This window comes from Acartia tonsa, chromosome 12, assembly GCF_053477335.1.
Source record: "Acartia tonsa isolate MP-2025a chromosome 12, ASM5347733v1, whole genome shotgun sequence".
NCBI classification, from domain to species: Eukaryota; Metazoa; Arthropoda; class Copepoda; order Calanoida; family Acartiidae; genus Acartia; species Acartia tonsa.
In genome coordinates this window covers 40,396,680-40,519,812 of record NC_137271.1, presented here as the reverse complement: position 1 = coordinate 40,519,812, position 123,133 = coordinate 40,396,680, and the positions used below count along the sequence as shown (strand labels likewise).

The following is a 123,133-nucleotide window of genomic DNA, read 5'->3' as shown; positions in this document are numbered from 1 at the left end:
TCTTCATTTAGAGATAGCTTTCCCTCTCCTAATATAGCTCCCCAAAGATTAAAGGAAACGTTTTCAAATATTGAAGAAAGTACATGGGGCAATAAATGTTTAACCACTTTTTCTTGTGTTTTATATATTGAGTAAAACTTGCACTGGAAAAGAGTTATGTGAGTGCGAATGGGGCGTTTGTCCAAATTTAGGTATGGAGACCGCTCTTCTATGAGTACTACTAAAAACCTACTTTATCTGCAATACACATAGACATTCTCATCGTCGGTTCGTTTATTTAGAATGCTTAACCCATTAGTGCCGAGCGCCACTTTTATGGACCGATCGAGCTGAAAATCTCAGGGAAGCTTTATAATGGTAAAAACGGAATTCCAATTTTTTTGTTTTGCTCTAGTGGCGTGCACAGGAAAGTTGCAATAAAACCCGGTTCGGCGCGAGTAAAAAAACCTTTCGGCATTAATAACCGTTTTTGGCGTTTTTTGGTGCTTTCCCCCGGCATTAAAGCCCGTTTGCGACCTAAATACCCGGTTTTTTGGCCCAAAAAGTTAAAAATGTAATTTTTGAACGCCTAAAGTGAGATGAACACTTTTTAGAACTTTGATACGATCCGTAATTGAAAACTACATAACCTCATGTAATTGATAGAGCTACAACTAACATACAAAACAATTTATATCACATTTAAGATTTTGGCTATAGGTGCCGCCGTTTTCGGTTAAAAAAGCCCATTTCGAGGAAGTTTTAAAACTTTTGCTAATATTTGTATTGATAATAATGGGAGGGATATTGATAATGTAATTTTTGAACGTCCAAAGTGAATTATAGAGTAGCAACTATTCTAGTAGTATCAGTAATTGACAAATATATAAAAAAATATAATTTTTATTGATAAAGGAAAGACTAGAAAAGACTTATTACATATCTTTGGCCTAAAGTATTTAAAAAATATCACAAACAAAAGAATAGAATAATACAGTAATATCAAGATAACAAAAATGGCCTAAAACCATCAAATTTGCATAGAATACTGGTTAGTTACGCCCCCATCCTGTGGGGAAATGTCAAGATAAGCAAAATGGCCTGAAACCATCAAATTTACATAGAATACTGGTTAGTTACGCCCCCATCCTGAAGGCGATGACAAGATAATGAAAATGGCCTAAAACCATCATATTTACAAGTAATAATAATTGAATTTTCGTGTGTTATGCCCTCATCCTGTAGGGCTATGACAAGATAATCAAAATTTAAAATAGTATTGTTTTTTTTTGAGAGAAAAAAACATACCCCCCCCCCCCACCCCTTAAAAATATTTATGTAATAAAGTCTAAACCAAGATATATCTATCTATCTGTCCATCCATCCTTTTATTTATCTATCTAACAATTGTTGATTATCATTGGGAATCTACATAAATTTATCGGCCATTGTCTTATCCCTATATATCAGTCTATCTATCTATCCATCCATCCTTTTATTTATCTATCTAACAATTGTTGATTATCATTGGGAATCTACATAAATTTATCGGCCATTGTCTTATCCCTATATATCAGTCTATCTATCTATCTATCTATTGATCCTTTTATTTATCTATCTATCAATTATATTTATCATTGGGAAATAAAGAAATTTTTACATTTGAAGAGAATAATAAATGATAAAAAATATCTAATATATCTAATGGTTAAAAAGTTAAAACCGGGTATTTTTACTCACGCCGAGCCGGGCAATAAAACTTTCGGGTATTTTTACTCACGCCGAACCGGAGTTATATAGAACATAATTAAACGATAAAAAAATCATATAAAAAATAATAATTTGAATAAAACGATTTCACAAATGAATGTAGTTGCCAATAAACTTTAAATTTCACGAAAAAAATCACTAACTTTACTTCATAAACAAAAAAGTTAGAAGGGGTATTTTAAATCACCTTGTTTTTTTTGGTTCACCCATTTTCGATGAAAGATTGTGGCCGACCTAATAGATAGAAACGCTTCTCTCTGGGGGGAATTGAAAAACAGCGCAGTAAAGGGTAGGCTCATGCGAGCATGATTCAATCCTGAAACTGAAAACCAGTTTTTTTTGGCATTTTCTGGAACCGGGCGTTAAAAGCCGGTTCGTCACTAATGGGTTAACCCTCTATTCCCACAAGTATAATACGAATTTGGTTGAGCTGGTGGAAGCTCAACAAAAGACCCACGCGAAGTATTATATTGCTTTAACCTAAGAATAAATGGTTGGTTTTGATATTCGATCGGAATTATATAAGTATATTAAGTATTAAGGAAGGAAAATGTTTTTATAAAGTGTATTTATATTACAAGTGAATAAGTTAAGTATGAAAATATTTACAGGATAAGTGTTAAAATCATAAGTAGTGTAGGACAGAAAAGTGCCCTAAGTCCCAAGCAGTGAATTGTGCTAAGTGTTAGAATTCTAACATAAGGCCTAAGCTCAATTCATGCTAAGTACTAAGGGTCCTAAATTTAAACTACAATGCATGCCAAACAACTAAGTCATTACCTTTTAAAGCCAGAAGAGAAGTTGATGGTAGGAGAGTCAATGAATAACTAACTTATTTTAAGAGGTACATGCTATAACATCAGTTTAGAACCAGGATCTTAGTGTTTGTCTGTGCAATAAAGTGTCTGTATGTTAATTTGTGACGTAAATCAGACATGGTTGTAGGCATACATATTTGTACTGATCGGTTACATGGTTACTTTAACAATAAACATAATGTCTTTAATAAACATATAATATTAACAAATCACATACAAATTACCATGAATAGGCTAGCGTTACCCATATATGGTGTTATATAGGTAGAGGTAGGCCTATGAATGCATAAAAGGATACAAATAATGCCTTGGGCCTAGCGCTAAAGTAATTGTGTCTTGTGCCTGAATGCTACTTGATAATTGCAGGGGCACATCAATCAAATATTTAGATTCTACTCCATATAGTGTTAACTTTATATCAAGCATAGATAGATAGTTTGGATGCGAAGCATTTCTGTAAAAGTCTTATATGTACGTTCAAAGAATTTGAAAATTGAGGATCGCATCTCCAGTTAGAAATTGAGAGAAAGTGAAGTTTTTACAAAAACACTTAAATCTTGAATCTAAAAAAAATGCAAATTAACCTGAGGTGAATTTTAAAAAAAAACTTTTGCCCCACTAAAATCAGTAAGCCCCACTACAGAGAAAAACCTACTGATATACATTGTGAGTAGGGGACGTACGAAGATACAGTCGAAAGAATGTGAGGCCAAAAACTAATTATAAAGTAGCAGCAATTTCCTTAAAGTATAAAATGTAAATTTGCTTTACATCGACTTGTTTTTTTTTTGTCCTGAGTTGGATCTTTAAATCACCGATCTGTCCGATCCGAGCCACAAGCGAACCGATTTTGAAAGTGGCTCACCTCATATCAATCTTTAAATCAAAATGACATTGGTGATCCGGCTCACCGGCAACACTCGTATTGTAATGCCACTGAGCCGGGAAGTGATAAGTATTTAATATTTTTAAAAATAATTTTAATATTTTATCGCAAAACTATCGTGAAAATACTTTTATAATTATTAATTAAGTAAATCAAATATTGTTATGCATTAAATACCGCACCGACATAACCAAAGTTATAAAATTGTACCGTCACATATTTAATATTTTTTTAGTGCCGCTAGCGATCTTGCCACACTGCGCCGCAAATCTTTTAAAGATCAATGTTTTTTTAGCAGTAGCTCTGGCTCACCTCTGGCTCACCTCGAGGCAGATCTGGCTAGGCTCACCACTAAATGATTTAAAGATCCATCACTTTAATCGCCTTTAATTTTGTTAAGTTCCGCCCACAGACCTAGCTTTTATATGATTTTTTTGTCTAATTTCATGGTGTAAAATTACCACATCCCTTAACCCATGCTCCTCTGTGAAGAGCATAATTCATATATTGCCTTAATCTGGGACACCTGCCATACTTAAATCGGCTAGGGTACGGTAAACGAAAGGAGCTCTCATGATATTCGTAATATACTTCTTGAGCTGGCCAAAAACGCCATACATAAATTTCTTTACTACAGCAGCGGTCGTAGGTCTAAACTGTCAGAAACCTTAGCTAATCAAACAAAGAAGAAACCTGAATGTTTGAACACCAGATAAAGTAAGTGTGTGAGATTGAGAGAAAGAAAGAAGAAGAGAAGTGAGAAAAATTGCTATCAAAGGTTTTACCATCGGTTTTTAGAAATTACAGCGGAAAATCAGGAAATAGCAAAGTTATTCCTCATTTAAACAAAAATCAAATAGTTTCTTTACTTTTGGGTGCACTTTGTAACATTTCATAAATGAGTAATTTCTTCACAGCTTTAGGCTTTGTTTAGAAACAATTTTTTTTGTCGTTTTTTGGGGGGGAGGGGGGGGGGTTAGGGGAGGATTATTTACCATGGAAGGGTTTTACTCCCCATGAAAAAATAGCCAAAAACTAACTATGCAACTTTTGTGAAAATTACATACCTATATTTCTAGATGTTTTGGAGAACTATGAAACACATAGGCAAACTTCCATTAATTTTAGCATATAAAATTTTAAAAACTTTTAAAATTTTAAAATTCTAAAGTTTACATTATCGAACACAAATAAACTCTATCTTTAATCAATTTATAAAAAAAATACTTCTTATAAATGTGAAAACTAATATTTTTCTAGAAATTTTTGCAAGAAAGTTGAAACACTTTTACCATCGGTTGGGTTGGGTAGTATTAGAACTGAAGTACATATTATCTACGTAGAACAACAAAATGTGCCAAAAGGAATTGAAGTGTTAGTGTACTTTATTTCTAATTATACAACTGCTTTACTCTTAACATTAGTCGAACATGGGTAATCATTTAGCGCCCATTCCCCCTATTCTGCTTTTTTTCTTTCTCATTTTCTTTGTGAAATTAAAAACTGAAATTTTTTTGAATATCACCATTCTTGCGGGTATAAATACTGAGGCCTTTTTTATATCAAAAAAGCATTTAAAATGGTCAAAGACTTGAAATATCCTATTCTTGTACAAAATAATATCAAATATGAGTATTCCAGGTTCCAGGTATGATCCTGCAAGTTTCCAGCAAATTTGGAATGGATCCTGAAACCGTAAGCAAAAAAGGGCTCAAAAGAGGGTAAGAAAGTAAATGTTTTGGGCTCCTATATAGTTATTTTGATAATGGAAATACGTAGAAACAGAAATCATATTGCAGGGTTTTCCTGACTCTAATTATTGTTCTCTGTAGCTGTAAGTATGGAATCCCACTAATAAAACAAATATTTGATCTGCAAGATAAAGCCCACAATATAGGTAGAAAAGTGACCATAAAAAACAGTCAAACTTTTTCTGAAAACAGCTAAATTTGTTTTTATCAAAAGTGTAGAATAGCCTCGATACTTTATGACAATAGTTAGTTGGTAAGTATGCCAGTCTGTCCAAAATTTATTAGCTTAAAATGTCATTATCAGTGATTTATTCACACTAACTAACATATTAGGGAAACCATTTGCTCGATAGTTTCCCCACTAGGGAAAATCGTTTCTTTTTGTACAGGTTAGGTTGAGTAAGGGTTAGACGAGTTCAACAGGGTTAGCTGTATGGATACGGTTGCGGAGGATAAATAATTTACTGCAACAATGGCTAAGAAAATGTTAAAATCTAAAATTGGAAAACAGTAAAAGTGTCGAACTATGACGTCAGAAAAAAATTACAATTAACCAATGAGAGGCCGCTATATATTTTACCACAGTAAATACTGGCTTCTTATTGGTTAATTGTTAATTTTTTCTGACGTCATAGTTTGACACTTTTACTGTTTTCTAAAGTTGAAACAAGCAACTGTGCATGAATACCTTCAAAGGCAGGTTTACATGCAGGAAAAATAAGTTTTTTTTGCTATCTTTTATTATTATCACTTAGAGCAAAGGAGGCAGATGAAAAAAACTTGGATATCAAGAAATAAGAAAAATATTAACTTGCTATTTTCTATTTAAACAAACACAAAAAGCACAAAATAATCCTGTTTTTGCTTTTTGTTCTTGTTACATCGACATAAACATAAATGTTTTATTATTAAGTAGCAGTGAATGAATCTATACTAAAACTTTAGTATAGATACCTGCGATTATAAGGTATACTAATTGCAGCAAAGAGGTTTAATAGCTATTATCAGAAGTTCATTAACTCTCTTTTGACATTGAGTTTGATATGATAAAATCGTTCTATTGATTTGATGTATACAAAGGTGATTTCCACGACGATGTTGATTTTTGATCAAATATTCATTTGTTTAATAGAAGGAAACTTTCTAGAAACAAATCAGCCTTTTGTATTAAAAAGCAATTAGTAAATATTTTTACAGTATACAAATTTGCATATAATGGATTGGATTACAGTTTACAAATGTATTTAACATTTTTTTGTTACAAAAATGTACATTATAAAGTGATTTTTGAAACCAATATTAGTTCAACTTTTATAAGCAAAATTTTTATGTTTTTAGTCTTTGTACTCTTTAAACTTGCGTACATTCTCTGACTGCATGTTATATGTCACCCGTAGTATTTATTTATTATCGTAGATACTATAAAAAGGGTAAGTATGTTTATCTGTCATTCCATGAATAACACATGCCTAAATCGCATGTATTTACAGTACCTACCTAATTATTCAATCTTATCATATTATCATGAAATAATGAAAATTAACTAAATTTTTAAAAAAGCGTTTAAAATTTATTTAAACTTTAATGAAGGACTTCTAAATTATGAGACAAATTATTGTTGCAAATGTTTTTTTATAGCATTACTGTAGAACAGGTTAATGTTCTATTCTTTATCAAAGACTTGTTTAAAAAGATATTATGTTATATTAGTCTACCTATGAAGGTAAAATTTTGTTTATATGCATCCTTTTTGATACCCATTTTAATTTACTTGTAATGTTGTACCATAAACTGGTGAAGAAACAAAGAAGGTGGTGGGGGCAGCTTCTCATATATTACATTAAAATGGGGCGGGCTAAAGGTATTAGTTAAGAGGTCATTTCGAAAGATATTCCACTTTTAAAATTATTGCAAAATTACAGTTCTTGGATCATTGTTTCTTAACTGTAAAGCTGTTATAAAATTAACTTTAGGAACATGTTGGCAAGAAGATAAGAATCCTAAGACGGGTGGTTAGAGAGGTGTAACTAACCCCACCCTAACCTCACATCCCTTCCCTTTATCAATTCTAAATTCACAATTTTCTCAACCCCCTCCTGCCATACCATGTAAATCTTATACAATTTACCTAACCCTCGCCCTGTTTTGTGGGCACTACCAAGGGACCCATACCCCGTAGGGTCATAACTCCCCCCCCTCTCCCCCGATTCCCTATCATCTTAATGTATATACATGAATTCTCTCTGTTTCTAAATCTGCCATAAAGGAGCGAGTATATCTATCTATCTATCTATCTATCCATCTGTCTATCTATTGTATATGTATATTTCATATATATGTAAAGGAACAAACCACATTGGGCCATTTTAAACTACAATAAGTCACTTAAGTGGCTGATTTAAAAACATTTTAAAGCGATGCTTTTCTACTTTTAGGGGTTGGTCGTTCGTATGTAAGTAACTCCGGACGAATGTCTTTTAAGCCGAATAAATAAATATGATCATTATTAAAGGAATTTTAAAATAGTCTTATTTATTTCAAACCACCAATGGAAATTTCTGTTATATTTCTTTGTAATAAAAAAAATGAAAAATGTAAAAAATATATATCATTCTGGCTTTTAAGCGTTTGATTCGGCTCAAAATACTTATGGTACATTGTGTTTCTCTCCTCCTTACCCTTAATCATCTAAGCCCATTCTCTATTTTCTTTCTTCTCTCTCTCTCTCTCTCTCTCTCTCTCTCTCTCTCTCTTTCTTTCTTTCTCTCTCTCACTCTCTATCTTCTTTATCCTTTAGACTTATCTTCATGGAAGGGTTGTCGGTTTGAATTTTCCGTCAATTTATTTTCTATATATCTTTTTACTGATTATTTTTTGGGCTTATCACCTTATGTAAAATTAAAATTGTTAAAACGTAAATTATAGAATATTGTCTAGAGTATTATAATCTTATCAAAATTTTATTTATGGAGTTTTTTTTAATAATTCACTTACTTAATTATCCACCAATTGTCATTGATAATAGATGAAGTCCTAAAACACTTTTTTACTGTTTAGAAAACAAAGTTAAAACAAAATTATCAAATGCTAGTTTTAAGTCTAACTTACAATAATACCTAGTATAAATTGAATTGATAATAAATTGTAATTGTAAACAGACCAATTGACTCAAAATATATCATACTCTAATTAACCCATTAATGACAATAGGGTCTTAAACGACGCACAAATTCAAACCTATACTATCACTCTATTTTTTTATGCTGTCCTTTTTAAATGTTTGTAAATAACTGAATAGAGCTTCAAGTTTTGTCCTCTACATTGCTTGGCCTCTCACTTCATTCGATGACCAGATGAAATCATATTTTCATGGCAGAAGTGGAAAAAATAGGAAAAAATTTCCACACCAGGCCTAACTTTTTTCTTTTAAAGAATTAAAACATACTTATTCATAATTAATTATAGCATTTGTTATATATTTTTAGTTTCTGCTAAGTTTTCTTTGATTTTAGTTAGTTTACATACTTTTTTTGGATAAATTGTTGTGCGTCGTATTTGACGCATTCGGACTAATCATTTTAGCCATTGCGTCCTTTTTGACCTTATAGGACTAATCATTTTAGGATTTTACTGTATAATCTCCTATAATCTACTAGTTGCTACGCCCCTAACCTCTAGGACGTCTGGGGGATGTCAGGAAAATAGCTTAAAACCATCCCAAGGTATTTATAAAGCTTCTCTGATAAGTAAAACCAATTCAGACCTTCAATATCTGTAATCTTTGGCTTGAGCCAAAAAACCTTACTACTTTATAGTATGGAATACAATACAAGCAGCGGCTACGCCCCTAGAGGCATCTAGGGCCCCTTAGATTGCAGGGGGGAGTCAAATCCCCTCTTTCAATTACAATTTTTTAAAGAAAAAGTTTTTTTTTAATTTTTATTTTTTTTTATTTTCTAGGGATGATTTCTCTTAAGGGATGGTGGTGGTACCCTCCTTCAAAATATTTATAAACCTTACCAGGACCTAGTAGAAGCTACCATGTAACGGAGCACCATATAGGTTCAGTGGTTAGCAAGGTCCTTTGGTACACACACAAAGACATACAATAACATGTTACTTTATTTTAATGATATTAAAGTAGTAGCGCAGATAATCTACAACTAGGGTCTGTCTGTACGTCCACCGGTCTGTATTTCCATAATTGCATCCAAATAAATAATAGCTACCTTACAACTAGGGAATGTATGTATGTCTGTCTATATATCCAAAATTACAGCCAATTAAAGACTGTAAATATGTTTATACTTCCGTAATTTTTATTGCAGCCTAGCTGTTAATATATTCATAAAAATAGCGCAAATACTCTACAATTATGGTCTGTCTGTACATCCGTCCGTCTGTATATATATAATTGCATCCAAATAATTAACAACTACGCTACAACTAAGAAATGTATTGGTTAGGGATCTAAAATAGTAAGTCAATGGCCGATAAATTGATGTACTTACTCAGGGATATTATACCATAAAATCTTTCTGTAGATTACATTTAGTGGTTGAAACATTTGGACACTTAATAAACCAACCAATCAAAATACAAATACAATTCCCCACAGTTGGTAAGACAACAAATAAGAAAAAGTTATTATAAAACTTAAAGGATTAACAGGGGCTGGGGGGGGGGGGGTTGAGGGGTTGTCATGTATTGGGTTGTTCAATATAATTGTCGACAAAATCATATTTTTTTGCTAAACATTGTAATAAAGTGAAAGGGTATCTATCTGTGTATCTGCTTAACTGATATGCTTTTTTTTACTTTGTAGCTTCTCATAGGTCCTAGGAAGGTTTACAACTATTTTTGGGGAGGTTACCTCCACCCTCAAAAGAGAAATCGCTCCTTGAAAAAGACCCCCCAACACAAGAAAAAATAGAATTAACTTAATGAAATTAATTCTTTTTAAATAAAAAATATTGTTGTTGAATTCAATGACCTCTCCCCATCTCAAGTGCTACTAAAGGCCTCTAGGGGCGTAGCCACTAGTAATAAATAATTATATTCTGAATTGTTTCATACAGACGAATGGACGTACAGACCGACACTGATTGTAGAGTATCTGTGTTATGTATCCTTTTAATAAAGTAAAAGGATATACTTTCTACATGTGTCTGTGTGTTGTGTACCAAGGGATCTCACTAACCACTGAACCGATATGGTTCTCTTCTAATAGAACCTGGTAAGGTTTATAAATATTTTGGGGGAGAGTACCACCAGCCTCAAAAGAGAAATCGCCATTAAAAAAAAAACCCAACACAAGAAAAAATTGAATGAACTTAATGAAATTAATTCTTTTTAAATCTAAAATAAAAAATATTGTTGTAGAATTCAATGACCTCTTCCAATCCCAAGTGCCCCTAAAGGCCTCTAGGGGCGTAGCCACTAGTACCAAATAATTATATTCTGAATTGTTTTATACAGACGAATGGACGTACAGACAGACACTGATTGTAGAGTATCTGTGTTATGTATCCTTTTAATAAAGTAACAGGATCTAAATACATTCTATATACATGTGTCTGTGTGTACTAAGGGATCTCACTAACCACTGAACCGATATGGTTCTCCTTTACATTTTAGCTTCTCATAGGACCTGGTAAGGTTTATAACTATTTTGGGGGAGAGTACCACAACCGCTCTAGGAGAAATCACCCCTAGAAAATAATAAACCCCTCTTATTATTTTTTAAAAATTTTTCTTTAAAAACTGTAATTAAAAGAGGGGGTTTGACTCCCCCCAAACCCAAGGGTCCCTGGATGCCTCTAGGGGCGAAGCCGCTGCTAGTATAGTGTTCCATACTATAAAGTAGTAAGGTTTTTGTCTGAAGCTAAAGATTATAGAAATTTCGGGTCTGAATTGGTTTTACTTATCAGGAAAGCTTTATAAATATCTTGGGATGGTTTTATGCTATTTTTCTGACATTCCCCACCCACCCTAGAGGTTAGGGGCGAAGCAACTAATAGATTATACAGTAAAAGCGTAAGATGATTAGTCCGATATGGTACATAATAGACGCATGGGAAAAATGATTAGTCCGAATGCGTCGGAAACGACGCAAAAAAAAAACTTCTTTGGTATGCCACAAATCAAAAAATCTAAAAATACAAATGTCTTACAATCCCTTAAGGAAGCTGTGTTTAAAATTTCAAGTGATTCTGACGACAGGGGGGAAGTTCGGCACTAATGGGTTAATTGCTTATAGTTGCTTATACATATTAGGGGGAAGATTTGTATGTTCATTAATATCGTGCTGTTTTCTTTCACTCTTTGCTTTATACTTAACTAGCGGCTACTCGCCTAGAGGCCTCTAGTTCAAAAAAAATTTCTGTTGTATAATTTTTTTCTAAGGGCAATTTCTTTTGGAAGGATGGTGGTACCCTCCCCCAAGTAGGTATGAAACCTCTTAGGACCTATGAAAAGCTACCCTGTAAAGGAGAACCATATCGGTTTAGTGGTTAGCAAGATCCTTCGGTACACACACATATCCTGTTACTTTTTTTATGGATTAAAATATAATCAAAGTCAAAGAAAACCTTATAAATTACCAATGCCTTTGAAACTTTTTGACCAAAAAACTTTTTATATCAAATTCCATTGAAAAGACAAACTTGCATTGACTTGATATCAAACAATAAAAAAAATTCTGAACGTACCATCCTTATACCCCTATAATATACCCATGCGGCATGCCTTAGAAACTTCATAATTTTGGTCCACAAAACGAAAACCATGAAATTAATGCTTTTTTAAAAACTTATGATTATATACAAAATGATAACTAACTACCCTTTTACCTCTATAAAATACCCATGCCTTTGAAACCCCCTAAATTTATATCCAAAAACAGAATTTTTTATATCAAAATCCATTGAAAAGTAAAACTTGCATTAACTTAGTATCATACAATAAAATAATTTCTGACCGTACTATCCTTTTACCCCTATAAAATGCCCATGCCTTAGAGACCTCCTTAATTTTGGCCAAAAACAGAAGAAAATCTACCACAATACCCCTTCCCCCCCCCCCCATTTTAATCCACCCTTTCTCTTTGCCAGTTTGTATTCATATTTAGTATCTACACCCCTTGCAGTAACTCAATTCTAATAATCCTTTCCCATTCTCTTTCTCACACTTATCTTTCTTTCTCTTTCCTTTTCATAATATTTCTTTCTTTCTCACTATCTCTCTCACTCTCTCTCTCTCTGTATTGGCTGGCCTCCGCATAGCCTCGAAATTGTTGTGTGCGTGTGTGTGTGTGTGTGTCTGTGTATGTTTAGATATATGTATACATACAGTTGAGTAGTGTGAGACTTGCCTCTGTAGTAAGAGGATGTGCGTGCGCTGCTATGCGGATAAACCCGTAGATAACACAGTGAGACCCAAGGGGGCCGGGCGTACCCCCTGCCCAAGTTGAGGGGCGGTCGTCTGCCCCCCTGTAGTAAAAGTGCATGTTACACCACCCCCACCAAACGGCTACGGCGGGACAAACCAACAAGTACATCATACAAATAATAAAACATATAAAAAGGATATAAATACAAAATAATAAAAAAAAGAATTTTGATGATAAGAAAATAATATTAGTGCAGATACATAATGTAGATAATATATATGTGTATATATATATTTCCACATAAAAATATATAAAACAAAATTGCTAATTCATTCAGTTACTCAATATGAAGAATATAGACTCTGTAATAATTCTGCTCATAGTTTTTATGGAGAGGTAAGGAGACTTATTTTAAAGTAGCGCAGCTACTCTATTTTTAATATATATATGTCCGTCAAACTGTCCTCATGTATCATAATTGTCCTAATTTCATTCTTTAATGATAAAATTTATAGTGCAAAATAAAATACTTATAGATTTATTTCTCCCTTCGAATAAAGCATCCATAAAGTTTAAAGACGAAGCCAACACTGTTAGGTATATAAATATTTTCATCAAACTATCTATTTTGAAAACTTTCTTTCCAGTATAAAAGAACTTTTTTATTTGTCCTTTTATATGTTTAAACATTTCATTTATTTATTGTATTTTTGGAAAAATCATCCCAAGACTCTCATATAGAAATCAAAAAGATTAAAACCATCCCGGGTCCTATTCAAACTTTCCTGTAATAGAGAACCCAATCGACATAGTCCATAACGAATTCTTAACGGGCAAACAAAAATTTTTCTACGTTATTGAAAGGGATGTTTGGGTATCCAGTATTAAAATTATAAAAAATCTATAAGGTAATTACAGAAATACTGGACATAATGTCAAAGTAAATATCAGTAATATAAGCTCGTTCAACATAAAATCGATCATAAAATCGATGATCAGTCAGTTATGATCATCCTATGACTTGCAGTGTCAACACTTGTCATCCAGATTAACAGGGAAACTATGAATTTTCTTGGGTATTATGTAAAATTGAAAGCAATGTATAATGTATATTCATATTGTATAATGTGCGTGTGTGTGTGTGTGTGTTTTCTAGGTCCATCTATGCAAATTTAAATATCTTAACAAAAGAGCTAAACATATTTCAACTAGGATTAAACTGTCCATAAGTAGCGCAGCAAAAACGAGAAAAAAAACACAACAATGCAATAAAGTTATATTACAGCTTGAAGGCTCACATTGTAAATTTTATAGAGAGAGAGGGAGAGAGAATGGGCTGCTTAAAACACTAGTCCCCAAAGTTTTATAAAAACGTTTTCTTCTTCGTAGGCATATAAACATTTAGACATTAGTAAATTTTGATTGGTTGGTTATTTAAGTAGAAAAAACGCTGCTCCCCACCTTTACAGGCGAAGCCCCAAGAGGAGGCTGGGGCCGGGGGTTTCCCCCCATACATTGATTTATTTGAAACTAAAGGTTTTTTTAGTGATGAGTGGGGAGGGTATTTTGACGGTTAGGTGTCGCAATCCCCGTCAAATACTAGACATCGCTATGATTTTTTTAAAATTGTGCTAGCGGCTAGCCGTTCAAGAGATCTTACGGGGCATATATACATATTATTTCTTCTGCAATATATGAATATCAGCATATTTAAAATGAATATTTAATAAGTAATTAAAGTTAAAAAATTAGAACAAATTACTATTTATAAATCATAATTAAATTCGCAGGAAATACAATGCTTCAACTTATGAAAGACTGTAACAATTAGTTAGTTAGTTAGTTAATTAGTTAGTGACATTCTAACGTTGTGCCCAAATTAAGCTAAAAGTATCAGGTTAATAATAGAATCAGATATCAAACCAGATCTTGCTTTTAATAACCTAACCTGAAATTAAGTAAGGCAGTCGTCTTATTTTGATTAACCTTACTCTAATAAATAGACATTAAAAATTCTAACAAATCAAGAATTAATATCAATATCCAAAATTTATATTTAACCAATGATTATAAATCTTTAGATATTGGTTTAATTTACAGTCCATTTTCCCCTCCATCCCTTGAATTTTTCAAAGATTCGAAAGAGCGTTTTAACCACTCACCCTCTGAATTCACAAGAACCAAGGAAATGCCTTGGCTCATAAACAGAGAATCCTCAACAGGATTATGTTCTTGTTTAATAGTTGGTTGTCTTTAAGCTGTGGAGTATATCTATTAAAGAATATTTTTCTCGTATTCATTCGAATCCGGTGGATAGGAACCGGTTCTCATCCATACGAAAAAACTATGTCTAGCATCGTATTATATCCAGCTTTCTACAAATATAAAAAAGTACAATCATAAGATTAAAACCAGTTTTTTTAGCCGGTGCCTTCGGCACCTCGGGGCTAAAAAAACTAGTTTTAATCTCATAATTGTACATTCTATATCCGCGGAAAGCCGTTTATAATACGATGCGAGAAATAACTATTCTCGTATTCATTCGAATCCGGTGGATAGGAACCGGTTCTCATCCATACGAAAAAACTATGTCTAGCATCGTATTATATCCAGCTTTCTACGAATATAAAAGTGTACAATCATAATTGTACATTCTATATCCGCAGAAAGCCGTTTATAATACGATGCGAGAAATAACTATTCTGATTTTCCTGCTGGAAGAAACTAAAAAAATGAATGTGAGAACTGTAGGTTTGGTTATTGGTGTTCCTTTAAATCCACGTACATTTTACATTAGCTAAATCACAATTGCTCAAATAGAAAGTTGGGTATAGTCCCTCTCGTGGCAACGCCCCTCAAGGCGCGATTTGTCGCATTTTAAAAATAGCTTTTGATAGGTTATTTTAGGTTAGGTTATATTGGGTTAGGTAATTGCCCCGCAGGGTTAGGTAATTGGCCTCGCAGGGTTAGACCCCCTGCAGGGGTTTGAAATAGAAGAAAAGCTATTGTGAAAATTTAAAGAAACGCCCCTTAAGGGGCGTTGCCACGAAAGGGACTATACTCAGAAAGTTTTATAATTATTTTTTATGAAACTATAACTATGAAAAATAATATGTAGTAGCTAACTGATACAATTTTTATGAATTATTTAGCATGGTTCAAATAAGAAAAGTTAGCTTTAAAAAGTATATGGAGATGCTTCATGCACTTTATATGATACTAGCGGCTACGCCCCTAGAGGCCTCTAGTGGAACTTTAAATGTTTTTTTTATATTAAAATATAGCTATTTTGCGTTTGACGTTTATTTTTCGTTGAACTCTCTTTCTAAAATCGAGAAATTTAAAAAAAATTATTTCTCTAGGGAGGGTGGTGGTACCCTTCCCCAAAATAGTTATAAACCTTCCCGGGACATATGAGAATCTACCCTGTTAAGGAGAACCCGATCGGTTCAGCAGTTAGCGAGATCCTTCGGTACAAACATACAAACACACAGACAAACACACAAACATCCTGTTACTTTATTATAAGGATTATGATATATGATAAAACAATTTATTTTTAAAATACGCCAAGAAACATAGTTTGATATAAACTGGTTTGTAAGAAAGTCACATTTTATAGTAGTTAGTTACGCTACTACTAACACAATTGTGACAGGTACTTAACCCGAGAATGAACGCAAGTTCAAAAAGTACAAATGACCATTAAAACACTGGTAATTTAAGTTAAGTTTTGTTTGGTTTTAAAAATATCTTTGTTTTGTACATTTTAGTAAGTAAACCTTATTAATAGTCGACAAAGTTTGATAGAAATTGAAATAAATAGTGATGCCCGAACCCTGCAGGGCTACCCAGTACAAAATATAACCTAACCTAACTTCACCTGAAGTAATAAGACGAAAATTTCCCTCCTAATCAATATTTTCGATTCATTTTTAAGTAGTCGGAAGGGGGTATTAGTACTTATTTGAAAGTTATGTCCTAAAGCTTTTAATAATTCAACCTATTTCTATATAACTTGTGATTTGATAATTTAAGAAACAGATTTTTTCAGCTATTATGAGGAAATACTTTGGTTCAGCAAGTAATATGTACAAATATTTTATCTCAGAACAGGGTACCTCAAAAAAACAAAACAAAAAACAGATTTTAAACAACAACAATCTAAATAATGAGTAAAAATAAAAATCAATAAAAAAAGAGTGGGACAAAAATCAGCCATGTGACGTCATAAAAATGAGAGAGATGAGAGGAGAAGTGGGAAAGAAAACCCCTAAAAAAGAGATGGAAAACCCCTCATTTTTATGACGTCACATGGCTGATTTTTGAGACACTTTGTCCCCCCTCCAATAAAAAAATCGTTTAAACTTATGAGAGAGAAATTTAAAAAAAAACAACAAATAAATTTGAAAAAATTTTGGGTAAATATATTAAAAAATTTAAATGGTGTTGTTGGTAAAACATTCTGCTGTAATTATATTAACACGGCAATAGTGTTATTTAGTTTATACATTGATTGAAATTGGTCTTAAAACGTATATGACAGGAAAATATATAATTATCTAATTTTAGACATTTTCACAATGAATATATAATTGTGTGCCAACTTAAATATTTAAGGTTTAATAGAGGATTCCAATTGACCTGATCCTTGGCCAATGGCGATACAAATTTTAGAAAAGGCTGTTTTTGTGGACACCCTGTATGAAAATGTGTGTATATTGAACATGCAGCGAATTAGCATTTCTTTTATATTCTCATATCATTATATCTTCTAATATTACATACTTTGCTTATACACACACACACACACACACACACACACACACCAGCACACGCACTCATAACAAGGATGACAATATCTATAAAAGGGAAGCTCTATAATCGGACGGTAGGACAAACAAGCATTAGCACTTGTACAGTATCAGAACAAATAACGCAGAATTTAAATTTAAAAGTCTAAACAAAGTTCTATGTAAATTTATTGTAAAATTGCTAAAAAGGATAATGTATAAGTACATACTTTCTTTCTAGAACTTAATTGTATAGATGCTTCGCTCATAAAACTGTACTATTGTACTCAATGTCCTAAAAATCGTTATTCAAAAAAAGCAGATGAAAAGGATAATTATTCCAAATAAAAAATTTTGTCAAAAAGTTTTGAAAATTAATTCGATTTAAATGGACCTACAATATTCTGGTACGATTATAGAATTGCGACGCAATCATCCACCCATATAAAGATAAGAAATATTTTGAAAATGGAAATTATGAATATTTAAAGTTATATAATAAAACAATATCCCTCCCGTCAAAGTTGAAAATACAATTACTTGGTTGAACGCTTCTTAACAAGGGACAAATTAAAAACTTTTACTTTTTCCTTTCTATCACAGACCAATTAAGAATTCAAGTAAGTTTATTTTTATTTACCATGCCTCTGAAAAAAAAGCATACAGCATTTACCATTTCGAACAATTATTTTTATTTCGATACATGATTATTCATCATTTGTATGATCTTAGTGACCTCTAAAATAATGGACTCCTAAAACATTTTAAAATTAGGCATATCTTTACCAATTTTCATTTTTTTTAGCTAGAAGCAATAGAGAAAATCTAGTTGTTTGATGCAGTTAATGGATTTTTAGAGTTACTTCGAAATAATAATTTTATTTTTACATTATGAAAAAAGCATTTGAAAATTTTGAAATTTAAAAAAGTCTAATTTTGGCAAACGGATAAAAATCTGTTGAAATCAGTGGCGTGCACAGTGATTCACTAGGGTGGTGTGAAACCATCAGGGACTTAAAATTTTCAATTTTAGGGGTTGTTGTTGACATCCCTCTTCACCTCCCTACCACACGCCACTGCTAAAAATGTATATAAAATCTGGTTAAACTTACTGAAGCTTTTATGATAGATCATTTTTTGTACAGAGTTTCATAGTTACATTCATACATACAGGGTTAGTTAATCAAAGTTTCAGTGTCATATCAAAATATATCTCGTGAAATGTATCAATGTATGATTAAACAAAATAAAGTTTCTGTAATAGAGTGAAAGAGAGAGAGAGAGTGATAGTATGTATAGTTTCATGGTTTCAGACAATTAGTGTGATTACAATAACATCAAATAATTGAAGCAAACTATATATTTTTTAGCTAATTTTACTTTTAAAATTAGCCATTTTAGTGAAAATCGGACTCAGACCATTTTGCTTAAGCCAGAGGCTACCTATTTTGAAGTCTATAATATGATGAGAGACTGAAATATGGACATACGGACAAGGTAATTTACAGTTACCATTAAACCTTAACTTTAAATTAGTAAGGAAAATTTGCCATATTGTTTGGACACTAAGGAAGTTCTGTTAAAGTTTGTAAAAGTTTTGTTGAGTCTATTCAATTACAATCACAATATCCACAGTAAATATCATATAGTTAGATACATGAATAGATTTTTATATATTTAGTTGAGTCTATTCAATTACAATCACAATATCCATAGTAAATATCATATAGTTAGATACTTAAATAGATTATCATATATTAAGTAAAAAATTGCCAATCAAATTGTATTAAACGTTACGCTAATGTCAAAGTGCTTAATATAGATGTTTGATAACAATTTATTAATCAAGCTGTTTTCAAGATCTCATATGGACACAAAAGCAACTTCTATTAGTAAAAAAAGATGTTGTACTCAAATACTTTACGCCATAATTTTATTGGCTATTTCATTATTACTATATTACTACATTATCAAATCTATATGAACACTTATTAAGTTGATACATTGACTGAAAAGTTTTTGATATTCTCTTGATAAGAACTTGACTGTACAAACTAAGAGATCTAATACAAGTCAAATATATATTGAAAACAATTGTAATAACCCACGTAACTGAATTATAGATGGGTGTAGGATAGTGTGAACTTTAAGGAGGTGTAATAAAAATATCAAGTGTTGTGTTATATTAAAGCCGTTGTATGGTTAGCCTTAGAGTGGAAAACAGATCTATAGTATATGTATAAACAGACAACTACCTCTCTTCATTTTTCAAAGACCTCTTTTGTCTGCTTATAAATTATTTTCTGCTACTTGGCTGTGTTAATATAAGCGCCACCCTTGTTTGATTTTCAAAGACCCAATAGGAAGGTTGCACAAGACGCTTGCGATGGGAGATACAGTTACTTAACCCTTTCTTCCTCTAGTTTTTTACTCTAATGAGTGGAATACAGAATATCAGTAGATATGTAAAACAGAATGTTAATGATTTTTGAGGGGGGAACTAGTTATTGTTTCGCTTCCATCACCCTTTTATTTAACAACCTTTGTTTTTAGGTCTTTTTTTACTTAAAAATTTCAAACGGCTGTAATTTTCTTATTTTTGAAGCTAGAAGAAAATTTTTTTTCCAGAAAATGTTTATCTTTATGTAAATTTTACATTATAAATATCAAAATATAAATTTCAGCGGCCGCAGCTGTACTTGGCAGCTGCCAGCCGCCGCAGTCGGCGGTCGGCGGGAAAACGGCAGCGGATCTTCAAGAAATTTTAATACGTTATGTAGACATGTAAGGCAAGTTTAAGTTTCAAATTTGAAGTCTCTAAGTCAAAAATTGCGGCCACAGGTGCCTTTTAAAGATTTCTGGAGACCTGGAGGATCAGGACCTGCAGGATCATACCTTAATCCTGAAAGTGACTTGAACACCTGTATTTCATATAAGGATGTACTACTAGAGGATTTTTTTGTATTTTGCTATGATAAAATGCTTTGTTTTAGTCAAAACAATATTTTATCTCCTTACCTGGATGACCCTGCCAGGTTTGCTGCCATCCTGTGCCCGCCAGGATGGAGATATTCAAAAAATTCCAACTCTCAGTTATGTGTCATACCCATACTTAAAAAGTCAAGCAGTTTGGGCTCTTTATCTTTCACACACAGAAAATGAGATAGAAAAAAACGGATGTGGGGGGGCGGCCAACGCCCCACCCTCCCCCCGACCGTTAAGGGTTAAGCGGGTTGTAGGATGGTATATCTAACCCCCCTTTATTTTGTGAGGGGGGTTAGATAAACCTCCCATTCAGAACTGTATAAAGTTCCTTGATTTCGTTACATTTTCTATAAATTTGGCATAAAAATTCAACTGAATTTAGATTTAAAATGCAAATTTTTACATTATTTCTGATTTTTATATAATTATTTTTGCAGTTTAGTACTGTATTGTCTTAAAGTACAAAAGCCGAACAAAAAATATTCATCTTACTTCTGGGGGGAAGGGATGTTGGACAGTAAATATTACTGGTACCTAAAGTTTAAGAAACAAATTTTTTATTTCTTTATTAGGGTACCAGAAATTTCAAACTTTTAATCTACAGAAAGGAAATTTTTGAAGTACATAAATTTATATACCTAGCTTCTAAATATGATGCTCTATATAACATCAACATTGGTTAAGTTATCTTAAAAACTAGCTATTTTGATTTAGTAAATTTGATAAAAGTAGATGTAAAAACGACAAACATATACTTAAATTAAAGCAAATGCACTGTTTAAAAAATTAAAAAAACAACGACAAAAACAAAAACAAAAGTTAAATATTATTATAAGCTAATATAATAAAGTTTGAGTTGAAAGTGATAATTTAGCTGTTGGTATCCTGTTAGCCCTAGCAGATTTGTTTTTACATACATTCATTTATGTCGACAATATCAGGGTTCTTAAGGGAGTAGACACTGGACGATTAATTGGTACACATCCAAAATGATGAAAAACAATAATATTACTTCTAAAGATTAAAACTATTGAATGTAAAGTTTGAAACTAACCAATCAAAATTCAATTAAAGTTCCCAAAGTTTTTAAGCCAACGAATATGTTAACGTGGTCAAAAAACTTTGGGTACCATCTCAATGCTGCATCAATTGATAATTTGACTAATACTATCGTTGACAATATGTCCAATTGGTACCAACCTATAATAATACTTTTATAGTTAATTATTCCTCATTTTGATATAATACCAACACCAAAGTTTAACAAGGATAAATATTGCATAGAAGCACACATTAAGACCCAAATTTAATTACTGTAATGGTTGCAGAGCTAAAACCTTTTATAATGGGAACTTTGATACACACATTATACACTTTATAACTGATTTTATGTCATTTATTTCAAGCCAAACTACTCTAGAGGCTTGGTATTCGAAAAGATAGGGAGGGAAAGAAAAACAGCTTAAAACCACCCCAAGACTTATGTTTAAAAATGTAAAAGCCTAATCATTAGGATCCCATTTGAAGCTTCCCTAAACTGGAAAAATTCATCGGCCCGGAGATTAGCGAGATTCATAACCTTATTCTAATAATGACATTATGATAAATTTAGATAATTTATTAAAATAAAAATAACCCAAAAGCTCAAATTCACAGACATTTATACTTTTAGTTTGAAATGTAAATATTATAGAAGCGCTACTCTAAACAAAACATACCTCATTGTCTAAGGAATAAAGTATAGAATTAATCCCAATGAATTATAAAATATCTGCGCTGCTAAAAAATGAGAGAAATGCAGTTTTTTCACCGAGAGAGAATCTGATGTATTTCATATGAAAGTTAAGTTTTCCTCAAAAATTTTTAATTTCCCAGAAAATGAAAAAGTTTTTTTTTCTGCCAACAGAAAAGGTATTTCTAAAATTTGTTGGAAAAAAAGATAAATTTGTTTCTATGGGAATAGGCTTCTATCTATATATGTAATGAAAGGCTGCGCCTTTAGCATGTAGGGAAACAATATTTAAAAGTGGGTAAACATTTTACATTTTTGTTGGAGAGGGGGGAGGGGTTAGATAATTTCCTTTTAGGGGACATTGTAGCGGTTAGAAATATTTAAAGCGACAAATGGACAGATGGACAGACAGACAATTTTACTTAGTATTATAAATATAAAAGTACATCAAATACGAAAAGAATACAAATAATGTCATAGTATAAAATAATCTTGTTTTTCAATGTTTACCCCAAATTTTGCTTCAAAGATATTATTTTATTTGACATTCTTACTGTCTCTCCTCTATAAGAGATAAATTATATGTGTTTGTGTGCTTTTAGAGTTGCTCTATGACTTAATTTTAATTAATAGTATACATAATAAATATACACCTCATAATGCATTATTTTATTAGGTAAGTTACTTGTGGATAATCTCTTTCTTGTTGGTAATACGTCTACTCTATTACTAAGGTTTTGTTTGTCCATACTTCCGTGAGGATGTCAGGAAAGTTGTAAAATAACCGTAGCTTCCTTGTTCTTTTCGATGGATTTTTAAAAAATCACAAAAAAATAGATTAAATGAAATAAAGAAAACCTTTTTCATTAAATTGTTGTTAGCTCCTTATGCATGGCTATGATTGGGCCTTGTTTAAGCTGAAAGTAATATCTTCAAAGGACTCCCATCATATTTTCTTACAATATATCATCCACAACATAGTTTATAAGTGTAGAACAGCCTGGACCAATATTTCAAAAAAAAGATATGTTCAAAATCTCCAATGAAAGAAAAAATGTTTCCCTCTAGGGGCTTCACTAAGTGATATTCTTAATATCAAACGTAAACTATTTTGCTTCAAGCTTTTCTGCCAACTGAAAAAAATATTAGTTATAAAAATGCATTATTTTTTTTCTAAACAGTTCAAAATTTTGAGCCATGCTAATGTAGATGTGGGAAAAACAAAGAAACTGCACCAAAACTATCAAAACATTTTTTTTCTTTTTTTCTCATCATTTACCTACTTATAAAATTTTTTTGGTTGGACAGTATAAAAAGTTAGTTTAAGTTTTACTTAAATGATATTAATTAAGCAACTATTTATCACTTTGATTAGATTACAGCAACTTTTGATGAAATGATCATCATTAAAACAAAAAACCACCATCCCGATTTAAAATAAATTGAAAATAAGAAGGGATGTTTTTTTGCATACAAAACCCTGCGGTGGCCCTGAGGAGCTATCCTGTACCCAACATAACCTAACATAGGCAAAACACTAACAAAAGAAACAATAACTTCTTCTTATTTTCAAAATAGGAGGGGGATTGGAGGAGGTATCTTGACCAGGACCTATACATGAGGGCTAACTCCAAAAATCTTTAAATTAATTCCAAGAAAAACAACCATGTTTAAATGTAACATTAGACATCTTAAAAGAAGTAGCCAACTTCCTTATTTTTCTTAATGGACAAACTTTTGATGAAACCTATAACAGATAACATTTAATGAAGTTGGTGGGTACTGGATGTTGATAAAACAAGGATGAAAACATTCTTGAAAGCGAAGCAATCGTATGACCCAAATCATGGCTTATCACTCTAGGAATTATCATTTCTTAATCAAATAAGCAGTATATTATAACAGGATAATAACAATGCACAATGACAAAAATTATGTATTTAAAAGAGACTTTAAAATAGTATTTATAAAGTTGCTAAGCTTTCAAAATATTCCTTGTTGTGACATACATCTCCAATATTTACAAAATTTTAGATATGCAGTCTTTATAACAAGCTTTACTTAGAAAAGGTAAAGGTAACAAAACTAAGGAAGAGAGAGGCCAATATAATGTAAACTAGAGTTGGCTCAATATAACTATATCGCTATTGGCTAGTTTTCTTAAGTAATCTATTTATCTATTTCTCAATAAATCAATTTTCCTCCCCCGCCATTACTATCTAAAAGAAAGAAGTAAATATTTATTAATTTAAATGATTTAAAAAATATTTTTTCAATTATATTTTTTTCACATTACCATCACCAAAGGGTTAATATGATAAAAATTTTAGTTTTAATATTTTAACACAAAGGAAGTGTCGCCACAATCGAATTCTTTTAAAATACAGTTTTCTTAGATTTACTCTATTATGAACGTATATTTTTTATTTGTGAAAAAAGGATTAAATACTTCAATGTAATTCAAATATCTACATGAAGTGAAAAACTGAATTCATTCCATAAACAAATAAAATAAAGGTCTTATCGCTTTGGTCAATGAGAGTTTAATGAGGATTATTGGAGCACTATGAGTTTTAAACACTTTACCATTGGAAGACTCGAGCTCATTTATAGACGTTTTTTTCCTATATAGATCTGTCATAGATCTTGATGCAATAAAGCAGGCTGTTTTGTAAATGTTAAAAATTGGAAGAATCTATTAAATAAAAGTAATCGCAAATATACTTAGTAAATAACCCTGGTAACCAAAGTTTTAAAACCACGATTTCTTATTCATTAGCTCCAAAACATTGGGTACTTTTATTGAATTGTGGTTGGTTGGTTTAAACTACAGAAGAGGTTATTTTGATATCATTGGGGATGTAAATCAATTTATCGTCCATAGTCTTATCCATTAAGATATCTGGTACCAATAGTCTATAAATAAATTTTCCACTGTCCTTTTTGTAAAATTCTATCTTTGGAAGTTCATAATTATAGGGATTTGAAGGGGTGTAGTTTAACGTTAGTTCCAATGTCCTCTCCCTCCCGAGTGTCCATTCATATTTAAATGTATCAATTAATCCTTGAATAGTCTCACACCTGTTTTATACTAAATTCTATAATGTTCATCATTTATTTTCTAAACAAGAGTATCTTTTTCTTCTATTCTAGGCTTAGCTTTGTTTAGTGAATTAAGATTTTAAAGTTACAAGTATAATTTATATTTAATATATGATATCACAAACTGCTATTTGTTAGAATTTATATGAATAGCTACTATCAATTATTTTCAAGAGAAATGGTCCCTAGAAAAAATATCCACTTCCAACTTAAAACTAGGTTTAAAAGTAAGTGGGGGGGGGGGGGGGGTCGAAATCTCAAAGTCTCCACATCAAGTAAGCCTGGAGGTAATAAAAAGTAGTAAGGTTTTAAACCTAAACCTAAAGGTGTCAAAAATTGATGGTCCGAATTAGTTATACTTTTTAGGGAATTTTTGTAAATATCTTGGGGTGTTTTTAAACTAGTATCTTGCACCCTTTGCTTTCCCCAATAGAGGCTAGGGTCAAAGCAACTATTAATTATTACGTAACAGTTCTTCAAAACTTTTTTCAATAATTTTTCTTTTAAACTTTTTCCTATTATTTGTAGCAAATTATTAATTTATTTGTTTACATTTATAATAAAGGGGAATGAAATTATTGTAGCTAAAATAATATTTTATGAGTTTGTTTGCATTTTTGTGAGCAGTAAAAAATACCTCAGTCTGTTCATTGTAGAAGGAGAAAGAAAGTAAGAGTTTCCCTCAAATTGTCGAGCAGAGTAACCTCCCCTCTTACTTCTAAATAAATTGAAAATTATAGGGAGGAGAGTAGTTTATCGAGGTTTTATTTTTAACTTTATTTTCAACTTATTTCTAAAATTAAGGGGGGAAGGGGAGGGGTTATTGCACGAACAGCAATTTGCAGGAAAGCTTGGAGTAAAAGAAAATATTACAAATCAAATTTATGCTGACAGTTAGGTGTTTGGTAGTCTGATGTACTGATATGTACTACAGGGTCATGGAACATGTAGTGAAAACAGGGGCATTTAAATAAGACATGGATGGCAACATCCAAAAAACGAAGCTCTGAAACGGTAAGATAAACTAACATTAACACTTGTTTAGTGTCAGAACTAAATAAGCTCACTTACATTTTTAAGACTTGATTATAGAGATACTTCGCTTATAACATTGTATATTGTTGTAATAGGAATCAGCATTAAAAAAATCATCCTACATTTATACAAAAATTGGTTGTCAAAAAAGTTAAAAATCAGCATGTTTTAAATGAACGTACGGACTTTCTGATAATGCTTATAGAGTTGTTACGATTCATAAATCGCACCTAATTGCTATCATCATGCAAAGTTTGAAATAGATAGGACAATTCTAACATGTTTAAACATTCCAGACGTAGGGACATAGGGACGGATGGACAAGCCCGAATTATTAAAAAGCATCATTTTAAAAATGTCAAAAGATATTGAAACACCATGTAATTTGTTTTTCTCCATTGTTTTAAATTTAAACTTTTTCCACAATTTTAACCTTCATCTCTTTCCTTTCTAAAAATTTTTAAAGTGAAGCTTCTCTATAATTCCTTATTTTGATAAATAACACATGATCAAGTGTAAAATTTATTGTTTTAAATAGCCAAATAAAGAAATTGTTTTTGGAAAGAGCTATTAATTTTTGCTCCTTTTTGTATAGAAAAATTAACAGCTGCTATTTTTGTGGATTTTTGTACTTGTTGTTTTTAAAATAAATTTAGTAGAACCAGACAGAAATTGTTTGTACCATAAAATCAATGATATCATTTTTTGATAAAAACTTGGGACAAAGATACAAAAAATAATGAAAGCAAAGCATTTTTGATTAAACTCGATGTACAATATCAAGATACTGTTTTTACTCTTAAACTCTTATGAATTAGATTCTAGTAATTTTAAAAGCTAAGAAAACGGACGATAAAATAAAGTACATCCCCAATGATAAATCAAATTACCCTTTATGTATTGGTTGAAAAGTTGGTACACTACTAGTTTCAATAAAGATATTCAAAGTTTTTGAGTCAACTTGGGGTATCAGTGTGACTTACAGTTTAAAGTCCCCTCCTTCCTAATACATCCAAGTAATTGTCAAAGAAAATCATATTTATTAATGTATTTATAAAACGCCTACAAAAGATAAAAAATTTCAATTAAAATAATATCTATTTTTTTATTGTTGTTCTACTTATGGATACAATTGTCTTTGTTTTTCCACAGAACTGTCTCAGACCCTGGTTCGATCTATTTTACCTTGTGTAATCCTTCAACTTGGAGTGCTGTCACATTTACGACTGGCAAAAATATAACCACTGTGTTTTTGACAAAAAGGTGGGTGTGTTTTTGTCAATTTCATTATTTGATGTAATTTTGGCAATATTTTTTATCAATTGTCAAAATTACACCTTATAAAGTTATAATAACCATAAAATTTCAATTTAACAAGATTTTAAAACTATGTCAATATGCAAGAAAGATACAGACATTTTAAAAGTACTCTGTTTGATAGACAGATAAAGGGTGTGCAAAAAAATGCCTTCAAACTTGAATTGCGAGTAAATTATCAAATATTGAAGTAAAAAAAAGATTGAATAAAAAAATAGCAAAACGAGTTTATTTTTATTTTTAAACAATAAATTCAAGAAAAATTATGAAATTAACTAAATTATTAACAAACTAACAATAAACAAAGAAGTAATGAATAACTAATAATCATTTTTAAAGATTTGATCTCCATTTTTCTGTATTATGGCCTTTGCTCTTGCTAGCATAGAATGAATAAGCTTCTTGCACAAATCTTTGTCAGCATCAATTTCTTTCCAGGCGGAAATTATTTCTTTTCTCAGATCCTTAACCCTTACAGATCGGGCCCCAATTCCCACCTTAATAGATCGGGGGGAGGGGGGGGGGTAGGGGCTCCTGGTACAGATAAAGACGTAAAATTTTTTTCTGGTGGTTCATGTGTATTTTTAGAGAAAATTACTTTTACTAGTCATAGCAGTCAGACCGCTCCTTAGCTGCTTTTTAGCGGCCAGCCGCTAAATTTTAAAACAGCTGTAGAGCGGCCAATTTTGTAGCTAGGATGACCAAATTTTAGGACGAACTTTTATTTTTCATAACAAAAAATTACTTTTTCTGATCATCGCCGAAAAACGGCAAATAACGGAAACCGCCATTTTCGGCGGTTACGGCGGTAAAACGGCGATTGGCGGCGCAAATTAATATTCTTATCTGTTTATTATTGCTTAAGGATTTACCAAAAAAAATTATAGGTCTCTAGCTGTAATAGAAGCCACGATATTCATGATATATGTCTGTAGTAAAAGCCGGACAAAAATCGGTCATAAAGTCGGTCAGGGAGCGGTCAAACGGTAATAACACCACTTTTCTCAGATGGTCATTGATATCTAAGTATTCACCAAAAAAAATTTAGGTTTCTACCTTATACACAAAAGTCATAATGTAGAAATTAAGATTTATTTAGAATTTTTTCTAATTTTTTTTGCTACCCAACCGACTTTGACCGGACACCACGACCGACACAGACCAGATATCCTAATAAAATCAACTCTTGCCAATGTATAATTACTAAACTTAAAAAGTCATGAAGTTACAGCTCTCCATCTTACCCACAAAAAAAATGAGACTGAAAAAACTAGGGGGGGGGTTCTTTGAGCCCCCCCCCCCCCCCCCCCGATCTGTAAGGGTTAAGTGTATTTGTTTTTTTAGATGCTATCTTAGCTTTAATCATGGCCCATACATTTTCTATAGGCCAAAAATCTGCCATCTTTGGAGCTTTGATATCAGGATTGATTCTGTTTTTGAAGCTACTCTTCATAGCATCCAAGGCAACTTGTCCTCGATGTATTGTAGCGCCTCGTCTTGCCATCTCCATCTGGATAAAGTTTAAAAACGGTAGGTTTGGCCTTCTTTTTTACCAAGTCTGCGTAATAAATAAATACAAATAATTAAAAAGCTTTAAGAATAGGTTTATTTTTTTTCAATATTTTTTTTTAATTTTTCTGGTTTACTCGCAATTCAAGTTTTAAGGCAATAGGGACATTTCACCACGTAGCTCCTAAACTATACGTAGCACAGAATCCGTTCTTATATTTTAAAAAACTAGAGTTCATACCGGTTCTAACGATATGCATAACATATTTCTACTATTAACACAAGCCGCACAATTTCAATTTTAAAAAAGTCCGCATTTTTTTGCACACCCTTTATATTACAACAAACTATAAAACAAATATGCTTGAATTTATTAATCAAAAAATTTAAGTATATATCACACAATTAAAATGAGAGGCAGAAAATTATGGGAGGGGGTTAGAGCTTATTACCCTCGCCCCAATGGATTGGTCTTATTGCTTTGGAGAGTTGTCGGTTTCCAGTCTATACTTAATGGCATCATACTAGAGAATAATTGTAACTACTGCTGATATGCTTGGCCTGTCATACTTATAGGGAGCTTGGACAAACTAGCCTCGGACAAAATAGTCTAACTTAAAAATTGTGAAACTCTACCAACCACTTTTTGTAAAATCCACGAAATTCTAAACCACCTTGGTATTAACAGTTGAGGCTAGTAAATGGAACCTCGTAAAAGTGTCGAACTATGACGTCAGAAAAAATTAAGAATTAACCAATGAGAGACCGCTATATATTTTACCATTGGTCAATTACAGTGAATCCTGGCTTCTAATTGGTTAATTGTTAATTTTTTCTGACGTCATAGTTAGACACTTTTACGAGGCTCTAGTAAATGTCCTATTTTGTCCTAGAGGCTATTTTGGGGCTATTTTGTCCGAGGCTATTATGTCCGAGGTATTTTGCCGAGGCTATTTTGTCCAAGAGCCACTAATAGTAATAGCATGAGTAATACAATGGCCCATAAACAGGCGCAACTCCTTACAATGCACAGTTAGTATATCCAGACTAAGGACATGCAGTCAGATAAAAATGCTCTAAAATTGTACAATTGTTTTTTATAATGCACACTATTTATTTTATTTGTATTGAAGTTTTAAGGAATATGATTAAAGTCTCTTAACAGATTATGACGTCATGTGATAGAATAGTCAATGAGATGCCAGAATACACTGTAATTGACCAAAGGTAAAATTTATGCTGGCCTCTCATTGGTTATTTCATCGTATGACGTCATAATCTGTTGAGGGACTTTAATCATCTTCAGTTTAAAGTTTTAATTGATTCGATTGAAAATAATTTTAATTTAATGATTATGTGGTATTCGGCAACCGTGAGCCATGCCTATGGCACCCCTGACCGGGGTTCGGTGGAGGGTCAATGGCCCTCCCCCGAGTCCTGGGGAAGGGGTCTGACGACCCCCTCCCTATGCTTAAAATTAATGATTGAATCTGCCAAGTTTATTATGGTTAACTGTATTGTTAATTCCCCCCCACCCTTTCCAGGGATGGGGGATCATTATTGCCCAAACTGACTATTGTGTATGTATTATAATGCTTTTATGTTATGATTATTTACGGCGAACCACAAGTGTAGAGCAGACGCGCAGCTGAGGCTAAGGTACTCCCAGCAGTGAAACTGGCAAAACTGACACAAGCAACCTGAATTACCCACCCTGGACAGCAAGGTCTAACTCTGCATCCGGCAGTTGTGGAAGTGACACAGCGAAACTTGACGAAGAACCGCGAGAAGCGCCGACATCTAACGGAGAATTGAGCGCTCAAAAGGCTGAAACAGGCCTGCGGACCGGCTGAAACAAGCCAAATAAGTGTAAACGGCTGAAAATAGGCCAATTTTACTGCAAGAGATAGCAGGATCCGAACCAGTGGCGCTAGCAGGACGGGACATTCCCTGCCGCCATCAGCCGGATTTGGATCAGCGGCGCTAGCAGGACGGGACATTCCCTGCTGCCGATAGGCTGAAACACGCCAAATAGCTGCGAGCTGCGAGCCAACATACGAGTGTAGTGCACCAAAACAGAGAAAACTACGTCAACTCCAAGTATCCTGAGAGGCTACAACGCAGCCACCCATCTAGAAAAACAGATATTATATCACATTGCAGGGATTACCACCCTGGTGTGATGGCTAAACAATAGATTTATGAGCAAAGATTGGCAAACAATTTGTTGTGTTGTGATAAAACTAAAAATAGAACAGGCTTGGATTTATCGTGTATTGTGATAACAACTAAAAATAGAACAGGGTTGGTAAACAAATCTGTTATGTAATTGTGATAAGGACAAAAATAGAAGCTAGATGTAATATATCAAGGACCCTGATACACAATCTAATCCCCTCAAGCCTACAGCACAACAACAATACACCCCTTATTCCAGAGGAAAGGGAGGAGCCCACTCTCCACTGAAGGAAATACAATCAAGGTGATATAATAGATAAGCCTAGGATTAAGTAGAAAAGGCATCATTACCTCATCACACAGTTACCTCAAACCCACAGCACTCCCCCCCCCTTCCTCACAGGGGGAACGGACGGATTTACCCCCGTCCCCTCACGCGCTTCTCCCCTCCTACCCACACCAGACTAAGTCCGTCCACGGTGTGGAGCTAGTGACCGGGAACACAGAGCGCCATTCACGGGTAACGCAACGGAGTGCGGAAATATCATAAAATTCAACGGACAAAGCGGACCAATGAAAGAGCGAGTTGAGGGATAAGTGCGCGTTTTACCTGTGTGCGCGGATTTGACGGTGCGTAAGCGCGTTGCAAGGGCAGGAGATTTCACGCACACACACACACACCGGAGCGGAGCTACTCCATAGCATCTAACAGAGGTATTTTTAGAAGATAAGGAATTACAAGCTCCCTCCTCCTATCTATAGTGTGATAAAGGAAAACCAAATCAGTTCCTGACAGCAGTTCAGACCCTCAACATCTATCTACCCCTACCAGCCTACTCTACAACCACAGAATCCAACTAGTGATAAGCACAGCTAAGTTATATCTTTGTAACTAAACTACCAACCTAGTGATAAAAACAGTGTTGGCTGTTAGGCTAGAAAGCCTCAAGTGACAAACCATTTATTCTATTATTTTATAACTTTGCGTCCCGCCGTTGAACCGTTGACCCGATGGACCAGCCGCAAGCGCCAGGAGGCGACCAAGCCCCAGGATGGCTCCAGGATGACCCTCAGCCGGCTCCAGCCGAGTACCGCAAGCTGATGCTGAGTAACCTGCCGGAGTTTAGAGGACCGCCCAAGCAATCCTGGAGTGCACATATCCGCAGACTCGAGATGTCATGGGCGGCTTACCGCGTGCCACCCCATGACTCCCTCAACCGCCGCAATGCCCTTTTACTGTCACTGGTAGGGCAAGCGGCGGAAATGGCGTCCCATCTGTTTGGCGAGGCAGGCCAAGCCTTGACCTATGAACAGGTCAAGGCCGAGTGTGAAATGCTATTTCGTCCTGCTTTTGAATCCCAAACGCTTAAACAAGCGTTTAGGGATTACAAGCAACACTCGACAGAACCTATACAAGCATACATATCAACTAAGTGTGCCTTGTATAGGGACGCCTACAGCCATGAGGATCTCGAGTTGTTGGTGGACGAATTAAATCGTGGCATTCGTAACGCTAATGTGAAACGCGTCATGATGGGACATGAGATCACGAGTGTACCTGAGTACACTCGTAGAGCCATGTTCACCGTCACCATGATTACCAAGCAGCTGAAGGAGGGTGTGTGCCTAGTGGACTCTACCGACGGGCTGACTGGATCTGCCTGCATCCAGTTGCCCCAATATGATGAGTCGGAGCCTATGGAGATTGGCTCCTTGGCTCCGGGTCTCCACCAGATGGGGAGGGTCGCTCCAGATGACAAGGTTCCAGGTCGCTGCTTCCGCTGCCAGGGGAGAGGCCACCGAGCTCGAGACTGTCCGACGCCTATGGAAGTTAGCCTAGAGGAGAGGCGCACCCAGCCACGCCGTGACCGTTCTGCCAAGTGCGAGCGTTGCCACTACGACGGTCACACGGCGGCCGATTGCAGAGCTGACTGGGCCCAGGTAGCCAGCCGCAGGCGCACCGCCGATAAGGGTGCCCCTCCCGGGAAGCCCAGCAGAGTAGCCCACATGGAAGGGAGCGCGCCCCCAGCACCACCGCAGCAAGCAGCCGCCCCCAAAGCCGCGGACCGAGCCGACGGGATGCCGCAGTTTGGGACCGTTCCAGCTAGGATCAACGTACTGGGCGGCGCGGCTGAACCCAACCGGGTTGGCCTGGGCTTCAGTCTCAACCACCTGGGGCCGGAGTTGGTGCAACCCTACAACATCACCGAGCCAGAAGTCCTGAGGCCCCAGCCTTTTAGCCTCAACATGATGGAGCCTGCTCGGCCGAGCCTACCCAGCAAGAGTGAAGGGGCGCTACCCAGCGTCACTGAGACGATGTACGGGGAGGCCCTGGCGGCCGCTGAACGAGAGAGGCAGGAGGCGCTAGCCAGCGCATCAACATCGATGTATGGGGCGCCACCCGGCGCCGCCACCTGTGATGACTGGGGGGTGCTAACCAGCGCCTCCCACCTGGTGCCTGGGGCGACAACCGTCGCCGCCACCGAGATACCTGGATCCTGGAACGAGCCAGCCTCCAACCTGGTGCCTGGGGCGACAACCATCGCCGCCACCGAGAGACCTGGATCCTGGAACGAGCCAGCAGTCCCAGAGGAAGGGGTGACACCCGTCACCCCCAGCCAGCCAGCGCCACCAGCCTGCAGGGAGAGCCCAACTACATGCCAGCCAGAGCCCCCTGCCAGCTGAAGGAACCCAGCTGCCCAGCAACCCCAGTCGAGCCAGGATAAGTTAAATTTGATAAATGTGTTGTATCCAAGCCATTGTAAAACCCCAGCCTTGCCTGTGCCCCCTGCACCAGAGGCTGGGGAGATTGAAATTTGGGAAAATAAGGACTTGCCTGTGCCACATGCACCTGAGTTCCTAGGGCAGGGGAGGGACGTGAGTAAGGGCGAGCCTGTGCCACACGCACTTCAGCCCCATGCCACTGGGCATGCCTTGGACAAGGGAAGGGACCACTTGGGGCTAGGGGAGCCGACACCCAGGCAAGTGCCAGTCGCTTGCCAGTCTGTCATTGGGGAGGGTATCGGGGTGCCCCGGCCACACAAAGATAACGCTCAATGGAAACTTGTATCTAGCCAGGAGCAGCCCAGCCGTGTCCAGCCCCAAGAAGCAGCCGTGGTCCGAGCCGAAGATCCCCAGCCGCGTGTGCGAGGTAGATGGCTGCCTGGAAGCTTCTCTCACTGGTGGATGGTCCTGTGGGGCCTCCTGCTGGCAGCCGTGTGGCCTACAACCAGCTACGTCCTGGTGGGATGGGACTGCGCCAACCCCACCCACGTCACAGCCTACAATAAAGAAAAGATGTGCAACACGGAACCCCTACACCAGGAGGTGCCCCTGGGCCATGAAGTACACGTCCTGCAGCAAGTCAAGGTGAGGGAAACAACAGGATACAGTTGCCAGCTCACTGTGTCCCAGTGGACATTCAGGTGTGGGGTATGGGGTCACCTCAAGGTGACCTCGGTCCCCACCCTCATGAGGACAACCAAGATAGATCCAGAAACGTGCCGAGACCTGGCCAGGAACCGAGTCTACACGCTGCCAGGCAAGACCCAGCCACTGACGTTCCAGCTGAACCATCCCCTGTTCTTCACCCTCGACATGGTGGGCGCCCTCGTCAACAGCCCCGAGGGGGTGGGTTGTGAAGGGGAGGACGTCCACTTCGAGGGCCAGCTGTACCGCAATGAATTAGTGCTCCAGGAGCGACGGCTGCTGGTTAAGGAAGAGACCTACGTAGTAGAGGATGGACGGGTGGAGTCCCAATCTGACCACCTGACCTTGGAGTGTCCCCATTCAGAGCTGTCTTGCATCACTGGGGAAGCAACCTACGTGTGGGATCACCTGGGGAGAGATTGCCCCTTGAGGCTGATCCGCAGCCTCCAGCCCAGCCTAGTGATGGATGCGTTCCTGGTTGACCATCAGGCCCAGTTTTTCATCAACATGACCAACCCCACCTCAATAGTGAACTGCGACTTTGAGGCCCATGCCACCAACCACCCAGCATTGTTCGTGGCAGCTGACCCAGCCGCGGCAGCGCTACCCAGAGTATCGGCCAGGGATGTTGATGTCCCCCTGCAGGCCCAGATACATGCAGGTTATATTGGATTTACTCTGGAGACCCGCATGAAAAGCACAGCAGCAGAAGAAGTAGCGGCCAACTGCTGGAAGCTCCAGCAACTAGACCCGGCCCACCCGGTGCGTGTCCAGGGGAGCACGTTCTCGGTGCTGAGGGGAGATGTCCTGCTCCAGCTTACCTGCCAACGCAACAAATATGTTGTCCGTGAACACAAGGAGTGTTGGGACAAAGTGCCAGTAGAGCCCACAGGGTTTGTAGACGCCGTGACACGAGTGTATAGCGGCCACGCCACCAAGATTCCCTGCTCATCCACATACCCCCTGACTGTGCACGCGGAGGAAGGCTGGATAGAGTTAACCCCCGCTCCTAAGAAGAGGCCACCCCCGCTGGATACGCCTAAGCAGCTGTTGACAGAACCCCTGGATGACTTCAGTTCAGGGGGCTTGTATTCGCAGGCTGAGTTGAATGACTGGCAGCAACTGCTGGCGTTCTTAAAAGCGCCATGCTGACCGGCCTGTCCTATGGTTCATGCGTTCAGCAAGGCAGCTGTTCGGCCACAGGTGACCATGGGATAGTGTCCTACAACATCGACCGACTGGCGGAGGAAGGAGAGGCCGCCCTGGATGTCTGGGCTGGGTTCAGACAAGCTATTCACGAGTGGGGAGATGGCGCAGCCATACTGTGTCTGCTGTTGTTAATCCTCAAACTGTTGGGGGATCTGACCATCATTTCTCTGGCAGCAGCACAAGGAGGTGTCCGGGCAGCCCTGAATGCGATGTCACAATTGTTCCTGTACCATCCAACTTTGTACAGGAAAGCCTTGGCCAGAGCCCGGCTCACCCATGCCAAGTCCCAGGACTTTTCAGTAGACTGGGATGCCATTCCCATCGGCCGGGAAGCAGCCGAGGAAATGGTGTCCATGCAATCAGCCGATAGCGGGCATGACCGCCCAGGCAGGCCAGGACCGCCCTCTGGAAGACCCCGCGGCCCCTCGGGTGGTCAGGCTGCCGCCCAGACGGTCAACTTGGCAGCCAGTGCCCCAGCCGCTGCCAACAACAACCAGCATGCCCCACTGCTGACTGTCCCAGCAACAACTGTGCCACCCGCCAACCTGACACCTGCCGGCGCTGAACAACGTGTCCAACCAAAGCCAGCCTCTGCCTTCTATCCCACGTTGGGAGCCCATCAACCCTGAGAAACACTCACCACTAGGATTCCATTGAATCATTATCGTTTGTATATATCTTAGCCCTAAGGAGCGGACCGAAGGCCTCAACCACTGTCGGAAGTCTGGTAGGGAAACCCTCTCCCAGCCTTCCGAGGGGAGAGTTGTGGTATTCAGCAACCGTGAGCCATGCCTATGGCACCCCTGACCGGGGTTCGGTGGAGGGTCAATGGCCCTCCCCCGAGTCCTGGGGAAGGGGTCTGACGACCCCCTCCCTATGCTTAAAATTAATGATTGAATCTGCCAAGTTTATTATGGTTAACTGTATTGTTAATTCCCCCCACCCTTTCCAGGGATGGGGGATCATTATTGCCCAAACTGACTATTGTGTATGTATTATAATGCTTTTATGTTATGATTATTTATTCCTATTTGTGTAGTTATTGTTTGTTGTATATAGCTTTAGTACCCTTTAGACCTGCAATAAAGTGACAACTGAAATAGATGTTGATTATTATTTGGTGAATGCTAGAGAAGCGTAGCTTCTCTATAGTCAGGTGTCCACGTCTGTCACACTGCCGTAATCTAATTGAACTCCGGTGTCTGCCCTTTATCCTCGGCGGATACCACAATTACATAAAGTGTCTACCAACCGATGATTTCAAAATTTTAAAGTTCTTAATGACCTTGTTCATTGAATTGGAGCATAGCAATTCTTTAAATTTCTATTTAAATCTTTTTAGTTTATAAAGCCCTCTTTATGTAAGCACTAGTTGCTACAATTCAAGCTTCTAGGGTACAGAAGTATAAAACAAACCAAAGAAATTTTAAACCTTTCATGAAAAATAACCCAAATTCGGATAAAAATTTCCTAGATCTTTACTTTCAGATTGAAAACCTTCTACTTTATATCATAGGATTTCAATTTAACTTTTTGGTGCTTTTAACCTTTTAGGGCTACCTACTAACCTTTTTAACCTGTCTTAATCTGTCTTATAGTAATAAAACTAAAAACTACTACACCCCTACCTCACTATTTACAATTTATTTCAAAAGAAGGGAGGAGGGTAAAGGTATTTCTCGTATTCATTTGAATCCGGTGGATAGGAACCGGTTCTCATGAATACGAAAAAACTATGTCTAGCATCGTATTATATCCAGTTTTCTACGAATATAGAAATGTACCTTCGGCACCACGGGGCTAAAAAACTAGTTTTAATCTTATAATTGTACATTCTATATCCGCGGAAAGCCGTTTATAATACGATACGAGAAATAACTATTATCAGTGCTCCCCAGGGTACTTTTTTGTGAAAGCGCTATTTATTCTTTTATGCGGACATTCTACTGTACTTTCTAAACCTTTTAAGCTATACAAATACATTACCTAACAATCATTATAAATATTCTCATTCATTTGAAAGCACTTTTGATTTTTGATCAAACTTTGTTAGACATACAGACATAAGTACTTCAGTTTTCGATTGTCATGGTTTAATTATCTCTCCTATTGATATGTGTTTTTATTAATTTTGGTCTTTGTTTATCTTATTGTCGAATCTATGTCAGGAAACCGTACATATCTTGGCTGCTATTACAGATATAGGTAGATTTTAATTAAAGTCTTTAAAAGATTTAAAAGCATAGAAGAATTTCATGACACTTATAATGTTTAATAATTTACCAAAGTCCTTGAATACAAAGTTGTAAAACTGTTCATATGTATCATATCCCTCTATCCCTTGGTATAACCCTGAGAATTTAATATATTTATGTCTAGAAATATTATTATCTTGATGTATCATATCCATTTATCCCTGGGTATAATCCTGAGAATTTAACATATTTATATCTAGAAATATTATTATCTTGATGTATCATATCCCTCTATCCCTGGGTATAACCCTGAGAATTTAACATATTTATGTCTAGAAATATTATTATCTTGATGTATCATATCCCTCTATCCCTGGGTATAACCCTGAGAATTTAACATATTTATGTCTAGAAAATATTATTTTCTATTGTATTGTGTATTGGAAACTTGGAAAATATCTCTCTAGAAAATCCGCAAAATTTTTACTAATAAAATAGCCATTAAAAAAATTTTAAGATACCAAAAATCATTTGTTTTTATATATTTACAATTATTTATTAGTTTTTAAAATGCCAGCCACATGTTTAATGAATAGAAATATCCCTAAATTATTGAAATCCATGTATTTAAAAAATGCTATAGTTTGGAATTTTTGATAATTTTTGTTGGTTTGATTGTTGAAACACTATATCAGAGAGACTGCATTTTGAGTAAGCAGAACAAAAGATGAACAATTCAGAGCACTAATGTTATCAACTATGAATTTCATGGTTATAATTTATATAAATCATATTATTTATTCTTTCATCTCAAGGTGAAAAAGGATTTACTCAGCTAATATAAGAGATAAACCTCTAAAATGTTATGTAAAATTTCACTGACTAAAAAAAATTCAACCTAAAGATCACTTTCTCTGTCAGTATGTTTAATAAGGAAAGTATGATTAAGGAAGAATTAAGAAAGAAATAATATGATAATTGGTTTTTAAAATTTTCTTCTAAATAATTTTTTATATTTTTAAGGTATAGTAATAGTTTTTGTGATTCTTTTTTCAAGCTGATAAATGAAATATTTGTGAATAAATGTATAAAAACTAAAGTTGTGCGAATTGGTCATCTAAGAAAAGGATTACCATAAATATTATCCAATTTTTGATTATCTCGTTGTGTGCAGTTCAGTATCATAAACAGCCACATACACACACACACACATAAATTCACACACACAAGAAAAAATGGTGGCAAAAAACAGCTGATTTCATAACAATGCATTAAAAGGCTTGCATTGATTTATTGGTGGTTTCCCTTAAAGTTTCTTATCGAGTACAGAATCCCCCTTCCCCTTATTTTGAAGAAAAAATAAATTAAGGAAAGAAGGTTTTTATTCTGTTGTTAAATGTTACCTTACGTTAGATGAGGTTGGCTATGGAACAGATCTATAGTATATGTAGATGTATATACAGACAAATACCTCCTTTCCTTTTTGAACGACCTTATTCGTCTGCTTCTGAATTGTTTTCTGCTACTTGGCTGTGTTGATATAAACCACACCATTGGTTGATTTTCAATGATTCAATAAAAAGGTTGCGCAAGGTGGTTGCGATGGGAAGATACATTTATTTATTTCTCCCTCTAGTATTTTACTTTAATGCTAGGGAACCTCAGGTTTCTATTCTCGCTTGACAATTTTGGGGAAAGCACAAACTTATCAATTTGCTCTTCTAACTTTTCATATTTTTAGATAGATAATTCTAAAAAAAAACTTGAAAAAAGGAGATAGATAGAAAGATAGCAAGCCATATATTTCTATATTGTATGTATAGGAGGAGAAAATAAATGCATTTATGCTATCTGATGGCAAGTAATTTATAGAATACCATGCACCATGCGAGTAGCTCTATACTCACACATTAGATATTATAATAAAGGATACATCCATATTACATTTAATTTATAGAAAACCATGCACCATGCTTCCTCATGCTCAACATATGCGAGAATCAATAGGCTTATACATTAGATATAATAATAAGGAATACATTGTTGTACAGTGTTCCTAAAAATTCAATTATATACACCCATATTACATTAATTTATAGAATTCCATGCTCCATGCTTACACAAGCTCATATCATGCAAGTAGCTCTATGCTCATACATTAGATAGAATAAAAAGGGATACATTGTTGTTCAATGTTCCTAAAATTTGATTATATACACCCATATTACATGTAATTTATAGAATACCATGCACCATGCTTACACAAGCTCATACCATGCAAGTAGCTCTATGCTCATACATCAGATAGAATAATAAGGGATATATTGTTGTTCAATGTTCCTAAAATTTGATTATATACATCCATATTACAGGCGTTGCTACAAAAGACCAACTCTACAAAAGACCAACGCCTACAAAAGACCAACACATATATATTGTTATATAAATATTAAATTTATTAATAATTACATAATCAATACATGGCCGCAGCGCTCGGCCCCCTGGCCTGCCTAGCCGCGGGCGCTCGGCCCCCTTGCCTATAACCTAACCTAACCTTACCTAAATCAGGGGCGTCCAAGCTTTTTTTTTTGGGGGGGGTAAAAAATTTTAGGGGGGGGGGTAATTCGTGTTTGGGGGGGGTAAAATGGCGCGCGAAGCGCGCCGAAATTTTTTTTTACCCCCCCCAAAATTTTTACCCCGGGGGTAAAATTTGATTGGGGGGGGGTAAATACCCCCCCTAAAGTCTGTTGGGGGGGGGGTAAATACTCCCCCCAAATCTGTTGGGGGGGGTAATTACCCCCCCCAAACTAATTTACCCCGGGGGTAAAATTTTTTGGGGGGGTAATTTAATTATGTAAAAAAGCACCTACCTAATCTATTAAGTTAATAAGTACTATCCTATAACATAAAGTAGTAAGTAAGGTTTATTTGACTATAGCTTCAGATTTCATTACTTTTAATACTGAGTTCTCCTTTTTAGGAAAGCTTCACATAGATCCCATGATGGTTCCACACTATTATAGGTCAATCCTTTGAGTGGTTTTAGGCTATTTTTCTCCTCTCTTTTTACCCTTTAGAAAACACGAGTTCTTAGATGCTAAGGGCGCCACTACTATTCAAATATATAGTAGTATCTCATTCTTTAGAACATAAAAATACAATAATTAACTCACTAACCAATGAACCAATATGATTATACTTTAAAGTGAAGCGTCTTATAGGTCCTGGTAAGTTTTATAACTAGTTTTGAGACACCCTGACATCCTCCCAAAAGAAATCGCCTATAGAAATTCTTTTTCATTATTTAATGAAATATTTAATTTAGTTAGGTATCTATTTTATGGAATCTTAAGTGCTTTACAATTACATCATAGATCCCTGGGATGGTTTTAGCCCTTATAAAGGCCCAAGCAAATAAAACATGACTTTTTTTAGGGGGGGGGGGGATTACTCCCTCCCCCCCCAAAAAAAAAATTTCAGTAAAATTTTTTTTTAAGAACATTCAATTTGGGGGGGTAAATACCCCCCCCAAAAAAAATTTTTTAAAGAACATTTATTTTGGGGGGGGTAATTACCCCCCCCCAAAATCGTTTGGGGGGGGTAAATACCCCCCCCAAAATCGTTGGGGGTGCCTACGGCACCCCCAAGGTAGGGGTAATTTTTTTTGGGGGGGGGTATTGTTCACAAAATTTTGGGGGTGCCGTACGGCACCCCCAAAATCGTTTGGGGGTGCCAAATGGCCCATTACCCCCCCCCCTTGGACGCCTATGACCTAAATATTATAAAATAAAATTAAAAATATGAAAAAAATCTACCGACCACTTTTTGTAAAATCCACGATATTCTAAACTATAAATAAATTAATGTACATTAAACATTCATACATATAGGTTAGGTTAGGTTAGGTTATAGGCAAGGGGGCCGAGCGCCCGCGGCTAGGCAGGCTAGGGGGCAGAGCTCTGCGGCTATGAACTTGTAGCATTACGATTTTTTGAATGTTGGTCTTTTGTAGGCGTTGGTCTTTTGTAGAGTTGGTCTTTTGTAGGCGTTGGTCTTTTGTAGAGTTGGTCTTTTGTAGCAACGCCATATTACATGTAATTTATAGAATTCCATGCAAGTAGCTATATTATTAGATACAAGGAAAAAAACATGGGTGTTCATTTTCCTGAAATATTCAAGTATAAACAACTAAACAGGGTGCCTCAGTAAATATGTTGGTTTAAACGCTTATATCAAGTCTAGTAGAATTCTAAAATATTCTAAATATAATTGTTTAAAAAATAATTATCAAAACAACTATTTCTTTTCATAATACCTAGCAATGGACACCATGGAAACTGTCCCAATTTTGTATAACTTTTGCGGAACATGTTCCAGTTACGTCATATACGTTTCGGGAAAGAGAAAGGGAAGGGGGAAAGAAAAAAAAGGGAAGGGGGGAAGAAAAAAGAGATGGGAGAAAAGGGGGTTTTCCCCATCTCTTTTGAAGAGATTTTCTTCCCCCCTTCCCTTTATCTTTCCCGAAACGTATATGACGTAACTGGAACATGTTCCGCAAAAGTTATACAAAATTGGGACAGTTTCCATGATGTCCTAGCAATGATGATTGTTTGAAGCTTTTTAATAAGAATAACTCAGATATCATCATATTTAAAAATATATTGAATGGACACCTTGTATAAAACTTGGGATGCAACACCCATAAAGAACCATAAAGGTCAAGGCTGTAAAATACAAACATTCACACACACACACACACACACATATTATATGGTCCAGTACACCTTAATAACTACATAATTGAGAGCGGTGAAAATTGACCAAGAATAAGTTCTTTAAAAAAAGTAAATGCTTCTTTTTGATGTATTGGATATTTACCTAGGAAGAGGCATTCTCTCCCTAAATAATAGCTGCGAGATGGAGTGAGATGACAATTTGAAACTCATTATTCAAAAGATGTTTTATAAATTAAAAGGAAAAGTTTGAAGGTTCTTTATTAACAAAATTTATAATAAACTTCGAATTGATCATGCCTTTCCCCAATATACTACATACTACATCATCCTATCATATAAAGTAGTAAGCTTTTTTGTCTGTAGCGAAGGATCTTGCTAACCGCTGGACCTATATATTTATTCTTTACAATGAAGCTTCGTATGTCCTGAGATGGTTTGGGCTATTTTTTAATCTAGAGCCTCTGGATGCTAGGGGCGCAGCCGCTAGTACGCTATAATGATTAACAATTTCGCTATGTTTAATTGTTACTTTACGAATATATATATGCCCTGTCTTCAAAATCACAAAAATAATTTTCTTCAAAAATCCAAAAAAATTTTTACATGTCCCCTAGCTGTTTTTTTGCTACTGTTATATATATCCCTAAAGAGAAAGAGCTAAAGCAGAGTTATAATTGTAATCCCTTTATCCAGGACTTTGATTTCACTGCTGGTCCAGCAGCACACACGCACAGGGAATAGGGAAAGGTTACTAAAATCTAGCAAATAAATCTACAAATGTTAAAATTGAATATAATGGTGCTTTCCCTCAAGGTACAGAGCGAGCACAGAATTATTTTTCTTCTAAAACTGACACTGAAAATATTCTTTATGTCTATTTTCTCCGTTGCCTTTATTCCTGCGAGGCTAACAGTCCCTGTACTAAAAAATACCGCATATAATCTATCCTAAAGTTTAAACTTAACAGCTTACCCCTTAATTTTTAATTTATTTCAAACGTAAGAGAGTGCGGTTGTTCTGTACTAGAATAAGCCTAAATTTATCCTAAGTACCTTATAAACTGACCATATACTTTTTTTTCCAATTTAATAATTTAATTAATACAATTTTTATATAAAATGTATATAGGTTCCCCACGTGTTAAACATTGAAGCTTGATTGAATACTTATCCCTTTGCCTGGGTTAATAGCTTTATGAATGCACTTTTCAAATCCTACTCACTAAAGAGATAGATGCAGGAGTAAAGGAAAAGAGCTGTTCTAATAATGATATATTTACAAAAGTTTATATGATTTAACAAAAGAAATTTGAATACATTTGCTGTCTTAATTTCATAATATCATTATGAGAATAGCATACACGACATACATTAATTAAAGTCGAAAAACTATGAGAAATACTATCAGACTAACAGGTGCCTAAAACAGTTTATGTAATTTTTAAAAGCGAAGCTTTTCTACAATTAGGATAGGTCTGTACGTACGAGACGGATAGCTTTTTCGTTAATTTAGGCATGTTAGAATTTTCCTATTGATTTCAAACTTTGCATACTTTTTTAATAACAAACTTTTATGTGATCTAATTATCCGATTGATCTGATTTTTGGAATATTGGTTCTTAGAACAACAAAGTATAATATTATAAGCGAAGCAACTCTATAATCAAGTCCTAAAAAATGTAAGTATGTCCATAAACATTATCCTGTATCAAGCAGTTTTTTAACCATTTTTTTGCTTCGACTCTTATACATTTATATACAAGTGTTAATGTCCGTTTGTCCTACCGTTTCAGTGCTTCGCTTTTATGGATGTTGTCATCCTTGTTTCTTATAAATTCACCAAACACTCAGTTTTTTAGGTTATATTTTATTCCTTGATTCTGGAAAGCAGTTTTACATGGTGCAATTGTTCAGTGAGAGTTATAAATTACAAACAATAATCTATGGTTCAATTCTTTTAATACTAAAAGCATTAAAAACAAAATTTACTACATGTAAAAAAATAATAAAAATATGAAAAAATATGGATTCAGAAAATGAACTTCAGAGACCTTAGCAACCACATATACTTCAAAAATAAATAACTGTGGCGTTGTTTGTGGTTAAAACAACACCCCGGGAAATTCAAATAACGCTAAAAGATGGCATCTTAAGAAAAACTATTTTGCCTCACACGACACTTACAACACATTTTGTTTGTTAAAGAAAATTTTTATTTGTAAAAAAAATTAGTTATATGTTTCCTGATTCGTCTGTCTAATTGACAGAAAACTAATAAATAGTTATTTGTCAAATCATATTATAAACAGCCTTCCGCGGATATGAAAATGTACAATTATAAGATTAAATCCAGTTGCCGAAGCCACGGACGTACAAAACTGGTTTTAAAGTTTTTGATTGTAAATTTTTATATTCGTAAAAAACTGAATATAATACGATACGATACATGGTTTTTTTATCCGCCGGATATTACTCGGTTTCGAAGCCACACTGAAAATGAATTACAAAATTACAGTCTTTTTTTACAGGTGAAAATGTTGAATTTTATGTTCTTTTAAAAAACTTAAGTACTTTTTCGTTCAGAATAAAACATACATTGTACAAAAATGCAGCAATTGTAGAAAATAATTCATGTTTTTTTCATCACCTCTCTCTACATCCATTTATTTAATTATATCAAATGTATATTAGAAGGTTTGCAAATAGAGAACTTTTTTGAAATACAGAAAATTTAGTTGGTCGCTCTTTCTACAAATATAATGTCGTAACCCTTGTGTTTGTAAATTAGGATCTCGCTAACCTCTGGACAGATATGGAAAACTTCTTTTTTTCATTACAGGCGTCTAGGGGCTTAGCCGCTAGTAATTTATAAATCAAATTTTAGTTTGTTGGATCAAAAATAATTTATGTAGTTATAATTCTAACTGTAATTTGAAGTAAAATGTTTTGATGTTTAATTATTCTTTTTAGGTAAGTTTTATTATTAAGTTAATAAAATGAGATAAGGGACATAATACGGTTAAGCCAAAGCCGCGAAAATCCCCATTTTAAAATTGTTTTGGAACTCTCTAAATCATATATGTGTGTTGTATAGTCTTACTCGGGGAGGGATGAGACATTGGACTGTAAATTAAGATGGTATCAAAAGTTTTATTATCAAGTTTTTTTTCGTTAAGTCAAAAACTTTTGGTACTTTATTGAATTTTGATTGAAAGGATCTGATAAAGAAGTGTCTAAACTTTCCACCAATAATTTTAATTTATCGAGGGGGTAATTCTATTCATAAGCATTGGGAATGTATATTAATTTATCACCCATTGTCTTATCCCTTAAGATCCCTGAGTCTTACTGCAGTATATTGCCCAGGAATATTTTCCACCAATATTTCCTTCCAACCTGAATTACATTTGTGTGTCTATGCTAAAATTTCTACTTTTTCACTTTTTCCCTTAAGGATCTGAACATGATTTATATCCGCTGGATTAAAACCGGTATTGAGCCATACTGAAATATCACACAGACAAGAAAAAAAGTTAAACTGAACGGATTAATCCCTGTTTTGTAGCCCTGGGCCATTGGCCCCTAAGAGGCAACAAAACAATCTTATACTTTTAAACTTTACTAACTGCGGAAAATTTTCCGAGTCGATTAAATAACTATAATTTTTTTATTATACTAGTGACTTTGCCAATACCCTGAAAGACTGTTTACTATGATTTTAGAACAGTTTGCTTCTGCTTGTTACTGCTTCAATGCTTAAATGAATAAGAAGAAAAATATTGATGGCTCCTTTAAATTTTTAATTCCAACTTGCAAAGTATTCAAACTATAATCTTAATGCACACAAAAGTGTATAAAGTGCATTATAAACTAAAAACGATAAAAAATGAATAAAAATATGATTTAGAATTATTTATGAGCTAATTAGCACTATGTTCAGAGTCGACATGATACTGATAATCATTTCAATTTGGATTACAAGTGGACAAAAATAAATTAATTTAACAATAAAACGGTTAAATGAATTGAAAATTATTGTAATTGCTTTTTCCAGTATTGCTTCAAAACCGATTAATATCCGGTGGATTAGAACCTGTTCTGAAAAATTATGTATAACTTCATATCATATTTAGTTTTCTACGAATACAAAAAAAAAGAATAATAAGATTAAAACAGTTTTTAAATATGCGCAAAGCTTTTAATAATACGATGCGATAAATCAAAAATATTTTTTGAAGAGCAATTGATGGGGAAGAAAAGGATAAATAAAGGACTGGGAAGGGAAGGGGCATGGGAAAATGTGGGAAGGAATGGAGCATGGGAATAGAGGGGAAGGGAGAGGTATTTGTGTAAGGGATGGGGGCTGTGACGGGGAAGCAAGAAAATTTAATACTCAGCCTACATTAGCATTACAGACAGACGGACAGACACAAACACATAAAGAGTAGCTTCGCTCAAAAAAAAATATGCTGATACATCAAATTAGCATTTACACTAATTAATCAAGTTATAGAATTTTAATTATAATCCATGAATAATTTACCAAAATAAAAAAAAAACAAATAGTTGTCAAAAAACTTGGATGTATTTATTACAAAATGTTTTATGTGAGGCCAATTATTTTGTCAATTTAATCATATAAATATGTGGTGAATACAACTTTACTTACAATATTATATTTATGTTTGTTTTTATAAATACTGTAATTACCAATTATCACTAGGCTGCCCTTTCAACAAATATTTATGTACACAGACTTAAAAACAAGGAGAATCAAAACCATCGCTATCTATTTTTAGAATTTCAAATTAATATTATTCAGTAAATTTTAAGTTTTTATATCAAGTAGAAAGCAGCCTAATAAAAATGACGTCATACAGTACAATTGACCAATGGTAAAATGTATACTGGCCTATCATTGGTCATTTGTATCTATGACGTCATTTTTTATTAGGCACTATAAGCTGCTCTGAGAAATCAAAACTAAATTATAGTAAAGAACTACAGACAGACATTTAATATTAACACAAAAGATTTGTTCTCAAATTAGTAAAAAAATTCAATTTTGCACCTTAGAAAGTTTTAAACATTTTTTAAATTAACCTTATTTCTTTTTTCTTTTAGAAATACAAATTTTCCTTTTTTGTTTATTTCTTGACTTGACAGCAAAGTGTGTCAAAATGTAAAATAGCAAGAACAATAATATCCATAGACAGCACATAAAAGTAAAAGTATAGGGTGGGCACAAGCAATATGTAACTCTATCCACGGAGTTGGGACCATTTTGTGCCAACTTTCTATTTGGTCTTTGACTATCAGCCAATAGCGTCAGAAATATTAACATAACCAAGTCAATATGAAAGAGCAGTAAGCAATTTTACCATACCAAAAAGGTTCCCACCACTTGGGCCAGTTATTTGTCTGAGTTACACTTATACTTATGCATTTATTAATAGCACAGAAGTAACAATATACTTGCTTATTAGTGAATCTTGATATCGCTTTTAGTTTCTGAGCTAGCAAGAAGGATAGGATTTAAAAGTTTCCTCCTCTAAAATAAATCTTTAGAAACCCTCCCAGGGAATAGAGTTAAAGCAAGTAAGAAAAAATTTTTGGACTTATGTTAATAACTAAATGAAATTAAAGAAAATGTACGTTTTAAGTATGAAACCTCATACTTACATACATATCCTAGTTCTAGAATAGTAGTGGTACTAAAATGAATAATCTATGTTCATACATACATAGTAAACGTTTCCCCCTGTTACATAAAACGCTCACACTTACTTTCTGGGTTATTTACAGCGAAGCTCTTCTTTAATTCACTATGCTTTACAAAAAAAGGAAGCATTTTGCAAAAACACAGGAGACTAACCTTTTAGCAAACAAAGTATATGTTGTAGGCAAAAATTGAAAAAAAGGCGCTAAAATTTTTCTCAAAGTGCCAGGTTAAGCAGAGAACCTCACCCCCCTTATTTTGAATTAAATTGAAATTAAGAGAAAGGTAGGTTTTAGATTTTTTTTACTTTAGGTCAGATTAAGTTAGGTAATATAAATTACTGGGCAGGGGTTAGACTTAAGAAAAAAATATTTCTAATCTATTCCAAATAAATGATTTATTTCATGTCTACAATATTTTTTGGTTGCTCTGCTATAAGGGAGTAATTTTCTCCTTGTTTTGAGTTATATCCATCAATCAATAATGTGTTGTAGCGAGAAATTTCTTTTTTTCCCTCTCAAATATTGACTAATGAAGTTCTAACAAATTGACGGACAAATTGACGTCGCAAAAATGTTACAAAAAGTGGCGAAATAAAGCAGCAAAATCTTTTCATCTTTTAACTTTTCATTTTGAGGTTTTTTTAATAATTTTTTAGTTACAATGAAATTAAACAATATTTAGGAAGGATACAAAATATTTACCAGAAATTAGTAAAATAAGAAATAATTTATAAACATTGAGTAAAAAATTAATGACACTTTGCATATTTCTGTAATATTTCGTTTTCAACAAAGTAAATATTGTTTCAAATGACAGAAAAGTTTAAGACGAAATAAGAAATCCAGTGAATCTTCTTATGGGTCCCGGAATAACTATAGCTAATTCGATGGGAGGTTAACTTAACCCTGAAAAATAAAGAAAACGCCACTCCCCATCCATTTCTCTACTTCTTAACTTGCATCTGGAAATTAGATAAATTTGAGATCGTGAAAACACTAGGTTAGAAAATAGAAATGAAGTTTTGTAAAATAAAAGAACTTAAAAGGACGGCATAGCTATTTTGTATTAGAAAGAGATATGAGACAATTTGCCCTAGTTGTTAAAAACTTAAATGAATATTTTAAAGCAAAAATAAACTGGCTTCAACGGCTTTTAGCCAGATTTAAAAGTACACATATTATAGATTTTCGTTTAAACATTGGTTTCTGATGCTCTTTATTGGGCCCATAAAAAAGGGATAAATATAGTAAACTTTTGGACGAAGTATCCCAAAACGTATCCTGACGCCATATTAGAATAATCAATTACTCTAATATGACGTCATTCGGCTTAGTTAAGCGAAAAGTTTATATATTCGTCTTCTTTTTTCATAAGTAATATAAAGAATTTCATTGGTTTTTTTTCTTCTTATGGCATTTAATGTAGGTTTGACTTTAGAAAAACATTTGATTTAATAAATAAATGTTACAATCATAACAAAAGTCAGCCATGTGACGTCACAAAAAGGTGGCATTATCCATCTCTTTTTTAGGGGTTTTCTTTCCCACGTCTCATCTCATCTTCCTCATTTTTATGACGTCAGGTGGCTGATTTTTGAGACACTTTGTCCAGATAAGCAGCTGTATAATACATCCAATTGACTGTTCAGTGTTCTAAATTAAGAACAATGTTATTATACGAAAAATATGTCTTCAAAGTTTTCTTTACTTATTATTAGCTAAAAAATTGCAGATTTAGGTTATTATTTATTTTATTTCTATATTACATTTTGATATCATTTCTATCTGAAGTTTTACAAAACAAGGACAAGACATTCATTAAATCAAATACAAATTAAACTTTAAAATCAGTATTTTGATTGTTTTTCCCTTTTTCTTTACTTAACTTTCGTACATTCTTGGTCTACTGGTGTCAGTCGTCCACTAAATTCACTCACAAACACACACACACACACAAACAAACATACACACACACACACTTAAATAGTAAATAGATAAAATTACTTTTGGTCCATTGACAGGAGAGAAAAGAATATGTCACACACTCTGATTGATGCTGAGATTACTAGTTTAATGGATGTACAATGGACGTGGATATTATGACAGGAGAAAATTTGTCGATAATTTAGGTTGCAATATTCCCTCGCATTTATTGGTCTTGTTGTTTATCCAATAGGAGGTGAGAGGATGGAGTAAAGGAGGAGGATGAGGGAGATCGTTATTTTAGCCCGCTATAGAGTTTACTTTATTAGAGAACATGAAAATCTGGTGTAAGATCCAAGTAAATAAATCCATTACTAGTTTCTACGCGGTGCAACATCACCTCCGCATTATACTTCAAACTGACGTGGTTGCGCTCCATGACACTCTAACATCAGGTCCAACAACCTAAGGATAACAAAGTGGAGCCAAATTTCTCCTTTTCTGTCTAAACACCCGGGGTATTAGGTTAAGTAACATCCAGCAGGCAATCAACACTTTAATTTTACGTCCTTTGTCTGGATAGTAATGAATTGGGTTTGGGCCAAAGCGTTCCGATTACTATAACTATAAATATAACGCATCTGACATAAATGCAGTAGGAACCATTCTTAACGTCTTTAATCATGATGCAATGTTATCACATCTTCATGGTGATTCATGGTGGCAGAAAGCCAGAATAGCCAGCGTTAAATAAATATGCCAATGAGATTAGAATTTTGTTTGTAAAGTTTAAATACTACTAGTTTAAACCAACCAACCAAGAATTAACAATATAACAAACGTTTTTAAGCCAACAAATAGTATGAAGTGATTATAAAACATTGGGTACCAGTATAATCAGTTACTGTCTATTATCCCCTCCCTCCCGTTTTTAACGGTGGACCTCCACTGACGAATATTGACCGCCAATTGATTCATATTCGCTTAATGCTAGAACAACTAGTAACAAACCTACAATTTTAATACAATTTCTTATCCTTAAACATAAAAGTTGTATCTTTGGTGAATGAATGATTATTACCGCAATTCTTTGATTGCAAAAAAGAATAAGTAATAATAGATTCAATGATATAGATCGCTGGAAATAAAAATGTATAATTGATAAGCCTACCAATGAAGTTTTATAAGGGACAAATCATTATAATAGTTTGACTTATTAAAAGAAAACTATTTTTTCTTCAATATCATATGCCACATTATCATATTCGTTAGCTCAAAAAATAGGTTACTCTTTATAAAATTTTGATTTATTAGTTTAAAACTATTAGTACACGAACTTTTCAACAAATTAGTTTAATCTACAAAAGGGGTAATTTTGTTTTTAATAAATTTATTCCATATGTCAACACAATGTATATTTCTAGAGTGTTTTTTTAAGATTTTTTTTGGGGGGGGGGAGGGAGGTTTTTAAGGCCCTCTAAGAATTTCTATTATTGCATGGTTTGCTTAAAAAGACAATGACTTGCGTGCTATACTTTGCAAAAAAAATCTGCATTTTTCCACAAAAAAAATGTTTCATATTGAACGTGCTAAAATAGATCAAATAATTTTATGCTTACAGTGAATACTATCAAAAATTATACTTTTTAAACTTTTTTTTTATTGTAGAGACTTGAATTTTAAATATTTTGTTATTATTTGAATTAAAGGCGAAATCTACTCCCAACAAATACACTCCCACAATTTTTTTATTATAAATAGTTTACATTTTTTTTCCTTTTTTCCAAAGTTAATTTGTCAGCTTAGGATTGATTTAACTAATCCTCACAGAATAGCTTTAAACCTGCTTTAAATAGTATTAATATAAATCTTATCTGAAAATCACTGTAGATCATATCTGAAACACAAAAAAAGATCCAACTACTTTCAAAGAAAAATCATAAAAAGTATAATATTTGAATTCATTTGAATAAGTAAAAAACATTAGTTAAGAGAAAGAAAACTGTAAAAACTGGTAAAGTTAAAATTTGTTTACTGATGGTTGACGGTTGAACATAACAAACTTATAAAGTGTAGTTGCACTACTTAAATATAATTTTATTTTAACCTATTGTTATTATATTTTGTTATTATCAGGAAAACATAAAATAAAATAGTTATTAGCACAACCTGGTTAAAAAGATTCCATCAATAAAATGCACCTAAACGGACAGGGAATTAAATTAAGGAAGAAACTATTCCACAAACCAGATATTTCAATTGTTGGCTATGTAGCATTTGCACAATAATTCTTAATTATATTCTGTAAAAGGTGCTTGCGGCTACATCATGAACAATATTTTACATTAAAACTCAAATTCATACTTAAATTTTGAACAAAAAATGGCCACAAACCTACCTGGTTACAGATTCCCTAATATACAGAAGCCAATTTTTGCGAGATCTTAACGGACCAACTAAAAAAACCGTATTACACTATTACTTTATGTAATAGAATATAATATTATGTTAATAAATATAACAGGATCAGTACCATTCATCTATCTTTAAAAAATAGTTTAGGCTGATCTTGGGAACTATGACGAAGAAAATATCATTTATATCATCACATCAGTCTGTTTATAGGTCAGGCACAGACATAAACTTATTTTTAACAGTACAAGTTGACAACAAGAATTATTCAGTTAAATTTGTCTGTGTCTAAGAGTGCATCAAAAATGAACAACACTTCCTTTCTTTTTAAAATTATTGCACTTGATGTTGGGGATTTAGTAAAAGGACAATGGATGATATGGTGTAGTGCAATTTTTAATGTTAATATATTTGAAATATTATATGATTATAACATTAGAGTATAACACTAGAGGGAGAAAGGGTTAAATAACTGTATCTCCCCATCGCAACTGCCTTATGCAACCTTTCTATTGGGTCATTGAAAATTAACCAATGGTGTCGCTTATATTAACACAGCCAAGTAGCAGAAAATAATTTAGAAGCAGACCATAGAGTTCTTTGAAAAATGAAGGGAGGTAGTTGTCTGTATACTCATCTATACTATAGATCTGTTAGTATGACCACTTATGTTTTTTATATCATATATTTGGCATGAAAGTTCTATACCATTATGCCTCAAATATATCCCATGCAACTTTTATTCTTTAAAATAATGCATTTTAATTGATGGGATGAAAATTATTAAATTTGCCATTGTCCTATCCCTGTATTCAAGACTCGTTGGTTTGGTTAGTTTTAACAAATTTTGAGCAATATTTTCTCGTTTGAATAAATCTTCTTGCCTCCTAAAATTGTTTTGGGTTAGTAATAAAATTCTTATTGGTGTATCTTTTTAGTTAGATATAGCATACATGTTAAATTTTTCTTGCCTAGGTGCTTCATGTTTATCAATTTGTCGATTATGTGTCAAGCTAACTATTTTTTTACCTTTTCAACCCTCACAAATTAATAATAATTTTATTTAGTCGACATAAACATTTAGACATTTCATATATTTTTGCTAATGTATTTATAATTAAATTGAAGCTGGTTAAAAAACATTGATTTTTTATCATTGCATCATTTCATTTCTCAAAATTAATTTGTGGAATTATTGTTTTTATTTGTACAGAAACGTTTTGCTTATAATTTTAAGGTAAAATAATGGATGTAGTATATGTGGATATAATGAGAGGGAAAATTTTGTCGTCAATTTAGGTTACTATTGTATTGCTCATTTATTGGTCAGCATGTTCTTCAAGAAAGTGGGGAGGGGATGGGGTAAAGGGCATGGGTGGTGGGTATCGTTGTATTCGCCAGCTGTAAGGAACATTTATCAGAGAAGGCGAAAATCTATCCACGTATTCTATATCCATGTTTATAATAAACCAGTAATTATTATTGAAATTTTCATTCTACATTCATGCGACTGCTAAGAAGACAAAATATTGGTTTAATATCATTCCATGATTAAAGAAAATATAAAACATCTTTTAATAGAATATACAATTTTTAACAATCCAAAAGGTTGCTTGTTTGACAAGTTTTTTTTTATCCAGACTAAATTTCGTCGCTGGCAGGTAAATAATACAAAATCGACATAAATTTTATCTGAATGTAATATAATATCAGTAATAAAACTCTTTTAAACTCTAGAAGGTTAAATTTACTTCCTTTTTCTTAATTGTTAATAATAAAAAATACTGTTCGGCTATAATTCAGCTTACACCAACAACGAAATTAATTCGAAAAATAATCTCAAAACCTATATGTGGTTTTGAGCTGTCGTTGGGGGGCAACACATAGTAGAGTTGATGATTTTTTTATCTGCTCCAAAATATTATTTCAGATTTATTTCGCTTGTTGGCTGTACCTTATTCCTGGCTTTACTAAATATCATTATAAATTGCTAATATTTGGCAGGTATCCTACTTTAAAAATCCACAAAAAAACAAGTTAAGAAATGTGTTTATAAAAGTAAGTGTACTTTACCTATAACATTTACAGATGTTGTTAAACATGAAATATTTTTTCTTCAGAATGTACACTCACAATTAAACACACATACACACCCATACCCACACACACACCCACCCACACACACACACACCCACTCACACACAAACACACACATACTCAAATAAACGTTTGCAGAAATTATAAAGAAATGTGAAAACAACTAACATAACGTTCAAAATGATTGTAAAAAAACAAGGATGAGGGCATTCATAATCTTTTAGATAATAAGTTAAAACAATAATACTACTAAATAAAATTTCAATGATCATTTTGCGTGACATATTCTTTTGAAAAGTAAGACAGATAATAAGTGTATCATAAGAACTTGTATCTGTCTACAACCGAAAGATCTCGTCAATAGATGTTATTCTTTTCAGTGAAGATTCATATAGTTTTGGAAAGATTTTAAATAATTGGGGGAGGGTTTCTCTATTTTTAAAATCGCCCCAAGAACAAATCTCGTCTTATCTTATAATTTAGAAAACTAAAAAAAAGGAGATTGGTCGACTCCCTTCCTCTGATGCTGCTTCGAGTGTCCCTAGAGGCCCCAAGAAGTGCAGCCTTTAGTAGCATATAGAGTAGCAGCACTGCAAAAAGACAACAACAAAAATGTGCTTTAACGTGAAGTAAACAAAAAAATTGCAAGGGAAATGGGGCTGCAAAAACCCTCCATTTTAGGAGAACAGGGGAAATATTTAAGGAAAAAGGAATGAAAAATTGTGGGGGAGGGGGGGGGGGATATGCATTCATTTAGCATTAACTATTTACTGTCAAAAATTTTAGGGAAAAAATGGAATATAGAAATCTAAGCCTTCACAAAGAAAGTAGCAGAACTGTCTGTTTAACCAAAAAAGTTTTTGCTGTACCCCAATTATTATTAAAGTTTAGAACAGATTCAGAGCTAGGTTAAGGATACTTTAAAGGCGAGTTATTCATCCCCAACATGATGTATGGCCCGTAGAAAAATGAGCTCTAAAAATTTTCTTTTATGAACAAAAAATGTCAAAATCTAGTACTAAAAATCAAATTGTTTATGAATAATATTTTCTGTAAAGTTTTTTAAGAGTTAACATACACATAATTTCTACTAATATTCTAGAGAAAAAATAAAATGCTGTTTTTGTGTTAACTCGAGCAAAAGAAAGAGAAGCTATTAAATGACTTGGCACCGAGTTTTACATCCTCAACTTGAACTAAAATTTTGTAATGCACAATTTAGCAATTATACCTCAAACTTTTCATTTTTCAAGGGCAAATTAATATTACTATTTCAAAGAAACATGGATGACAGCAATAAGAAAAAAAAGAAAAGCGTAAATAAATGTATTTCACATAAAAAATAAAACCTTTTAATGAACTAGATCCTACTCCTTTGATGAGAATTACAGATACCAACTAATTTTCTTCTTTATGCTCATAACAATTTGGTATTCAATAGCTAAAAAAGACATTAAACTACAAAATTGTACGTGAAAAATATTCTCAAAAGTGAAATAAAAAACATGTTTGTCACCCAGCACATTTCTTAAAAAATTCAAGAAGTGAATAATAATTCACATAAATCTTAGATGTATAATTTAATAGTATAATGCACATAGAGATAGATAGACAACTTTTTATTTCATAGGCTTTGACTTTTCAGCTAAAACCAAATTTCCCATTTTATTTAATAAGGGTTAAAGTACAGAATCAAAGGTATTCGTCAAATCTAAAAATTTAAAATGTTTTCTCCTTTTCCTATATGCGTTGTATATGGCACAATTTTTATATACTTACAAATATTTACATTAATTAAATTTGAAATAACGGACAAGTAAGTTTTATAATAACTTCATTAATCAAAACAATTATTGTGATTAAAGATCTTTCTAGGAAAATAAAATAGTAGATTTTCTATTTTTAAAAGCTTTTCTATAATTAGGGTCGGTCCGTACGTCCGTCCGAGATAGATAGCTTTTATTCGTTAATTTAGGCATGTTAGAATTGTTTTATCGATTTCAAACTTTGCATGATGATTCCTGTAGTAGTTAGGTACGATTTAGAAAGCGTAGCAACTCTATAATCATTACCAGAATTTACGTATGTCCATTTCAAACATGTTGATTTTTCTACTTTTTTAACAACAAATTTTTATGTGATCTAATTATCCGTTTGATCAAATTTTTGGTATATTGATTCCTGGGACAACAAAGAAAAATAGTGTAAGCAAAGCAACTCTATAATCAAGTCCTAAAATGTAAGTATGTCCAAAACATTATCCTGTATCAAGCAGTTTTTCAACAAATTTACTTACAATTTTGATTCGACTTTTTCGATACTTTTATATTCTGATTATTCAGTTCAGACACTAGACAAGTGTTAATGTCCGTTTTTCCTACCGTTTCAGTGCTTCGCTTTTATGTATGTTGTCATCCTTGTTTTACACTGTCTTATTTTTACAAGGGATAATAACACTTAAATGTATCTTCACCTCTTTCTATTTACCTCTTTTATATCAACAGATGAAATTTAATAATAGTCATTTTCGCATCGTATTATAAACAGCTTTCCGCGGATATAATATGCCGAAAACACGGGCTAAAAAAAAGGTTTTAATGTTATGATTGTACATTTTCATACTCATATAAAACTGGATATCTTGATCTGGATATATATAATTTTTCAGTATGGCTGAGAACCGGCTCTAATCCGCCGGATATTGATCAGTTGCGAAGCAATACGGGAATAGTTATTTCTTGCATCGTATCGTAAACGGCTTTCCGCGGATATAGAATGTACAATTATAAGATTAAAACCTTTTTTTTAGCCCCGAGGTGACCGGCTAAAAAAAATGGTTTTAATCTTATGATTGTACATTTTTATGTTTGTAGAAAGCTGGATATAATACGATGCTAGACATAGTTTTTTCGTATGGATGGGAACCGGTTCCTATCCACCGGATTCGAATGAATACGAGAAAAGAAAGATTTATTATTTAACCATTGTCCAATCCCTGTATTCTTGGTGGTTGTGCAATGAAGCGGTGCAATCAGAATATATTGATCCCCCACACCCGGCTAGATAGTATGCCCCTCCCATACAAAGAAACACAGATTCATGAAAAACCAAAGATATTAAAATTATAAGATCCTTGAAAATTGATGTAAAACTTTTTTCTAAAATTTTGATTATTTTTTTGGAAGCTCTTTATAATGCCTTAAGACACTTATGCCCGAAGTATCCCGAATGACCTCATATCAAATAATGGACTATTATAGGGATTCTTTGCCAAGAGTTTTTAAATTTATCCACTTTTTAATAGGCATCATAAAGAGATTCCATTTTTTGCTGTATATAGATCAACATAAGACTGCAAACTATGTTATGTTGGATATTTGAAAAACTATAGAATTATCCTTTATTACAATTTTACTGTAATTTTTTGTCAATCAAAAAATCTAATATACTTTGACAAAGTTTTTTTTGTCATAATAGAAGATGTTTAATGAATATGTCCTAATGGATGCATTTTTACGTTTATGTCCGGATTTTATCGGCATGATAAACCAATTGCTAAATGGTAGGTGCTGGGAATCTTTTCTTGCAATATCCCTACAAGAATTCGGAGGACCACCCAACAAACCTTCCCCAAAGTTTAAACTGTTGTCGAAGTTGTAGTTGTTTCGATTTGGCTACGGGGTTCATTTCAATTTCTTTCTCACCGGCTCAATAGAATTTTTTTAGTAATTTCTGTTAATTTAATTTTATCAGGTTCCTTTGGCACTTTAAGAATAGAAAATAGGATAAGCCATACAGAAGAAAATTAAAAAAGGGAGGGCTGATGTATAAAATGGTCTATTTTAAATGACCTGGAATGTTGTAAAGATGTTTTCTTTACAAATGAGAATGCAATATTTTATTGCGCTGTTGGAACATAAAGAACAAATCATTTTCACCAGCGCAGCTACTTTAAAATATGGCAAGTCAATTGCAGTCTGCCTATCAAAGACTGTATCATTGTTCTAATTTGGCGGATTTTTCAATAAAATCATAAATTGACTAAACGTAACACTGAAAGATTTCTTTCGACACTGTAAATTTCAGTGGCTTTTCAAACTTGCTGACGTAGCTGCGCCGCTTCTTATGGACAATATAATCCTTTTTTTTTGCTGATGGGGAAATAACATTAAATCAATTAATTTCTTATGACAGGGCAGTTCTAGTTTAATTTATTTTGTAGTATTTCATAATAAGACTTTTCCATTTTGAAATGCTTAGATCTTTTGATTCCCACTTTTTAATCTGAAAGTATTAAAAAAACAATTTTTGTAATAGTTTATGTCAATATTGCGATTCTTAATAATAGTTTTAGGAAGATTCTTTTACATGCTTCTTAAAATATTGCTGAATACTACGTCGACATTGGGACTATTCTAGATATACTAAATAGTAACTTTTAATAATATGTTAAAAAATCTCCTAAATCTAAAAAAATCATCTAGGTAATTACGTTTTAATTCTTTCTGAAGATTTCGAAATCATGAAACTTTAAGTTAAAGATAAATAAAATTGTATTAAAAAAACATATATTTCGTCGATGTTTTAAAGCTAACTTTTTTTTGATAAATGTAATTGTTATGTTACAATCTACAAAATAATTATATTCATTACTGTGTATAATTATTATACGTATTTTTCGAAATATAGAATTATAGGAAAATCTGCAAAATAAGTATAAATAAAACCTATAAAAAAGTATATATGGTTGTATACAGGGTGACCAAAAAAATCGATTTAATGTTTGCTAATTACTCTGTGCAAGGTTAGGTTAGGGCATAATGGTTACTGGGTAGCCCCGCAGGGTTAGGGTACCCCAATCGTAGGAGTTATGTAAAGAAATAAAACTGCTCCCCCTTATTTTAAATTAATTTTAAAAATAAGGGGGGTGGGGTATGTGAGGTTGGTTGAATGAGGTTTTTAATTAGATGTGTGTTTTTAAATTAGAGGACTTTTCAAGTATGAGTACAATTTTTTAAAAGAAAATTAAAACAGAAATCTACATCTTATTTTGGTTACCCTGTATAAAGGTAGATTATATTGATAATAATATTATTATTGGATTAATAATATCTTTATTTATTAAGTTATATTATGTAATATGAAAAGGACAATATAATTTACTATGAAATAAAAAACCTGGTGTATTTTATAGGAAAAGACAATAAAAAACCTATATAGACAACCAAATAAATTGTAGAGAAACTTCGTTGAAAAAAGATACTATTCACAAGAAAATTATCTTATTATTATTTTGCTTTGTTTGCTGTTTTTTAGTAGTATAAAGAGCATCTTTTTATATAATTTATTTGTCAAGTAGACAGATCAAAAAAAATATTAAAGTGTATTTGTGGATCATTTCAATTTTAACATTTTAAGTATGTTGCAAAAAAATGTCAATATCTCATCTCATCAGGGTTAAAATCAATTCAAATAATTAAATATTTTTGAGTATTAGCAGAGCTAGTCTTTAAATCATGCATTTCCGTTTTATGATTGTTGTTATATTTTTTTCTCAAAAGTTGACCTTTAAAGTTCTTTTCGATCACTTTTTGTTGGTTATTTTATATTATACTAAGATATTGTTAGCTTGTTAATGTCCTTGTTTTTTAATATCTAATATATTCTTTTTTATTTCAGCAATATCTACAGTGAGGGCTTAGCTCCTAGAAATCCAATGTTTCCATCTGCTGGCTCATTAGGTAAGGTTCATTTTATTTACAAACCTTTGTCTGTACGATTCATTTTTTGAGCATACTCCATAATGTCATTAGTCTGATAATCTGTTAGTTTTTACCTCTTATACTTTAAGAATTAGAGTAAAACAATTTGGTAACAGACGAAAAGGGTCATTTGAAAAGGAGGGAGGTAGTTATCTTTATATACATCTATACGAGAGATATGTTCTTCAAGAGGTAGTTTTACAGATCTTATTTTGCAAGAAAAGAGATAGAGGACACCTAAAAACAGATTATGATGATTTTATATTTCTCATTTAGTCAATTCTAATGTTGACAAAAAGTAATTGTAGTTTGTAATGATCCTTATCGGGTGAAAAACCCCTTCCCAAAAATTATTTAGAAATAAACTGGAAATAAGAGGTTGGTGGTTTTCGTGGTGTATTTGTTTTTTTTTTACTTTAGGCCAGGTTAGGTTTAGTTAAATTGGGTTCAAAGAAGCCGCTTAGGGATAGGGTCCCCTTCATGATAGACATAAGAAGTAACGTAAAGACATTAGTTAAACAATAACTACGCTATTATTGATTAAAACTTTTAATACAATGGAACACCAAGAGAAGTATAAATAACGATGATCGCATATCAGAATAAAAGCAAGAAGTTGAATTTACTAAAAAAACTGAAATTACAAAAATATAATTTTAATGTTTTGACCATGCTATGGAGGGAAACCAATTTGGTCTGTCTGGAACGTAGCAACTTTCAGTGAAAGGGAAATGGAACTTACAAATTTAATCAAATATAAAAAACTAGCGGCTTCGCCCCTAGCCTCTAGGGGCTTTGCCCCAAGAGGTGATAAAAAAAATTAAGGTGAAATTCCTAAAAGGACCAAGGAAATCTCATGCAAAAAAAAAAAAAAGGACCAAGGAAATCTCCTGCAAAAAAAGGACCAAGGAAATCTTCTGCAATACCAAAAAATGTTTTTGGAGAGGTTGGGGGTGTCCCACCCCCCAAGAAAATAGCCTAAAACCACCACAGGACCAGTAGGTATATACCCTGAAGAGTAGAATCAAATCGGTTCAGTGGTTACCGAGATAATAAGCTTCAGACGGACGGACGGACGGACAGACATCATTCTACTTTGTATTATAGATAAGAAATAGAGAGTGTAATATTTTTCTTTAAAGGTCTATTATGCCAATAAGTAGCTCGGCCTTAAAGGATTAATTTTAGACTGCACTGTGAGCGATGCTTTTTCTAATATATCAACTATCAGAAAAGTTTGTATCAGATGATTTATATCTGTCTTTGGTGACTTCTACTTTTAACCAAACTAAATAAAGAATTTCACAATGAAAATTTTGTCATGATAATTTTTTATGCAATTGTTTTGAAAATATCAAATTAAACAAAGATAATGTTTAAATTACAACTTAGATAACTAACGGCTTCGCTCCTAGAGGCCTTTAAAAGCACTTGAGGAAAAAGGGTTTAACCTTTCCAGGACCTATGAAAAGCTACCTTGTAAAGATGAACCTTATCGGTTCATCGGTTAGAGAGATACTTTGGTACAAACAGACAGAAATCCTGAGCTGGATCTTTAAATCGCTTAGTGGTGCGCTAAATCGGGGCAATCCAGTTCAATCCGGTTCGCCCATTCCATTTTGATTTAAAAATTGAAATCTAATAATATCTAGTTGCGCCGAACTGGACCGCCCCGATTAAGCGCACCACTAAACGATTTAAAGATCCAGCTCTGTGTTTTTATAAGGATAAAAAAATCTGTCAATTTTATTTTTAAATCCACAAAAAAAATTGTCACGAATTTTCAAAGATAGTCTTGAATCAAACACTACACTAATGTCAAAGTACATGAAATACAAATTAATTTTAGTATGAACAAAGAGTGATCTTTATTTTTAATTGAATGAGAAAAGATTATATAAGTATGATACATGATCCACTGAAATGAATGAGTATAGTGCATCATATTAATTTTTTTTAACAAGAACAAGTTTGTTTGTAAGTAGCGCATCAATAACACAATAACCAAATAATGAGTAAATGGACTTTTATTACCGTAATCAAACATGATATTTTTGCTGTATACATTAATGTTGGTATTGTTTTTTAACAGAAAATTAACCAAGATCTTATAAAGTAGTGAGGGTTTTTTTGCTAAAGCTAAAGATTTCAACAATCACCGAACCGAATAAGTTCAATATTTTGGGTAGCTTCACCTAGGTCCCGAGATGGTTATATCATATTTTATATTTAGATTTAAGAGTTGGGAAAGTTTTAGGCTATTTTACTTTTAGATTTAAGACTCGGGTTGGTTTTATGTTATTTTATCTTTAGATTTAAGACTTGGATAGCTAAAGATCAATTTTCAATCCTCAAATACAGATCCTCTAGACGCCAAGGGCGCAGTCACTAATATGAATATATGATAGTAATATTAATGTGTGAATCTTAAAGACGGACGGACGAAGTACTATGTAGATTAGCTTCACTCCTGAAATAATGTCATTATTTTTAGATAATGTAACGAAAACAATTGGTCGACTCCTGGACGGTTATGACATCAGATTGAGGCCAAATTTTGGAGGTAATTTGTCTTCTTTTTTGTTTAGTACACAGCTACTTTATAATCAATTGTGTCTGTCTGCAATTGAATTTAAAGTTTTGGTTACTTCAAATTTGTCTTACTGAAGACTAAAGTTATTGGTTAAAAAGTTTAAACACTATTAATATTATCGAAATGAAATTATTCTTGATATATGCTTTTTTTATAAAATGTTTGAATACATTGACTTTGTCATACTTGTATGTAAGGATCATTCTTATTATGTAATCATAATCAAGTTAAGAAAAATACTTGTGAATAGTAATATTCATTCTTCAAGTGAATACTGCTACTATGTCAGATGAGGGATATCAACTAAATGAACACGTTAAATGACTCAACCATTTAAAAGGCACAACAAATTACTATGAACAGTTAAGCCAACATACAAACGTGATGTCCATGTTAGCAACCTAAATTAAAGACACTTTTCTTCTGTCCTAATATCCACGTATATTCTATATCCATTACATTGTCCTATAAATTCACTTTCCTATTTCCTGTTTTAGTTGTATTTACACCAATTAAATTGATATACATCCCCAATGATGATAAATGAAATCAAAGCTTAAAGATTGTTGGTTGAAAAGTTTGGACACTTCTAGTTTGCAACCAACCAATGAAAATTAAAGAAAAGTAACCATGGCTTTAAAGCTAACGAATAAAATGTATGGTTAGGTTCTAAACCTTTGTAATTTTCAGTCTAATGTTCCCTCCCTCTCTGTATTCACGCACATTTCTTAAAGTTTTGTGAAATTGATAACAACTTTCACAAAAGTTTGGCGAGATTTTGTTTTATAAATACCTTGAATTTAAGTATAGAACAAGGACAATTATATTTTCGTTATTAGAGCAGTAATGACAGATTAAAACTAATAAAAATATTAAAAATATTGAAACTTAGAGGGGATACACAACTCAATGAACCAACCAATATGAATTCATATGAAGTCTCCAAAGTTGTTAAGCCAGCGAATAAGAAAATGTTATTTTAAAACTTTAGGGACTAGTGTAATAAACAATTTAATGTCCCCTCCCTCCCTGGAAGTTACATAGTACAAAAGAATGGATGTACTGACATATTCTTAAATCATAGAGTAGATTTGCTATGGATATGTACGCTATGTAGGTTGATAACTTTTGAGTATTCTTTCAAGTCGGGATTGTTTAGGATTTGATTTGTAGAGAACTTAGAATAAAAAGTAGTTGCTCATTTGACAGAGAATTATATAAATGTTAATCATCTATCTCTGATTGGTTGATTTAAGGGATTTAATGAACTTTGGTTTGTTGGTTCATTAAGTTTATTGTTCAAACTGTTCAACCACTAATTGTAATCTACTTAAGGGATAATTTAGTGTATTATCATTGGGGATATACATCAGTTCATTGCGGATTGTCTTATCCGTTAAGATCCCATGACAAAATTACCTAAAGACTACCAGGTTTTATCTTATCTTATATGCATTACAGTTTCATTTATATTTCAATATTAATGTGTCTTTTCCTATATGTATCAGCATTGTCCAATTTTACCCGCATTTTTTGTAAACAGGAAACTAAAGTTTAAATATCATATTGATATTCCGCTTACATAACTTTTAGATAACAAAATTGTTTTAAAAGACATTTTATTAGCGCAGCTATTCTTTGGATAGATATTTTCTTCTTTCTGGTTGACGTTTAATCTACTTGTTAAGAGTAGAGCATTATGCTTTTTCCCAGGGATCTCAAGGGATAAGACAATGGCCGATAAATTGATGTACAGCCTTAATGATGTTACACAAAATTTTTCTTTTTGTAGATTACATTTAGTGTTTGAAACATTAGTACACTCAACTAAATGAACCAAACTATAAAAATCCATAAGAAGTCCCCAAAGTTGTTTAGCCAACGAATAAGAAAACTTAAACAGCAGAGATAACCTACACAATGTGTTTTTTGCATTTTGGAGAGCCTTTTTATTGGGCGTTTTAATATCAAATTTACTTAGGTCAATATATTATCTATTTTATTACTTTACATCAATGTCCTTTGACTTTGTTTACTTTAAATTACAAAACGTTTTGTTATATACTAATTTTACATTTGAAAATGCACCTATACCTATCAACAGAGGAAATACTTTCATTGTAATCAAATATGATCACTGTTATTAATTTGTTCTGCATTCTAATGTACAATAATAATCTATTTTATATTTTAGGAGATCCTTTGTATGTTGGGTTTGATCTAACAATTGCTAGTTTCGACTCAATATCAGAAGTTAGCATGGTAAGTCAATTCTTTTTAAAAGCTAAGCTTTTCTATAATTAGGGTCGGTCCGTCCTTACGTATAGCTTTTTTCGTAAATTTAGGCATGTTAGAATTGTCCTATTGATTTCAAACTTTGCATGATGATTCCTGTAGTAGTCAGGTCCGATTTTGAAAGAGTAGCAACTCTATAATCGTTACCAGAATATCCGTACGTCCATTTTAAACAAGTTAATTTTTAACTTTTTAACAACAATTTTTATGTGATAAAATCATCCGGTTTATCCAATTGGAGTACTGATTCGTTTGTCCTACCGTTTCAGTGCTTCGCTTTTATGGATGTTGTTTATATGTCATGGAGCTAGGGATAAGACAATAGGCATATATTTTAGACTCAAAAAAGATGTTAGCATTGTTATTCTTTTAAATATATTAAATGGAAGGGAGGTTACAATGAGACTTAAATTATGTTTTCAAAATTTGAAATTTAGCTTTTTATTTTGGTATTAAATTGATTTAATTCCCATTTATGTATCCCTGTAACAAGGTATAAACCTAGACTGAGGGTTTATCAAGGTTTTTAGATATGTGTAAAGTAGTCAAATTAGGTTTATAGATACAGGATACTTCTTGTGCCATACTTCCTATCAAAGGCATTGTAAAGGTCAAAATTCTGAATTACAAGTCTTCATAAGTTGGTTTATACTAAAAATTACTAGAGTAAGACAACAGATTTAAATATCTTTTCAACACTCCTAAGACATGAAACTGGAACTTGAACAGCACCGGTGTCAAAAAAATAAATATTTTAAACATATTTTTTACGTTTCTACCCTATCTATGTAGCCTTGATTCGACTTGAAACAATTTATGCGAAGATTTAAAAGAAATTCAATTTCCCTCGACATATGAATAAGTGGAAAAATGGAATATGTGTGTGTGAGCGTGGATGTGTGTATTTGAAATACAGGGTGTCCTATACACAATTTTAATTATAAAAGCTGCCTGAAGATTAATTCGAAAACAAATTCGAAACAAAATAATACAGGAATCAAGATGTACAGCTGTACAGCTAGCTAGATATGTAATTCTTATGATAGAGTTAAGGATATCTATGTGTCTGTCTGTCTTTTTGGATTTCACTAACTACTGAAACCACATGGTTTTCCTTTACAATGTAGCTTCTCGTATGTTCTTAGAAGGTTTATAATTATTTTGGGGAGGGTTCCAGCATCCTTAGAAGAGAAATCGCCCCTAGAAAAAAGGTTACCCACTTATTTTTTTTATACTTTTCTTTTTAAAACTAAAATTGAAAAAAAGGCCTTTAATCGCCTTATTTAAAAAAATACTTGTAAAAATGATATTAAATTGTCCACTCTGTATGTGTGTGTGTATATGTGTGGTGTTGGAGATAGAAAAAATGAAAGTAAAAGTAAACCTAGGATGGAAAAAGGCATTGTATTGTGTATTATCTGTTTCTTAAAATAAGTGGTTGAAAAGTGTTGACATTGTAACTTTGTTCAACCCAACCAATCTGCAACATTAATTACAAGAGTTTGTAGGCTAACTAATTACAGAACGTGTTTACAAACCTAGGGGGACAGTATGATTGATAGTTTATAGTTGGTAAAGGGTGTGCAAAAAAAAATGCGGACCTTTTTAAAATTTAGATTGCGCGGCTTGTGTTAATAGTAGAAAAACGTTATGCTTACCATTAGAACCGCTATGAAGTCTATTTTTTGGAAATATAAAAACGATTCCTGTGCTACGTATAGTTTAGGAGCGATGTGGTAAAATGTCCCAACTACCTTAAAACTTGACTTGCAAGTAAATCATTAAAGATTAAAGTATATAAAAAAACATGTACTTTTTTAAAATTCAAATTGCGCGACTTGTGTTAATAGTAGAACAGCGTTATGCATACCATTAGAACCGCTATGAAGTCTTTTTTGTGGAAATATAAAAACCATTACTGTGCAACTTATAGTTTAGGAGCTACGTAGAAGAATGTCCCAACTGACTTAAAACTTGACTTGAGAGTAAATCAGATAAAAAAAGTGTGTGCAAAAATGCGGACATTTTTAAAATTCAAACTGCTCGGCTTGTGTGAAAAGTAGAAAAATGCTATGTATATCGTTAGAACCGTCATAAGCTCTATTTTCTGGAAATATAAGTACGATTTTTGTGCTATTTTTATTTTAGGAGCTGTATTGATAAATGTGAGAGAAGTGGAAAAATTTAATCTTTAATGATTTACTCGCAAGTCAAGTTTTAATTCAGTTGGGACATTCTACCACTTAGCTCATAAATTATACGTAGCATAGGAATTGTTTTTATATTTCCAAAAATAGACTTCATAGCGGTTCTAATGGTATGCATAACGTTTTTCTACTATTAACACAAGCCGCGCAATTAGAATTTTAAAAATGTACGTATTTTTATTTGCATACCCTTTTATTTAATCTTCAATGATTTACTCGCAATTCAAGTTTTAAGCCAGTTGGGACATTTTACCACATAGCTCCTAAACTATACGTAGCATATGAATCGTTTTTATATTTCCAAAAAATAGACTTCATAACGGTTCTAATGGTATGCATAACGTTTTTTTACTATTAACACAAGCCGCGCAATCTAAATTTTAAAAAGGTCCGCATTTTTGTTTGCACACCCTTTAGATAAATCAAACCACCATTGTCTTTTTCCTCCCAGGAAACTGGAATCAAAAAGAAATTTAGTAGAGTTGCTTCGCACCACCGAAATCTGGATTGAGCAAAAAAGTAAAATGAAAATTTTAAATAAAGCTTTAAAATTATTGTCTTCTACTAAAGTATTAAAATAAATAGTATGATAATGTCTACTGAAATCTAATATGTTTTTATTAGATTTTAGATTATGTCAATTTTAATTTAAGAATTTATATATGTATATAAGCATTTAGAAGAAATTAATTTTCAAAATTTGTATATTTATCCTATTATATAAAGTAGTAAACTTTTTTAATCTTTAACAAAGGATCTCGCTAACTGCTAAACCTTTATAGTTCTACTTTACATCAAAGCTTCTTATAGGTCTAATGAATGTTTATAACTGTTTTTTTTGGGAGGGGGAGAGAATCTCCAACCTTCCAAGTGAATTAGTTAATTAACCCCTAGAAAAAAATGACTCCCAACAAAAAAAATCTTTTACATTTTCTTTTAAAATTTTTAGTTGAAATTGGGGGAGTAACTTAACCACCCCCCCCCCCCTCCCATCTACAGTACCCCTAGATGCTTCTATGGGCGTAGCCGATAGCTACCTACACGTGAAACGTGAAAGAGGAAAGATCATATGATTTGCAATGAAAGATAATCATTAATGAAAATTTTTCAATATTTGTACAGCTAATATAAATACATGTAATAGTACAAATTACAATTGTTTGTTTATTTTCCAGACTGAAGTTATTTTTAGGCCAAAGTTATGGCAAATGTTTTAGTTTTTCAGTGCCTATGTATGGACATATTGTGCACATATACTGTAAGTTAACATAGACAACCAAAGGAAAATATTTCTAAGATTTTTTGTATTAGTTGGAAAGTTCACCTTTATATTGAATACATATTCTTTAAGTGAACATTGGCGACCTAGTAGAACGCCTGTAAGATTTATTTACAGTATATGGAAAGAATCCATTAGTATTAATACTCATCAATATAAACAGTTACCATACAAAAATATTCCAAATAACATTTTAGCAACCAAAAGTTCTTTAAAAGCTATGAACTTTAAGACATATTGCTAGATTTCGAACCTGAAACGTATATGTACAAATATATTTTGTATTTAAGTCTTTAGTAAAGACTTTCTAGTCTACAATCTAAAATAAAATCTCTAATGTTTGGCTGAATTTTCTTATAGCTGTTTTGATTGGTAATATGAATAAATGTTGTAGGACTACTCAATCATAAATAGTCTAGTGTAGATACACGCACACACACCCTAATAATTAGACAATTAATATACAATCTATATATATAATATATATATAGAAAAATGTAAGATTATAGGATTTTAGTAGCGAAGCTACTTAAGAAGTAAATACTTTTGTCTCTGTAACGACCTCTCTCCTTTATCTATCTTCTCTCCTAATTTCTTTTTCTTCTCTCTCTCTCTCTCTTGGTTTCTCTTTCTTTCTTAATGTATACATACTGTCTAGCATATCATATTAAACAGCTTTGCTACTATTGGACTTTTCTTGTTTTCTTTTTGATGATAAAGACAAATGATTTGAAATTGTTAATATACATAGGCTCCAAGATTGTATTCTAGAGTTTTTTTTAAAGGCACTTGAGGGGGCAGTTTTAATTCTAGTTTAAAACAGAAAAAGTATTTAAGGTGCCCTCCCCCAAAAGTTAAGCTAATAGCGAGATATTTTGCAATAGAAGGGCAGTTATTCAGAGAGACAACCTGTTACTTTTTATTTATGATTAAACATTGCTATAATGTTAATATAACAACAACCATACAGTTTAACTTGGTAATAATGGATGGTATAAATATAAAATATGCTTCTGAAAGAATTTAAAACCCATCTAGAGAATCGTGGAGAAATTTACAGTCAGATTCGTGAATAGATTACAGTTCATTGGTAGTGCTAATTTTGGATGATTTTATGTAGAGATACCTTGATGAGCAATTACTTTACCCTGCCAGTGAACAACAAATCAGACATTTAAATTTAAAGTTACACTCTCTTTTTCTTATACAATAATGTATAATTTTTCTTTTTGTCATTTTAAGAAAAATCAAGAAAAATTTATTTTATGAGGAGCTACATTGTAAAGTACCATATTAGTTCAACAAGATTCTTCGGTACATGCATACAGACTCATAGACATCCTGTTACTTCTATAAAAGGACATTAGCTCTCCAATTCCCAAAATACTGTAATCTATTCGAGTATCTATCTGATTCACATTCTGAATTCAAATATCTTATTGTCTATGATTTATTGAATTCTGAAATACCATTAAAAAAATGGTCTCCTTTTTTCTCTTTTTAGGGCAAACTTATAAATTCATTCATTCCTAGATTTTATTTGGAATAATGTACAAAAACTACAACGACCTACAACCAAAACTTGAGGAAATGCCAGTTATGCCAGACAGAATGTGTTTCCATTGCCCATGCCTCAAAATTATGCACAACACCACTTAAAAATGAAATTTGTTATATTCTTATTATTTTTCATAATTTCAATATCTGCTGTACTTTTTCGCCATGTGAATTTTTTTATATTTTAGGATTACACGATCACAATGTATTTGAATCAGTATTGGAAGGATGAAAGGCTGGCTTTCTCGTCCGCAGAAAATAAGGTGAGCAATTGTCATGATATTGAAGCTTTCAAAGTTGTCCTAAAACATGAGCCGTGTGACGTCAACAGATCCATCTCTTTGTAAGGGGTTTCCTTACCCACTTTTCCTCTCTTTCTTCATTTTTATTACGTCACACGGCATATATTTTAGGACACTTTGTAAAGCTCTCATGATATTTCGTGTCTGAACAATAAGGTCTCAAAACTGAAAAAAACTGCTAATGGGTCTATTTGGGTTTGCAATTAGCATATTTTTTTGACATTGTGGACTTTTGTTTTAGAATAACATGATTTTTAAAAATGTCAAAACGATTTTTTCATCTTATTTTTTTCTTGAATCTAAAAAGTTTTTCCACACTTTTCTGTTTCCTAATTTCTGATGAGTTATATAATATTTCTATTTAAGATTGGTATCAGAAGATTATCAAAATACAGTTTCATAACAATCTTATATTATGTAGCAGCAAAAAATGTTCTAGTTTAATTTCCTTTTTATATTCTAATATAAAAGTAATAGGATGTGAGTCCATCTGTAGATTAATATCTCTTTAACCGATGAACTGATATGATCCTCCCTCAAAGTGAAGCTTCTTAAAGGTCCAGGAAAGATTTATAGAGCTGAAAAGAAATCTCTCTTGAAAAAATTCTCCCCTCCAATTGTCTTACTATTTTTTTATTTAAAAAAAATAAGATCAAAATTGAATGGTCGACTTATCGAAAATATTCTATTGTGTAGACACACTACCTGCAAATTAAATTTTTTATAATTTTCCAATTTATATCTTTTTATATTATCTTAAAAATTGTATGAAATAATCTGTTTGAATGGATATATTATAACTTAGATCTTGCACCAAATTACCATGAACTCTAATAAAGTAAACCTTGTAGTAGGCAAAACGAACGATATCCCCCACACAATCCGATACCCTATCCCTTTCCCTACGGATAAACTAACTGACCAATAAATAACCGGAGAAATCGCAAGCTATATTGAAGACACTTTTTCTCCTGTCATAATATCCACATATATTCTCGATAAATGTAGAAGTATAGATATAAAATCCAGATAACTACCCGGATCCAGTGTTGGAGACCTTTATAGTCTGCTAGAGAATTGCTTTCTGCACTTTTGTAGCGACTTGGCTGTTATTTACGACGCTATTGGCTGATATTCAAAGACCCAATTTAAAGTCGACACAGGGTCCACGGGGTGGGGACAGTTCTTTAACCCATTCCCCAATATTGTTTTTCTTTAATTATTTTATATGAATTTTTGTTAGTTATTGAATAAATTAAATTTCAGGTGTTGACTCTATCTGGTGATTTTGCTGAAAAAATTTGGGTGCCTGACACGTTCTTTGCCAACGATAAGAAAAGGTGACAATATTATTCATTTTTCTACAATATAAAAATGGCTTCAAACCTGCTTGATTGGTTTTTGAAGCATTCCTAAAAATTGTAACAAATTAGAAAAATTGATTTCTTCCAAAATTTTTACTCCCGTGAGTAAAATTAACTTGGGGTGGGGTTGGATGATTATCCCCCACCACCCCCCCTTAAAAAAAAAGACGAGTAATTTTTCGTTTGTTTCTTTATTTCTTTAGGTAAGGTTAGGTTAAATTAGGTAATGGCTTTCCCCTCAAATCTAAGTTTTGAAGAGTTATTAATGGGGGGGGGGGGGGGGGAGGATCAGTAATTTAGAGGTACTTTGTGGGAAAGCTTAAAAATGCTTTTCTGACTTGACCTGTATGTCCTATTCTTAGATTTTATTGACCATACTAAAATATCAAATTCACACCTACCAAAATTTTCATTCATAATTCTAATTTTTGAATTATAAAGGGACACTCATCTTTTCATTTTGGTTGTGAAGCTGTTTTTTTCTTTTCTTTTGTCCATACCTGTATCTTTCAAATGTTACAGTATCTTTGCAGTTTTTCTATTTACTCTGTGTCTCCCAATCTGGCTTAGTAAATCAACAAATCTATAAAACTCAAAAATAAGCACATAAACGTATATTTTCTATATTAGTACAAAAACAGTAGTAGAACCTTGAACAATTTAAAGTGGCATAAAATTCTCTGCCAGCCAAACATCGTAGTACAGACAGACAAACACCCTGCTGCTTTCTTAATAAAGTGAACTATGGAAGTGACCTATTGAAAATAATTCCTTGATATTATGGAACTGCATCTCCGTCGCTAAATTTTGTGTTTGTGCAAAATATCTAATATCAAATTTGCAACTTTATAATCTAGAAGCAGTAAGTTTATGGGTGGGAGGAAAGGTAAATGGTAAAAAATGTTTATTATTTGGACTATCAAGGTGGACCAGCATAGCTTACTTTTTACATTTCTTCATTAACATTTTAGATATTTTTTTATTATTTGTAACGTTCCAAGGACCTCCAAAACAATAATCTCCTTTCTAGTATGGCTTTAAAATAGATTGATATCCACAGGCTTAGATCCAGTTTTTAGACATACTGAAAAATCATGTATAGTATCGCATTACAGAAATTTTCGACCAATAATGAAATAAAAATCTTAACATTATTTCCAGATTTTTTTAGCACGGTTTTAATCTTAACATTTATAATTTTAATATCTTCGGAATGCTGCCTATAATACGATGCATTAAATAACCAGTAAAATTTAGCATATTTTAGCAAAATAACGTGGATTTTTTATTTCGCTAAAAGTATCTAGAGCCATTCTTGGCCATTCTATGCAGTAATATGATGTCTAAGTAGTTGGATGTGTGTGCGTCTGTTCATGAAATCTTGCAGATCTTGTCCATTTTTTGTCATAATCTGACTTTATTTTACCCTACATTTATATGCTTTTTTTTTCCTGAGTTAAAAGTTCGAAGAAAAATTTTCTCTCTATTGTATCTGTTCACATTATCCCCAAGATGCATATGGAGGTAAAACATCATTGCCACGCAAAATATCATTTTTTTTCAGATTGTCAAAAGCCATTGGTCTAACAAACTGTAGTTCAATACCATCGTATTTTCTTTTTAGTAGCAAATCTATTCTATACGTGAATATATCTATCCGTGCGTCCGTCAGTCAGACAGGAATTCCATAACGCAATGGGGGAAAATATAATTTTCTCACAGGCTATTTAAGATATACAGTTGAAATTTTCATTGAAGATTCCTATGAACTGTGCCCATCTCGTCTCTCCATTGATTTTTTCTGTCTGCCTGTCGTTCATGCTTCAAAGACAGTCACAAAAAAAACTTATTTTTAAAGGTTTCGTGATTTTCTTTAGATTTTGTTTTGCAAGTACAACGTCTGCTTTCAACTCACTCACTTTATCCGTTTGTGCGTGTTTACTTATGGATATTGTCATCCTTGTTAATACCATTTAAAAGTTCCTTAATTTTATGCCTTTTGAATACATTAAAAAAAACTTATGTCATGACTCTTGGAGGAGGTTATAGCACAACACATATTTAATATTTAACAAATCTCTTATATAATGCAACATAATACATCCCAATATTTTAGATAATATCTTACAAAAGAAATAGAAAAAGTAAATGATAATGTTCATAAGTAACACATCAATAAAATTGTAAAAACATAATCAAAAGTCTAATTTCATTAAATCGATAGATTTAATAGTTTTGAGAATTTACTTTTCATAGTTATAACAATTTAGCTATAGATTGGATGTTTCTATAGATAAACAAACAAAACTTGTACTTTGGCTTTAATTCCTTTTTTTGGAATATAATATAAAAAGGTATTTAATATTTATCTGTCTGTTTGTCTGTAAGGCATATTGTTTCTGTCTTATATTAAATCCTGATCAATCAGTTTGTCTATATATCTGTCTGCTTGTCTGTATATCTGTCATTATGTTTGTTAGTTTGTCAGTTTGTATAATTATATTTGATTGACTGTTTGTCTGATTTTAACTTTGTCTGTATGTCTCTATGTATGCCTGATTGACAGTATATATGTTTGCCTTACGGTATGTTTGTCTGTATAACGGATTGTTTGTCAGTCAATCTAGCTGAGTGTGTGTATGTACTATTTATATTATTCAATAATGTACTTCTGATCTGCATATTATTGTTTAATTGAATATTGGATTATTCTATTTCTACTTTTTTATTCTTTCCTTTTGATTTATATACTTTTTTTATAAGAGTGCAAGGAAATTAGTTGTACCTGTTCATGGACTAAGGCTTCTCCCCTTGGCCAACAATGTTAAAATTGTTTTTTTAGTATTAGTTGGGAAATGAGAAAAGATTCTATTTAAAGATACATATTACCTTTCCCTTTTAAAGATAATATACTGTAGGATTATATTATGTGTAAAAAAAATAAAGAAAAAGAAGAAAAATTTGCAAGTTTTATATTCTAGAGGTTTGTCTTTGTTTCATAATTTAATCAAACTTATCCTTCTTTATGAACAAAGAAGGATAGTATACATAAATTATACAGGGATATAGCGATGTGTAAATGAATCTTAAATTCACTCTTTTATTTGTCTTGGAATTTGGGTTCCAGAACTAATTCAACTTTGCTTATTTAGGCTAATCTTAAAACTTTGGGTACTAGAGTTAAATGCCACTAAATTTATTATGCTCCTAGCAGACTATTCTCTATTCTCTGTATTCCTGACATAAAGTAGATACCGAGGGGTGGCAAGGTATATTAAAGTATGTGTTTGTGTGTGTGTGTTTGTGCGCTTGCATATGATGGATGGAATTCTACAGGATGGAATATTAAATTTACTCTACTAAACTTGAATTTACTAAAAAAACTCAAAAATAACTTATTTGACCCAAAAGCCTGTAAGTTCCGAAACTCATATACTTTTTTTTATATCCGAATCATAGTGTCACTTTTTATGTATTAGTAAGAGTAAAAGTTCTAATATATCTTTATATCCAAAATCATAGTATCACCATGTATGTATGGGTAAAAGTAGAAGTTCTAATATCTCTTTATATCCAAAATCATGGTATCACCCTGTATGTATGAGTAAGAGTAGAAGTTCTAATACCCCTTTATATCCAAAATCATGGTATCACCCTGTATGTATGAGTAATAATAGAAGTTCTAATACCTCTTTATATCCAAAATCATAGTATCACCCTGTATGTATGAGTAAGAGTAGAAGTTCTAATATATCTTTATATCCAAAATCATGGTATCACCCTGTATGTATGGGTAAAAGTAGAAGTTATATTATCTTTTTATATCCAAAATCATGGTATCACCCTGTATGTATGAGTAAGAGTAGAAGTTCTAATACCCCTTTATATCCAAAATCATGGTATCACCCTGTATGTATGAGTAATAGTATAAGTTCTAATACCTCTTTACATCCAAAATCATAGTATCACCCTGTATGTATGAGTAAGAGTAGAAGTTCTAATACCTCTTTATATCCAAAATCATGGTATCACCCTGTATGTATGATTAAGGGTAGAAGTTTTAATATCTCTTTATATCCAAAATCATGGAGACACCCTGTATGTATGTGTAAGAGTAAAAGTTCTAATATCTCTTTTTATCCAAAACCATGGTACCATCCTGTATGTATGAGTAAGAGTAGAAGTTCTAATATCTCTTTATATCCAAAATCATGGTGACACCCTGTATGTATGTGTAAGAGTAGAAGTTCTAATATCTCTTTTTATCCAAAACCATGGTATCACCCTGTATGTATGAGTAAAAGTAGAAGTTCTAATACCCCTTTATATCCAAAATCAAACACAAAAAGAGGGCATCTTATTATATGGTTGTATAGAGATGTGTAAATTGTCTGAAAAAAAATGTCTTTCATAAATTCATATTCAATGCTTTTCTTTATAAATTTCGTCTCTGTATTTTTTATGAAAATAAGACAATCATTATATCATTATTAGAAAAGTATTTCCTATTCAATATTAACATATTAATGTTATGTCAAAAAAAACAAATTTTATGTTGACATATTGCTTTCATTTTTTTTCGTGAGATTGAAGGGAGGGGGGTGGAAATATTTTTCCTTCTTTCCTAGAGTATCAACATTATGAATGGTTGAATATTTGTTTTAACATTTCCGGTGTCTAGCAGCTCATACAAACATTCTTGTAAAATATTTTCTTTTTGCATATATGTTAATGTTCTTTAGACGCATTGCTTTTTTAGATTTGCACACTAAGTTCATATATGTATTACCTGTTTTTTTGGTATCCCCTAATAGACAGACATCCTGTTACTTTTATTTAAGGATGATTATAATATCGTTTGTACTAGGTTTCTTATTTTATGTATGGAGACAAGCCATATTAAAATGAAAATAGGGAATATGTTTTGAAATCAACAGAGCTCGATCTTTAAATGCATAGCCGTTGTCGTAGTCGTGGCCAGAGTTACAGCCAACAACCTAATAGCGATCTTTAAATCATTTAACCACGCGTTGCCGTTGTCACAAAAAAACAATGCGATCTTTAAATCATATTGGCAATGCGTAGTCGTAGACGTAGCGTGGTTGGCCACGCTAAAAGTGACCACAGTCCGTTAGTGTGGCTAAAGCGTTGCTAAAGCCACAAATAATTTGATAATTTTAACGTAAAACCATTGAAAGTGATGTTTATATGAATTATAATTACATGAATGTATAAATAATTGTACAGGCGCAGACGGGATGAAGAAAAATAATGACCAACCCCACCATTCATGTTGCCTGTCTAACCTTTTAAGGGACAACTTAAAATAAATAAATACTACACTTAAAATACACTTTTTTTTTGATTTATTACTACAATATTATTGATAGGAAAGAAAATTATTTCTTTTTAAAAAATATTAGTAAACAATTTTATTCCTACCAGCGGATGCAACAAAAACTTAAATAATATGATAATTAATAATGAAATGTTTGGTAACACTTATTTTCAAATTAGCGGGGAAATACAAATTCATTACAAATACTACATTACGTATACTTGTTTACAAACATAAATAGAAATAGAAGAGTAGAAGAATATTCTGAACCCTTTTTTCGTCAAATCTAAGAGAGAACATTCCTAGCAGACAAAAGTATTGTTTACTTTCGACTCAAGCTGATGTGGATTCTTAAAAAATGATAGACTCGCTATTCGATAGTGAGGCAAAATTATTTTTGTGAAAAATCATCCAAAAGCACATTAAAAATCTACAAAAATTAAACAAAATCATATGTTAATAACCCTCTTAAGATTTTATTTCATTTTTGTAAATTTTTTTATTCGATTTTGGAGGATTTTTCACAAAAATAATTTTGCCTCACCAGCGAGTTGCCAGCCTAACTTTTTTTTTAAGAATCCAACTTTGTCTCAAGCTTTCAAATTGAAAACGAAATTTTTGGGCAATTAATTCTGATTCCGCAAAGCTTTCTACTAAGAAAATATACTGTTAACAGCTGACTTTTATGTATGTATGAAATGAAAAAAAACATGCCTTCGTAGGAAAATGTGTACATAATTTCAACCAATGAGATCCAATGTAAATTCCGATGCGATTCTCCTATTGGCTCAATCAGACATTCCCTCTCTTTCTTAGTACCTTTATTCAAACATACTAACACTTACAATGCCTTTTGCTGACAATCTTATTAATTTGACTGTTTGGAGACTGTGGAAGTTAGAGGGCTAAATTAATGAAATTATTGTTATACACTGTTTACTACCTTCATACAACCACTTTTTGAATTTTTCTGTAAAAATGATAGTAATAATACCTAAAAACCTCAAAACATTTAAAGTTTATTATTAAAATAGTAATTTTGTATAAAAAACTTCAAAAATTAGACGTTATAATTTCATTTCTTTGATGAAAATAATTTATTTTTAGGTGGGCCATAAAAGATTTTAGATATCCATAATTCTAGGATAGCCGGCATTGCATTGCTGTAAAATCATTTAAAAATCCATGTTTTATTAGCAGCACTGTGTCGACGACTACGGCTACAGCTACGGCTACGACTACGACTACGACTACGACTACAACTACGGCAACGGCAACGGCTACAGCCACGCCAACGGCTACACATTTGAAGATCCAGCTCTGTACATTATTGTATAAAAGCAAGTGTTACTGACAAACCAATAAATAGACACATCTGCGCCGATAGTATTTGGAATAGCCACCCCAGGACCTTTTGGAGGCTTACCTAAAATGGAGAACCCAATCGGTTCTGTGGTTGGCGCGTAATTGAAGATTAAAGAAAAGAACAAACAAAAAAGTTTTACTAATTTTTATGATTAGATGAAATAACTGTTTGTCTCTGTTATAAAAACAAAATTATGTGAACCTTTAAGTTAATGGTTCGAAACCTATCAAAATAGTCAATTTTCTTGTTTATTTTAGTTTTCTGCACGATGTAACAGAGCAAAACAAGATGGTGAGATTACATGGAGATGGAGCTATCACTTATGGAATGAGATTTACTACAACTTTAGGCAATTTTCATACATTAAATGATTATTATTACTATGACATGTAAGGTGGCAGGATTTAGTAAAAAAACTTTGCACTTTTTAAGCTATTAAAAGACGCTTAATGGTATATATCTTTACATTCAAGTAAAATAAAAGGGGCATGGATTATATGCAACTCTACCAAAGGATTTTGTTTTTAGTTTTTTTCATATAATAGTGTCGGAAATATAAACACAGCCGAGTCCCTACAAAAAAACTAAAAGTAATTTATTAGCAGACGAAAATGGTGTCCAATGTTTGGGGCAGGTAATTGTCTGACTAGATTATACATCTATACTTTGATTTGATGGATTCTGTCTGCAAATTCTATTTTTTACCTAATAATTGCCTGTTTATGGGCGCTAATTGAAATAACTACAAAAGAACAAAAAGTAATTTACTAGCAGACGTAAAGGGTCTCCACCACTTGGGGCAGGTAGTTATCTGGATTATACTTCTATACTTTAATCTGACAAACTCTGTCTGTAAATTCTATGTTTCACCTGATAATTACCTCTTTATGGGCACTAATATTATTTAAAATATTTTTTTTAAAAAGACAATTTTTAAGAGAGTTTGGTATTCTTATATGTTTATAAATGTATAAGTATAGATATATAATCCACAATAACTACCTGGATCTAGTGTTGGGGACCTTTTGCATCTGCTAGCAAATTGGTTTCTGTCTTTTTTTAGCGACTTGACTGTGTTAATATTTATGAAGCTTTTGGCTGATGTTCAAAGACCCAACTTGAACGTCGGCACAGGGTCCACGGGGGCAAGAACAAATAGTTATTTAACCCCTTCCATCTCTATTGTTTTACTTTTTAAAAGCCAAGCTTTTCTATAATTAGGGTCGGTCCGTCGGTCCGTCCGTCCGTCCGCTCGTCCGTCCGTAACGGATAGCTTTTTTCGTTAATTTAGGCATGTTAGAATTGTCCTATCGATTTCAAAGCGTAGCAACTCTATAATCATTACCAGAATGTCCGTACGTTCATTTTAAACATGTTGATTTTTTTACATTTTTAACAACAAATTTGTATGTGACCTAATTATCTGATTGGTCTGATTTTTGGTATAATAATACCTGGGACAACAAAGTACAATATTATAAGCGAAGCAACTCTATAATCAAGTCCTAAAAATGTAAGTATGTCCATAAACATTATCCTGTAACAAGCAGTTTTTCAACAAATTTACTTACAATTTTGCTTTGACTCTTATACATTTACATTCTGATTATTCAGTTCTGACATTATACAAGTGTTAATGTCCGTTTGTCCTACCGTTTCAGAGCTTCGCTTTTATGGATGTTGTCATCCTTGTTATGTTATCAACTTTAAAAATGAAAAATAGGCAGAAAGAGTATTATATAAAATAATATACAGGAAGAGGAGGGATAGATAAATATTCTCCACCCAATGTTTTCCCTTTATGCTAACATATGTAGTTTCTAGGAATTTAATATTTATTTTGGGGGGGTAGGATAAATTTATTGTCAATTATTCTATCCCTGTATCCCTGATAATATCCCTCTGTTTCAGACATTCTATTTTTAACCTGACGACGAGTAGGGGGTGCAACAATTTTCGCAGAAAACACTCTATTTTTATTAATCTATTCAAAGCAAGGACCATCAATTGATTGCACTGCTTTTATCTGGATGTCCTAACTATTTATATTTGTTGCAGTAACTTGCGCCTGTTTATACAGTTAGGGAGTTGAATCCATTTTTATAGAAGCAGAAACATAATCTATGATTATTGTTTGGACCCTCTAAAACTGTAATCTACCTTTCCACTTTCCCCTCTCTTGGTGAAGATATCTTCAACGCCGATACGATTTTTGAAATGTAAGATTCTACTTTCCCTTCTCTTGGTGAAGATATCTTCAACGCCGATACGATTTTTGAAATGTAAGATTCCACTTTCCCCTCTCTTGGTGAAGATATCTTCAACGCCGATACGATTTTTGAAATATAAGATTCCACTTTTGACTCTCTTGGTGAAGATATCTTCAACAAGAGAGACAAAAGTGGAATCTTATATTTCAAAAATCGTATCGGCGTTGAAGATATCTTCACCAAGAGAGGTGAAAGTGGAAGGGTAGATTACAGTTTTAGAGGGTCCAAACCATAATCATAGACTATATTTCTGCTTCTATAAAAATGGATTCAACTCCCTAACTGTTATAGGCCAAATCTTTCCTTCAATTTTTACTTTTAATCTTATATAATGATATTATGATACTTTCAAAATATTGATTTAAATTTGTGATATTTTTTTGTGATCGGACACCTTGGAGTATTGAATCAATTTTTAATTTTAGCAAAATAATTCTTTCTTTTTGGCCTTCACCTTTGCATTGCAAGTTTTTAGAAAATAATGTCTATAGTTAGTTGGTTAGCAAATTTATTTTTAAGAAGTGTTATATAGGGTTAGGGTTTTGTTTATTTTAAGGTTAAGAACTAAAGGGGTTAAACAATTTGTGAGATCTAATAAGATAAGACAACAGATGATAAAGGGGGAGATAGGTTGTGCTAAAATTCCGTAAAAGTGTGAGTTTTCAAGCTTAAAAACAGTAGTAGAACAATAAAACTTATGTTAACTTTTAAAAAAAAATATCCATAGTTCTTTTTAATAAGGAATACACATATTTAGTAAATATTATCGTTCTTTTACTGTTTTTAAGCCATAAAACTCACACCTTTAAGGAATTTTAGCACAACCTACCTCCCCCTTTATGTAACCCTCACCAAATCATTTACTCTAATTAATATATCTGTTAGCGTTGTCTCTCAAAATAACACTCGTTGCCTATTCCTACGGTGACCCAACAGTGCAAGTGGTGGGCTACTCAGTATAACCTAACCTAAATTGACCTAAAGTGAGAAACAAATACATTTAAGACAAGGATGAAAACATCCATAATTAGCGAAGCTCAAAGATTATGAATGGATATCAGGAAAAAAATACTATAATGCAGTATCATACAATAATAATTAAACTTGATTAAATAGGGAAATCACGAACCCTTTAAAATCACGCAATCTTTAAATCACGAAAACTTAAAATATAGGAATCGATCTAGCACCCTAATTGATAAATAAATCTAAAAACTTGGTGAAAGTATGTAGAATGTAAATAGATTACTCTCTGAAAGTTTCAGCCTTCTATCTTGAATAGGAATTAGGAAAATCACTAAAACGTAAAAATCTAGGAATGGATCTAGCACCCCAAATAACAGACAGATGGACAAAACAATGTATGGATTAGATGGGCATATGTCATAGAAATTTCAGCTATCTATCTTGAATAGGAGCCTAGAAAATAACGTTTCCCCCATAGCGTTACGGACTGACGGACATACTAAGTGAAGTATAGAGTAGCTTTGCTACTAAAAAATAATTTATTTCAAGTAGGGAAACGCCACATCTTGTTCGTCCGTCAGTCTACCGCATTTTCACTGCTTTGCTGTTTATGGCTTTGTGTTTACCAGTAAGAAAATACAATATTCATAAACATATAACAGTTAGGGAGTTGAATCCATTTTTATAGAAGCAGAAATATAATCTATGATTATAGTTTGGACCCTCTAAAACTGTAATCTACCTTTCCACTTTCCCCTCTCTTGGTGAAGATATCTTCAACGCCGATACGATTTTTGAAATGTAAGATTCTACTTTCCCTTCTCTTGGTGAAGATATCTTTAACGCCGATACGATTTTTGAAATGTAAGATTCCACTTTCCCCTCTCTTGGTGAAGATATCTTCACCAAGAGAGGGGAAAGTGGAAGGGTAGATTACAGTTTTAGAGGGTCTAAACCATAATCATAGATTATATTTCTGCTTCTATAAAAATGGATTCAACTCCCTAACTGTATAATTTTCTTGACAAAGATAAATAAATATTTGTTTGTATTGGTGTAAGAAAACTTTTACACTACCGCTAAGTACAGCAAATTTGTTTATTTATCTTACCCCTGTTTCAAAACAAGTACGATATCATTCATAAAATTCAAAATAAATAATTGTATTGAAAAGTCTGTTTTATAACAAATGAATGTTTTTGCGTCCGTCCACTTGACGGTTCGTAGATATTTAATTTAAAATTGTAAGAAATTTGCTGCATCTTTTTAAAACTGATGTATTTAAAAATAGTTATGTTTAATTTAAATTTTACGTCGGTAAATTTGCTTACAAAGGTTACGAAGGTTTGTCATAAAAAAATCCAAGAAATGTAAAGAAGTTTTGCTAAGCAACAAAGTGTAAGTTGTAAAAATTACTCTGAACTGGACAAAAGTAATAAAAATTGGAAAAAGTAGTTTGTTAAATTTTCTTGCTTTGACAAAGCAGAATGAATTTTTATACTTTTTTTTGATTTTTTCTATGTTTCCTTTTTTCTTCTTTTTTGATTTAAGAAAAAAATTATTTATGTACTTTAGTTTATAAGAAAAATAATAAGTTTTTATCATACTAGCGGCTTCGCCCCTAGCCTCTAGGGGTTTCGCCCTATGAAGTAATGGGAAGTCAACCCTCCTTACTGAGATTTTACAAAAATGTAAAAAAAAAATTTTGGGGGATGGTTTTTTTTTAGTTTTTCGGGGGGGTTGGGGGGTGTCCCATTCCCCAAGAAAATAGCTTAAAACCACCACAGTAACTTCGAAATTAGATATTACTATCAGATAGAGAGGAGAAGGAGAGAGGAATAAATGAAACAAATATAAATACAGTAAAAATATGGAAAGTTTTCTTTTTCAAACTGTTCTAAAACACATGTTGAATTTAGATTGTAGAAAAAGATAGGGATGAAAGCAACCATATGTAGCATAGCTCATTATTGAAATCAACATTTTTAAGATAAATCAAGCAGTTCCCATGGATGTAAATTATTAAAGAGTAGATGCTTATTCATGAGAATCGTCATAAGAGTTGCAATTCCCTTTACAACATTATAAACTGACGAACGAATAAAGGTTGAAAGTTATAGCTGATCATTGGTCATGCTAAATTTACATAAAAAATACATCAATCAATCTTTAATAGCACCTGAGTAATCCGCCTTTGTCCTTAAAAGTGTATGATTTGCTGACAGACGATCATTTTAATTATAGAGTAGCTTCACTACTAAAAAACTAGCACATAAACTTTTTTGATGAAAGGTAAATTGCAACAATTTTGCAAAATTTCTCGCGAACACAAAAAACTAATTGGAGAAAAGGCAATTAGCATTCTAAGCTCGGCAGAAAGCAAAGCTGCAAAAATCACATTTTTTCTGTTCGAGATAAAAACTTGATTGATATAAATGACTCTTTTTTTTGTAGCGAAGCTACTACATAACTAGATTATTTATGTTCGTCAATTCGTTAAAGAAATAGACTATTGGTGGATTTGGTAAATCAAAACCATAAAATGCTTAAAATTTCATGATATTTAAAAAATGTATTTTTAATCTTTTAAAAAAAACATATTATTAGCCGTTGCAGTTACTTAACCCAATGAATCTAAAATACACATTTTCTTCAAAGTTCGTTAGTTGTCCAAATGGAAACTATGATGTTTTTCAAATATGAATTGACTTTTTGCTACATAAACTTTTTAAATCTAAATCTTGTTCTCTACTTATGGACGTAGTTGTTCTTGTTTACTTGTGGTTTGCTGCAGTTACTATCATTAATAAGAATAACAAGTATAGAAACAAGGATGATAACATCCACAAGTAGCGAAGCTTAAAAATTATGTATGGACATACAGAAAAAATGGGTCGAGAAAACCATGTTTTAACCAAAACGTTTCAGACGGACACACAGGCGGACATTTCAAATTAAAGAGTAGCTTCGTTACTAAAAATGCACAAGAACGCCATGGCATAATAATAATATTAACGTCAATAGTAACTTGTAAACGTCATACTAAAATCTAAAATGAAATAAAAATAGAAAAAAATCTACGAATTATTAGAGCAGAAATCTATAAATATCAAATGCAATATGAAAATAGAAAAAAAATCTACGAATTATTGGAGTATAAAGTTATAAATAACAAATGCGAAAAATCTTATTATGTAAGATTTGTTACTTTTTTAAAGGGAAGCTTATATTAACTTAGAGAATGTTCTTCGTCCTTGCATATCGTTTGTTTGCTTATCTAAAATATTGTTTGATGATTACTATGATGAACATAAAGTCTTTATCTAGAAGGTCCACTTTAAACATGTTGATTTTTTAGAATTTCTATTTATTTGATACTAGCGGCCAAGGGCCCTTAAGGGTTGAGGGGTTTACTTTTAATTATGGTTTTAAAAAACAATTTAGAAAAATATTTCGGGATGGGGTATTCTTTTTCTAGAGACGATTTAAGGAGGGTGGAGGTAATCCCCCGGGACCTAATAAAGCTTCACTGTAAAAGAGAATCATTTCGGATCATCGGTTAGAGATCCTTTGAAAGGAGTTAAAATCGAAAAGTTGGTAAACCAGATTTGAGTTGCTAGAGAATCCAAATCATAAAAAATATTTAAATGTATGAAAATTTTACTTACTATTTAGCCTGTATGATGGATCTACATTATTATCCGCTAGATAGACAGAACTGTACTGTAGAGATAGAAAGTTGTAAGTATTTTTTTTTTATTTTATGTCATTTTCCCTCAAACTGCCTTGTTGAGCGCAGAAAACCCCCACACCTATTCTTCAAAAGAAGGATAGTTTTTCGTTCGGTTGCTTATTACTTCAGGTCAGGTTAGTTTAGGTTTAATTGGGTAATGGGTAGCCACGTAGGGTTAGTGTTACGCAGGGGCTAGGAATAGAAAAAAATCCCCCCCCCCCACCCCTTAGTTTTAATTTATTTAGAAAACAAAGGGTTTTAAGTAGCACAAAAATTATATAACTAGGATATGACATTATGTCCGAAATTAAATTATCAAATATCGAGCATTAAATGAATACGTAAAATAAAATAATATTCCTGTGACGTTTAATTATCTATCTATAGACAATATCAGCATAATCCCTGGTTTAGCTATCAACAAATGTAATATTAATATTTATATTTATATCCCCCATAAGAAAAAAGTTGGTATAACCTTGGAATCAAAAAGTAGACAAATAACCCTTTTTAATCTAACACTATTCTGGGAACTAAATCTTAATAGATCTAAAAATACAAATAAATTTATGCATAATCCTTGATGGTGGGTGTAACCTTGCGGGGTCCATACACGTGGTGCCCTAACATAAAGTAAAACACAAACACGCCAAAAATTACAACCATTGGGTTTCTGTGCACGTTCATCACTTTAAGGGAAACCGCCCTAAATTTGTTAGAAGTGCACTTTCAGTTTGGAGGATTTTACCAAAAAAAAAAGTTTTGATAAAGTGACATTATATAGCAGAATAATTGACACTCTCACAAAGAATAAAAAAGAGATAAATCAAAGATGATATATCATTTCTTTTCATTCAATTGATTGCTTCCCACCAAATTGTTAAAGATTTTTATGTTGTACTATGGATAGAGTGATGTAGGTTTATTTCGGACGCACAGGGTAATTTTGGATAGGGGCAGTTAACGAATTAAGACATTTACAGTGTGTTTTTTATGAGAACTTTTTTGAAAGCAATTTTACCCCACTTATAGTTATCAGAATTTAATGATTAACGGCTTATTTTCTTCGTTTTTTATAACCATTTTTAGAACATCAAAAAAATATTTCAGTTTCTATTTAAAAAGTACAGTAAAATAAAAAATTCAAAACTTAGGTGTCAACATATAAAAAAGGTTTTAGCACATTTTTCTTAAGCTTAAATTTTCTACCCTTTGCAAGAAAAAAATTGGATTTTCAGTAGTCCACTTTGGGGGGCCAGTACTCCCTCCCTGGTAGATATATGGCCTTTAAACTTTAATATGATCTAGTACATGTCCCCAGGAATATCTGTATCAATTTTTAACTCTGTATCTCAACTTTGAAGCATTTTGCAGCCATTCTTGCAAAGGGTAAAAGATTTGAGCATGAGAAAAATGCACTAAAACCATTTTTAGATGTTGACACCTAGGTTTTGAATTTTTTATTTTACTCTATTTTTTTAATGAAAACTGAAATATTTTTTTGATTTTCTATAAATGGTTATAAAAAACGAAGAAAATAAGCCATTAATCATTAAATTCTGATAACTATAAGTGGGGTAAAATTGCTTTCAAAAAAGTTCTCATAAAAAAAACACACTGTATATAGATAAAAATTCTATGAAATCGTAGGACATCCCTATAATTATGTAACAGGATCTCCTTAACCGATGAACTGATATGGTTCTACATTATAGGGTAGCTTCTCATAGGTCCTGGAAAGATTTATAACTATTTTTTGGGGAGGGTACTACCACCTTCCTATGAGAAATCTCCAATTGAAAAATAATTTCCCCCTTATCCCCCCCAAAAATATTTTTTTCAAGCAAAATTTAAAATGGGGGTTGTTTAAATATATTAAACTCCCCCCTTTCTCAAGTGCCCCTAGAGGCCTCTAAAGGGCGTAGCCGCTAGTAGATAATAAAACGAAACTTTTGTTTAATTTAGATGGGTACACTGTATCTGATGTTGTTATGTATTGGCGTGATGAACCGGTTGTAGGTGTTGAGGTAAGCTTAACTTTTGTTTCAATTAGCGCACCTGCTTTACAATACTTAAAATCGTTTTGTCCGTATTATCTAACTAGAAAAATTAGATGACTTTGAGGATTTTACCTAGAAAAATATTTTCCTATAGTGCTATTGTTATTCTCAATTTATACAAACCCTCTAAAAACAAATGATTTCAACTTAAAATTTCATTAGGCCCCTTAAATTATTTTTTTTCTTCAACTTAATAATTTGTATTAAATAAAACTTAATTGAATTGGTGTTAAATTAATTGAAGTTCGTTTTTTTCTCATAATGTTTGCAAATTATCAAATCAATTTTATGAATTAGAATTCGGAAGACGTAATCTGTACATTTAAACTACCCAAATAGATCTTTAAAAAATAAGGTTAATATCCTATTAAAAACACTAAAAGAAAGTGTCAAAAAAAGGTTTAAACTAAAAAAGGAAAGAGTATAAATAAATAATTGGCTTACTTGAAAAAAAGAATAACAATATACATAAGTCGCGCGCTTTTAAATTATTTTCTAAAATTTCAAGAACTGACAAGTCTTATTTACAAATTTAGATGGCAGCTGATAAAATTACTTTTTCACATAGCCTAAAAGGACAGGTGGACAAAGTAAGATATAAATAGATGCTTATTGTTCATGTGCAACTTTTTATGACATCCATAAATCTACCTTTAATAGCAGTTCATTTTTACGTTTCTATTTGAAATTATGGAGTATCTTCTCTTCTAGAAAGGATGACAATATAAAAGCAAATCTCTAAAATCAGAAGGAAGGACAAACAGACAATAACTCTTGTAGAGTTTCAGTACTTAATCAGCAGAATATTAATTTATAAGTCTAAACAAAATTTTACATAAATTTGTGGCAAAATTGTGTAAATACGGGATACTCTACTTTGATTTTTGGATTTGATCATAGAGATGCCTGGCTTATAATATTGTACTTTGTTGTCTTAGGAATCTGCATGTTTTACGTGGCCGTAGGGACATTCTTGTAACGATTATAGATTTTTCTACGCTTCTTAAACCATACCTAACTGTTATAGGAATCATAATTCGATGGGACAAATCTAACATGTCTAAATTAACGGTCAGAGCTAACAGTTACGGAGGGACGTACCGAACCTAATTATAAAAAAGCTTTGCTTTGAAAAAGTTGAAATAAATTTGTACCTGTGTGGCTTACCCCGGGATTACTATTTATCTTCCATTTCCTTTTATTCCAAATCTTATAATCACATCTCAATATATATTGTTCTACCAAATTCATTCAATACTTGCTATACAAACTTGCAACAATTAAACAAGGACAATTACGTCCAGGTAGTATAGAATATTTGTATTAATGTAAAAAATAGTTTGAAGTTTGAAGAATGGAAGGGGAAGATAATTAAAGGGTAGAGGAAGAGAAGAGGAAGAGAAGGGGACAGCAAGATAGGAAGAGAAGGGGAAATGAAGAGAAGGGGTGAGGAAGATTAAGGAGACAGCACAAAAAGGGGAGGGGAAGAGAAAGGGGGAGGAAGAGTAGGGGAAGGGAAGAAATGAGGATTAAAAGAGAAGAGAATGGGAAAAGAAGGGAAGGTGAAGAGAAAAAAGGAAGTGTAAATGAAGGGCAGGAAAAGATTGGAGAAAAGAAAATGACATAAAGGAAAGAGGAATAGAAAATTGTTGGGGCATTAGAAGTGAAGGGGAGTTAACAGTAGTGAAGTGATGGGGGAGTGAGGGAAAGTAAATTAACTACACTTTAAATATTTAAAATCTGCAACCATCTGAAATCACAGACATACATACATAACAAATTTTTGGCCGTAGCTGTAACTGGAGCTGGTAGAATTACTGGAGCCGGTAGAATTACTGGAGCCAGCCATAAACAGCAGAAGCATATTCCTGAAAATTTGCTGTTATGTTTGAATTCCTTTTAATTCATTGAAGTTAACCTTGAGATAAGTAAACTTAGGGAAGCAGTGGACAATAGCAGTTAAATAAATTTTCATTTCTTTTTCCTCTTATTATTTTCAGTTATCAGAGGTCAAATTTGTGGGGGGGGGGGGGTTATTAATATATTATTCATTGTCCTATGCCTGCCTCCTTGAGAAAAGTTAACTTACTCTATGCATAATTTCCATGGAGAGATAGGGCACATGTAGAAAAAGTACAAACACATTTCCGCCAACTAAAATATAATTTTTGGGGAAAATAAATCTTTTCACATAATTGACAGTTAATTTTTATTTTGCTTCTTAAAATAAATAAAATTAGAAAGACCATTTTAATCAGATCATATTTTTATTTTAACGCTTCATTAGAATTTTTATCTTTAATTACATTTTTTAAAAGAATTAATTAAAATAATTCTGAAATTATAATAGAGATTATCTACCTAGAGACACACTCTCTAAATCAGCCAATAGGATAACAGTAGAAGAACAATCTGACCATGTTAAAACATGTACAGATTTTAGCACGTTCATTCACTTTTAAAAAAAATTGAAACAAAACAATACCGAATTATTTTAAATTTAACCTTTTTTCTGTACTTTTCTGATGTATATTTGTATTATAAGTAAAATTGAAAAGTAAAAGCCAGTATTTTTATATTTTTCATAAAAAAAGTACAGTTATTTCTTAATGTTAAACTCTAAGTTTATCTGAAAGTATGGAAAATAGCTTGAAACCTTTAATTGAAAGTACAATCATTTATAACATTAAAATGAAAACGTTCATCTACTTCAGTTTTACTTTTTAAGACTTTTTCTAGAATTAAAATACCTACTGTACAAACCCTTAATACCCAAGATTTATATTTCAATTTAGGATATAAGCCTCCAGTAAATCGATGTATATATAACAAAGGGAAATATATTAAGCTATTGATTAGCAAAAATAATAAAATTCTCATGTGTTATTAAGTTCTAGTTGTCAGGAAGGTGTTGAGTTCGAATCTCAGTTAATTTTGTCCTGTTTACTGGTAAGTCAAGAGTTGATGGAATAAAGAAAGTTAATAAGATATGTTCTCTGATCTGTTGGATTAAAAACTTTGGGTACTTCCATTAAAACTTGGCAGTTTGGGCCAAACTTTTGCATTAACAATAATTTTTAATCAAGAGACGAAAACCTTTTATTTAATCATTGGGTGTGTAACTTAATTTATCATAAATTGTCTTATCCCTTAGATCCCTGGATAATAGTAGGTTTAGTAGGGCAATAAATATTTGGCATATAAGTTATCGCATCGTATTATAGTTGCAGCTTTCCGTGGATATTAAATTAAAAAATTATAAGAGGGACCGAATGTGCGGGTTAACAAAATTGTTTTCAATTTCATTTTAATATTCGTGAAAAATTGTCTGTAATATGATGCTATACATGGTTTTTCAGTATTGCTGAGAACCGGTTCTAATCCAGCGGATTTTAATCGGTTTCGAAGGCATACTGGAAACTGAAAGACAATTAAGTGAGAGGTCAGGATTTCGTTACCAAAAATAGGTTTGAGTGTAAGCACCTAGCTCTGCTACTTCCAACAAAACTATTGGTTGAAATGCATGACATCCAAGTAGCTTGCTTCAGTATCTACCCCCCAAACTAAATTTGCATAGAATCGCAATTATTTATTCATCCCACTTAAGGCAAATACAATAGAAGCATCCTTTTTGCTCAGTTTTCCTGGCTTCAAACAGAAATGAAAAAATCCATAAATGCTAAGCACATTAAATTTGAAATGCTTTGCTTAAAATATAGTGCCTAATTTTCCTAGACATCACTATTTCATGTTTAAAAGAGTAAAAATTATACATTTAAAAAATATTAACACTTTGTTGGGATCAATCACCAAATTGTACCTAATCACTACAGAAATCCTCATGCAGGGTTTGAACTCGATACGACGATTCTAAAATGCCATAGTAAACGATATACGGTTAGGCACACTCTGAATAAAGAAAAGCGTCAATTTTGAAATGTTTTCATAGGGTTCAAAAAGTACAAGGAAAAGTCTATAGATTTAATATAGATTCTCCAAGGTTGCGTGATTAATCGATTTTCAAAATTTCAATTTTCTTTTAGTCGAGTAGAAAAGAATTTCTACAATTGTTATTCTTCTATAGTTTAGCCAATTTTAAACAATTTTAGATATCCAAGCGGATTAAAGTCCAACAAATTAAAGAAACTAGCGGCTCTGTATTTGAAGGGGCAGACAAATAGTTTAAAACAATGCTAAGGTCTTAATTTAAAAGTACAGGCACCTATGTAAAGCTCTCCTAGATATAAACTCTAGCTGTTAGCGAGATCCTAACAGACAAATATAAGAAAACAGAACTACTATATATTTGTGCAAGGTATTTAGTTTACTATTAACTGGATACGCTTGTTTTTTTTCAAAGTACATATATTTGAAGAAAATTTAAAATTAGAATGTCTATGTACTATTATGTAAATCGGAAATCGGAACTCTATAATCGTTACCAGAAATTCGTACGTTCATTTAAAACAATCAGATTTTTTTACTTTTTGACAACAAGGTATAATGTTATACGCGAAGCATCTCTATAATCAAGTCACAAAAATGTCGGTATGTCCTCAAACAGTATTGTGTGTTTAATCAGTTTTGCAACAAATTTATTTACAATTTTGTATAGACTTAATAATAAGTTTAATCAGTTCTGACACTCTACAAGTGTTAATGTTCTTTTGTACTTCCATTTCAAAGCTTCGCTTTAATGGATATTGTTATCCTTGTTAATTTACTATTTGTGTATATTTAGGATGCAGAGTTGCCCCAGTTTACAATTATGGGATATGAAACTAATGAGCGCAAAATCAAGCTGGCCACGGGAACTTATCAGGTAAAAATTCGAAACAGATTAACATCCGCTGAATTAGAATCGTTTCTTAGCAATACTAAAAGACATGTATAATAACGTAGTACAAACAATAAAATCATAAAATTAATACCAATTTTGTTAGCTTCGGCTTTCTGCCCCTTGGGGCTAAGAAACATGTTTTAATCTTATCATATTAGATTTTAATATCCGCGGAAAGCTTCCAATAGATGTCCAAGGGTGTTTACCTCCCTCAAACTTTGAAAACCAATACGTTGCCTCTTCAAAATTTTTAACTAATCAAGAGTTTGATACTATGGGCTAGTCAAAAAAACAATCAATAAAGCAGTTATGGTCTAAGAATCTCTTTACAGTACCTGTAAAAAAGTGGATGAATTAAAAAAAATTTTGGACGAAAAATCCCGAATGACGTTATACCAGAATTATGAACTATTTTAATATCACGCCATTTAGGACACTTCATCCAAACAAAATTTTAATTCATCCCGTTTTTACCGGCTTCATAGTTTACTCAAAAAAGCGTGAATAAAATAAGCGGCTGCAGCTAGCGTCCTAATTAACATTATTTCTTTCTGGTAGGATTTTTAAATACAAAAAATTAATATTTCCAAATTGAAATCGTGGTTATTGCATATTGTTAATCAAAACTAAGTAAATATCTCGCATCGATGCTAGACATAGTTTTTTTTCGTATGGATTAGAGCTGGTTCTCATCCACCAGATATTAATCGGTTTGGAATGAATACGAGAATAACATATTGGCATGATGTTGTTGTATAAGATGCAGCAAAATATACAGTTTATCTCTTATAAAAGAAACAGCAATAAATTTTATTTTATTACTTGTTTTATGAATTACACAATATTCGGATAAAAATGAAAGTACATCATATATAGAAAAATAAAGAATAAGAATAAAAAAGCATTTTGGCTAATCTAGTTTTTGTTCCCATATATGTTATAGCGTGATTTATCTTTTGTGAATTGTCTTAAGCTGTGTGTATCTTTTTTGTATAGCACCATATTGGCTGCCAAACAAAACTGCTGATTTTGCTATTGCCAATAAGATATTAAAAGTATAATTTGATGTGCATTACTTACTGCAGACCGACTAAAATACATACCAATTTAACAAAAATAAAGAAATTTCTCGTATTGATTCGAATCCGGTGGATAAGAACCGGTTCTCATACATACGAAAAAACTATGTCTAGCATCGTATTATATCCAGCTTTCTACTAATTTAAAACTGTACAATCATAAGATTAAAGCCAGTTTTTTTAGCCCGTGCCTTCGGCACCACAGGTCTAAAAAAACTGGTTTTAATCTTATATTTGTACATTCTATATCCGCGGAAAGCTGTTTATAATACGATGCGAGAAATAACTATTAAATTGTTTATATTTTTGCTATTAATTTAATTTGTCTGTATTGTATTGTTGACTAAAGACACCCATATGAATGGATACACTATGGGTTTTAGGCTTTTGACGGATTTTTTACTCATCATATAAATATATTTTCTTTATTTGTTTGTTTATTAAAGTTAAGTTTATATGTACTTTAATTCATATGAAAAGTACATTTATGGAGAAAAAAATATTTTGTTAAAGTCAAATAAAACTAGTACATAGGGTACAAGTATAAAAAAATATATGATAGGGAAATATTTTTGCATTTATTTGAGGACAGTAGTTCTTGTAAAGATGAAAGTATTTGAATTATATATTTACTTATATTTCATTTCAGAGATTTAAAGATTTTTTTTAAGATTTACATTTTTTGCATATGTTTTTTGCTTGTAAAAATACAAAAATAACAAAATACAGTGCTAAAAAGAGTTCCAAAGGGCTTCAATGTAGAAATAATAAAAAAAGGTTTTTTCTGTCCAACTCTAGAAAATATCTGACTTTTCTCTTGAAGACTGATCAATAAAAAAAAAGAATAGATAATCAATCCCTTATTGGGACAGTCCGACCACATTGTTGTTTAGAAAAGGTACACATTTTTGTTCAAAAAGGAAGGGAAATGTTTCAGTTTCAAAATCAAATCATTATCTTCTTGAAATTTATTTTCCAGTCTGGCTTCGTAACCGACAAATATCCGTATGATTAAAACATGTTCTCAGCAATACTGAAATATTATGTTTAGTTTTGTAAATCAGACAATTTTTTTACGAATAATGAAATGAAAATCATAAAATTAATAACAGTTTTGTTAGCACGGATCTTCGGCCTCTAGGGGCTAACAATCTTAATCTTATCATTTTAATATCCGCGGAAAGCTGTCTATGAAACGATAAGAATTAAAAGTTTGACAGATTATAGTGTCAAATTGACCATCTGGGATAATATATCTAATGGCTGAGCATATGCCAATCTATTCTTTCATGTCAGGCATACCTTACAACACTCTTGGCAACATAAATAATAATACATACACATAAAATATAAATCAATACCCAAAAATAGATCACAAATCAAATGAAAGGAAGAGAGCAGGAAGAGTAATATCTAATTTTTAAACGTGAAACATTACATTTACTGTATGTATATATATTGCTAAATAACAGTTTACTGTTCTATTTTCCACAAAACTTTTCTTTATTATTTTAATGCGACCAAAATATAAAACAACTAAAGATATTCATGTATTTTAAACGTGAAGCTTTTCTATAATTAGGGTCGGTCCTTCCGTCTGTATGTCCGTAACGGTTAGCTTTTTCGTGAAATGGTTAGCCCTTATCGTTGATTTAAACAGGTTAGAATTGTCCTATTGATTTCAAATTTTGCATGCTGATTCCTTTAACAGTTAGGTACGACATATAAAGCGCATCAACTCTATAATCGTAACCAGAAAATTGACAACAAAGGTTTTTATGTTAAAAAAATTAACCTATTTTTCTGATTCCTATTACAACAAGGTACAATGTTATAAGCGAAGCATTAAGTCCAAAAAACGTCAGTTTCATTTATTCAGTTTTGCAACAAAATTACTTACAATTTTTATAGACTTATGCATTAATATTCAGTTTTTCAGTTCTGACACTACAAGTGTTAATGTTTGTTAGATTTTGTCCTTTCATTTCAGAGCTTCGCTTTTATGGATGTTGTCATACTTGTTTTTTTTTATAAAAATGCAATGTTACACATTATGGTAACCCACTGCTGTACAAGTAAATAAATATTTAATGTAACCTAAATTGTCTTTTTTTGCACAATTTACCTTATATATAATTTTCAGTAAGAGAGCTACTCTTCCAGTAAAGTATGTCATTTAATAATGATAGGTAAATTTAGGGTCGTAGTTTTTTCAGGACATATGGATTTTTCTCGAGTTAAACAAATATTTTAAATTCATTTATTAGCAAAATGTAAACAAAAAAGAGGTTGATCTTAAACTTGCATACATCATACAAAAATATATCTGCACTATAATCATTATCATTCTTGATGAAGGAGTTTTATATTCATTAGTTTGTTTTCCTAATTCAAAAACAAATTGCTCAAATCTAAAGAAGTAATTTAATAAAAATATGCTTTTAAAGTAAAGTCATCGAATTTAAGTACATTTTAAATTAATTACGTTATTTTTACCTATACACTGTTTAAAAATAAACAACATGTAAGAAAACATACAATTTTTAGTTAGATTTTAACAATACCTGTTACCAGTTCTTTGTCCATTTTTGTACTTGTTTATCTATCAGTGCAGCATTAGGAAAGATAAAAAGTTACAATTAAATAATGAACTTGAAAAAATCATCTGTTTACAAATTGACCGCATTTTTAAAATTGTTCAAATATTTTTTCACGGATTTTTGCAAGAAAAAGTATCGATTAAAATTCATTTTAAAATTAGTTAAGAAAATAAAGTCATAGACTTCTGCATAATTTTATACAATCAAGCCTATTTAAATATGAAATTAAGTAAAATAACAAGAAACCATATTTGTCACGGACAAAAATTTAGGGGCAAAGTAATTTTTCTTTAATTTTAATTTTTTCAGAATTATCCTTATATGAATACGAAAATTATTAAACTCACCTAATCTTTTTTTTTACTTAAAATTGGATTTTAAGCAGTGGAGTTGACATTTTTTGCATGTTCGAAAGGCTATTGGCTTTGCTCAATAAAAACTAAAACTAACAAACATATAATTTCAGAGGTTATCCTTGTCGTTCAAGCTACAGCGCAACATTGGGTACTTCGTGTTCCAGACTTATCTTCCCTCCATCCTGATCGTGATGCTGTCCTGGGTCAGCTTCTGGATCAACCACGAGGCCACCAGTGCCAGGGTAGCCTTAGGTAATATTATTTCTTATCCGGTGACAAAAATACAGAAGTTAAGTAGGTAGTATTAGTTTCTTTAATTTGAAACAGAAGGGGGGGGGGGGGGGGTTGTTCTTTAAAATTAGCCTAAAACCTTAACAGACTAATACTAAGATTCTCTGAAAGCCACCAGTGCCAGGGTAGCCTTAGGTAATTATAATTTCTTATCCGGTGACAAAAATACAGAAGTTAAGTAGGTGGTATTAGTTTCTTTAATTTGAAACAGAAGGGGGGGGGGGGGGTTGTTCTTTAAAATTAGCCTAAAACCTTAACAGACTAATACTAAGATTCTCTGAAAGCCACCAGTGCCAGGGTAGCCCTAGGTAATTTCATTTTCTTATCCGGGGACAAAAATACAGAAGTTAAGTAGGCTCTGGTAGTTACTTTAATTTGAAAAGGGGGGGGGGGGATTGTCATTTAAATTAAGCCCAAAAGCTTTAACAGACTAAAACTAAAATTCTCTGAAAAAGTTTACCATGAGGCAACCAGTGCCAGGGTAGCCTTAGGTAATTTTATTTTCTTATCCGAAGAAAAAAAATTCAAGTTAGAATTAAAATTAGCTCAAAAACTTTAACAGACTAATAATAAGATTCTCTGAAAAAGTTTACCACGAGGCAACCAGTGCCAGGGTAGCCTTAGGTAATATAATTTTCTTATCCGGAGAAAAAAAATACAGGTTAGAATTAAAATTAGCCCAAAAACTTTAACAGACTAATAATAAGATTCTCTGAAAAAGTTTACCACGAGGCAACCAGTGCCAGGGTAGCCTTAGGTAATATAATTTTCTTATCCGGAGAAAAAAAATACAGGTTAGAATTAAAATTAGCCCAAAAACTTTAACAGACTAATAATAAGATTCTCTGAAAAAGTTTACCACGAGGCAACCAGTGCCAGGGTAGCCTTAGGTAATATAATTTTCTTATCCGGAGAAAAAAAATACAGGTTAGAATTAAAATTAGCCCAAAAACTTTAACAGACTAATAATAAGATTCTCTGAAAAAGTTTACCACGAGGCAACCAGTGCCAGGGTAGCCTAAGGTAATTTTATTTTCTTATCCGGAGACAATAATACAGAAGTTAAAAACTTAATGGCACTTACTTTAATTTCAAACAGGGGGGGGGGGAGGATCTCCTTGAATTAGAATAAAAATCTTAACAGACTAATACCAAGCTTCTGTGAAAAAAATTAATTTGAGACAGACATATAGATCCAATAACTTTAGATTAAACAACACATTAAAAATTCTTTGGTTTAGGTCAAAAGTAATATCATTTAAAATTAGCATTCATAATAAAACTCTAGGTATAATTTGAAAATAGTCAACATAAAATTTGACATCCTAAAAATTAGTGAAATAAGCATTAATAGGCATGAATGGATTTCAAATTTTTTTTAATTCAGTTTTACAATATAGTTATAATCATTGTAATGAAATCACTTTTTCCATAAACTAGATTTTGTGACTGCACCCTCTGACATCTTTTTGCAAGTCACATCAATTCTAACTTTTTTTGTGCATAAGTTTTGATGTAATTTGTTTATGATGCAATATTTACATTTACCCATTTTTTTCGTAAATTCAAACAAAGTTTCTCTTTGTTTTACGCTTGTATACAGGATAAAAATAGATTTGTGTGCTGAATAAATTGTTATTGTGCCGGGCATACGTCAGCAGCCCAAGCAAAGCGGTTAAAAATATCCCAGATTCATTGGATAATATTTAGTTGGAAAATTGACAATGTCTATTTTTAGAGTTCGTACTGGCAGAAAGAGAGGCATTAATTTTCATGGTTGGGCAAAATTAGCGCTAATTGCTGCCATTTTTCTTATTCTATCGATGAAATAATAATATAGCTTCCTTTTTACTTTATATAAATTGCATAAATTTTTAGTCGGCGGTTTCCCCCAAAGTGACTGGTCGAGCGCAGAGTCACCCCTTAATTTGAAATAAATTAAAAATAAGGGGGGTTTGGTTGTTGATTACTTTAGGGCATATTACTTCCCCAATTTAAAAAAATATATTTTAAAAATTAGGTGAGATTGGGGGTTTCATTGCTCTATAGGCTCTTTAATGGAAACACCTTTATTTAGAATAGGCAATAATTTAGAATTTATTTGTAAATTGTAATTTCTCTGTTTTTTTTGTCTATACCTAAACAGAAATTATTTATTCATAAAACTGAAAAGGAAATCTGTTAAAATTAACTTTAGTTTTTAATCCAAAGCTCATATGTAGCCGTGTTAGTAGCAGTTTGGTGCTTTTCCACAAAGTGCATGTCAAGCGCTAAAAAAACTTTTTTTTTTTTTTATTGAAGGTTGTGTATCCAAGTACCCAAAATTACCTCAACCTAACCTTACATAGGGTAAAATACAAATAAAAAATCTACTTTAATTTGTTTCAATGCTATATATCTTTTTGAAAAATGCATAATATAAATAGGAACAAATTATATCTATATTTCTTTATGGATTGTCTTAACGTCTAAACAGAAATGTCCCTTCAATGTTTGGACAATTCAATATCAATATTTATTCATGAAGCCGGAAATGGTAAAAATATACTGTAACCATTATTATCATTCTTTACTAATGTTAAGGGAATATTCTTTATTTAGAAATCTATAATACAAAGTAGAACGATGTCTGTCTGTCCGTCTGTCCGTCTGACCGTCTGTCCGTCTGTCTGTCTGTCCCTTAAGATCTCGGTAACCACTGAACCGATCGGATTCTACTCTTCAGGGTATCTACCTATTGGTCCTGTGGTGGTTTTAAGCTATTTTCTCGGGGGGTGGGACACCCCCAACCCCCCAAAAAAACAAAAAATCCCCCCCCCATTTTTTTTTTTTTTTTTTTTTTTTTTTTTTGAAGGAGATTTCCATGGTCCTTTACGATTTTCGCAATAATTTTTTTTATCACCTCTTGGGGCAAAGCCCCTAGAGGCTAGGGGCGAAGCCGCTAGTATAAATATAATAAGTGAAAATGAAACCAGGTAATGATTAATTTAAATTAGATCTAAAAATATAAAATAATTAGTTTTCCATGAATTATAAAATAGGTATTCTTAGTTTTGAAATGACCTCATAAATGATAAAGCTTAACAAATATCTACTCTTTAAAATAATTTACTATCTAAGTTTAGTTAAGATACCATAATATTGGATTTGTGTTTTACTGTAATTGTGATCTTTTTTGTATCATATTTCTTGAAAATCTAATCTCAATGACGAATTTTTAAAATTGATATAAATTGATAAATACAAGGATAACAACACCCATAAGAGCGAAGTTATAAAATCATATGGTAGGACAAACGAACATTAGTGCGTGTCATAACCTAAACAGCATAATAAAAATTGTAAAAAAAAATTTTATGTAAAAATCTAGAATAATGCAGAAAACTGTGTACATATGTATACATATCCATCGCTTAACATTTTACCTATTTGTATTAGAAACCATTATTAATAAAATCAGGTCAACGGGCAATTCTAACATGCCCAAATTAACGAAATAAGATATCCGTTAAGGACTGACAAACAAACAAAGGAACGTACGTACCAACCTAAGTTATACAAAGCTTCGCTTTCAAAAATAGGCAAGAAATTGACAAGACATTTTCGAGTTACTATAGGTAACATTATAAACTATTTGCTTAAAATCTTTCAATCTATAATACAAAGTAGCTTGATATCTGTCCGTCTGTCCATCTGTCTGTCTGTCTGTCTGTCCGTCCGTCCCTTAAGATCTCGGTAACCACTGAACCGATCAGATTCTACTCTTCAGGGAATATACCTACTGGTCCTGTGGTGGTTTTAGGCTATTTTCTTAGGGGGTGGGACACCCCCAACCCCCCCAAAAATAAAAAAAAACCCACCCCCAAAAAATTTTTTTTTTACATTTTTTGTAAAATCTCAGTAACTGCTGATCAAATTGGGCTCTACCCTTCTGGGAATATACCTACTGGTCCTCTGGTGGTTTTAAGCTATTTTCTTGGGGGGTGGGACACCCCAACCTCCCAAAAAATAAAAAATCCCCACTTCCAAAATTTTTAATTTTTTAAAATTTTTGTAAACAAAAACCAGTAATTGGGGTTGGGGAACCCAAATGCAACATGGGGCGAAGCCCCCATGAATCCCCCCCCCCAAAAAAATTTAAATATATTTTTTTAAATTTTAATTTTTGTGTATGCGAACAACCTAGGTTTAATTTTTACGAATTGAAATTTTTGTGTATACGGCAAACAACCTGGGTTTAATTTGTACAAATTAAAATTTTTGTGCATAAAATGCACAACCTGGGTTTAATTTGTACAAATTAAAATTTTTGTGCATAAAACGCACAACCTGTGTTTAATTTGTACAAATTAAAATTTTTGTGCATAAAACGCACAACCTGGGTTTAATTTTACCACAGAGTAATTAAACAAAGAATAATTTTTTTGAATATTTCTATTTAGGAGGGTTGATTTCCCATTACTTCATAGGGCGAAGCCCCTAGAGGCTAGGGGCGAAGCCGCTAGTATGTACATAAAGTATACAAATCACTTTTGAATCCTTTTTTTCCTTCTTCCAGAAAAAAAATATAATTTATCTTCTGTTAACGGAAATGGTGGAGAGGAGAATATGTATGGATAGATAGATATATGAACAGATAGATGGATAGTCAATGGGAAAAAGGATGCATTTGGCTTCCCAGCAATAATATCACTTTCGCTAGGTTTGCTTACATAATGCTTTTTTATTATCTATATACATACTAAGATATCCTTATCTATTTTGTAAAATATCTAAAAAAAAGTAACAGGATATCTGAATGTTTGTGTGTCTTTCTGTACCACTTGAACCGATATGGATCTCTATTACAGTATAGCTTACAATAGGTCAAAGGCAAGTGTATTACTATTTTTGGGGAGAGTAACTCTACCATCCCTAGAGAAATAGTTCCTTAAAAAATGGCCAACTCCCCCCTCCCCCCCCCCGAACATATTTTTTTAGAGGTTGTAGTACAGCTACTCTATATAATTATATATTTCAGGTATAACTACAGTGTTGACTATGACTACTATCAGCACTGGTGTCAGGAGCTCCCTCCCAAGAATCAGCTATGTCAAGGAAAACAATAATATCTGTTGCAATACGATTCTAGAGTTTTCATAAGATGACGAATCGTAAATAATCATGAAATAAACTTCTTATTTCAAAGGTGAAATGTTCGAATATTGGTCTAATATGAGTCTTAACTTATGACGGTTACAATTAAACTTATTTCTGAAATGTTAGTTGAAAGACATGGATAAATATTTAGAGAGAGAGAGAGAGAATCCCTTGGCTCGAAATAGGCACTAAATTTCCATTCAGAAATTTCTGACAAAGGAAGTGCAACGAAAGGTTTAAGTTTACATTGATATCAACCAATGTCTTAGAACTTTGTATTAATTTTTAAAATACCTGTTCACGCCACTGACTGTAATACTTATTATTGTTACTGTGTGAAGGCTATCGACATCTACCTTGTCATGTGTTTTGTGTTCGTGTTTGCTGCGCTACTCGAGTACGCGGCGGTCAACTACACATACTGGGGCGCAAGGGCTAAGAAGAAAAAGAAGGAGAAGAAAATGAGGGTAAGTTTCTTCTGGTAGTTTTCCTCAAAGTCCCAATGTGTTTATTCTTTAGTTTAGAGCAGGTTATGCTATGTTGGTTACAGGGTAGCCCAACAGAGTTAGAGCCCCCCTCCCATAGGGGGTAAGCATAGGAAAATAACTAACTATCTAAATGAATAAATGGGTAAATTACAATAATCCTTTTATTTTCTATTTTTACTAATTTGTAGTATATACTTTTTCTTTTAAAAATTGTAAAGATTGTTTATTGTTGAATCTGGCAATAACAACAAAAACAAGGATAAAGTCGTGGATAGTGGACAAGCGAACAAAGTGAGTTATAGATATAATAGGCAAAAGAAAAAGAAAAAGAAAGAGAGAGAATATGCATTTATAAAATAGTATAAAATCATGTAAAATTTAAAAAAAAGCCGCCGTGAAAATTTCTTTTCCCCCACACATTAGGGACAAACTGACTGACGGACGGAATGAAGGAAGTACAGACAAAGTGATTTATAGTGTAGCTTCGCTACTAAAAGGAATCGGGGAGTAAAAGTAATAGACACAAGAATTTGGAAAATTCTAATCAAATTTACTTTTTCCGAAACGTTTTGCGTTTTTTTTAGATTTTGTTGTTGTAAATATATATTTTCAATACTAATTATATAAAGGTAACAGGATGTCTATCTATCATTGTATATGTCTGTTCCAAAGGATCTCGTGAACCGCAGAACCGATATGGTTCTCCTTTACAGTGTAGCTTCTTATAAATATGGAAAAAATGCCCACCCCCAAAAAATAACTAAATTAAAAGAACGTTGAGGAGTTCAATTTCCTACAACCACCCCTCCAAAGTTCGCCTAAATGCATCAAATGGCGTAGCCGCTATTGTAAGTATAAAACACTATTCAAAATTTAATTGAAATAAGTTCATAAAATTTCTCTTTATAAAGATGATATTGCAAAATTTCAACAAAAAGTTTCCCTAATTGCACCTAAATTTGAATTATAGCGCAAAATTACAGTTAACAGGCATGGATAAGTATTTAACATTGAATACAATAAATACTTTTAGTACAAAGCAGGCTAAATTCTTTTTTCATGAATTTCCCCTTTACCCAGCTATGATCTAATTTGTATTTTTAATAATAATTAATTCCCAAATAATTGCCTAAAATCATCAAAAGACCTTTCATTAAAAATAAAATATTATAAGTGGACAAAATATTTACACATTTATTTTAAAAAACGTTGGAAAATAAGAACTGCCCCATTGAGGAAGTACTTTTAGCTTAATTCAGTAAGTTTTACCCACTAATTTCTCCAAAACTTAAAGATGGCCCAAAAAAGTTCCCAAAAATCCCATTGTACTAAAAATCTTTACTTAGAAGCTATAAAATAGCGCCATACTGGCTTACCATTGGTAAGTTAAAATGTATACCTGCCTGTCATTGGTATTTTAGTCTGTGTTATGGACTATCATTGGTCATTTGTATTTTGTGACGTCATTTTTCTCAAAGGCACAATAAAGAGATTCCTTTACTTAACAAAAAAAGGGGTGAGGGGTCATTAGAAGGTAGAAACAAAGCCAAAAAAATAAAAATAATGAACTTAATTTGTATTAATATACTTTGTTACTTTACTGACATAATACTAAAAGTACTTGATCTACTTTATTTATCATTAACTTAGAAACATTTTATTTTTTTTTCTATGCCCTGCTCATACTTTGCAGGCATTCATTATATATTTTCTGAAAAGAATAATTCTGAAGGATGGTACTATCATTTTTTTGGATTAAGGCATAATTTTTAGTTTTTAAGCATAAAGTAGAAATTGACTTTATGTGTATTGTAAGACCAAAAAAATGATTATTTAGATATTTTAATCAGTGTAAGTTGGTGAATTTTTATTAAATGTTGCTTATTTATTATTCTTTTGATGAGTATATGACAATCAAGATCTAATAAATGCACCTAACAAATGAAAATTTTGGATCTACAGTCCAATGTCTACTTCCTCATTTTTAATTTTAATTTGGGTCAGTTTGACATTAGAATAGCACTTAACATATTAATTTGCTTAAAACAAATAAAAGCACTTTGAAATATTTTAAATAGAAATAGGCCTAGATGGTCAATCTGGCCACATAATCCGCTAAACTTAAAATTGATCCCATGCCGCGAACCCTTTTTATATTCATATACGATTCATTTAAATAATACGAGCGACGATATTTTTCGACGATATAATTTCCCGAAAGCTAACTTTATTCTAAGAAATTCAGCTATTCATAGCTGACTTATTATATATGTTTTGTCATATGCTTTACATTTTACGAAGGAAACAATTTTACACGTTAAAATTAACCCAAGCAAAGCTTTATACTAAGAAATTTATTACTATTTATACCGGTCTCATGAGAATGAAATAAAAAAAATACTGCCCCTTTGGAGTCTTGGACCAAAATCTGAACATTTTCTAATCAAAAATATTATTAGATTGATCCTATTGAAGCATATCTAGATTATATCTGTTATGTTTTATTTTAGGACAAAGAGGAGAGAGAGAAGCAACTAGCCACTTCACAATCTATAGACACAGACTGTGTCGAACCTTTAAATCCAGAAGAAATTATTCAATTACAGGAACATCTACAACATAATCTAAAATATAAAGTGTTTGGATGTATGCTTGTACGGCATTCTTTTTGTTTATATCTAGTTGAAATAAGGAATAATGCCCCCACCCCCCTTCCATTAAAAAGTCTGGTTAAATTGATTAGCTGTTGGGGAGGCCCGACGTTTCAGAGATATTTTATGGTTAGGTTATTCGAAATAATGAATATTTATTGTATATTCAGGGTATATAATGGAGAGTAATAAGTATTACACTCATGACCGCCAATAATCTACAATGGGTGCTTTCTCTCAAAGTGCATAGAGGGCACAGAAAGCACCTCCTCCCCTTATTTTTAAAACAATTGATAAAAAGATGGAGGGATTTATTCATTTTTTTAATGCGTAACCACATTCAGGGCCTCTGTCTTCTGAACTACACTCTACTTAATATAACCAACCTAGCCTAGCCTTATATACCAACAAACAAGAAAAAATAATTCCTTTTATTTTCAATTTGTTTTAATTATGGGGGGGTGTTCTCGAAAAGACACTTTGAGGGAAACTACCAGTAAAACTCTGGCCGTTGATATAGTAATCTATAGTGTTGTAATGTACCGTATCGTCTCAGGATCTCCGAGTGTCCCCCATACCATCACTCAGAAACAGACACAAAAATAAATTTTATTCAAGAGAAAATTCAGGTAAAGTTCGTTTGTTTTTAAGGTGGTAAGCGGTTCGAATCTTTGCACTATCCTTGAAAATGCAAAGAAATTAAAATCAAGTGGTAAATTTAAAACTAATAATCCAATAATAATTAATAAACTAAATCTTTTTCGTAGCGAAGCTACTCAAAATTTTCAAATGTACGTCTGTCCGTCCGTTAGAGACGAAGTGGGAGAAATGTGATTTTCTCGGCTCCTATTCAAGATACATGGCTAAAACTTTATGTCAACATTCCCATTATTAAGGAGCATAATCGACTATAAAACATCAACAGCGATCGGACTGCTTTTTAACAGGTCTTTAGCTTTTTTATATTTTTTTAATTTTTCTCCATATCTTTGGTGTTTTAGTTTTTACAAAATTTTTGACCCTTACCTCTTCAAAAACGATATATGCATTTCAAAATTTAAATCTAAAATAAACAGAATCTATTTCTATTTATGTTTTATTGTTATGTATGAAGAATAAATTTAACTTTTAGAACTTTGAAATATTTTTCTTTTGTTATCCTTATTTGTTTGAAATGTTTGTACTTTTTGTTTTTTTTTATGGTGCTTATACACAAAGTTTCGGTTGAGCACGGATGCTACCTCCACCTTATTTTTGAAATAAATTTAAAATAAGGTGGGGGGAGGGGAGTTAGTTTTTTTAGTTTAGTTTTAGCCTGCTGGGTATGTACTGTGTACTTGGGGTGCCCTAATATAACCCAACCAAACATGACCTAAAGTAATAGCAAATGAAAAACTACCCCTCAGTTTTAAAATTTTTTAAAATAAGGGGGGGGGGGGTAGCATGTTTAAGAGGGTATCTTGAAAGCGCCGTTTAAATATAAATTTACATGAAATGGAATACCTTCTATTATACCTATGTTTGCTTTAGAACGTAAAAATTCATAGTTGTCTACTATTCAGCTTATCAATGATTATCATCTTTTCAATTTTCTTCATAATAAATGTCCATTATAGCTTCGAAACCGATTAATAACCACTGGATTAGATTCAGATATCTGAAACCTTATGTAAATAAATCATCGTATTACATATAAATTTCCAATGTCCAATGAATATCATAGAATTAATACCAGTTTTAATCTTATAACTTTTCATTTTAATATCCGTGGAAAGCATTCTACAACACCATTTGATAAATAACTATTCAGGGTTTTGGTTATTTGTATGGTTAATCTATCTATGGTCAAAACACACTTAATGGAATTATCCCTTTAATAAAGTTTTATTGTGCAATATCATATGTCAAAACTATTCTCTATCATTTTTAAATCTTACTCAAAACTTTGATTCATCCAACATTTTGTTTATGTCATAAAATACATTTACATATAGTTTATGTAGGGCAGCAACGAACGCCTATGATTTTTTATTGTCTTAGGGGAGGGAAGGGGGGGGGGGGATATCCATAAGTGGGTGGAGTTTTTGGGTAAGAATAACGGACGTACTTTTAGTAGATTGTGTGTGTTTTCTTGTTGTTAAAAATAAAGATTGGCTGTTTTTATTTGTCTTTTTAACAGCTGTTACACTTTATGGTTGCCAATTATGGAATATGAAATCTATTTACTCCTTTAACATTTCTAACATGTTTTGTTTATATGATTGAAAAAGAAAAAAATACATTTTTATTTTAAACATAAAGGCAAAAATAACTTTTATTATTTGAAATTGTTAAGCTTTGCTGTTTAACATTTTCCCTCATGCAAAATTTTATTTTAACAAGGAGTATTATTACCTTCAGTAGCGGAGTATGAACAATATCACAGGAAGAAGTAAAAAGGACAATAAATAGCCAATGAGAGCAAGGTTTTTCTTATAGACTTAAACATTTGCAGTTGTCTTTTAATAGATATACTAATATTAAAAAAAAAAACAGTTTAGAAGCTATATGTCAGTTAACAATTAAAGTGCCTATTTTAAACGGTCTGACATACTTACTCTAATCAAATAGTAGCTTCGCTTCTAAAAAAGTGAAAATATAAATTGTATGTGACCAGAATCATATTTTGCAATTTTATTATCAGGTAAAGGGATAGGTAAATAGCAGATTAAAAAATATTGTAAACATAAATAAAGCTGCTTATAGTGCCCAATAAAAATGACGCCATTTTACCATTGGTCAATTAAAAAGTCTACTGGCCTATCATTGGTTATTTGTATTCTATGAAGTCATTATTTATTAGGCACTATGAGCTGCCTCAACAGAAATATTTGCATATTAAATTTTGATAACAAAAAATTTAAATTTAGATAAACATGTGATTCCTTTCTAAATTCATATTCAATTAAAAAATGAAAGAACAAAAATATCTTTAAGAATTGGGTAAATAATGTACTGTTAGTTCACCAGAAGATCAAACTTAGAAATATTTAATTTCACCTCCTATGTAGCAGTTTTATTACCCTAGATGGCCAATCAGTCACAATCTTTTGTCCCTAAAGAATTTATATAAAGAAATGTGATTTCATACCAAAATGTGAGCTCATATTAACCAATAATTTGGTCTGATTGTAGTTACATTATGTTACTATTGATCAAATTAAGAGATAAATCCTGTAATTGTAAATACTCAAAGTTTTTGATGAAAATTTTTTTTTACCGTTTACTTGCTCTCTGATTATTTTATGCATTTTTATTCATGTACATATCTACTAAAGGAAAGAGAAAGGGCACAAGATCAAAGAGAAATATTAAATTCAATATAAAAAAAGAAAGAGATAAAGGGTTTGGAAGAGGTGGGGGGAGGTCAACAAAAGGGCAAATTTTCACTGTGGACAAATTTACATTTTTTACTAGATAAAATTTATTCAAATCCAATTTGAATGTTAATATAATTTATTCTTTCTGTCCATTCTCTCTCTCTTCTTGGCAGTAAACCTCCTAAATATCTCACTTTGTATGTCTGTCCAAAACCTATCTTAAACTAGTAAATGGGTTTCTTCTCTGCTATTGTAGATAGATGTCTTAAATTATTTGTTCGATGGTGGAGGTACCCTTCCCCAAAGTATTATAAACTTTTTCTTGGCCTATAAAAAGCTTCACTGTAAAGAATCTTTAGCTAGAGACAAAAACAGACAATCATCCAGTTACTTTTATATTAAGGTATAATTTCTTTTTAAGATTTTACTGTAACTAATATTGTCAAGAGTTTATTTTGCTGTTCATAATTAAAGAATGTTATATATTTTTTTACCTTTGCTACTTAAAAACATTTCCATTCTTTCTTTTTTTCTTTCTCTCACTCTCTCTCTAACTTTCTCTATCTCTTTCATTGTGCATCCTTTTCTATCCAACTTCTATAGCTTTGTTCTACCCTTACACACACACACACACACACACACACACACAAACATATTCATGCAAAGTTTAATAAGATGATATTCATAATCTGAGTTATGCATGTATTTATATTACAATGTTTGTTCCAAGAAAGATGTCAAAACTTTTTAATTCATTAGCTGCTTTGTCCCTAGCCTATAGGGGAGGTCAGTGAAAATATTTAAAGCTTCCCTGAAAAGGACAACCCCTTAGATGCAATAATTTTCAAGATCTTTAACTATAAATATTAGTATTGAATTTGTTGAATTTAAAAAGATTTTAAATATTTTTGTGTAATTTCTATCTTGATTGATTTGTCTTAATTTCTTATTTATTCTAACCACCTAAAAAAACAATATTATCCTATTCCTGATTCAATTTAGGTGTGATAATATTTAACCTATTTCGATTTATTTGTTCCATTTCTCCATGGTAGGGGGACAAAGTGTCTTAAAAATCAGCCATTTGACGTCATAAAAATGAGGGAGATGAGAGGAGAAGTGGAAAAGGATAACCCTAAAAGAGAGATGGATAATCCCTCACTTTTATGACGCCACATGGCTGATTTTTTAAAACATTTTGTCTCCCTACTTCTCCATATTTTGTCATATTTTAGAATTCAGACATAAAAAATATTAATTCGGGATCTATCATGTTTTATTTTATTTCATTTCATACTTTTATCATAAAATAAATTTTCAAAAGATTGACTTATTCTTAATTCCAGATAAGTGTGATAAGATTTGGCCTATTGGTTTAAGATCTATCTCACTTTATCCTATATGTGCATCTAACACAAAAATGTTCATTCAAAAAAGTAGATTCAATCAAAAATTAATCTGCAATTAACCACAATTAGGTGTGATTAAAAATGTATAGCAAAAACTGAATTTAATCTATTACCAATAAAGCAAATGAAGTGCATAGCATTGATGATAAAACAAACTCTTAGATAATTTTTTAGTAGACAATTGTAATTATTTTAATTACTTTAGTATTCTTTAACCATAATAAATGAACACTTTGGTGTTGCTGAAAGTGAAGAACTTAGAATCAAAGTTGTGAAGATAAAAAGTGCATGCTCAGTAAAGGAGGGATTGGACAATGATGCTTAAATCCAGGTTGCGAATATCCGGCCATTATCCGGTATCCGGGCAAAACAGTATCCGGCCCAACCCTACTCAAATCATTCTACATACATTTCTCACCCTGAAGATTTACCAGCTAATGAAAGCAAATTTTTACATTAAGAATTGCAGGGAAAATTAATTAATTGGCACAAACAGGAGGCAGATGATAATGGCTTTTTATTTAATCAGACTGTACCCAGAATTTACCAGGAACCAAATGCATATTTTACAACATGAATTGATTTAAAGAATAATTTATTGCACATTGTGCTATCCATGTACACCTGGCATGCACAAAGATTGGAAGATGCAAACCATAAGTGCTATTGCACTTGGACAGGGATTGGGCATCTCAATTTAAATTCTGCCTACTATTTTTCCGCGAGTCAAAGGATATTCTTTATTTTTTCTTGGGGAAAATTAATCATGAAATTTTTCTTTATATGAAGGAAAATATTTCTTTTTAAGAATTGGTCTTGAGATAACAAAAATGAATTTTTATTTATGGTATCATTAGAGCTAAGTTAAGGCTATATTTATATATCTAATATCTATAGGTGTTTTTATCTCCTTAATATGATAAATGTTTATTATACCAATTTTAGTACATTTATAATTATAACTTCTTATTACATGATTATTATTATTACATCAATTGATGATTGTTTAAAAATTTTCGAACACCTGAAGTGTACTTTGTTGTGTTCTCTTTGCATTTGATCCAAACTTGAAAAAAAGTTCTAATTCCTCACACTTTTCAAAGAAAACAAAAGCTCTTATTCCAGATAGCCTTTACTTCTGGAATAAAACTTAGTTTTCTAACCAAATAGTATAGTTTTTATTTTGGAAAGTTTTTAGTTTTGTCTTAATTATCATTTGACGATGGTATCCTTATGATACTTTATCAAATGCGCTGCGTATATTAAAAGAACATTTCAGACAAATAAAAAGAAACATTATGCAAAATAAAGATTGATTAAATTTTTGTATGGTCTTAATTTTATTCTTTCTAAAAGATGCAGAAAAATGCTTTCTCTAATTAATATCTTTAAATTCATTTTCTCTTTAGTGTTTGACTTACTACTTTAAAAAATAGCTTAAAACGTGATCATGATTAAAATGTGTAAAATAAATGATATTGGCGTTTTTGAGATCTTGTTGGACACACAAATATAACTAATTCTTATCTATATTTGTGATCTACTGTTTTGTCATCCTTGTTTTATAATTTTATCTGTAAATGATATGTTGAAGAATCTCCAAAAGTGATCCTTGGCATTTATTTGTTTGTATTTTTATCCTGTTTATCAAATTAGCTGAATGTGTGTCTCTTTGTCTGTGTCCAGTTTAGTCTCATAAATGGCTTTACCAGTCCAGAGCAGGTTTTGTGGCTATCTGAGAGTCAACCCACCGTATGGACATGACCCTGAAAAATTAACACATAATTTTTTCTATCCCATGCTTCGTGTGAAGCCAGTAGCAATGCATATAGAAAAGTATTCATGCATATCAAATGCAAGCCTTATAAGCCACAAAGCTACTCTATAATCATGGTACGTTCAAAAGATCTTTAGTGATAGAAAATTGACAATAATTTAATTTTGATATATAGTCACACAATGAAAAATAAAATTACTTCTTACGATTCACGAATGTTATGAATTTATGGAAATTATGAAGACCAATAATCAACAAAACAACCGCTTTACAAACTTTATGAATCAGCTCAATTTTCGGTCCAAAGTCTCCTTTTTCCAAGGGTATAACCAATCTGAAAATAATAACCGTCAGTCATGTTTAACAATTTTTTTCTGGAAAGGTTTCGAGATTTTATTAATTGTATTTATTTTTAGGAGTGGACAGTTTTCCACCAAGTTTTAGAATGCACAGAAATTATTCTTTTCCAACAAGAGGTGGTAACCATGTTCATAGGTAAATAAATATTCAATTTTATTCTACAGGTAGTTGCTACGCCTCTTGAGGCCTGATGAAATGGGGGGAAAGGGGGAGCCCCTATACTTTTGATTTATATATTGTTTGAGAGGGTCAATTTATTTCTAGTGATGATTTCCCTTGGGAGTTGTTGTACCCTCCCCTAAAATAGTTATGCACAATTTTCGGACCTTCACTGTGAAGGAGAACTATACTAGCATTACGGTTAGACACACTTACATAGAGACAATTAGCTATCATGTTACTATTATCCACGGAAAAGTAGTAATATATTTAACAGTAAAAAAATTGCACACATATTTTTATTTTTGATTGGCAGAAAAGTTAGATTTTAAACTAAGCTGGATCGACTGTTATTCATATAGCATATAGATATTTGTAATAACTTTTTAATTTTAGAAAAGAGAGGCGACGCACGCGGATAATGAATTCCATAAAGCGAAGCGCCGGTGCTATCAAATCTTCCCTGCCCAAAATCAAAGACGTCAATGTGATCGACAAGTACTCCCGGTTCGTGTTTCCCGTGTCCTTCATTATTTTCAACATAGCCTACTGGTGCTTCTACGTTCTGGAAACGTGAGCGCGCGCGCAATATCTACAAAATGCCGCGGCTTATTTCCAATTGACAATTTCAAAAAAAATCCGCGATCCCAAAGATTGTTTACAAAACTAAACATTGGAAATTTGTTGTCGCCTTGCGAATTTATCTGCCAAAAATTAGAATTAATTAAACAATGAATAAAAAAACATAATTTTTGTAAGCTATGCTGTTAAAAAATGTGTAAACTAAAGCATAGAAGTGACAATTTTTATTCCAGTGAAGTGATTTTTTGTAAGAATTTCAGTTTTCATGCAATAAGGCTTGACAGGTTATTTTTTTTAGTTTAAGCAGCATTTTTATTTTTGTGTAGAAAAATAATATAATAGAATGAAAATAATCAACATATTTTAAAAATTTAAATGTTTTTAGCAAAACTTGTAAAAATTTGATCAAGCCAGTTTAAGTATGAAAACTAATGAAGAAAATTATTAAACAGATATTAGATGAAATATATTAATATTAATAAGATTAAACCTATAAAGATCGAAAACATATTCTATACAAATAAATTTCATCCTTTACAAATATACAAATTATTTTTTTCTTCTCTTAGTTATTGATTTAATTTTGCTTTTTATATGGATTTAGGCTTAGTGTATTTTTAATAATGATTAGCTAGTTACAATTTGCAAGATTTACTTCTTGTTATTATAGGGTAGCCATGAAATAAGTTGTTAATGAGCTAGAAGCAACTGCAATTATATAGTATACCAATCTTTGCAAAAGTTTTACCTATCTTTTCAACATCAATAGTAGACTTTTATATGGGTTTACCTAAATTTAATATGAAATAATTAGTAATACCCTAGAAAAACATATTATTTACTAACATACTATTAAAAGGTAGAAAATTTAGAGGCAGGTATACCTATTCCATGTTGTATGTTGATTTTCAGCAATAATTATTTTTGACATTTTTAACCAAAATGAATTTATTTTGTGGCTCCCCTGTAAATCTTCAGTGTGGGATATTTTTTCATCAATAAATTTAATAAGAATTGTAATAGAATTGAAATCACAATTTTCTTCCAAAATGCATGTTTTTCTATATTTTTCTTTGTGACCATTGTTAAATTGAACAAAATTGATGAAAATTTTCCCAAAATTATTAACAATACGTGTATCAAATTTGAAATACAAAGGTTACTTTTTTCAGAGAACTTTATATGATACTTACAGCCAAATTTACGGTACAAATGGCTCAATAAGTCCCACAAGTATTCTGAAATAATAAAGACCAGATTATTTAAGATGAGTGCACAAATAAATAAAACGCTCGTAAATTTATTTGGCGCATTTATGTGCGCCGAGCGCCACCTGTGCACAATTGAGTGTTGGTTACTACTGATTAAGTATATGTTGTATTGTATCAGCTTGGAATTTAAGCAATCATCAATTCTTTACATGGCTGCCTTTTAGTCAGCTGCCTGAAAAAAAAAAGTTTCTGAAAAAATACATGCACTTTGGTATTTCTAAGTTGATCCTAACATTGTCTGAAAATTTATGATTTTATCAATAATGAAATACACACATAGTCAATTTATTGAACAAAATAATAATGATTAATTATGACATTTTTTCAAACGTGTAAAATTTGAAAAGTTAACTCTTTAATTTGAAATATATGAAACTGTTATGAAAATGTTTGTAAATTTTGTAATAATATACCTAATTTTTTTAAAACAGGGTTAACAACTTCCAAAAGTAGCAATTTCGAAATATACATTCTACATAAATGGTAGGATATTCTTAAAGGGGGACTGTACAATAAGACATACCTATAAGTTGGAAAGAATTTTAATGTTAGAGGTAGATTTGAAATCTGCATCAAGTTTTAAGGATTTTTTTTATAAATTTTTTTGTATAATTCTTTATCTAAAAGCGGAAATACAATTTAAATCAATTAATTTTGACATCTGTGATTGGTGGATTGAAAACTATCTGCATTCTGATTGGAGAAGCTTAAGTGTCGTACATAATTCAACCAATTAGAGCACAGGAAGTTTTCAATCCACCTATCACGGATGTCAAAATTAATTAACTTAAATTGTAATTGCACTTTTAAATAAAGAATTATACAAAAAAAACGAATTTTATAAAAAAAAATCCTTAAAATTTGATTCAGATTTCAAATCTACCTCTAACATTAAAATTCTTTTTAAAAACTTATATCTTACAATACATACTCTCAAATTATTTAAAGACTTACCCAGAAATCAGAAATATACGTTTTTACTTCAGTTAGATATGTTTATTATAAACCAAATAAAAGAAAAGAAATAGGAAAGTACAATAAAGTTTTCATTTTCTAAACAAGTTCTAGGAATTAAAGATTACTTTGTTCTTTTGGATTCCATGAACAAAAAATATTGCTAACATTGATATATAAAACATTTATTTACCCAAAACCTATAAAAAACTTTTTCAAAATTTACTCAGTGATTAGTGATAATTATGTATCAAAGGCCTTTCTTTAGTCAAACTGCATATAATAAAAGAGAAAATATACATTTTATTTATAAGGCTTTAGAAATAGTACATCTAACCCTATTCTTAAAAGAATATACCATGTCGGCCACAGGAGACATTCATGATCAATTTAATTCAAGGTACGTTAAGAAAGAAATTTAACTAATTTACATCAAGTATAAAATATGATATAACAATATAAGCCCACGCTCCCTCCCCCCCCCCCCCCTCCCCATAACTAAACCTTAAATTTGACCTTTCGGAGGTAAATCAATAAAAATTTAATCATATATGTGAAATAAACAAATTTTCAAAATATCCATAAAAACCACAAAGTAAATTGGCGTGCAATTTTTCTTAATAAAGTATATAAATGGTTTTCGTTCCAAATTTTGTTGGCTCTTAAAAAAACAATTACTAATGTACTGTAACTTTAAAAGGAGAGAAAAGAAGTCAGTTATACTGAAAATTCAACTCCTTAAGTAGTTGTTAATAATAAAATGATTTAGAGATAAAGGATGTCAACATCTAACAAAGCGAAGCTCAACAAATCAGAAAAACAAACAAAATTAAAATCCTAATATATAAAGTAGTAAGTTTTTTTTGTCTGTAGCGAAGGATCTCACTAACCGCAGGACCGATATGGTTCTTCTTTACAATGAAGCTTCTATTAGGTCCAGGGAAGTTTTTTAACTATTGGGTAAGGGTATCTCCACCCTCCAAATAAAAAATGACCCTCCCAAAAAATAATTTTTAACTTTATAAAACTCAAATTAAAAATGGGAGGGAGTAGACTTTTCCTTCTTCCCCCTTAAGTACCCCTAGAGGCTTCTAGGGGGCGTAGTCGCTAGTGTTATATAAAGTAGTAAGGTTTTTTGTCTGTATCGAAGGATCACGCTAACAGCAGGACCGATATGGTTCTCCTATACAATGTAGCTTCTCATGGGTCCAGCCAATATTTTAAATTTAAATGTTTAAATATTTTGAGACCACCACAATCCAAAGAAAAATCTCAACCCCCCCCCCCAAAAAAAAAAGTTTAAAATTAAATGTTCAAAACCGCCTAACTCCACCTTTTAGGTACCCCTAGAGGGCTCTAGGGACGTATCCACTAGTAGAGATATAATTTATAAAGTAACAACGCTTACTATATTAAACAATATCTAGAATTTTTCACACAAAAAATCCTTGTAAATCTTTCCTAAAAATTACATAAATACAAGGTGCATAATACGGGCGTCGGGCATACTTATGTTTTAAGACTTGATTATAGAAATGTTTTGCTGTTACCAAAGGGCCATTAAGTAAAATTAAGTAAAGTATTTTCCCTTTATGAGATTCATGCACACTATGCCAAAATACCAAAAAAAAACATTTACAAAAAAGGCATTCATATGGATATAGGTATACCTCAATTGACAATATATCATTATTCTTCTAAGTTTGCAAATAAAGAAAAGCAGTCTTCAGTTATTCAAAGCTAAAATCCTTTAATTTATTGAACTTTAAAGAAAACTCTACCTCCAACTTTTTTGTGTTAAATCCCAGTGTGCGTGGATAGTATTAAGTACATCTATGTGCAATGCAGCTTGAGAGAGAGAGAGAGAGTTTATTTAGGTTACAGGTTATTAATGTAATTTGATATAAAAACCTTTTTGTTTGCCAACATGGAGCTGAGGCCTAGTGTGGTCAAAAAGTAGCAAAAACAAAAAGAATAATGTTTATCATAAGCAAACTAAACTTTAAAATAAATTAAAAAGTAAGAGTAGATAATTTGATTCTAAAAAAATTTTGATTTTCAATTTTTAAGATCTGACGAAAATCTATTTAGTAATAGGTAGTGTACTTTGTTAATGATCTGATAATTATGGCTAGCATAGATAAAATAATAGCATGTAAAATATTTCTAGCCTTCCTATTATAATGCCAGCAAAGCCAGCAAATTAAACATAATTTGAAGCGGGTTGTGGCTTTAAAATAATAAGAGAAATTAAATAAAGTAATTTGAATAGTAGGATAGGATAAATAGCAAAAACCAGAATAATAATAGGACTGGTCAAAGTTTTTGAAATTAAGAACTTAAGAAAATAGATGGTAAATACGCTTTAAAATACAAAAAAAACAATTACAGTAGATTTGAGGTCAGTTATTCATTTTTAGTAAAGTTAGTGTTCTAATTTAAAAAATAATACTTCGGATATTATATCAAATTTAGTAGAACCGTCCCTTAAGATCTCTGTAACCACTAAACCGATTGGATTCTACTCATCAGGGAATATACCAACTGGTCATGTGGTGGTTTTAGGCTATTTTCTTGTGGGGTAGGTTACCCACAACCCCCCAAAAAACAGAAATTCCCCCCATCAATTTTTTAGGCAGTTATTTTATTTAAGCAGTTATTTTAAAATAAATGGCAGCACCAGAAATACCTAATTTCTTTTTAATTACCTCTTGGGGCAAAGCCTCTAGAGGCTAGGGGCGAAGCCGCTAGTAGAACAATATAGCATCATCTCGTCATTTAATTCAACCGACAACTAAAAATAATACAGTTGATTTATGTATCCTTGATTTTACAGTAAATCCTCTAAATACACTTGTTATAAAAATATCCATTAAATGTAATGTTTTGGACGCATGCATCCTAGTCTGTATGTTGACAACAATAAATCTTCCAACATCCCGGCATTGCGCTCAGGTATATAGATAGACTACTGTATACTAAAGCGTACATATATTATTTAGATATTCATTTTTAGGAGATAGATTATATATTTTCATATGATTCTAACTTAGTATACCTGTTTAAAATCTCTTTGGACAGTTGATATGAGTAGGTCTCAAAGCACTAAAATTCTATATATTGCAGACAACCAACCCATTGATTGTACGGCCTTTATCTAGAAGTCCTTACTGTGCATAGTTATGAGTTCTGCCAGTTATAGGCAATGTATTCCCCCTTCTCTTAAGCTTATTTTCACGCATTTATCATAGCATTAGGAGGCATAATTTTAAAGATATTAAGTTATTTACTTAGTTTAGCCGAGACTTGAACTAATCACCTCCTAAATAACAAACGGATGTACTACGTGTTACACTACGATTTTGGATTATTTAATAATTATAGTTTTTATGCAGAAAAAAAAGATGACGCATACAATACAAATGGCCAATGATAGACGAAACATAGACCAATGGCAGGCCAGAATACATTTTAATCAAACAATGTAGTCCAGTATGACATAATTTTTTATTACACTTTAAAAAGCTTACTTCATGTATTTTTTAATTGATTTTTTTCGAAATTGGATATGGGTGTGAAAGAAAACACAATACCTGTTGCTTAAATAACTGTATGTCCCCACCCGGTGGAACTTGTGCTGATTTCCAATTGGGTCTTTTAATATCAACCAAAAACATAAAAAAATATTAACACATCCAAATCGCTCCAAAAGAGCAGAAAGCAATTTATTTTCATACGAAAAAGATCTTCAACACTTGAATCAGGTAGATATCTGGATTTTATATACTTACTTATACATTTATGCTTTAGAACACAGTAATCCACTCAAGCTCCGCACCGCTCTACTAAACATTTTATCTGATGTTCTCTTATAAAGTGAACACTGGACAATTATTTATGCAATAGATTGTAAAAACAGACAGATGTTATCGATCTTCAATGGCAGTTCCGAATATTTTAATGTACTTAAACCGTATTAAGTAACTTTTTTTTAATTTTCTCACTTTTCCTTTTTGAAAAATGAAATATACATAACTTTTAAATCAGAAGAAAATCTCACTTTAGCAACAAAAAATATAAAGTAATTTTTAAAGGATTTTTATTTATTTTTTTATGTTACAAATAATTTTACTAACAACAAATTTCAATTCCTTTTTTTTTGATAAATTAATTTTGAAAATTTCAAGTTCAATTTTATGTTGATTCTAACAGATTTTTGTCTCTCCACTAGACAAATAATATTTTTTATGTCAATTGTTAAGTAAAACTAAAAGTGAATATATACACATATTTTATGTAAAAGCAAGATCTATTCTACAGAAAATCAGGAATCTTATGGGATTGGAAAAATGACGATAAATAAATGTACACCCCAATTATGATAAAAAAAATCACTAAATCCTTGGTAGATAAATTTAGATACTATAACTTTGTACAAAACCAACCATGACATACTTTTATCCTCCAGGTTTCCTACCCAACAAATTACAGAACAAGTTTCTCAACACTGGTTGCCTATATAATTTACAGTCCAATGCCCCCTCACCTCCATGCATTACATAAAATATACATTCTTTTCTGCTTTTTTGGTATAAAGGGATAGAACAATGGAAAATTTATTAATCTTCCCCCACTCGGAAAGTCTACCCCCTTAGAAGCCTCTAGGGGGAACTTTAGGTGGAAGGGGGAAAAGTCTATTCTCAATTTACAATTGGAGAAAAAGTAAAGAAATTTTTTTTTGGGAGGGGTCAATCTGAGAGGGTGGAGATACCCTCCCCCAAAATAGTTAAAAACGTAACCCTGGACCTATAAAAGCTGCACTGTAAAGGAGAACCAAATTGGGCCAGCAGTTAGAAATATCTTTCGCTACAGACAAATAAGCCCACTACTTTATATAATAAAAATAGCTGAGAGGCCTCTAGGGGCTATTGAGGAGGTGGAAGTTGAACCCAAAAATTTTTTTTTTAGTTGGGGTTAATTTTTTCAATGGGCTATTTCTTTTGGAAGGGTGGTGGTACCCTCCCCAAAAATAGTTATAATTCTTTCTGGGACCTATAAGAAGCTTTGCTGTAAAGGAGAACCACATCGGTTTAGCAATTAGCGAGATTCTTTGTTAGAAACAAACAAAAAGCTAACTACTTTATATAATAGGATAGTCCCCTCCCTCCCTGTCTGTTTCTAGGAGACTGTCAATGGATAATGCTTTCCAGCCCAGGAATTTAGGAATAGGTATAATTTTGAAAACTGTAAAAATCTGTCTAATCATTGAAGTGTCTTTCTAATTTTGGTATTTATGAAAAAAATTACAAAGCCATACATGTTTAAGAGCTCATTTAAAAAGAATATTTAACATTAATTTTACAATAAATACAAATGAAAGGATCCTTTGACAATACCTGCCAAAAGTTGACACAAAACATGTATACCAATTATAGGTTTTTCTCTAAATCAAATAAATCCATCAACTCTATGGGTGTGAGTTAGTTTATCGTGAGTTTTTAGTTTAGGACAGGTTAGATTAGGTTGTTTTGGTTACATGGTAGCCCTATAGGGTTAGGGATAAAGTACAGGCAGAAATACCCTTATATCATTTCATTTTTAAAAAGGTAGAGGGGGGGGGGGGAGAGGGGGAAATTCAGTGCTTTCTAAACAATTAAAGGATTTCAACATCTAATATTTGAAAACAAGGTAACATAATGTAATGAAATAAAACGTAAATAAAAAAATAAAGAACATTTTTCGAACAATCCTTTCATGCCTGAGTTGAGTGACTCCCTGACTTACTTGGAGTCCCACCACTCCATGTCTGGTGTCCAAACCAATTACTCATTCTTTCAGGTATATGCAGATAGGTCACATTCTCTATCCAATTAAATAAATTCTTATAAATAAGTAACAGGAGCTGTGTGTGTCTGTCTGTGAATGTGTTCCAAAGGATCTCGCTAACCACTAAATTGATATGGTTCTCCTATACAGGGTAGCTTCCTATAGATCCTAGGAAGGTTTGTAACTATGTTATTGAGGCGGAGGGTACCACCACTCTCCCAAGAAAATAGCCCCTAGAAAAACTGATCCCTGTAAAAATTTTTTTTTTACTTTTCTTTTTAAAAATGCAATTAAAAGTTGGGTGGGGGTCCTCCTCTCCCCTGAAGGGCCCCTAGAGGCCTCTAGGGGGCATAGCCGCTAGTTGAAAATAAGAAGTGCATTTTTTCTACTATATCTAGTAGCAACCACACTAGTTTTATTGAAGTTGATAAGTTGGGCCCACATCTCGTCATAATAAAGATATGAAATCTACCTCCCCCCCTTCCCTTACACCAGCCACTTCCGATTTTTTTAGGGGTAAATACCCCAACTAAATTACTGTAGCCTCACAATCAAAAATATTTACTGGAGGGAATTTTTACCAACTCCAAAAATATTTTAAAAATTTATAATATAAAGCTTGGGCATCCTTGATAATCCTGATTGTATTATGTATTGTTCATGTACTTACATTTATACAGGGAGTGAAAGCACATTGGGGTCTAAATTATTTTGGTATGGTTTTATAATCATACTATCCCACTGGATAGCTTAAAACTTTGGTTACTTCAAACTAGTAGAGTCTAAACTTTTTCACCAACAATTTTAACTCAAAGAAGGAGTAACCTTGTTCAGCATTATTGGGGAAGTGCTTAAATTTATTGTCTATTGTCTTATCCCTCAAGATCCCTGCTTTTATACTACATGCTAGGTATGTTAACCCTTAACGGTAGAGGGGGGGGCCTTGAACGCCCCCCCATCCGGTTTTTTCTATCTCATTTTCTTTGTGTTAAAGATAGAAAGCCCAAACTTCTTGACTTTTTAAGTGTGGGTATGAGACATAACTGAGAGTTGAAATTTCATCCTGGCGGGCACAGGATGCCAGCAAACCTGGCAGGGTCATCCAGGTAAAGACTCAAAGAGCAAAAATATTTTTTTGACTTAAACAAAGCATTTTATCTTACCAAAATACTAAAATATCATCTAGTATTACATCCTTATATTAAATACAGGTGTTCAAGTCAATTTTAGGTTCCAGGTATGATCCTACAGGTCCTGATCCTCCAGGTCTCCAGAAATCTTTGAAAGGCTCCTGTGGCCGCAATTGTTGACTTAGAGACTTCAAATTTCAAACTTAAGCTTATCTTACATGTCTACATAATGTATTAAAATTTCATAAAGATCCGCCGCCGTTTTCCCGCCGACCGCCGACTGCGGCGGCTGGCAGCTACCAAGTACAGCTGCGGCCGCTGAAATTATATTTTAATATTTCAAATATAAAATTTACATAAAGATAAACATTTTCTGCAAAAATATTTTTATTCTAGCTTCAAAAATAAAAAAATTACAGCCGTTTGAAATTTATTAGTAAAAAAGGACCTAAAAACAAAGGTTGTTAAATAAAAGGGTGAAGGAAGCGAAAATTGACCTTGACTTACTTAAGGTCGGAAATTCATCATAACACAGGGGACTTGCACAAATTTTTTAGCCCTCTAGCTCTAATAGGAACTGAGATAATAGGGGGGGGGGGCGTTGAACGCCCCCCCCCCCCCGACTGATTAAGGTGCGGCAAGGGGCCCGACTTTAAGGGGTTAAAGAAACTAAAATGCATTTACCTTTTTAAAAGCAAAGCTTTTCTATAATTAAGGTCGGTCCGTCCGTACATCCGTCCGTCAGTCCGTACGTCCGTCCGAGATAGATAACTTTTATTCGTTGATTTAGTCATGTTAGAATTG

General features: G+C 32.4%; 1 protein-coding gene across 1 annotated transcript; it reads left to right on the top strand.

Moving 5' to 3' along the window:
- The first annotated feature begins 12,521 nt into the window (after positions 1-12,521).
- Positions 12,522-114,806, top strand: LOC145333975 (gamma-aminobutyric acid receptor subunit beta-like). The gene is made up of 17 exons (XM_080179240.1): positions 12,522-12,990; positions 60,646-60,707; positions 63,223-63,291; positions 65,516-65,583; positions 70,848-70,922; positions 72,228-72,301; positions 79,287-79,378; positions 85,941-86,006; positions 87,964-88,025; positions 92,800-92,880; positions 97,044-97,185; positions 102,245-102,322; positions 102,706-102,830; positions 105,362-105,459; positions 106,061-106,131; positions 112,464-112,542; positions 112,963-114,806. The coding sequence occupies exons 1-17, from the start codon at positions 12,941-12,943 to the stop codon at positions 113,141-113,143; spliced, it is 1,473 nt and encodes a 490-aa protein (XP_080035366.1). The 5' UTR covers positions 12,522-12,940; the 3' UTR covers positions 113,144-114,806.
- Positions 114,807-123,133: the final 8,327 nt, after the last annotated feature.

What these genes read in the sequence shown, in the direction of transcription:
- LOC145333975 (XM_080179240.1), top strand. Translation starts at nt 12,941, where the DNA reads ATGAAGAATATAGACTCTGTAATAATTCTGCTCATAGTTTTTATGGAG. An exon ending in CTCATAGTTTTTATGGAGAG is followed by an intron (nt 12,991 to 60,645) that starts GTAAGGAGACTT and finishes TTTTTATTTCAG; the next exon opens with CAATATCTACAGTGAGGGCT. An exon ending in TCTCGTCCGCAGAAAATAAG is followed by an intron (nt 70,923 to 72,227) that starts GTGAGCAATTGT and finishes ATTAAATTTCAG; the next exon opens with GTGTTGACTCTATCTGGTGA.